Below are 144,179 nucleotides of genomic sequence, written 5' to 3'. Positions count from 1 at the left end.
TAAACACGTTGCAAACACAATGTAGGACATGCCAACATGATTTGTTCATATGCATACCTAGCAGATCGCCAGTAGAAGTAAAAGATACTGGTCCAGACTCAATCCCTATATTTATTGGGATAGAAAAGTCGACAATTGCTGATATGCTGAGGACATCAATACACTATCAGCCAGTGGCGGAGCTAGGATTTGAAACCAGGGTGGTCCATTAATTTTTTTTACAACAAACATGGCATGTGAATGTTTGTGAGTAATTACCAACACCACATAGGAATAGATCAATATGGTCTTATAATCATACAAAAATTCTGAATTACGCAAGTCTCAATCTAGCATAAAAGAAAAATACACACTACTCTTGACTATAGTACATAGCCTGAAAAATTAAAGATGACTATGTTTCAATAATTCTATAATAAGAATTTACATTCTACGGATCACAATGACATAAATGGACATGAATGATGTGCAAAATTATGTGTATGTTCGTCGCTCATGTACTCTAGTACACATAAGCAAATAGCAAACCCTAAATTGAAAATTGGGGAATGGTCCATTGGCGAGCTTCTGGAGATGGTACCTCAAATCAGACCGCGCGAGAAACAGCGAGCTACTGGGCGGCTGCCGCCAGCTTGCAGGGCGCCAGGCGGCCGGTGGCAGGAGAGGGTCGGGTCGCAGCCTCGTATGAGGTGCGGCTGGCACCGAGCGACGGGTAGGCGGCAGGCGCGACGAAGAGGAAGTAGTGGAGGAGCCTCCTAAGTCCTGAGCGATTGTGCGTCCATCGACCGGCGAGGGCGGCGAGGCTGACGGAGACAGGGCGGCCGGCGGCTGGGCGTAAGGGGGTAGAAGATTCAGTTTCGTCTCGCTGTTTCTCGCGTCTGGTGCAGGCTGCGTGGTGCGTGCGTTCTTTCCTGGGTCAGAGATGTTGTTGGGCCTTATTTTTTTCTCTGGCCCATCTATAATTCTACATGGTATATAGGCCGGTTCAAAATTCCAGGGTGGGCCGCGGCCCACCCTGTCCACCCTGTAGCTCCGCCCCTGCTATCAGCCTATGGCATCCAATTCAAATACAGATTGAGATAATTTTCATTCGTAGTTAGCGCAATAAACAAATAATAATGCTTATTAATTATCGTCTTTGTATGTACATTTTACAGAATTAAGAGAAGGTTTCCGTACACATGAACAAAAAGAAAAATGTCACAGAAGTTCCCACAATAATATTCACTCATTCTAGTTAATTATGTCCACCATTTTGTAGCAGGCATGACTGCCCGGAAGAATTCAAGGGCCACGGGAGGACGAAAGAATTTAATTGAAAATTAGTTATATATTTGATTAGAAGTAAGAACAAACTTTTCTATAGTCTAATTCATACCAAACGATATAGAAAATACTCAGCATTAGCTTGTGTAAGTAATTCTGGAAGAGAACTCTCAACCTAAACAACATGCTATCCCAGGAATTGAGGTACAACCATCTAGCTAATAGAAACTATCAGCATAAGCCTAATTACGTATTCTGGAGAAGAACTTACCTTTCTCTCAAGCGATACATATTCTTGCAACATTCCAAACATATATATTTATCTCCTCAAGCGTCATAGTCGACCATTGCTGTTTCTCTATTCCTGCACTCAACGATCATTTTACCAAACAGTTCTTGCTCACATCATGTCATACAGTATATATGATCCAATTAGGGAAGTGAGAATTAGAATAAGCAGCGCCGAGCCTCTGACACCTACTTGGGAACAGTACAGAAACAAAATATGTACTATTTTAAATTCATACACAATGAAGTAATGAATGGCTGGGATAACCATCGCTGATTGAAGCAACAATTTTTGTGTGACTTTCTCATATGAAAATAGGATAACTAAGGTGTATCAAGAAAATAAGGATACAATATATCAAAAATTGTCCACGTGTCTACTGCAAATGCCCCGCCCTCCCCTGAACCACCTACCACCGCCATGCTCCCCCCACCCCCGCCATCCGTTTAACCCCGGGCACGATCCATTTTTTCTGGCGAACTGCATTCCACACCCAATAATCATAAGATAGATCATGGGCACCCTGCCACCCTATTATAGATACTGGGGTAGCTTCTCTGTCATCTGCTTCCTTCGCTCCGTCGAACTTCTTTCACAAATTGACTGACCCAAATTATACTACTAGTACGAACATATTAAGTACAGTAGGAACACGAAGATACGAGCAGTAGTACCAACTGCAAGAAGAACAGTAGTAAGACATAGTACTAGTACTACTCTACGTACTAAAGAGTTCAAATAACGAGAAAGAACATAAAGTTCAAATAATGAGAAAGAACATAAACATAGTTCTGCTGGGGGCTCAGCACAACACACCCCTGAAATAAAACTAAGCAAGTAGTCCGCTGGACACTACAGTAGAACCAGCATGAGCGACGGCACTGCCACCTTACTCGGAGTCCGAGTCCGGGTCCACGTCCTCGACTTCGTCCTTGTCCCTCTTCCTCTTCCTCTTCGCCGATGCTTCTTTGCTTGAACCGAACACTGGGCTCTGCTTCTTCATCCAAGCCTTGTAGATATTTAAACAAAGGTAGGCATCCATTGCTGCGTACAAGATGTGATCTACATCTAATGTCTTGGACTCCCATGCATGATGAAACTCGTGGTGAGTTTTCTTCAGTTTAGCGTACAAAGGATCAATCATGGCTGCTGCCAGGGTCATCATTGTAGGCTGAGAGGAGGACGCTAGGCTTGCCTTCTGGAGATCGAAGGGCTGGCCTACAACGAGGCCTATCCGACCCAGGACATCCCTGTCGTTCCTAAAGTCTATAGTAACGAATTTCACTCTTTCGTCCTTGAGGAAGTTCTTAAAATCCTGGCACTCAACATCGGCATATGTGGTAGACCAAGCACATGTTATGTACACAAACCTGGATCACGACGGGCTTCTTGTTCTCTGCCTCCTTTAGAATCTTTTCTCTTTCCAGGACTGTGGTGTACTCAACATCTAGCCCAGCGACCCACTCATCCTTTGAACTGTTTAACATGCGTTGGAAGCGAGCAAGCCATGCTTTCACCGTCTCGGACCCACGTGTATAGATGACGATGAACTGATCGTCGGTGATGGCTCTAACCTGGTACTCAGCGGCGACCATAGAGATTTGGGAGGCCATGGATTTTGGAGGAGGGTTAGGAGAAGTTGAACTGGTGTAATGTGAAAGGACGGGATGACGGGAAGCGAACTTTTGTAAGGTAGTACTAGTAGAAGACGGGGACGAGTAGGGTGTGAGAACCGCGTGGGGTTGTTGGCTTGCCTGGTGGATAAACGGCTGCAACCTGCAAGCCCCCAAAGAGTTCTCGAGTACTATGCGGGACCCACTAGATGTCATGTCTACTAGACCCATATCGTAGGCCTGACGGTATAGCTTCTACCTGTTCGCACGCCATGCCGGCGCGTGGATGTAACTTCACTTAATTCCGTCAACCATCGCGCCTCCCATGACTTTCGCCTCCCTTGCGCGGTCGCGCTCCTTAAGACTTTGACCGGCTATAAATGAGCAATTTTTTTTTTGCCTAGTCCGCATGCATCATACTCCCTCTGGTCCTTTTTACTTCCGTCAACCGTTTGCAAAGTGTTTGACCAAATTTATACTAAAAATACCAATATCTACAATACTTATTATATGAGTATAAGAACTACATTTCATAATGAGTAACAAAATACTGATTTGACATTGTGAATGTTGATACATTTTTCTATAAGTTTGGTCAAAGTACTCAACTTATGTTGTCGTTCTTCACAAAAAATTGTGTTTACCAATGCATTATCGCATTGCATGCATGCATGAACACTAGTTATCGCATTGCATGCATGCATGAACACTACTCCTTCCTTTCCGGTTTAGGCTAGTCATAGTGGGGAGTAACTTAGACAAGTGCCATGCATATGACACTGGTCTTTGTTACTACCTTCATAGTGCAAAGTAATATACAAGTAGTATCATAGATGATAGCATTTATTACAATATAGACTCATTTGGCTTTGGGTTACGTTATGTTACTCAAAACACCTCTCTTCTCATTAACTATATGCCACATAAGCAAACTTTTCTTGGAATGCGCTATGTTACTTACTAAGTTATTCCCACTATGACCAGCCTTATAGGGCTCAATTCAAAAATCTCACCAACCAAGGTAGATGGTGAGTGGTGGAATACTTTTTGTAACTTGCAAAAGCACCCAATTAATGCTCTTATTTTTCTAAAAATTTATGTTTACCAATGTATTAATTGCAATGCATGCATGCATAAAGTACATGCATTGGTCAAATTTCTCTTAATACTTGCATGCAATTATTTAATGCACCTTGGAATCTGAACTTGTGATGGGGAACAACCAAATTGAGCCTTATAAAATGGAAAAACTAAGATTTTGAGATAAGCCCTATAAATCGAAAAGGAGGGAGTAGTTACTACTACCTCCCTTCTACTTTAAAGGGCTCGATTCAAAATTTTCACCTACTCTTACCAAGACAAAATAGAGGTGGTGGAATAGTTTTTGTAGTATGCAAAAGTACTCAACTAATGTTGTCGTTCTGCACAAAAAAATGTGTTTACCAATGCATTATCGCATTGCATGCATGCATGAACACTAGTTACTCTAACCCCCCTCTCTTCTTTAATTCTTTGCCACATCAGCATGTTTGCTATTCCCGTGTGCATGATACCAGCTAAGATACCACCATTATGGGGAGCCTTAATCATCGCATGCAATAATTTCATGCACCTTGAAATATGAACATGTGTGGGGCGTGTATGTTTTTAATGACTTGAGACTATAACTAGCCCGGCATGCAAGATGACTTATTATGCACCGTTCCCCATACCTGCAGGAAGCCCGTTCGTCTCCAAATCTTTTCCTCTCCATGTGTGAAAATAATATGCCTGCTTGACTCTCCTTCTCCCTCCGGCGGTCCCACCACTCCACCCCATGTGGAAAAAATCTGCATGCATGACTCTCCTTCCCCCACGCTCGTCCAATCCGTTGTGGCCAGCAATATTTCCACCCCTTCCCTCCCCCGTAATTTACTCCAACAAATATGCCCACGTAGTTGTTACGTTAATCACGCAACATATCTTATGGGAAGCTGCTTCAGTTACATAACTGCAGGTGCATTGGGTCACTGACATATGGGCCCAACAAGTGTCTGGCCCACATGTCAGTGATGCAACTGGACCTGCAGTTAAGTTAGTGCAACTCAGTCCATATCTTACGTAGGTGTGCCATTGCTCGCTATAAATACTGTTCCTCCCATGGCATTTGGAAGAACGCTCACGTTCATCGCTATCTCCTCCCCCTCCCTCTCACGTCGACCACCATGGCATCGCCCCTCCCAAGCCCTAGGCGCCCCGCGCTGCACCACGCGGAGAGTCATGTGTCGTCGTTCCATTCCTCGCCACCACTAGTCGAGGAGGACGCGTCGGTGTTCCGCTCCTCGCCGCGACATGTCGAGGTGCACACGTCGGCGTTCCCAATCTCGCCAGCACGCACGTCAAAGGACGTGTCAGCTCCCCGCTACGAGGAGAACGCTGCGCCACCCGCCAAGCCCCCCAGCCTTTAGGAGCTTTGGAAGGAAATGGATGTCGCCTTGTGGGAGGCTTTGCCTCCGACAAAGCGCACCAAAATTGAGGCAGAGAAGAAGGCCGAGGAAGAGAAGCGCGCCGCAGGACAAGCTGCCTGGCAGGCCTATGTTGCGTCCGAGAGAGTCAGGCAATTGGCTCTTTGGCAGAGGCACGTGTGATGGCCGTGAGGGTGGCGGAGGACGCCTGTGCCAAAGCCCTGAGTGCAGTCGGGCCCAAGCGCCTCATCTACGGTTGGCGGTACGTGGACCGGGTGCATGCTTCCAGCTAGGAGGAGTACCTGTTGGCACCGGATCACCACACCGGTGAGATTGCGCTCGCCCGCCGGCAAGCCGCCAATCAGCACCTCGCGAGTTGCGAGGCTAAGGAAGAGGCGTTGTGTCGGCGCGCTGGGAAACGGCCGCGCACCAGGGCACTCGTGGCGAGCCATGCTACCTCTTGAGCACTGCGTTGGTTTCCCTTGAAGAGGAAAGGGTGATGTAGTAAAGCAGCATAAGTATTTCCCTCGGTTTTTGAGAACCAAGGTATCAATCCAGTAGGAGGCCACACGCAAGTCCCTCGTACCTACACAAACAAATAAGAACCTTGCAACCAACACGATAAAGGGGTTGTCAATCCCTTCACGGCCACTTGCAAAAGTGAGATCTGATAGAGATGATAAGATAATATTTTTGGTATTTTTATGATAAAGAGTGAAAGTAAAGAACGCAAAGTAAAATAGATGTAAACTTGTATGATGGAGAATAGACCCGGGGGCCATAGGTTTCACTAGTGGCTTCTCTCAAGATAGCATAAGTATTACGGTGGATGAACAAATTACTGTCGAGCAATTGATAGAATTGAGCATATTTATGAGAATATCTAGGCATGATCATGTATATAGGCATCACGTCTGCGAAAAGTAGACCGACTCCTGCCTGCATCTACTACTATTACTCCACACATCGACCGCTGTCCAGCATGCATCTAGAGTATTAAGTTCAAAAGAACGGAGTAACGCATTTAGGCAAGATGACATGATGTAGAGGGATAAACTCAAGCAATTTGATATAAACCCCATCTTTTTATGCTCGATGGCAACAATACAATACGTGTCGTTTCCCCTTCTGTCACTAGGATCGAGCACCGCATGATTGAACCCAAAGCTAAGCACTTCTCCCATTGCAGGAAAGATCAATCTAGTAGGCCAAACCAAACTGATAATTCGAAGAGACTTGCGAAGATAGCAAATCATACATAAAAGAATTTAGAGGAGATTCAAATAGTGTTCATAGATAATCTTGATCATAAACCCACAATTCATCGGATCTCGACAAACACACCGCAAAAAGAGTTACATCAAATAGATCTCCAAGAGAATAGAGGAGAACTTTGTATTGTGATCCAAAGAGAGAGAAGAAGCCATCTACCTAATAACTATGGACCCAAAGGTCTGAGGTAAACTACTCACACATCATCGGAGAGGCTATGGTGTTGATGTCGAAGCCCTCCGTGATCGATGCCCCCTCCGGCGGAGCGCCGGAAAAGGCCCCAAGATGGGATCTCACGGGTACAGAAAGATGTGGCGGTGGAAATAGGGTTTCGTCGTGCTCTTTGATGTTTTTGGTGTATAAGAGTATATATAGGCGAAGGAAGTCGGTCAGGAGAGCCACGAGGGTGGGGGGCGCGCCCAGGGGGCAAGCGCACCTCCCTGCCTCGTGGCCTCCTCGGTTGTTTATTGACGTCCACTCCAAGTCCTCTGGATCACGTTTGTTCCAAAAATCACGTTCCCAAAGGTTTCATTCCGTTTGATATTCCTTTTCTACGAAACACTAAAATAGGCAAAAAAAACAGCAATTTGCACTGGGCCTTGGGTTAGTAGGTTAGTCCCAAAAAATAATATAAAAGTGCATAATAAAGCCCATTAAACATCCAAAAAAGAATATATAATAGCATGGAACAATCGAAAATTATAGATACGTAGGAGACGTATCAAGCATCCCCAAGCTTAATTCCCGCTCATCCTCGAGTAGGTAAATGATAAAAACAGAATTTTTGATGTGGAATGCTTCCTAGCATATTCTTCATTGTAATTTTCTTTATTGTGGCATGAATGTTCAGATCCAAAAGATTCAAGATAAAAGTTTAATATTGACATAAAAATAATAATACTTCAAGCATACTAACAAAGCAATCATGTCTTCTCAAAATAACATGGCCAAAGAAAGTTATCCCTACAAAATCATATAGTCTGGCTATGCTCTATCTTCACCACACAAAATATTTAAATCATGCACAACCCCGATGACAAGCCAAGCAATTGTTTCATACTTTTGTTGTTCTCAAACTTCTTCAATCTTCACGTAATACATGAGCGTGAGCCATTGACGTAGCACTATAGGAGGAATACAATGGTGGTTGTGGAGAAGACAAAAAGGAGAAGATAGTCTCACATCAACTAGGCGTATCAACGGGCTATGGAGATGTCCATTAATAGATATGAATGTGAGTGTGTAGGGATTGCCATGCAACGGATGCACTAGAGCTATAAGTGTATGAAATCTCAACAAAGGAAACTAAGTGGGTGTGCATCCAACTTGCTTGCTCACGAAGACCTAGGGAAGTTTGAGGAAGCCCATCAATTGAATATACAAGCCAAGTTCTATAATGTAAAGTTCCCACTAGTATATGAAAGTGACAACATAGGAGACTCTCTATCATGAAGATCATGGTGCTACTTTGAAGCACAAGTGTGGAAAAAGGATAGTAACATTGTCCCTTCTCCCTTTTTCTCCCATTTATTTTATTTGGGCCTTTTCTCTTTTTTATGGCCTCTTTTTTTATTGTTAGTCTGGAGTCTCATCCCGACTTGTGGGGGAATCATAGTCTCCATCATCCTTTCCTCACTTGGGACAATGCTCTAATAATGATGATCATCACACTTTTATTTACTTACAACTCAAGAATTACAACTCAATACTTAGAACAAAATATGACTCTATGTGAATGCCTCCAGCGGTGTACCGGGATATGCAATGAATCAAGAGTGACATGTCTGAAAATTATGAACGGTGGCTTTGCCACAAATACGATGTCAACTACATGATCATGCAAAGCAATATGACAATGATGGAGCGTGTCATAATAAATGGAACGGTGGTAAGTTGCATGGAAATATATCTCGGAATGGCTATGGAAATGACATGATAGGTAGGTATGGTGGCTGTTTTGAGGAAGGTATATGGTGGGTGTATGATACCGGCGAAAAGTGCGCGGTATTAGAGAGGCTAGCAATAGTGGAAGGGTGAGAGTGGGTATAATCCATGGACTTAACACTAGTCATAAAGAACTCATATACTTATTGCAAAAATCTATTAGTTATGAAAACAAAGTACTGCGCGCATGCTCCTAGGGGGATATTTGGTAGGAAAATACCATCGCTCATCCCCGACCGCCACTCATGTGGAAGACAATCAATAAATATATCATGCTCCGACTTCATCACATAATGGTTCACCATGCGTGCATGCTATGGAACTCACTAACTTTAACACAAGTATTTCTCAAATTAATAACCACTCAACTAGCATCACTCTAATATCACCATCTTCATATCTCAAAACAATTATCAAGTATCAAACTTCTCATAGTATTCAATGCACTTTTTATGATAGTTTTTATTATACCTATCTTGGATGTTCATCACTTCTAGCACCAAAATTTCAACCAAAGAAAATTACCATGCTGTTTTGTGGGAATCTCAAAATAATATAAGTGAATAATGAGAGATCAATAATTTCTATAAAATAAACCACCACCGTGCTCTAAAAGATATAAGTGAAGCACTAGAGCAAAATTATCAAGCTCAAAAGATATAAGTGAAGCACATAGAGTATTCTAATAAATTACGATTCATGTGTGTCTCTCTCTAAAGGTGTGTACAGCAAGGATGATTGTGTCAAACTAAAAAGCAAAGACTCAAATCATACAAGACACTCCAATCAAGACACATATCACGTGGTGAATAAAAATATAGCATCAAGTAAAGTTAACGATGGACGAAGACGAAAGAGGGGATGCCTTCCGGGGCATCCCCAAGCATAGGCTTTTGGTTGTCCTTAGATTTTACCTTGGGGTGCCTTGGGCATCCCAAAGCTTACGATATTTCCACTCCTTGTTCCCTAATCCATCAAATCTTTACCTAAAACTTGAAAACTTCACAACACAAAACTCAACAGAAAATCTCATGAGCTCCGTTAGCGAAATAAAACAAACTACCACTTTAAGGTACTGTAATGAACTCATTCTTTATTTTTATTTGTGTTAAAACTACTGTATTCTGACTTCTCTATGGTTCATAAACACCATTACTAGCCATAGATTCATCAAAATAAGCAAACAACACATGAAAAACAGAATATGTCAAAAACAGAACAGTCTGTAGTAATCTGTATCTAACGCAAACTTTTGTAACTCAGAAAAATCTACCAAATAGGACGACCTAGATAATTTGTTTATTGATCTACTGCAATTGGAATCAGCATTTTATCACGTTCTGGTGATTTTTAACAATTGTTTTCGTGAACAGAAAGTTTCCGGCTTTTTCAGCAAGATCAAATAACTATCATCCAAGAAGATCCTATAGGTTTTACTTGGCACACACACTAATTAAAACATAAAAACAAATCTTACCAGAGGCTAGATCAATTATTTATTACTAAATAGCAAGGATAAATATTGGGTTGTCTCCCAACAAGCGCTTTTCTTTAAAGCCTTTTTAGCTAGGCATTAAGATTTTAATGATGCTCACATAAAAGATAAGAATTAAAACGCAAAAAGAGCATCATAAAACATGTGACAAACAGATCTACGTCTAACATACTTGCTATGCATAGGCATTTTATAAGAAAACAAATTATCATATCAAGCAAAAATTAGCATATGCAAGGAAGAAGAAAGAGACGATAGCAATCTCAACATGACGAGAGGTAATTTAGTAAAATAAAAATTTCTACAACCATATTTTCCTCTCTAATAATAATTACATGTAGGATCATAAGCAAATTCAACAATATAGCTATCACAAAACATATGCTTAACACGATCCACATGTATGCAAAGTTGACACTCTTTCAAAATAGTGGGATTATCATTAACTAAAGTCATGACCTCTCCAAACCCACTTTCAATATTATTGCAAACACTATTATAAATCTCATATTCATCATGGGACTTAAATAAATTTTCAAGATCATAAGAAGAATCACCCCAATCATGATCATTGCAACAAGTAGTAGATATAGCAAAGCTAGCATCCCCAAGCTTAGGGTTTTGCATATTATTAGCACAATTGACATCAAGAGAATTTATAGTAAAATCATTGCAGTCATGCTTTTTATTCAAGGAGCTATCGTGAATCTCTTCATAAATATCTTCATCATAATTTTCAGATTCACGAATTTCAAGAAAACTTCATAAAGATAATCTAGTGCACAGAACTCACTAGCAATTGGTTCATCATAATTGGATCTCTTAAAAAGATTAGCAAGCGGATGAGGATCCATAGATCTTAGGTTCTCTATTTAGCAATAAATACTCAACTATTCCAACCAAACGAGCAAACGAGCCAAGTAAGACATCAAGGCAAACGAAAAGACGAACGAAAAAAGGGCGAATAAAACGGCAAGGGTGATGTGGGGGAGAGAAAAACGAGAGGCAGATGGCAAATAATGTAATGCGAGGGATAAGAGTTTCTGATGGGTACTTGGTATGTCTTGACTTGTGCGTAGACTCCCCGGCAACGGCGCCAGAAATCCTTCTTGCTACCTCTTGAGCACTGCGTTGGTTTTCCCTTGAAGAGGAAAGGGTGATGTAGTAAAGCAGCGTAAGTATTTCCCTCAGTTTTTGAGAACCAAGGTATCAATCCAGTAGGAGGCCACACGCAAGTCCCTCGTACCTACACAAACAAATAAGAACCTTGCAACCAACGGGATAAAGGGGTTGTCAATCCCTTCACGGCCACTTGCAAAAGTGAGATCTAATAGAGATGATAAGATAATATTTTTGGTATTTTTATGATAAAGAGTGAAAGTAAAGAACGCAAAGTAAAATAGATGTAAACTTGTATGATGGAGAATAGATCCGGGGGCCATAGGTTTCACTAGTGGCTTCTCTCAAGATAGAATAAGTATTACGGTGGGTGAAAAAATTCGAGCAATTGATAGAATTGAGCATAGTTATGAGAATATCTAGGCATGATCATGTATATAGGCATCATGTCCGCGACAAGTAGACCGACTCCTGCCTGCATCTACTACTATTACTCCACACATCGACCGCTATCCAGCATGCATCTAGAGTATTAAGTTCATAAGAACGGAGTAACGCATTAGGCAAGATGACATGATGTAGAGGGATAAACTCAAGCAATATGATATAAACCCCATCTTTTTATCCTCAATGGCAACAATACAATACGTGTCGCTTCCCCTTCTGTCACTGGGATCAAGCACCGCGTGATTGAACCCAAAGCTAAGCACTTCTCCCGTTGCAAGAAAGATCAATCTAGTAGGCCAAACCAAAATGATAATTCGAAGAGACTTGCAAAGATAACAAATCATACATAAAAGAATTCAGAGGAGATTCAAATATTGTTCATAGATAATCTTGATCATAAACCCACAATTCATCGGATCTCGACAAAAACACCACAAAAAGAGTTACATCGAATAGATCTCCAAGAGAATCGAGGAGAACTTTGTATTGAGATCCAAAGAGAGAGAAGAAGCCATCTAGATAATAACTATGGACCCGAAGGTCTAAGGTAAACTACTCACACATCATCAGAGAGGCTATGGTGTTGATGTCGAAGCCATCCGTGATCGGTGCCCCCTCTGGCGGAGCACCGAAAAAGGCCCCAAGATGGGATCTCACGGGTACAGAAAGTTGCGGCGGTGGAAATAGGGTTCGTCATGCTCTTTGATGTTTTTGGGGTATAAGAGTATATATAGGCGAAGGAAGTCAGTCAGGAGAGCCACGAGGGGCCCACGAGGGTGGGGGCACGCCCAGGGGGCAGACGCGCCTCCCTACCTCGTGGCCTCCTCGGTTGTTTCTTGACGTCCACTCCAAGTCCTCTGGATCACGTTTGTTCCAAAAATCACGTTCCCGAAGGTTTCATTCCGTTTGGATTCCGTTTGATATTCCTTTTCTACGAAACACAGAAATAGGCAAAAAAACAGCAATTTGCACTGGGCCTTTGGGTTAGTAGGTTAGTCCCAGAAAATAATATAAAAGTGCATAATAAAGCCCATTAAACATCCAAAACAGAATATATAATAGCATGGAACAATAAAAAATTATTGATACGTTGGAGACGTATCACGCCGCAAGCACTCTTGCAAGCGTCGTGGCTTTTAGTACGAGTATAATTTAGTTTCGTAAGGCGATCTCATTAGTTTTGGGACGCAAGTTATAAATCCCGAACGTTCAGGAATTATTAGCGTCGTTAATTAAGTATGTAACAGGGAAAGTTTGGAAACCTTGTGTATCCGTACGCATTTTGTAAGTACGTGCATATAGCACAAACTTTACTATATACTATCGCACTACACGTCTCTCTCTATATATGCTTGCAGACTGTGCTACTCCCTCCGTCCAGGTGAATAAGTCATCTTTGGTTGTGCACCATGACCAAGAAGGAGGGAAGACTTATACACCTAGATGGAGGGAGTAATACTATTACTTATGTACGTGCAAGTGCTCGTTTTAACATTACGATGCGGTTTTTGTAAAAGTAGAAAAACAACACTAGTCAAGCTTGTGAAATGGTTCAATGCAAAACAAATGCAAAAATGCTCGTTTGATTGTTTACTTTTAGCTTCCTTCTCTATGGTTATTTCTCTGTCGTACTTTGTACAGAGTATCTCACTGGTCAGAAAAGGCATGCAAATTCCCAAACCGCTTCCTACACCCTGTATTGAATTTTTTGCCTAACAAGTTGTGTCGTGCAATTGGAATCCCAACTTGAGTACTACTACTAGTAGGAATATGAGGGGCCAGTTCTTTTAGGCTTCTAGATTAGTAATCCCATAACTACTACCTCCGTCCTGGTTTATTGGTCCCCATTGTAATGTGTGTCAAATTTTGATCATAAATTTAACTAATGAAATGTTAGTGCATGTCACATGCACTAACATTTTATCAGTTAAATCTTTGGTCAAAATTTAGCACAAATTACAATGGTGACGAATAAACCAGGACGGAGGTACTAGTAGTAGTTTAGAAGCCCAAATAAATGAGTGAGGCACCTTAATGTTACTCTCCACTGTGACTAGTCTTATGGGAAAAGCTGGGGAAGTGACTAGTTTAGAGCAAGTATAATAAGTCCTACTCAGCAGGCTACAAGAATTGCCACATCATAAGAATCCTACATGGAAGAGAGAGAGAAGTGAGGATAGAGAGCAGAGCCGGCTCTTCACTACTCGCTCGCCTATACGCACATTACGAGGTGCAATAGCTGGCTTGCAGCCCGGGCTGCTGCCTATAAACCAGCGCTTTGCCATTCCTCCCAATCCCAGCATGCAAAGATTAATACTTAAATCCAACCCAACAACCAACCTATAGTTGTCCTATTATATGGTGTTGGCTGTATGAAGACTATAGATGACACAGACTTGACTATAGAGTCGGCTGCTGCCTCTCCTATTAACCATGGTACTAAAAGAACTGGCCCTACGAGTAGTAGCTAGGGATACTACACTACAAAAAAATACACTTCCGTGATGATACGTGTTTGTCACAGTAGGTCGCTTTTTTGTCATGCATGTACATCCATGACAAATTTATGACAGAATCAAGATAGTTATACCTGTGCTGTGGTAGAAGTGTTCCATGACATTACCAAAATTATCATCACGAAAGTGTCCACTTCCATGACAATAAATCGCGCGTCACAGAAGTGCTTTCGTCAAGGGTGACCGACATATGGCATCCACCGTAACGGAACGCCGTTAAGCTATCGGGTCGGGTTTTGGATCGGATAACCCGTTAACAGCCCCGACCAATGGGGATTTTCCACGTGTAAAATCATCATTGGCTGGAGGAGACACATGTCAACTCATCCAATGGGCGAGACGCGCCTATGATATGTTGACACGTGGACCGGCCCATCAAGTTTAAATGGGCCGGCCCAACTGAAGGCCCACAAGATTTTATGGACCATAATGGGCCAGCTCAGCTAAAGGCCCACGAGATTTTGCGGACCATAATGGGCTAGCCCAGCTAAATGCCCACAAGATTTTGAGGGCCATAATGGACCGGCCCAGGTAAAGGCCCACAAGATTTTTTTTGTGCCATAATGGGCCGGCCCAGGTAAAGCCCACAAGATTCTTGCGGGTCATAATGGGCCGGCCCAGCTAAAGGCCCACGACATTTCACTGACATTAATAGGCCGGCCCAGCTGTAGGCCCACAAGATTTGTGGACCCTAGTAGACCGGCCCATTAACTGCCTGCCATGTTCTGGGCCAAATGCCGACCCATATTTGATCCGGTCCATTAATGGCCTGCCACGCTCCGGGCCTAATAGTGGCCCATATGAGATTTGGCCTGTTAAAGGCCTACCACGTTCTGGGCCAAATTACGGCCCAGATCAGGTCCGGCCCTTGAAGAGGCTTTGGGCTCAATTATGGCCCATATCAGATTCAGCCCGTCAACTGCACACTATGCTTTTGGGCCCACTTGCTAAAGGCCCACTTAGTAATTCAACCTGATATTAGTTTTGGCCTATTAAGGGCCCGTTTAACATTTCGGCCCTATATTAATTTCAGCCTGTTAAAAGCCCGTCATATAGTTGGGCCTAACTACAGCCCGGTTTGCATCCGGCCTGCTCGCAGCCGATATCTGATTGGGCCAAACAAGGACCGAGACAATTTTGCGGCCTGTTAAAAGTCCGTGATTTGATTCGCACAATCATGGGCCGGGGTTCATTTCGGGCTGCTGCCGGCCCGTAAGATGATCGGCACGTTTCAGGCCCAACCTACATCGTGATTGCATGACGGCCCAATTATGTACCGTAATTTTACGGTTTGGCCGGTTTACTGCGAAGACAGGACATATATACAGTAAAATAACTGCAGCATCGTGAATAAGAAAAAACATATACTATACAATAAAGAAATTACGGCATATTACCTCCACTGGGCATCAAAGTTCGCCACTATGATAATAAAGCACAAGCAGACAGCAGATTACGTACACTGGGCATCAAAGATCGCCACCAGTGCAAATAAACACGCCGACAAAAAATATACAAAACCGACAGCACTTAAATAGATTTCAAGAAAGGTTAGCCCTGCTGGGGAGCTGCAGCCCAAGCAGCTGAGCAAGATGATGAGACTGCGCTTGTTCAACACTTATATCTTCCTCACTCTGAAAGATAAACAAGCAGACAGATGACAAGTTTTGCACATAAAAGTATCAGTGCTAAAAATTCATCACATTTCTTACTGACGAATAAAGTGACACAGTTTAAATTTGCATTAACACAATATGTTCAGGTCAAGACATGGCAGGAAATGACATTGTGAAGGAGTTGGCAGCTTCACGACACCACTGGATTACAGATCAAGAACTCATAATATCAATAGTTAGTGTGCTGTCAATTTATACCACTAGTCGTCAACCCGTGCTCCTTCACGGGCTAGCTTCTTATACATTCATTATTTAAAGTTTGATATAAACTACAACTCACATGATAGCAATTGTATATCTTTCATTCGTTTCCATTGATGTGATAGTTCCTAAATACTCCATGTTTGTCTCAAAATCATATGCAGTATCCTAAAGCTCAAAAGAATCACTTCTAGCATGAAACTATTATTTCCTAATGGCTAAGATAACATTCATTTATATTTATATTGGGTAACAAAACTTTCTTTTTTGATTTATTAGGTAAGAGAAATTGACAGTACTAAGCATAAGCCCATCAATTGGTGGTGTACTTATACCCACCACTAATTGCTTTCCTATGTTATTGAATAAGAGAGGAGATAGTAACGTATGCTGAAGCCCCGTGGTGACTGTGGAGCTACTTTTTTTGCTATAGTCGTGCTCCAAGCGATGTAAGGTTATTGTGTGGAGCTCACTGTTCTTAGGTTAGAGTATTTAGGCATCCATTTATGGTGAAAACAATCACACTATATGCCTTTTCGCCTACTTCTCTTGACACACTGAGCAAGGAAGTTTGTGCATTTTTTCTGAAAAAAATGAACTTAATAGAATTTCAGAAACATGTGGAAGGTTCTACATGGATATGGAGCACAATTCTTGCAAAACAAACATTTTCAGAACATACATGAACTCCAGGGAAAGGTACTGCTAAACACGTTGCAAACACAATGTAGGACATGCCAACATGATTTGTTCATATGCATACCTAGCAGATCGCCAGTAGAAGTAAAAGATACTGGTCCAGACTCAATCCCTATATTTATTGGGATAGAAAAGTCGACAATTGCTGATATGCTGAGGACATCAATACACTATCAGCCAGTGGCGGAGCTAGGATTTGAAACCAGGGTGGTCCATTAATTTTTTTTACAACAAACATGGCATGTGAATGTTTGTGAGTAATTACCAACACCACATAGGAATAGATCAATATGGTCTTATAATCATACAAAAATTCTGAATTACGCAAGTCTCAATCTAGCATAAAAGAAAAATACACACTACTCTTGACTATAGTACATAGCCTGAAAAATTAAAGATGACTATGTTTCAATAATTCTATAATAAGAATTTACATTCTACGGATCACAATGACATAAATGGACATGAATGATGTGCAAAATTATGTGTATGTTCGTCGCTCATGTACTCTAGTACACATAAGCAAATAGCAAACCCTAAATTGAAAATTGGGGAATGGTCCATTGGCGAGCTTCTGGAGATGGTACCTCAAATCAGACCGCGCGAGAAACAGCGAGCTACTGGGCGGCTGCCGCCAGCTTGCAGGGCGCCAGGCGGCCGGTGGCAGGAGAGGGTCGGGTCGCAGCCTCGTATGAGGTGCGGCTGGCACCGAGCGACGGGTAGGCGGCAGGCGCGACGAAGAGGAAGTAGTGGAGGAGCCTCCTAAGTCCTGAGCGATTGTGCGTCCATCGACCGGCGAGGGCGGCGAGGCTGACGGAGACAGGGCGGCCGGCGGCTGGGCGTAAGGGGGTAGAAGATTCAGTTTCGTCTCGCTGTTTCTCGCGTCTGGTGCAGGCTGCGTGGTGCGTGCGTTCTTTCCTGGGTCAGAGATGTTGTTGGGCCTTATTTTTTTCTCTGGCCCATCTATAATTCTACATGGTATATAGGCCGGTTCAAAATTCCAGGGTGGGCCGCGGCCCACCCTGTCCACCCTGTAGCTCCGCCCCTGCTATCAGCCTATGGCATCCAATTCAAATACAGATTGAGATAATTTTCATTCGTAGTTAGCGCAATAAACAAATAATAATGCTTATTAATTATCGTCTTTGTATGTACATTTTACAGAATTAAGAGAAGGTTTCCGTACACATGAACAAAAAGAAAAATGTCACAGAAGTTCCCACAATAATATTCACTCATTCTAGTTAATTATGTCCACCATTTTGTAGCAGGCATGACTGCCCGGAAGAATTCAAGGGCCACGGGAGGACGAAAGAATTTAATTGAAAATTAGTTATATATTTGATTAGAAGTAAGAACAAACTTTTCTATAGTCTAATTCATACCAAACGATATAGAAAATACTCAGCATTAGCTTGTGTAAGTAATTCTGGAAGAGAACTCTCAACCTAAACAACATGCTATCCCAGGAATTGAGGTACAACCATCTAGCTAATAGAAACTATCAGCATAAGCCTAATTACGTATTCTGGAGAAGAACTTACCTTTCTCTCAAGCGATACATATTCTTGCAACATTCCAAACATATATATTTATCTCCTCAAGCGTCATAGTCGACCATTGCTGTTTCTCTATTCCTGCACTCAACGATCATTTTACCAAACAGTTCTTGCTCACATCATGTCATACAGTATATATGATCCAATTAGGGAAGTGAGAATTAGAATAAGCAGCGCCGAGCCTCTGACACCTACTTGGGAACAGTACAGAAACAAAATATGTACTATTTTAAATTCATACACAATGAAGTAATGAATGGCTGGGATAACCATCGCTGATTGAAGCAACAATTTTTGTGTGACTTTCTCATATGAAAATAGGATAACTAAGGTGTATCAAGAAAATAAGGATACAATATATCAAAAATTGTCCACGTGTCTACTGCAAATGCCTACTTAGAAATTAAGGACATCTTGCTATCTATGCAACAGATGTACCTAGAAATAAAGGATGATGTTTTAAGCTACCAGTCTAGCACCTCCGAGGCAATAGGTTGCAAAATGCATGGATTATGTTGAAGTGACCTAGGCTAGCTAGTGGTAATGATTGTATGCTTGATCCATTCGAAATTTGGAAGTCTTACTGTAATCTCTGAGGTTGGCGCTGACACTATTGTTGAGAGTTTTAAAAGAAGAAAGTAAATCATAAAAACTGTGAGGTTGGAGTTCTTGCATCAAACCATATCAATCTAATGACGACATATAGGAAATCAAGGCCTTCAAAGTCAATTTGTCTGTAATCTGAAAAAGAATTCTTGAGAGGCAAGGAAAATATAGACGGGAAGAATTGTGCACTTGTGGAAGGCGATGGAAAATATTGGAGATGCGAGAGAGAGATATACGTGTATCCAAACAAAACCTTGAGGAGCTCTTCCCCTACTACTGGGCATCCATGCTTCCACTTCGTGACCTTGTCCGTCCGGGCCGTGGGAGAAGTCTGCAAGGAGATGTTTTTTCCTTCTAAAAGAGTTGCACGTGGGCCAGCAACCTAGGATTTGTTTTCCTAAAAGTGCTATATACGTGGGAGGTGGGACATCAGCCTAGGACTCAAACCTAGGTTTTCTGTTCCTATAAGTGCTATGTACGTGGGACATTAGCTTAGGACTCCTAAGTTGCCTCATCTGACGGCTCTGGATGATTAACTTTGAGATCCTATGGACAATTTGTTTAGTTATGAGGTTAAACGTGGAGCTTCGTATGGTGCCTCCAATTAGTAAATATAAGATTTCAGATTGGCAAATAAAGAGACGGTTTAAATAATAGTAGAATGATATGACATTGTTCATAGTTAAGACATTGCAGAATATGACATTGTGCTGTAGTGGGTAGGTTCACCACACCACTGGATTACAGATGAAGAACAGAAGCATACATGCAGTGCAAAAGAAGATCACTTGCTCTGTATAGTTTAATTTACATGGTATGAAGAAGGAACTTGGTTGTACAACTGAAAACTTAAATTGAGAAAGGACGAAATTTTGTTTATGAACTACATATAATAAACTTTAAACAAGCAATTTGATGCAAACACCAAAAATAAACAGTTGTTGCGGTCATGCCTAACCAAATACATACAACAAAGTTTGAAGGCTTGAGATGGACAAACTTACATTATTGGTGAATACAGGCTCTATAAAGGCCTTGTCCATGCTGATGGGGCGCAATTCAAGAAGTTTACCACAGAATCTTCTTCAAAAGCATTGCCTTTATTCTACATTTTGTTAAGATTAAATATAGATGTGATAATATACGAAAAAATGGAGAATATTTAAGATAAGATGAAGAGTGATGCTACATAACCAAGTAGCTATAAATGTAAGTGCAGCGATACAGGCAAAAGGTACAGCCAAGAGCAATGCACAGCTAAACTTCTTCAGTACCAACCTTATGGTAAGAGTAAATATAGATCTGATGTGTAGAAAATGGAGGGCAAAGGAAAATAAGCTGCAGAGTGATGGTACATGAACACCTACCTGTCATTATAAGTACACTGATAAAGGACAGCATGTACTTACAAGAACAATGCAGAGCTAAAAAAACATTGGAATTGGATATATTCTACACTAATGTAACCATTCATATAGATCAGATAATTTGGAGCGAACAATTGATAAAAACATTAGCATTGGATATATTCTACACTAATGTAAGCATTTGAGTGGAAAAACATGGTACGACGACATATGGAATATGTATTGATAATGGATGGGCATGGCATCTCGACATATATGATGAGTAAACTAAGCAGATGGCGGTGCAACAAAGTAGAAGAAATGCAAGACAACATATGCAAGATATGCGCAATCAATAAAACCTTGCCAAATTAGAACAGGCACCTTGATGGGTGAACAAGACAGGTCATCTGCCTTTCACTCCTCGAGGTTAGAATAGTCATTAGGATGATATTCTGAACAAGAATCAACAGGTGGGGAGCGTACGAGTTTCATTGCTTCCAGAATGGCACTCAATGCCTTGGTGCCAATTTTGTAAGTCATTGCAATGTTCCGCAATATTCTTCTGATGCGCGGATTCTGATATTCACTGTAATTGCGTATGATATCTGAGAACCATGAAAACATAAATAGTTGTGAGATTATCTTTGTAATGCAGATGATATTCTAATATAGGGGTGCCCCTGTAAACACTTGTGTGCTATCACTGGATTCTGATGAGAGAGGTCATGTGTGCTGTAATATGGTGCATGCATTTATATAATCTGGCACAAGTACACAAAAAAATAGGCTCCAGAAGTAAGGATAGCTGGCATATGATAGGTTCATAATATACTGTATAGAGAGTTTATTGCCAAACCATGATAACAAGAGCACACAGCAACTAGGCAGATCATAGTGTACATAACAGGGGTACACCATAACCAGGATATATAAATCGGGAAAGTGGAACTGGCTGGAAATTACAGTGTTGTATTGCCGCTAGTAATTGAAAGCCTATCGATCACGTACAGACCAGCTCTATCAGCTGTTGACTGCAGATGTCCCTGCTCCCCTTCCTGACAAGGAACATACTGTGCTTCCCATACAGAACACCGCACGGGCCGCCGGCCGAACCACCGGCCCCACCGCCTGTGTTCCTCCGCCACCCCCACCCCTACCCCCGCCCCCACCTGCGTTGACTTTTCTTCGTTCGACGAGGCCCCACCACCGCCCCCCAAAACCACCGTCCCCACCCGAGCCCCTTCGATCGCACCGGCGAACTCCGGCGAGCTCTGAAAAATCGACTGACCCAATTTTGAAATTTAGTCTACTATGATTTAACTAGTGTGGAATATAAAAGGGGAAAACCATGAGCATTAAGAGTATGGTGTTGAGCGTGCCATGGCGGATCTAAAGGTGCAAACCTGACAAAGGCAACTTCACAACCAAGACAAGAAATCAGAGTAAAGCAGTGGCGATCTATTTTCTTGCTGCGATAAATAAGTTGAGGAGATACGAAAGAGTACCGCCTCTGGTGCGGCGCCGTGTACGCATCTGCTGAGAATTTGACGGTGCTGCGGTAGCGATGGCTGTCGGCGGCGTGGAAGCAGATCTAGGAGGGTAGACGGTGGCGGCCGGGCACGGTGGACGAGACGGTCGTAGGAGCGGCGCCGGCAAGGTGGATGATGGCGGGGATGAAGCGAGAGGACGGGATGCAATGATCCCGGTCTGAAGCCGTGGATGAGAGAGGTAGATCTCTCGTAATGGACGGCGGCGTCGGGGTATCAGCTCCGGCATGGTGGAGGAGGACGGCGGTGGATGGGGTGGCGGACGGCGGCGGACGGAGGAGGGTGGGGTGGAGAGGGTGTTTTGGCGCCCACGGAGTACGAATGGGGAAAAGGGAGGTAGAGAGGAAGGGGGAACCATGTATTCAGGGCGCGCTTGTCTCAAATGCGAGGAAATTTACAAACTTCGCCCCCGTTTCAAATTTCTACTACATCACAGCAACACTAGTCGGTTGGGGATAGGACGGTAATCTCGCATACACTGAATATTTGTCGACGAGAGTTTGTTTTTGGCGCCCACCGTGTATGAATATGAATCGGGGAGGGAGTCGATTTCGGCCGAGGACACACTGTGTTTTGGCGCCCACCGTGTATGAATCCAGGTGAGAGGCGGTTACGTCACGTTTGGGTGAAATTACAAACCTACCCCTATTGAAACCTATAGAAATCCAGCATATATGCTTTGTATGGCAGGGATAGGAAGTAGTGATTTCCATCTCACAGATTTTGGTTTCGGGCGGTTACTGCGACTTTCCCCACTTCGTTCAAATTTTGCAGAGTGCACGTTTACCGTGCCAACTCAATTCGAATCCCGTTTGTATTCTATTTTTTTCGGGCGGGATCCATTTTCAATTGGAATTACATTCTATATACATCATTTTTTTAATATATACTTTCAAAAGCACAACAAAGAATTCTGCTCCTTTATATGTATAATATGATTTACAAATACAACGATCTTGAAATCTTAAGGTTGAATTCGAAAAAATTTAACCTAATTATGTTCTACTAAAATGTATGGATCAGTAATATCTACATATTAAATAACATAGATGTGCGTGAATTCATATGAGTATGCATGTTTGATAGATCAATTTTGGTTCGAGTATGGATTACATGTATCATCATCTCGAATTCAAATATTTGAATCCCTTTTTTGTTCACTCCTTTCACACCCATCTCTCTCGCATGCATGCTCCTTCAGGTAGCTATCACTCTCTTTTCTCCATCTCACCCGCACGCTCACTTCATGTTGCTCCTATCCTCGCAAACATGGTCTCTCGAGGTCTCCCTTGAGAAGTGTCACACTCTCCCTATCATTATACATTACACGGTTTTCATTATCTCTCACGTCTCTACTGTTCTCTGGTATCACTCGGTACCTAAGCTTTCTTTTTCACCGCCAAACACACAGTCTCCACTCGTCTTTCACTTTGTCTTCCTCTCTATGGGATTCTCTCACACACCCTATATGTCTCTACATATGACTCATACCACTAGAATTACTCTCTCTATCTCTCCTGTAGACACAACATTTGTTGCGGTCTCCTTTTCGTCTCCATCCCAGACTGACATTATTCATTTGTTTACCAATCAGACAACCCCGACTACCGTCTCCTCTCTCTCTCTCACAGACACACACACACACAACTCCTGCTTCCACTCCCCTTCCCGACTACCGTCTCTCTCTCCCCCACACACAAAACTCTCGCTTTCGCACCCCGACTCGTATTTCTCTCACAAACATTTATCGACTAGCTAGCCTCTAGATAGGTTTATACACCCGCATACTCGTGCTTCCACCATCGCATACATGTCTCTCTCCCGCTCCTTGTATCTATGTAGATTTTTCTTCCCTTCTTGAGACACGCCCTCTCGATCGTGCACACACACACTATCGCCTCATTTTAAGCTGATACCTATCGCACACACACTCCTTGTGTCTTTGTCACACATGCACTCCGTCCTCCTCCACTCGCCCTCTCTCTCACACACACATGGGCTTTTTGCAACAACTAGCAAGATGCCCATGCGTTGCACGGAACATCAAGATGCATTTGTATGAGTAGTTTATCTTGTGGGGGGAAAGGATGAATGAGGGAAGGCCTTATTTGCAAATGTGGAGAGGGGTGTGGGTATCTTTTTGCAAAATTTCCATAGTTTTCTTCCTATCCGTCAGATATAGATCGGACGGCCTATATTGTAGGATGGCAGGCACACGATAATCACCGACAATGCTTATTATAAGAGTAGGGATAAAAAATAGAGTTGGTGATGATGGTGGGCCTGCCATCCTGCAATGTAGGTCGTCTGATTTATATCTGACGGACAGGAAGGAAAATATGGCAATTTACCCGCACTCTTCACCACATTTGCAGATAAGGCCTTCCCTCGTTCATCCTTTTCTCCCACAAGATCCTGATGTTCTGTGCAACGCATGGGCATCTTGCTAGTAAGAGTAGAAATTAGACATATACCACTTCTCGAATCTTGAAACCAACAACATTCCTCCCTTATCTCATCAAAACCGCCTAAGGAATATATTTTGAGTGAAACATAACATATTTTTAGTGATATACGTATTTCAAAGCTGGATTTTGTTTCTATCAAATCGGTGAATATGTATTAATCCAGTGGCGGAGACAGGCCTGGGGCAGCTAGGGCTATTGCCCCAGGCCTAGAAACAACTTCCTTTGTAATTTCTTCATGCAAAGCATAGAAAATCATAGAAGTTTATCACTCAACATAGCACAGCCCAGGCGTAATCTGCATCTAGCTCCGCCACTGTATTAATCTACTTTGATCGTGTGGCAACGCATTGGCACATTGCTAGTAGTTATTATAATTTTTTGGACACCAGACAAATGGTGGAGTACATATACAAAGAGAAGAGGCGCACGCACGCAGTCGACCTCTCGCTGTCTCGCACACATGAGTGTTACGTAAAGGCGACGTTAACAAATAAACTCTAAAACCCTAGGGGCACGATTGCTGCATTCGCGGGTACCGGGTACGTGGTGGAGCACCTTTGTAGGAATAGTCAGCTCGCGTGATAATTTGAACCGTAGGAGTTGATGGTCGGGACCACAGGTGAACGACTTGGAGCGTGGTGGCTCGCCAATTGCCACAGATCGAGTAGCCACGTTTAAAATATCATTTTTTAGCGGGGTTAAGAGTTCCGATTTTCAATGGCGCGTTATAAGTAGTTAGTTTTTAGAACGATTGGTATGGAGCGAAAATGGAATTCATAGTACTACGTACCTCCTTGGCGTATGGTTGTATGGTTTGTTTTTTTCGATGGAGGTTGTATGGGTTTATGTTGCGAAATGTTGAACCTGGTAGTTCTAGGGCAAATACTATGGTTTAGATTTAGATGTTGGTTTTTTAATGAAAATTAGAAGGGGAAACCCTTCTTCGATTAAAAAACTACTACCTCCATTCTAGTTCACTAGTCCCCATCGTACTTTGGGTCAAAGTTTGTCCACGAACTTTACTTGTAAAATGTGAATGGAAAACGAGATTTTGTTATACCCAAACAAAAAAGGACTGGAGGGAGTGATTGCTCTGACACGGACGCGACCTCTCATAGCGCAGGCATTGAACCGGCGCGCCAGCCAAGAGGGCCGCACTCGCTGCAGGCCCGGCTGAGCACACCTCCTCGCCGCGTGCAACCAGCTTAAGACTGCCCCGCCTGCCTTCATTGAATCTGCGCGTGTGCGAGTCCTGTTTATCTGGCTTCTACTAAATGCATCTAGGTTGCTCGGATAAACAGATAAACAGAACACCATGGAGAAGTGTATTCAAAAGGAAAAAATAAATAAAAATAGACTACAAGGTGAGAACACCCACTTCCTACATCAAGCTAAAAACGAAAGCATTTGGACGATTAAGACTCTTCTTATTACACATCAAAGAACACCACGCTTAAGAGAAACAGAAACTACAACATATACACATCGAAGAACACGAGGCTACACGAAAGTAATTGAAAGGGTGTTACTTACCAAAGCTCGTTTTACAGGTTCGGTGCAGCTCCTCTTTAACTTGCCATGCTCCTTGAAGATGTCCCGAATATCCCGTGTTTGGTCTTCATTGCTCCTCTGCATGTTCGCACTCGTGGTTTTAAAATCTCAACATGGCAAGAAAAATATACTACTAGTAATACTCGCGCATCTTGTGGGTAACATTAAAGCACTCATCTGCCATGTTAGAGCATCTCCAACAAGATAAACTACTCATACAAATGCATCTTGATGCGTGCAACGCATGGGCATTTTGCTAGTTCTAAAAACCTTTCCATCATTTGCCACACTACTGGTTGCAGATGAAAAACCTACCCAAGCAAAGCGCGATACAGGAGCGATGCACAATTACAAGCTGATATTCTGTTGGACAATGGAGGCTATAACCAATTACTTTTACGGGAACAATAGCACCCAGGAAATTTGAAGGGTAGGTATGAACAAAATTGGAACTGCACATGTACTGCTAAGTGATTCAATACACACATTACCAATCGAGGAGGAGAACGATGGTCGCGGCGGCCTGTGTGAGTCATGGTCGGCAACGGGAGTCAGTTCATTGTCCACGACGGTGGTACTTCTGCGCTTGGCGTCGGCTTTCGGGAAGCAGATCCGAGACCGTGGAAGATGATGCCAGGGAAGAGGCTCCGTGTACGACGATGACGGTGGACTGGCTCGAGTGCGGCGTACGAGGCCGTCGATGAGGCAGATGCGCTGCAGTGGACGAGTGCGCCGATGTAAAGGGGAGGAGCACGAAGGTTGCGGTGCCGTGGAGAAGTCTATTTTGCGGTGGGGATAGAAATTGGAGAGTATTCAGGTGTACTACTCTGGGTGCCGGGGTGGGGTTGGCTGGGTAGGGTGAACCTGAAGTTAAGAAAACAGCCCCCTACCAAGCGTCATCCGTAGGCCTGTTCCGAAGGCTATGATGGTAACTTCCCACTGCTCGAATCAGGGTCGCGGGAGATTTTCCCGCCGACCTCAAAATTTTGTGACACTGGACTCCCCGTGTGGCGTGTTGAGTGATTCGGCTAAGCAACTAGCGAGTAGTAGTAGTAGTAGTAGTAGTAGTAAACTTTGCATATTAGGTTTGACCGAAGTCAAACTTCCGAAAGTTTGACCAAGTTTATAGAAAAATATAAACATTTACCATAACAAATATGTATGATGTGAAAGTACATTCAGTAATGAATCTAATGGTATTTATTTGTTATTGTATATGTTAATATTTTTTGTTATAAGCTTTCTGAGAGTTTACAAAACTTTACTTTGACCAATGCTAATACGCGGACTTAAATAAAAACGGAGGGAGTACACATTTGTTTTCTTAGTTTGTAGTGAACTAATCATTTGTTGAAATTGTGAAATAAATACATTAGGCTATTGACTTCGAATGTAATGGTCTATACAATTCAATAGTTACAATCATTGTCGAATCCCAAGATCTATACAAGGTCTATAGTACTTCACAACATGATCAAACTCACATAATCCCAGTCAAATGAGAATCTAAATGCATTTCATAGTTATTACTTTGTAGGATGCAACAAGAACAACCATAACTCTACATCAGCCATTATAGAAGCAACATTTTGACATATCCCAATGTGTGAATGAAACGTGCAGAGAGAGCTTTTGAAGATGGAGCGGATAGGGCGGGAAAGATTGTATGTATGTGGACGAGAGAGTAGGAACCAAACCTAACGAGACAGAGAGAGAGAGAGATAGAGAGAGAAAGAGAGAGGAAGAAGTTAGGTCTGTGAGAAAGATGCATACATGTAATATACATGAGATGCGTGTGCATCTGGATTCTGTATACGTGGAAGGAGAAGAGACAACATGTTTGATGAGAGAGCAGGAAAAACATGGACGAGAGGGGAAGGATCTCGTGGGTTGAGGGATTGACAATTTTGTGCGGAGGAGAGAGGGATTGGCAATTTTGTGCAAGAGAGAGAGAGAGAGGGCGGGGGGAGGAGTCAGTCAGCTGTCGTCACATCACCCTGCTTCCGAATGACCCCGCATTCTCTAGCGCGGTGTGGTCGCCGTCTTCGATCTGCTCGTTGCCCTCTTTGAAGACTAAGGTGTTGTGCATGTTGGGGTGCAAAGAAGCACAAGCGAGAGTGGTTGCCGTATAACCTTGGATGGGGATGAATTGTGTGCTCGGGGGAGTGTGTGTGTGTGTGTGTTGTGCTGCGTGTCTCTGTGTGTGTGTGTGTGTGTGTCAGATGTTGAGAGAAAACAAACCTAAGGAGAGAAATGTGTATTCATGAAGAGATTGTGCGGGCCTTGAGGTGGGCAGGGGCTGGGTGAGGGTGTCAAAATGTGCGCGTTGATGCATGTGTTGCATGCAACCGTGCGAGGGACGGACGAATCGAGAGAGATGGTTTTTGTGTTATGGATGCTCCTCTCTCTCTCACACACACACAAGTAAACTAGAAGACCGTTCTCTCATGTATACACAACGTATCGGCATATGTCTATGTCTCACTCATGCATGATCATTTGCACATTCACACCTCTCTATGTCTGTATCACACGCACATCGTCTCCACATTGCCCTTCCGCCACAACACACATATGGACACACACACACGTTCTCTCTCAGTCACACACACAAAATCAGTATTAAAAAAACTAGGGCGCACCTAAAATGTCCAAATCCAAATAAACACGAACTGCAGCTAAATTCAAATATATGGAAATATTGCAGCGTCAAGAACTTTCACAGGAAAAAAATGTTGAGTAATACTCGAGGATTGTTTTCACACACACAAAAAGGTTCGGTGGATGTCCTTCGAGTGCGACACGGTGACGCACCGTTCGATCGACCACGCGGCCGCGGTTCACGCACTTGCACAGGATTCCGTATTGTGGCTGTGGTACTAACTAATAAAAGTGCTGCCTAAGTCTAATGTTTACATGTACTAGTACGGTTTTGTTTTAAGTTTGACCAACCTTATATTTAAAACTAAAGTAAGCTCCCACACGTGCACTCATCAATATGCCGCCGCCGTTGCGCATGCTGGCGCCCGCCTGCTCCGGCCAACAATTTCTCGCCCATCACCGCCGTGTCGCCGCCATCCCTGTGCCATGAAGCCGAAGGCTCGCCCGCTCACGTCGTCTGCAGTCCCTCCTCGCGATGCCGCCGCGCTGCCAAGCACGCGAGCAGCTGGTGGAGCCGCGTCTATGCACGCAGCGTACGAAGAGGAGGACGAGCGCGTGCTCCAGCACGCCGGCGAGGAGGAACTAGCGTGTCATTGTCGTCTCCGCCCGCGTGGAGGAGGCGCGCATGGTGGCTGTCGCGGCGGAAGCCGGTCGTGCGCGCGTCGAGCCCGCAAACCTGGTGCGGACGCAGAATCTACCTTCGAGACCTTGAATGCCACGTGGATCCTACAATCTGAAGGAGCAATTTGGGTCAGTCGACTCATGTGAGCCGTTTGATGCAACATGGATGGCTAGAAGGGCTTCTTCCACCTCTTCTGCCGTCTTTTTCCTTCGCTCCGTCGAACTTCTTTCAGAAATCGACTGACCCAAATTATACTACTAGTACGAACATATTAAGTACAGTAGGAACACGAAGATATGAGCAGTAGTACCAACTGCAAGAAGAACAGTAGTAAGACATGGTACTAGTACTACTGTACATACTAAAGAGTTCAAATAACGAGAAAGAACATAACATAGTTCTACTGGGGCCTCAGCACAACACACCCTTGAAAATAAACTAATAAGCAACTAGTCCGCTTGACACTGCAGTAGAAGCAGCATGAGCGACGGCACTGCCACCTACTTGGAGTCCGAGTCCATGTCCTCGACTTCGTCCTCGTCCCTCTTCCTCTTCCTCTCCGCTGACGCTTCTTTGCTTGAACCGGACACTGAGCTCTTCTTCTTCATCCAACCCTTGTAGATATTTAAACAAAGGTAGGCATCCATTGCTGCGTACAGGATGTGATCTTCATCTAATGTCTTCGACTCCCATGCATGATGAAACTCGTGATGAGGTTTCTTCAGTTTAGCGTATGAAGGATCAATCATGGCTGCTGCCAGGGTCAGCATTGAAGGTCGAGAGGAGGACACCAGGCTTTCCTTCTGGAGATCGAAGGGCTGGCCTACAACGAGATCTATCCGACGCAGGACGTCACTATCGTTCTTAAAGCCTATAGTAACGAATTTCACTCTTTTGTCCTTGAGGAAGTTCTTAAAATCCTGACACTCAACGTCGGCATGGCATATGTGGTAGACCAAGCAAACATTATGTACGCAAACCTGGATCACCGCGGGCTTCTTCCTCTCTTCGTCCTTTAGATCCTTCTCTCGTCCCAGGACTGTGGTGTACCCAACATCTAGCCCAGCGACCACTCATCCGTTGAACTGTTGAACATGCATTGGAAGCGAGGAAGCCATGCTTTCACTGTCTTGGATCCACGTGTGTAGATGACGATGAACTGATCGTCGGTGATGGCTCTAGCCTGGTACTCAGCGGCGACCATAGAGATTTGGGAGGCCATGGATTTTGGAGGAGGGTTAGGAGAAGTTGAATTGTTGTACCCCGCAAAAAAACTGGGAGCGAACTAATGTGAAAGGACAGGACGACTGGGAGCGAACTGTTGTAAGGTAGAAGACAGGGACGAGTAGGGCGTGCGAACGGCGTGGGGTTGCTGGCTTGCCTGGTAGATAAACGGCTGCAAGCCCCCAAAGAGTTCTCGAGAACTATGCGGGACCCACTAGATGTCATGTCTACTAGACCCATATCGTAGGCCTGACGGTATAGCTTCTGCCTGTTCGCACGCCATGCCAGTGCGTGGATGTAACTTCACATAATTCCATCAAACGTCGGGCCTCCCACGACCTTCGCCTCCCTCGCGCGGTCGCGCCCTTGGAGACTTCGACCGGCTATAAATGAGCAATTTTTTTTGCCTTTTTTTAGACAAGCAATTTTTTTTGCCTACTCCGCATGCATGATACTCCCTCTGTTCCTTTTTACTCCCGTCAACCGTTTGCAAAGTGTTTGACCAAATTTATACTTTTTTTGAACACCACCTTATATTAATTAACCAGCCACACCAGTACACTCATTCGATACAATATTCCCAAAACACTTAGGCACGATGCATTAACTTCTACCTCGTTTCTTGTTTCTTGACATATCAACCAATAGGAGATGTGGGTGTGCATGCTTTTAATGACTTGAGACTACCAAACACGACATGCAGTGGTTAGTTCATTGCATGCAATGCTATTAATTAGCAAATAAACATTAAGATCTCTCGTTTTCCCCTCCTCCTTGGTCACAGTGCACAATCTAAGATGACTTGCTCACCTAGATGGAGGGAGTACTGATTATAATGAGTATAAGAACTACGTTTTATAATGAGTGTAAAAATATTGATTTGATATTATGAATGTTGACACATTGTGGAATTGTTTTTGAAGTCTGCAAAAGTACTCAACTAGTGTTGTCGGTCTCCATAAAAAAATGTGTTTACCAATGCATGCATGAACACTAGTTACTCTAACCCCCCTCTCTTCTTTAATTCTTTGCCACATCAGCATGTTTGCTATTCCCGTGTGCTAAGATACCACCATTATGGCCAGCCTTAATCATCGCATGCAATAATTTAGTGCACCTTGAAATATGAACATGTGTGGGGCGTGTTTGTTTTTAATGACTTGAGACTATACCTAGCTCGGCATGCAAGATGACTTATTATGCACCATTCCCCATACCTGCAGGAAGCCCGTTCGTCTCCAAATCTTTTCCTGCATGTGCATTCGGTCACTGACATATGGGCCAAACATGGGTCTGGCCCACATGTCAGTGACGCAACTGGACCTGCAGTTAAGTCAGTGCAGCTCAGTCCATATCTTACGTAGGTGTGCCATTGCTCGCTATAAATACTGCACCTCCCATGACATCGCTATCTCCTCCCCCTCACGTTCATGTTCATCGCTATCTCCTCCCCCACCCTCTCATGTCGACCACCATGGTATCGCCCCTCCCAAGCCCTAGGAGCCCCTCGCAGCACCGCGCGCATGGTCACGCGTCGTCGTTCTGTTCCTCGCCGCCACTAGTCGAGGAGGACGCGTCGGTGTTCCGCTCCTCGCCGCTACGCGACGCATCGCCATTCTGTTCCTCACCGCCACTAGTCGAGGAGGACGCGTCGGCATTCCACTCCTCGCCGCGACGCGTCGAGGTGGACGCGTCGGCATTCCCAATCTCGCCAGCACGCGCGCCGGAGGACGCGTCGGCTCCCCGCTATGAGGAGAATCCCACGCCGCCCGCCGAGCCCCCCAGCCTTGAGGAGCTTTGGAAAGAAATGGATGTCGCCTTGTGGGAGGCTTTGCCTCCAGCAGAGCGTGCCAAAATAGAGGTGGAGAAGAAGGCCGAGGAAGAGAAGCGCACCGCGGAACAAGCTGCCTGGGAGGCCTATGTCGTGTCCGAGAGAGTCAGGCAATTGGCTCTTTGGCAGAAGGCTCGTGCGAGGGCCGTGAAGGTGGCAGAGTATGCCCGTGCCGATGCCCTGAGTGCAGTCGGGCCCAAGCGCCTCATGTACGCTTGGCGGTACATGGACCGGGTGCACGCTTCCAGCGAGGAGGAGTACCTGTTAGCGTCGGATCACCACACCAGTGAGATCGCCCTCGCCCGCCGGCAAGCCGCCAATCAGCACCTCGTGAGTTGCGAGGCTGAGGAAGAGGCGTTGTGTCGGCGCGCTGGGAAACGGCCATGCACCAGGGCACTCGTGGCGCGCCGCAAGCGCTCCTGCGAGTGCCGTGGCTTTTAGGAGTATAATTTTTGTTTCGTAAGGCGATCTCATTAGTTTTGGGACGCAAATGATAAATCCCGAACATTCAGGAATTTTTAGCGTCCTTAATTAAGTATGTAAAAGGGAAAGTTTGGAAACCTTGTGTATTCGTATGCATTTTGCAAGTACGTGCATATAGCACAAACTTTACTATATACTATCACACTACACGTCTCTCTCGATATATGCTTGCAGACTGTGCTACTCCCTCCGTCCAGGTCAATAAGTCATCTTCGGTTGTGCACTGTGACCAAGAAGGAGGGAATACTTAGGCCTTCCACTATGTAGCCGGTGTCCGGCATGTTAAAATATAGTAGACTAGGCATCGATGCCCTGGTAAATTTCTTTGGCACCGGCCTCACAATGTGCGGGTGTAGCCCGTAGAAAGATGGGACCCACATGTACATAGAAAAATCAAAGCAAGCCAATCTCTGGTCAATCCTTCACGCCAGTTCCTCTCGTCCACCTTCAAAAAAATGGGGCATCGGAGCAGCAAGTACAGATGGTAGTATATTCTATTACAATGCTAGAATGGGGCATCGGAGCGGGAACTTGCTCCGGTTCCCAGAAAACTTTTTATGGCACCACATGAGCTATGGAGGGCACCGGTGCCAAATAATGTAAAAGTGGATTTGGCACCTCTTTTGGCCTACATAGTGGAAGGCCTTATACACCTAGACGGAGGGAGTACTACTATTACTTATGTACGTGCAAATGCACGTTTTAACATTACAATGTGGTTTTTGTAAAAGTGGAAAAACAGCACTAGTCAAGCTTGTGAAACGATTCAATGCAAAACAAATGCAAAAATGCTCGTTTGATTGTTTACTTTTAGCTTCCTTCTCTGTGGTTATTTCTTTGTTGTACTTTGTATGGATTATCTCACTGGTTGGAAAGGCATGCAAATTCCCAAACCGCTTCCTACACCCTGTATCAAATTTTTTGTCTAACAGGTTGTGCCATGCAATTGGAAATCCAACTTGAGTACTACTACTAGTAGGAGTACCAGGGGCCAGTTCTTTTAGGCTTCTAGATTAGTAATCCCATAACTACTACCTCCGTCCTGGTTTATTGGTCCCCATTGTAATCTGTGTCAAATTTTTGGTCAAAATTTAGCACAAATTACAATGGTGAGGAAAAACCAGTTAAATCTTCGGTCAAAATTTAGCACAAATTACAATGGTGAGGAATAAACCAGGACGGAATAGTAGTTTAGAAGCCCAAATAAATGAGTGAGGCGCCTTATTGTTACTCTCCACTGTGAGTAGTCTTGTGGGAAAAGCTGGGGAAGCCGCCAAAAGAACTGGCCCTAGGAGTAGTAGCTAGGGATCGAGTGTGCGAGATGAACTAGAGAAAGTAAATGCAGAGAGATGAAATGCAAAAAAGACAGAGGGATGTGATGGTTGCTTGTCCGTTTATTTTACCAGGCCACTTATTACTGGGCGTGGTTGGGTTTTGTGATATGATGGCTTTACTGCCGCACCACGAGCGGGGTGAGAGGTGAGACTCCCGTGCAGCGCCGCCCTCTACACGTACTACTACTCCCTCCATCCATTTTTACAAGGCCTAACTTGTCAATCTTTCATACCAAGGCATGTTCGCAAAAAGAGGAACTGATTTTGGGACTAGTATCTGGATCCCGTGTAATCTTGCATGCAGCCTCCTTTGAATGCCTAGCCGCTGGCCTCCCTTCCTTTAATCCCTCGCATGCAAATTACTCTCCTCCCTTTTCTACATGCATGCCCAACCATAATTCCTCAAATCATGCATGCCTTGGCTGAAATATAGAGCTCGCTCCTCCTTTAAAAATATGGTGGTGCTATCCATGCATGCAAATCAATGCGACGGCTAGAGCATTTTCACGATGAAGGGACCACGCACGACTTGCAAGAGAAAATTAAGATGGAGATGCCTCGGTTAGTTCATTTGGATAGGTTTTTTCGGATATTATTTCATCTCTAGAGCTCACAAACATCCGGGTGAAATAGATAAAAAGTATCTTTTGCAAACAAAAGCGTTCAACTATTCAACCTGCATCCAGAACTTGTGAAGAAATAACTCTTATTGTGCTTTGCAGGAAATGATCTTCAAGAATTAGTTTTTGAGTATCTATTGTTATACATGTTGGCTACAGATGACATGGCACTTTCTTGTAGCCAGCAGTTGGCTATACTATTTAAGTATTAACCATGCCCTTATACACCTAGACGGAGGGATTAAATCAGGATGACTTGGAAGGGGGCAGAGGAGATGTAAGAAATGGTTCATCATAAGTCTTTCACCAGTACTATAGTAAAAATTCATACATGGAAGATTCTAGACTAAACCATAAATGGATACACTTTTATTCATGCGCGATACTCCAATAGAACAAGATCATGCATGGAAGTATCCACATGCTTAGATAGCGGATTATATTGAGCGAAGACTAATGATCAACATTTAACTTGGTAATGCAGATGTCCAGGTGAACCTCCTTGGAGTCCCCGTGCACATTGCTGGAGTCCAAATAACACCATGGGTTTTCCATGTCCACATTGGCGGGAAAGTCCCAGCTCCGCAGAGTCCAAGTATGCTCGGTGTAGCCAGGGTCGCAGCCCACGCGACACCGAGGGGTAGTAATAGTGAGCACGCACCCGTACATCGGCCTCGTGTCAGCGTCAGCGTCAGCGGCGTCGCCCCTGACACACACTACAGAGATGTGGCGGTGGCCTGCGCGGGCCTCGCCAGTGGCCACGATCAAGAGGAAGACGCTGTCGTCCTCCTCCGAGACTAGCAGGCGGCGCTGATCCTCCAGCGACTACGGCATGGTGAACGGGTAGCACGTCTCGTACTTGATGTTCTCCGCCAAGGGCCAGTAGTGATTGCCGCGCGCATCCGTGAGGTGATGCACCATGTCCGCCGGCGAGCCACAAAACGGCACCGGGCACTCATAGCAGTAGACGAAGGGCTCCTTGGAGGCATCGACCAGGTCATCCATGAAACGGGATTGGCTATAGGGGACGTTCCGCCAGTTGAATATATGAGCAAGTTACTACGAGATTTACTACAAAATAAATCATGACGGCTATAACAGAGATTAAACTAATCGTGCGGACTAGCATAGTAGATGAATAGATCGAATATAGGACACAGACTAGAAACATTAATTCTACCACGATTTCAAACAGGAAGGACAGAAACACATATAGTGCAACGGGAGCAGCACCATTGGCGTTGAGGTTATCGCCCATGTCGTTGAGGAAGAGGTTGCCGAGGTCGGGGAAGAAGTCGTCGTCGGTGAAGTCGTCGCTGCTAGCAGTCGCGAGAGTGCGCTCCCCAAATTTCAACAGCTCCCGCCGAATGGAGCGCAGGAGGGAGTGTCTGTAGGGGACGTTGCGGCCGCCGAATGGAGCGCAAGAGTAGCCCACGAAGCAGTAGATGGTGCTCCTCCCTAGTCTCTATTATTATCTCTATCTCTACTACTCTTCTTTGTTTTTTATAATATACTGGTTGTAGTTGTCAAATCGAATAGTGTTGCGCCGTCCACTGCGCCGTCCACCAAAGAGTGAAATGAATTGATCGGGGAGTTGTTTATTTTGACAAAGGATGTGCGGGTCATCTCATGTGTAACGGGTATCGATAGGTTTCTTCGGATATTATTTCATCTCTAGAGCTCACAAACATCCGGGTGAAATAGATAAAAAGGTATCTTTTGCAAACAAAAGCGTTCAACTGTTCAACCTGCATCCAAAACTTGTGAAGAAATAACACTTCTTGTGCTTTCCAAGAAATGATCTTTAAGAATTAGTTTTTGAGTATCGATTGTTATACATGTTGGCTACAGATGTCATGGCACTTTCTTATAGTCAACAGTTGGCTATACTATTAAGTAATATTAACCATGCCCTTATACACCTAGACGGAGGGATTAAATCAGGATGACTTGCAAGCGGGCAGAGGAGATGTAAGAAATGGTTCATCGTAAGTCTTTCACCAGTACTGTAGTAAAAATTCATGCATGGAAGATTCTAGACTAAACCATAAACGGATACACTTTTATTCATGCACGATACTCCAATAGAGCAAGATCCTGCATGGAAGTCTCCACATGCTTAGACAGCGGATTACATTGAGCGAGGACTAATGATCAACATTTAACTTGATAATGCGTATGTCCAGGTGAACCTCCTTGGAGTCCCCGTCACCGTGGCGGGTAAAGTATGCCATGGGTTTTCCAAGTCCACATTGGCGGGATAGTCCCAACTCCCAGAGTCCAAGTCCGTTCGATGAGGCCGGTGTCGCCGCCCACGCGACCCGGAGGGGTAGTAACACTGACCACGCACCCGTACATCGGTCTCGTGTCAGTGTCAGCATTAGCGGCGTCGCCCCTGACGCACATTACAGAGACGGGGCGGCGGCCTGCGCGGGCCTCGCCGGTGCCCACGATCAAGAGGAAGACGCTATCGTCCTCCTCCGAGACTAGCAGGCGGCGGTGATCCTCCAGCGACTCCGGCATGGTGAACGGGTAGCACGTCTCATACTTGATGTTCTCCACCAAGGGCCAGCTTTGACCGCTGCACGCATCCGTGAGGTGATGCACCATGTTCGCTGGCGAGCCACAAAACGGCATCGGGCACTCATAGTAGTGGACGAAGGGCCTATTATCAGGTTTTTGGATTGTTGGAAATATGAGCAAGTTACTGTGATATTTAATCTGAATAAATAGGAAATAGATCATGACAGCATTGACAGAGATTAAACTAATCATGCGAACTAGCATAGCAGATGAACAGATCACATACTAGAAACATGAATTCTACCACGATCTCGAACAGGAAGGATAGAATCACATACGGTGCAGCGGGAGCAGCACCGCCGGCGTTGACGTTGTCGCCCATGTCGTCGAGGATGAGGTTGCCGAGGTCAGGGAAGAAGTCATCATTCGCGAAGTCGTCGCTGCCAGTAGTCGCGCCAGTGCGCTCCCCAAAAACCTGAACGCCCCTCTCCCGTACAGGATCACGAGAGGCGGGGTTCCAGAGCCCTGCTGTCCCTTCTCCCGGTGCACACCGAAAGGAGGGATGGAGAAGACTTGCTTGGCGGCGCAATGATCTGGAACGGTGGTGAGAAACTATATAGTGCGGGCCGGGTAGGTTGTGGGAGTGTAGCTCTGTCCTCGGCTCGGCTCAATCCCGCAACCCGCGGCGCGTCGTGATGAGGCGTGGCGTGGCGAGGCGAGCGAGGAGGAGGAGCGCGCGTGTAGGTCTCCTCTTCTCATGCTCATACAAGTGGTAGAAGAGCTCACCTTATAAAGGCCTACTAGTAAAATTCCAGCATCGACCAGGCCGTCCATGAAACGGGAGTGGCTGTAGGGGGCGTTGCGCCAGTTGAATATATGAGCAAGTTACCACGAGATTTAAGCCGAGTAAGCACAAAATAAATCATGACGGCTATAACAGAGATGAAACTAATAATGTGGGCTAGCATAGTAGTAGGATACAGAGTAGAAACATGAATTCTACCACGATTTCGAACAGAAAGGACAGAAACACATACGGTGCAACGGGAGCAGCACCGTTGGCGTTGAGGTTGTCGCCCATGTCCAAACACCACGTAGACACGGTCTTTGAGCACGGTTCGTAGTCGTTCCACGCTCGGGCATTAAAGTTTGTAACTATTTTAGATTAGAATATACTACTCCTCCGGTGCTAGTAGTAGAGCAGAGTCCTACTCTACTACTCTACTCAAGCAAGTTAGGGCATAGCACTGTAGGGAGTACCAGTATTGTGATCACTCAAGCAAGTTGTCTGGCATCGACATGACCCTACGCTGCTGGTATGTGTCTCGTAAGTCAAGCGGTGTGCTGTAGTCATCATCACCTGTCCACTTCCCGCAGCACATATTCGATTCTCCATCTTTGGCCGCACATAATCTCGTCCAATCTTCCATCCCCGCTAAGGTGCCTCCCCCCCCCTCGTCCGGAACCCAAGCACTAAAAATGGCAGAACCGTGCAGCGTCCGCCGAAAGAGTGGCTGGAATTCGCTCCCCACAGAGGTAATCAAGCTCATTGTTTCGTGTGTCGACAATCTCAGTACCATGCCACTCTCCGCGTGCTCGTCGGGGATGTACCATTTACTCAAAGCCCTCAGGCCGGAGCTTTTTAAGACAGCTCCTTGCTTGCTGATGCCGCCTGATCTTCAGAAATGGTGTGTCACACAGCATAAGATCGTAGGGTGGCGAGCATCAACCCCCTTGACTGCGATCCAATCCTCGTCAGCCTCAAATACATTAACGGTATGTACTGGGTCGGCATGAACAGGTCTTGGATGGTGCTCGTCGACGGTCGCGGCAGCTGGATGCTCGTGGAGGTCTACACCCGGCGACTGATCCCTCTTCCTTCGATTAACACTACACTGCTTTGGCACCGCGGCCCAGAATACTCGGAATCTTACAGTAGCCAACATGATACCAAGTTTGATTTGCTCAAGGTTGTAATCTGCCAAGTGCACACAAGATCTGCGAATTATAAAGACTTCAGGCTAATTGCGTTCTTCAACCGCGGTCTCGCCTATCTGACAGGTCACTGCAGTAAGTGGATAAATCTACATGTCCATCGCAGGATCATACATCCTCCATGGTTCTCTGATGCCATTGAACACAAGGGCTTCATTTACGCCGTCGACTCCTTCTATGGCTGGACGTATTGCTGGCCTACTCCAGTCATTGCTACAAATGGCTGTTACAGCAGTATGTTACTTTCCTATGATATCATGATGGCTTGCTTATATTACTATCAACATTTACTGAAAAAACATTCATGCTCATAACTTGCTGTTCTTAAGATTAACTAAACCAAGAGCCATTTTTTATTTGACTCCAACTTGATATGATGTTGTAGGCCGCCTGGTGTCCCTACCCTTCCTAATCCTAGAACCTTCCAAAGAAAAGCGGCATGGCAGTTGCAGGTGGTTCCTGGCTCGATCGGACGAAGGCGAAAGATTGATGATCGTTCGCATGTACAGGACGGGTTGTTTCGTGGAATACAATCACAGTCACTGCAAGGTCTTTGAGCAGGATCCAAGCTTCTCTGGGCCTTCAGCAATTTTTGACTAGAGGCTGGTAAGTAGCCTTGGTACACGCTCTCTGTTTGTTGGACTGAATTATCCGATTAACCAGGAGATAACCGACGACAAGGATCATGATGGCAGCGCGGTTTCGTTCATCAGGCAATACTGTGTGTACACAGCGTACCATGCGTCTCTGCATGCACCATACCCTGATATGTGCCGCCACGCTCTGTAGCCCAAAGTAGGAGAGAGGGTCGCAAGTATCAGACTTCGACCTGCTGGCTGGAGTTTCCCCCGTCAGGCACCCATCTGGTTCAAGCCGTCAGCCAATCTCCACAGCTTAATAAATAGTAACGTCTAACTGAGCCAGTTAGTTAGATGCGTACACTTGGTGCAGTAGGAACTTTATTTAGTTTGATGCATACACTTGTTCTTTTTTGGTAGCCCTTTTGTAATGATGGCTGATGTTTGGTTTGGAAGAGAGAGCTGCGTCTTCACTCTTCTGGCATGCTTACTGCTTCTGTTGCACCCCCAGCCCTGGTTGCTGTTGCTGTTGTTTTCAATGTACAATCAGTAGTATATTTCGTCTGTTGGTTGAATAAATGTGTTGTTAGAACGACAAACACAATGTTTTGGAAGTCGTTGCATGGTTTGATCCTTTAGTGCCCCGTACCGTACGTAGCGCATACTATTTATCGTACGGAACACATTTTTTTTAAAACTCGGAACACATTTTCCACTTGTTGATAACATGCAGCCCACTGATGAAGGCCCAATAGAGAATCCCATAATTAACTGGAACGGAGGCTCTCACATGAATCCGGCCCAGGTACATGCTCATGGTCCCGTAAACATAAATAAGTAAATAAATAAATAAAGCTAAATGCTCATGCACCAGTTCTTTGGGAAAATAGCTAGCCCAGTATTTCTTTTTGAAGAATACCCAAGCTAGGCCTAATTGTTTTCTCTGAATTACTGGGCTGCAAATCTTTCAAGACGAGGAGGGATGCATTCCGGCCTAGCTTAAGAGTATGGTCAATGTCTGTTAAAAGTAATATCAAAAGGGGTTGAAAATTCCAAAAGATTTATAGCAAATGGGATATAAGTTTCTTTTTTTGTTTTTGTTCTTCACTGATATCTTATACGTATTTCATTGGATTTAACATGACATAGTACTAATTTATTTTTAAATTTGTTTTACTTTGGCTATTAATTTTTGGATTAAGAATATTTCGTTCCCCAGCAAAAATTTGCGAATTTTCAAAATTTCCCACATATTTAGTTAATTTTTTGACCCTGGTACTGACCACAAAATGGCCAGCAATTCTAAAAATGGAAAATGGGCTGCAATAAATTCCATATGAATTAGAAATTGAGTAAAAAAATATAAAAATAATAGCAAATGGGCTGTACACACCACGGATTTCGAGGCTGACTTGTTTACGCAAGGCTTTGGCAGTGAACACACGATTCTAGCAGCAGTTAGTGTTAGATGTCCATCCAACGACCGACGTGCTTCTTTAATCTCTGATCTTCCTGCTCCATCTGCCTAAACTAGCGCCGGCGGGACTGCCTGCTCCCTCCTCTTCTGGCCTGCTGTGATGCCGCGTAGGCTTCCCCGGCCCACCCTACTCCCTCCGCTGGCCTGGCCGCATGCAATCAACTGCCTCCTTATTACGCGAAAAAAATGATTCCTCCCACTGACAACTGGGGCGCAGCGGTTGGGAGGCTGACCTGTGGGCCTACTAAGTTGACGCGTGCGCAGGGCTTGTCAACTTAGTCAACAAACGATTCTAGCAGCAGTAACCGTTGGATTTGAATCGAACGGTCTTGCTGCTTCTTCAATCGCTACTCTTCTTGCATCAGCCACCCAAACCAGCGCCGGGGAGACCGCCTGCTCCTGCCTCCAGTGGCCGGCTGTGCTGCCGATGAGGCCTCATCGCCCCCTACTACTCCCACCGCTAGCCAGGCCCTGCGGCGACGGCAGCCTCACACCGCAGCCGAACCAGTGAACCCTCGTACTCCTCTCCGCGTGGGCATCCACTGCCGCATCTTCCCCGGCTCCATGTCGTCCCCTTGCTAGGCCTCGCCGTTGTCCACCGCCTTGGTGCTCTCGGCGCGTCGTGGTCATCGTGGTCAACGACATTCCATCTGGAGAGTACTGTACGTGGAGAGGCTGACAGCTGGGTCCACGGCCACAACCCGGTTTTTTTGTAATTTGCCAAGTAAGTCGCTTTCTCAGGCCTGTTGGGCTGCAAATCTTTCAAGACGAGGAGGAGAGCTTTCATTCGGCTGGCCGAGAAAATGGCCCATCAGTAATGAGAAATGGGATGTACATTTTTAAAACACATCAAACCGGCAATTAGTTTCAAATATCTTTTTTTCATTTTGAGATTTGAAATTACATTAATTTTTATGCGTGTAGAATTTGTTGGATTTTATATTGATATACATTTATTTTTAAAATTAGTTTGAATGTGAGTCGAAATATCGGGATTAAAAACAGTTCGGACCGCTCCGAAATATGTAAAATTTCGTATAATTTTTTAACCATGGCCACAATATGGGCTGTAATGCTAACAAAAAGAATATGGGCTCCAAAAAAACCTTAATAATTAGCAAATGGGCTGTAAATTATTAGAAATAATGGCAGATGGGTTGTATGCTGTTTCCCACAGATTTGAGGCTTTCCTAAAAAAAGGTTGACGCACAAGCAGTGACTGTTGGATGGTCATCCAACGGCCGTCGTGCTTCTTCAATCTCTCCTCTTCCTGCTCCAGCCGCTCAAACAGGCGCCGGTGGGACTGCCTGCTCCCTCCTCAACGCGGCCGACTCTACTGCCGCGCAGGCCTCACCGCCCCACTGTACTCCCATCGCTGGCCTAGCCATCCCTCTACTCACCCACACTTGCTGTTATTCTCCAGCGACGGCGAGGCCTCGTACAGTCGTACTCCCCTCTGCGTGGTAAACAACTGCCGAGTCTTCCCTACCTCCGTGTCGTTCCCTTCCTAGGCCTCGCCGTCGTCCACCGCCCTGGTGCTCTCGGCGCGGCCTGGTCAACGTGATCAACGACCGACATGCATCTGAAGTGGACTTTACGTGGAGAGGCCGACAGCTGGGTCCACGGCCGCACGCAAGGAAATGCCTCCTTATTACGCGCAAAATAATGATTCCTCCACCTGACATTAGGGACCCACCGAAAGGGCCTCTGTATTTCGCGAAAAAAATGTTACCGCCGCTGACAGCTCGGACCCACCAGCTATATCTTCGCACGCAAGGAAGTGCCTCCTTATTACGCACAAAAAAATGAATACCCCCCTGCTAGCTGGGACCCACCTTGGTGGGAGGCAGACTTGTGGGCCTACTAAGTTGACGGGGACGGAGGGCTTTGTCAACTTAGTCAATATGCATGATTCTAGCTCCAGTGACCGTACGATGTCCATCCAACGGCTGTAGTGCTTCTTCAACCTCTAGTCTTCTTGCTCCAGCCGCCCAAACCAGCGCCGGTTGTGCCTCATGCTCCTGCCTCCCGTGGCCGGCTGCGATGCGGCGGAGGCCTCACCGCCCCCTACTACTCCCACCGCTGGCCAGGCCATCCCCCTACTCACCCACACCCCCTGTTATTCTGCGGCGACGACAGCCTCACACTGCAGCGAACCAGTGAACCCTCGTACTCCTCTACGCGTGGGCATCCACTGCCGCGTCTTCCCCGGCTCCGCATCGTCCCCTTCCTAGGCCTCGCCGTCGTCCACCGCCCTGGTGCTCTCGGCGCGGCGTGGTCAACATGGTCAAGGAACGGCTTCCATCGGACATGGACTGTACGTGGAGAGGCTGACAGCTGGGTCCACGGCCGCAGCAAGGAAGTGCCTCCTTATTACGTGCAAAATAATTATTCCTCCACCTAACAGCAGGGACCCACTGGACGGGCCACCATATTTCGCGAAAAAAACGTTTGCCCCTGACTGCTGGGACCCACCAGCTACATCTTCGCACGCAAGGAAGTGCCTGACAGTCGAGACCCACCTGGTCGAAGCGTACGTAGCTTTGTCATTCTGGTCGCGAACGTGTACGTACATACTGGTCGATGTAGAGGCGCGCACGTGTCGTAGTAGAGGCACGCACGTAGCATGTACACGTAAGTACAGCGGCCAGGGTGCAAGAAAGAAAATACGGCCACGTATGTGTACATACGGGCGGGGTCTCGAATGCCTACTCGCGCATACGTACGGCGAGGGCTCGTTGAGATGGCTGGGTCGGAACGGAGAAACAGCATCGTTGTCGTGTTCATGGGGAGGCAACGGAATGCGTCGTGTTCATCGGGAGGCAACGCGGCTGGGTCGGAACGGAATGCGTGGTTGTGTTCATCGGGAGGGCTTGGACGGAAGAGGCGATGGAAACGAGGCCTGGCGTACCGCACAACGGAGGAAACGGACCTCCTACGATCGAAACGGGGGTCCTGTTGATCGGGAGGGGTGTGGCGTACCGCAAAACGGAGGAAACGGACTTGTGTTGGAGAGCTATGGTCGAAACGGGGCTCCTGTTCATCGGGAGGGGTGTGGTGTACCGCAAAATGGGACTCCACGGGATACTATTCATCTCCACTGTCGACCCCCTCCAGCCTCCACGAGCTACTGTTCATCCACCATCGACCTCCTCCAGCCTCCACCTGTGACTGTTCATCCACGGGCTCCTGTTCATCCAACCTCCACCGCGCGCTACTCCACCGGCAACTGTTCAACCACCCCTCTCCACGGGCTCCTGTTCAACCACCCCTCCACGATCTACTATTCATCCTGCCCTCCACCATCTACTGTTCATCCAGCCCTCCACGGGGTGGTCCTGTTCATCTAGCCCTCCACGGGGTCCTGTTCATCCACCCCCAACCGGCTCGATCGATCGGGGTCCTGTTCATCCAGAGGCAACACCACGGGGTCCTGTTCGTCCACCCCCACCGGGAACTGTTCATCCAACCCCCCCCCCCCCCCCCCGCGCAACGCTCACTGTTCATCCAGTCATCCAGAGGAAGCATCGATCGGCTTCAGTTAGCAGCAGTAGCCAAGGAATCGCTCGATCGGGTTCAATTAACAGCCATCGATCGATCGCTCGGGTTCAGTAACGCGTAGCCTGCAGTGCAATCGCTCGGGTTCAGTTAGAGCCCAGTGCCTCGCTTGGGTTCAGTTAGAACCAATGCCTCGCACCACGCGCGTACGTGTACGAGAGAAACGCGCATCGCTCGGTCCCCGACCTCCCACCGTAACCGGGAACTCCCCGAAATTTTCCTCCCCCTCGCTTCTAACACGGTTTTTTCTGTCATGGATGGCCCAAAGAATGTCATGCAGCTGCGTCTCCGGCCCACCCAGGACAAAAAGCCCATTTTCGGTCATGATTTTTTGTCATAGAAGTAGGAGCCCACCACATCTATGATGATACCGGGTTTTATCACAATTATCGTCATAGAAGTGTCATATGTATGACAGAAAAAAAATTGTTCGGCCCAAAATGTCACGGATGTGTCTTTTTTTTGTAGTGCTAGGAGTAGTAGCTAGGGATCGAGTGTGCGAGATGAACCGGAGAAAGTAAATGCAGAGAAATGAAATGCAAAAAAAACGGAGGGATGTGATGGTTGCTTGTCCGTTTATTTTACAAGGGCACTTATTACTGAGAGTGGTTGGGTTTTGTGATATGACGGCTTTACTGCCGTGCCACAAGCGGGGTCAGACTCCCGTGCAGGGCCGCCCTCTACACTAGTACTACATCGGTCGTGGTTTATCCCCCATTGAATTTGACTGAAGATTTAACTGAAAAAATGTTAGTGCATGTTAACAAAAACAATATTGTTGGATTCGTATTTGAACATAGTTTTCAATGATATAATTTTAGGTGACATGCATCAGCATTTATCATACTATATATAATGTTAGTTCAATTTTTGGTCGTACTAATCTATAGTAAGGTGCACGTGCATTGCACGGAAGAGTGAAATGCGTTGATCGAGGAGTTGTTTATTTTGACAAATGATGTGGGGGTCATCTCATGTGTAATGGGTATCGACAGGTTTCTTCGGATATTATTTCATCTCTAGAGCTCACAAACATGCTGGTGAAATAGATAAAAAAGTATCTTTTGCAAACAAAAGTGTTCAACTGTTCAACCTGCATCCAAAACTTGTGAAGAAATAATACTTATTGTGCTTTGCAAGAAATCATCTTCAAGAATTAGTTTTTTAGTATCCATTGTTATACATGTTGGCTACAGATGACATGGCACTTTCTTATAGTCAACAGTTGGCTATACTATTTAAGTATTAACCATGCCCTTATACACCTAGACGGAGGGATTAAATCAGGATGACTTGGAAGGGGGCAGAGGAGATGTAAGAAATGGTTCATCATAAGTCTTTCACCAGTACTATAGTAAAAATTCATACATGGAAGATTCTAGACTAAACCATAAATGGATACACTTTTATTCATGCGCGATACTCCAATAGAGCAAGATCATGCATGGAAGTATCCACATGCTTAGACAGCGGATTATATTGAGCGAAGACTAATGATCAACATTTAACTTGGTAATGCAGATGTCCAGGTGAACCTCCTTGGAATCCCCGTGCACATTGTTGGGGGTCAAATAATACCATGCGTCTTTCATGTCCACATCGGCGGGAAGGTCCCAACTCGGCAGAGTCCAAGTCAGCTTGACATAGCCAGTGTCGCCGCCCACATACATCCAAGGGGTAATAATAGTGAGCACGCACCCGTACATAAGCCTCGTGTCAGTGTCAGCGTCAGCAGCGTCACCCCTGACGCACAGTACAGAGACGGGGCGGCGGCCTGCACGGGCCTCGCCGGTGCCCATGATCAAGAGGAAGACGCTGCCATCCTCCTCCGAGACTAGCAGGCGGCGGTGATCCTGCAGCGAATCCAGCACGGTGAATGGGTAGCACGTGTCGTACTTGATGTTCTCCACCAAGGGCCAGTAGTGATCGTCGCACTCCTGCGTGAGGTGATGCACGATGTCCGCCGGCGAGCCCCAAAACGGCATCGGGCACTCATAGCAGTAGACGAAGGGCTCCTTGGAAGCATCGACCAGGCCGTCCATGAAACGTGAGTGGCTGTAGGGGATATTCCGCCAGTTGAATATATGAGAAAGTTACTACGAGATTTAGTGCGAATAAGCACAAAATAAATCATGACTGCTATAACAGAGATTAAACTAATCATGTGGACTAGCATAGTAGATGAACAGATCGAATCTAGGACACATACTAGAAACATAAATTCTACCATGATTTCGAACAGGAAGGACAGAAACACATATGGTGCAATGGGAGTAGCACCGTTGGCGTTGAGGTTGTCGCCCATGTCATTGAGGAAGAGGTTGCCAAGGTCAGGGAATAAGTCGTCGTCGGTGAAGCCATCGCTGCCAGCAGTCATGAGAGTGTGCTCCCCAAATTTCAACAGCGCCCGCCGAATGGAGCGCGGGAGGGAGTGGCTGTAGGGGACGGTTGCGGCCGCCGGATGGAGCGCAGGAGTAGCCCACGAAGCAGTAGATGGTGCTCCTCCCTAGTCTCTATTCTTATCTCTATCTCTACTACTCTTCTTTGTTTTTTTATAATATACTTGTTGTATCTATCAAATCGAATAGTATTGCACTGTCCGCTGCACGCTCGGCTGAACACGCCTCCTCGCCTCCATCAAGCCCCTCCGTTAAACCCGCATGCAAACCGAGAAATCTACTCCGGCCCGCAGGAGGAAATTGGCCGGTTGCCGTTGGAGAATAATAGAGTCACGTCTGGTCCATTTGAGTTAATTGCGTGTATGATTCTCCCTCTACAAAAAGTTAATTGCATCCTTAATCTTGTATTCTAAGTACTCTGTGGGTTCCACTCTTAGTACAGTGTACATGACTTGGAGGCTGGCTACAGATTTGTACACAAAGTTAAAAAGAAGCAAATCCATCCTTAATCTTGTATTCTAAGTACTCTGTGGGTTCCACTACCAGTACAGTAGCGAAAGAAGTATATATTAAAAAAAGCTAAAGTTTAGGATAGAATTCGAACTCAGGTCATCGCGCTGCGAGCATCCGGCCCGGACCAGTACACTAGGTGTTGGTTGCGGAGAATGCAAGAGATAACCCTTTATAACAATGAGCCCGTCCGTTGCAACGGATCCAAAGCAGAATAATACATATTCACAAATTTGAAATAAAACAGTTTACTTTTGATATACATATCACTAAAAATATCTTATGTTGCACTCCAAATATATTCTTTGGGCTGTTTTGATGAAGTAAGGGAGGAATGTGGTTGGTTTGAAGATACTAAGGGGTTTTGTGTAAACTGGAGCAGAGAAGTGGGAATTGTTGCAAAAGGCCATAACTTACATCACAGTCGTTAGATGCAGATCTAATGGTCAGAAATGGCGGATGGCAGACACACCATCATCACCAACTGAGTCTTTTATAGGAGTAGGAGTAGAGAAAAAACCGAGTTGGTGATGATGGTGTGCCTGCCATCTTATAATATAGACTGTCCGATCTATATCTGATGGATAGAAAGCAAACTATGAGAATTTTACAAAAGATACCTGCACCTCTCTCCATATTTATAGATAAGCCCTTGCCTCGTTCATCCTTATCTCCCACAACCTCATTGTTGAGCAATTAAAAAAGGAAGTCTTTGGAAAAATCTGGCATGGTGGCCCGCTGCCGGCGCCGTCCATCCCCATGCCTCCGCTCAGTCCGACCACCAGTCACCACCACGCCCCACTCCTCCTCACCTCTATCATCTTTCTTGAGATATCATTTTTTCGATGAAGTGGTCGACATACCATTTTCCGATAAAATTCTCAAGATATCATTAGTTTTTACACATGGGATTACTCCTGCATGGGTCAATCATAACAGGTGTTTTGTAAAAAAAATGAATCTTGATGTTCCGTGCAATGCACGAGCATCTTGCTAATTTTTTTGCATATAATTCCGAACACCACGTAGACATGGTCTTTGACCATTTTACAACTATGTTAGTATCATTGTTAGTGGTCAGCCGGTGCAAGTTATAGCCCCGGGTGTTTTAACCTTTTTTTTAGTAATGACATCTGGCCATTGTTCGCCACGAGCTCAATCCTGGCGAATTCCACGTAACCGTCATATTTCCATCCGACGATGGCCTGTTTTTAAGCCATAGTATTTTACAAAACCGCCACCCTTACACATGTATTGTAACTGTGTCGCGAGCGTTTGCAACTGCCATGTCTCCCAGCGAATGTTTGCTGGGGATTGGAGTTAACACCGATGGCGGTTCGTAGTCGTTCCATGCTCGGGCATTGAACTTTGTAACTATTTTTAGATTAGAATATACTACTCCTCCAGTCCTACTCCACTACTACTCTACTCAAGCAAGTTAGGGCATAGTAGTAGGTATTGTAGGGAGTACCAGTACTGTGATCACTCAAGCAAGTTGTCTGGCATCGATATGACCCTATGCTGCTGGTATGTGTCTCGTAAGTCAAGCGGCATGCTATAGTCATCGTCACATGTCCACTTCCCGCAGCACATATTCGCTTCTCCATCTTTGTCCGCACATAATCTCGTCCAATCTTCCATCCCCGCTAAGGCGCCTCCCCCCTCGTCCGAAACCCAAGCACTAACAATGGCAGAACCGAGCAGCGTCCGCGAAAGAGTGGCTGGAATTCACTCCCCACAGAGGTAATCAAGCTCATTGTTTCGCGTGAGGACAATCTCAGTACCATGCCGCTCGCCGTGTGCTCGTCGGGGCTGTACCGTTTACTCAAAGCCCTTAGGACGGAGCTTTTTAAGCCAGATCCTTTCTTGCTGATGCCGCCTGATCTTCAGAAACGGCGTGTCACGCAGCATAATGATCGTAGGGTGGCGAGCATCAACCCCCTTAACTATGATCCGATCCCCATCACCCTCAACTACATTAACGGTATGTACTGGGTCGGCATGAACACGTCTTGGATGGTGCTCGTCGACGATCGCGGCAGCTGCAGGCTCGTGGAGGTCTACACCCGGTGATTGATCCCCCTTCCTTCAATTAACATTGCACTGCTTTGGCACCGCGGCCCAGAATACTCGGAATCTTACAGTAGCCAACATGATACCAAGTTTGATTTGCTCAAGGTTGTAATCTGCCATGTGCCCACAAGATCTGTGAATTATAAAGACTTCAGGCTAATTGCGTTCTTCAACCGCGGTCTCACCTATCTGACAGGTCAATACGGTAAGTGGATAAATATGCACGTCCATCGCAGGATCATACATCCTCCACGGTTCTCTGATGCCATTGAACACAAGGGCTTCATTTACGCTGTCGAGTCCTTCTATGGCTGGATGTATTGCTGGCCTACTCCAGTCATCGCTACAAACGGCTGTTACAGCAGTATGTTACTTTCCTATGATGTCATGATGGCTTTCTTATATTACTGTCAACATTTACTGAAAAAACATTCATGCTCATAACATGTTGTTCTTAAGATTGACTACATTAAGAGCCCTTTTTTTATTTGACTCCAACTTGATATGATGTTGTAGGCCGCCTGGTGTCCCTACCCTTCCTAATCCCAGAACCTTCCAAAGAAAAGCGGCATGGCAGTTGTAGGTGGTTCCTGGCTCGATCAGACGACGGTGAACGATTGATGATCATTCGCACGTACCGGACATGTTGTTTCGTGGAATACAATCACAGTCACTGCAAGGTCTTTGAGCAGGATCCCAGCTTCTCTGGGCCTTTAGGAATTTTTGACTAGAGGCTGGTAAGTAGCCTTGGTACACACTCTCTGTTTCTCGAACTGAATTATCCGATTAACCAGGAGATAACCGACGGCAAGGATCATGATGGCAACACGGTTTCGTTCATCAGGCAAAACTGTGTGTGCATAGCGTACCATGCGTCTCTGCATGCACCATACCCTGATATGTGCTGCCACGCGCTGCAGCCCAAAGTAGGAGAGAGGGTCGCAAGTATCAGACTTTGACCTACTGGCTGGAGTTTCCCCCGTCAGGCACCCATCTGGTTCAAGCCGTCAGCCAATCTCCACAGCTTAATAAATAGTAACATCTAACTGAGCCAGTTAGTTAGATGTGTACACTTGGTGTAGTAGGATCTTTATTTAGTTTGATGCATACACTTGTGCTTTTTTGGTAGCCCTTTTGTAATGATGGCTGATGTTTGGTTAGGAAGAGAGAGCTGCGTCTTTACTCTTCTGGCCTGCTTACTGCTTCTGTTGCACCCCCAGCCCCTGCTGCTGTTTTCAATGTACAATCAGTAGTATATTTCGTGTGTTGGTTGAATAAATGTGTTGTTAGAATGACAAACATAATGTTTTGGAAGTCGTTGCATGGTCCGATCCTTTAGTGCCCCGTACCGTACGTAGCGCATACTATTTTTGGTATGGAACACATTTTCCACTTGTTGATAACATGCAGCCCACTGATGAAGGCCCAATAGAGGAGTCCACAATTATCTGGAAGGGAGGCTCTCACATGAATCCAGCCCAGGTACATGCTCAAGTAAATAAATAAATAAAGCTAAATGCTCATGCACCAGGTCTTTAAATTCACGATTTAACAGGAGGGTATTATTTCCTATGATGTCATTACATTTAGTCGATATTATTCTTAGGCAAAGATAGCGACCAGTCTTCTTTCTACCACCATTTTCTTCCTGCAACCAGCGGACCCATGCAAATCGTAGTCAACATCATAAATAGTTTCGGTCCATTTTTATTTTTTAGTAAGATTGTCCAACCCAACCCAGCACATTGGCGACAGCACTTTATCCTCCGCCTTGGTGCACTCGTCGCGGCGCCGCCGTCCGGCCATGTCAACATAGTGAATCGGGAGAGGACTATAGTTGTGAGTATGACAGTGCAGACCCACCAGGTCCACTCCCGAACACAAGCAAGCGCCTCTTTTACTACTCAGATGCACCCCTCGTTTTTTTACTCTAATCCACCCTGCTAATATCTGTGACCCACATCATTTTCAACGTATAGTCAATTAACGACAGAATTGCACAACTTTTTTTTGAGTAGTAATTCGGACGAGCAGGCTATAAACTGGCTTGTGCGGTCTTTGCGGCCCGTCTAACAACATGACCAGCCCAGCAGTTTTTTCTTTGGGAAAATAGGTAGCCCAGTATTTCTTTTTGAAAAATACCCAAGCTAGGCCTATTTGTTTTCTTCGAGTTACTGGGCTGCAAATCTTTCAAGACGAGGAGGGATGCATTCTGGCCTGGCCAAAGAGTATGTTCAGTGTCTGTTAAAAGTAATATCAAAGGGGTTGAAAAATCCAAAAAAATAGCAAATGGGAAATTAGTTTCTTTTTTTGTTTTTGTTCTTCACTGAGATTTTATATTTCATTGGATTTAACATGACATAGTACTACTTTATTTTTAAATTTGTTTTAGTATGGCGACTAACTTTTGGATTAAGAATATTTTGTTCCCCAGCAAAAGTTTGCGAATTTTCAAAATTCCGCACATATTTAGTTCAATTTTTAAACCCTCGTACTGACCAGAAAATGGGCAGCAATTCTAAAAATGGAAAATGGGCTGCAATAAATTCCATATGAATTAGAAAATGAGTAAAAATTATAAAAATAATAGCAAATGGGTTGTACACGCCACAGATTTCGAGGCTGACTTGTTTACGCAAGGATTTGTCAGTCAACACATGATTCTAGCAGCAGTGACTATTGGATGTACATCCAACGGCCGACGTGCTTCTTCAATCTCTGATCTTCCTGCTCCAGCCGCCTAAACTAGCGCCGGTGGGACAGCCTGCTCCCACCTCTTGTGGCCCGCTATGATGCCGCGCAGGCTTCACCGGCCCACCCTACTCCCTCCGCCGGTCTGGCCGCACGCAATCAAGTGCCTCCTTATTACGCAAAAAAATGATTCCTCCCACTGACATCTGGGGCGCACCGGTTGGGAGGCTGACCTGTGGTCCTACTAAGTTGACGCGTACGCAGGGCTTGTCAACTTAGTCAACAAACGATTCTAGCAGCAGTGACCATTGGATTTAAATCGAATGGTCCTCCTGCTTCTTCAATCGCTGCTCTTCTTGCACTAGCCTCCCAAACCAGCACCGGCGAGACCGCCTGCTCCTACCTCCCGTGGCCGGTTGTGCTTCCGCGGAAGCCTCACCGCCCCCTACTACTCCCACCGCTGGCCAGGCCCTGCGGCGACGGCAGCCTCACATTACAGCCGAACTAGTGAACCCTCGTACTCCTCTCTATGTGGGCATCCACTGCCGCGTCTTCCCAGGCTCCGCGTCATCCCCTTCCTAGGCCTCGTCGTCGTCCACCGCCATGATGCTCTCGGCGCGGCGTGGTTAACATGGTCAAGGAACGACTTCCATCGAAAGAGTACTGTACGTGGAGAGGCTGACAGCTGGGTCCACGGCCGCAGCAAGGAAGTGCCTCCTTATTACGCGGAAAATAATGATTCCTCCACCTGACATTAGGGACCCACCGGACGGGCCACCATATTTCGCAAAAAAAACATTTCCCCCTGACTGCTAGGACCCACCAGCTACATCTTCGCACGCAAGGAAGTGCGTCCATATTACGGGCAAAAAAAATGATTCACCCCCTGACTGCTGGGACCCACCAGCTACATCTTTGCACGCAAGGAAGTGTCTGACAGTCGGGACCCACCCGGTCGAAGCATACGTAGCGTTGTCATTCGGGTCACGAACGTGTATGTACATACTGGTCGATCGGTCTGTCTGCAGGCTGCAGCGATGAACCGTGGCCGTGCAAGGAAGGGCACGTGTGGTAGTAGAGGCGCGCATGTGTGGTAGTATGTACACATACGTACAACGGCCAGGGTGCAGGAAAGTAAATATGGCCACGTACGTAGATACGGGCGGGGTCTCGAAAGCCTACTCGCGCATACGTACGGCCAGGGCTCATGTACATGGCTGTGGGTAGGTCGGAACGGAGAAACTGCGTCATCGTCGTGTTCATGGGGAGGCAACAGAATGCATCATGTTCATCGGGAGACAATGGAACACGTGTTGTTCATCGGGAGCCAACCGGCTTGGACGGAATAGGCGATGCAAACGAGGCATGGCGTACCGCAGAATGGAGGAAACGGCCTTGTGTTCGACTGGCCATGGTGGAAACGAGATCCTGTTCATCAGGAGGGGTCTGGCGTACCGCAAAATGGGGGAAACGGGCCTCCTACGACCGAAACGGGGTCCTGTTGATCAGGAGGGGTGTGGCGTACAACAAAATGGAGGAAACGGACTTGTGTTGGAGCGCTAAGATCGAAACGAGGGTCCTGTTCATCGGGAGGGGTGTGGCGTACCGCAAAACGGGACTCCACGAGATACTATTCATCTCCACCGTGGACCTCCTCCAGCCTCCACGGGCTACTGTTCATCCACCGTTGACCTCCTCCAGCCTCCACCTATGACTGTTCATCCACGGGCTCCTGTTCATCCAGCCTCCACCGCGCGCTCCTCCGCCGGCTACTATTCAACCAGCCCTCTCCACGGGGGTCCTGTTAAACCACCCCTCCACGGGCTACTGTTCATCCAGCCCTCCACCGGCTACTGGTCAAGCAGTCCTCCATGGGGTCCTGTTCATCCGGCCCTCCACGGGGTCCTGTTCATCCACCGGCTCGATCGATCGGGGTACTATTCATCCAGCGGCAACGGCCTCTACTACCACGGGTTCATGTTCATCCAACCCCCACTGAGAACTGTTCATCCAAACCCCCCAACAACGCTCACTATTCATCCAGAGGCAGCATCGATCGGCTTCAGTTAGCAGCAGTAGTGAAGGAATCGCTCGATCGGGTTTAGTTAACAGCAAGGGATCGATCGATGGCTCGGGTTTAGTAACGCGTAGCCTGCAGTGCAATCGCTCGGATTTAGTTAGAGCCCAACGCCTCGCTCGGGTTCAGTTAGAGCCCAACGCCTCGCACACACGCGCGTACGTATGAGAGAAACGCGCATCGCTTGGCACCCGACCACCCATCGTAACCAGGAACTCCCCCGATATTTTCCTTGCCCTTGCTTCTACCACGGTTTTCTCCGTCATGGATGGCCCAAAGAATGTCATGCAGGTGCGTCTCTGGCCCGCCCAGGACGAAAAGCCCCATTTTCTGTCATGATTTTTTGTCATAGAAGTAGGAGCCCACCACATCTATGATGATATCGGGTTTTGTCACAATTATCGTCATAGAAGTGTCATAAGTATGACAGAAAAAATTTTGTTTGGCCCAAAATGTCACGGATGTGTCTTTTTTTGTAGTGTTGCTTTGATGTGATGTTCTTGTATGCATCATCTCTTGCCATGAGTAGCATCATGTAGCCTTGTCATGCATCATACTTGGTTGAGCATCTTGTCATGTTTATGTGCTTGTGTGTTTACCATGTTGTTTGCTTCTATCCGGTTGTGCTTCTTCTCGTTAGTTCCTGTTTCGTTGCAATCGTGAGGATTCGTCCAGCTACGCTTGGTTTGTCTTCGTGGCTTCGTCTTCTTCATGGACTCGTTCTTCTTCCTAGCGGGATTTCAGACTAGATGACCGTCACCTTGGATCTCACTACTATCTTTGCTATGCTAGTTGTCTCGATGCTATCGTTATGTCACGCTGCCTACCACTTGTTTATCAAGCCTCCCAAATTGCCATGATAGCCTCTAACCTTTTTACCTTTCCTAGCAAACTGTTGTTTGGCTATGTTACCGCTTTGCTCAACCCCTCTTATAGCGTTGCTAGTTGCAGGTGCAGTTGCAGGTTGTTCCATGTTGGGACATGGATATCATGGGATATCACAATATCTATTATTTAATTAATGCACATATATACTTGGTAAAGGGTGGAAGGCTCGGCCTTATGCTTGGTGTTTTGTTCCACTCTTGCCGCCCTAGTTTCCGTCATACCCTAACACGGTGAGGGTTTATGGACCCCTCTTGACAGTTCGCTTTGAATAAAACTCTTCCAGCAAGGCCCAACATTGGTTTTCCATTTGTTCAACATAATAACTAAACTTGATATTAAATTTGACGCATAGGGAGTTAGCGCTACCCGAGGAGTAATTCCACATAAACAGGGGGGCCAGTGCTTATGGCGTTGGTCCCAAACTAGAGCACTGTGCGGGGCCGCCCCGGGGCAACCTGGGTTATTTTCTTGGCACCTGTAGGCGTAGCTCATCCGGACGTGGCCTGAGACGAGATATGCGTGGCTACTATTAGGGTGTCGGCACACCAGGAGGTCTTGCTAGATTAGTTTTACCATTGTCGAAATGTCTTGTGCGCCGGGATTCCGAGTCTGAACGGAGGGTCCCATGATGGAGGATTGTCTCCGCTGATCATGAGCTTCTCATGGGCTAAGTTGGGACACCCCTGCAGGGTTTAAACTTTCGAGAGTCATGCCCACGGTTATGTGGTAGATGGGAATTTGTTAATATCGGTTGTAGTAGACTTGAAGTAAACCTGATTGAAATACACCAACCACATGCGTAACCGTGACTGTCTCTTTTCGGGGAAGTTCGAGAGGAGAACATGGTTGGGTTATGTTTGAACATAAGAAGTTCAGGATCACTTATTGATCATTACTAGTTTGCGACCGTTTGCGTAGTTTCTCATCTTACTCTTGTACTCGTAAGTTAGCCACCATACATTGCTTAGTCGCTTGTTGCAACCTCACCACTTATCCTTTCCATACCCATTATGCTTTGCTAGTCTTGATACCCATGGTAATGGGATTGTTGAGTCCTCGTGGCTCACAGATTACTACAACAACAGTTGCAGGTACAGGTTATGCGATGTTCATGACGTGAGAGCAATGTTTACTTGTTTGGAGTTCTTCTTCTTCGTCGACCTTGGGTTACGTTCCTGGTCAGCAGCCTGGGCTAGCAGGGTGGATGTCGCTTGAGTTTCTGTTTATGGTTCATCCGTAGTCGGATGTTGGTCTCATGTATGATGTTTGATGTATTCATATGGCATTTGTATGCCTTTGTATGTATCCCCAACTATTATGTAATGGTACGATGTAATGGTATCCACCTTGCAAAAGCGTGTCATTATGCAGTTCTATCCTTGGTGGGACCTTCGAGTTCCTTTAGGATAGAGTCGCATATTGGGCGTGACATAAGTGTTATTGTGAATATGGTTAGTTCATAATCTTTAATGAGAACCTGAACATTGGCTAGACATATTTGCAACAACAAGATCAAACAGAGTTTGTAAAAAAGTTTCTTTGTCACTTTCAGCTTGTCAACTGAATTGCTTGAGGACAAGCAATGGGTTAAGCTTGGGGAAGTTGATACGTCTCCATCGTATCTACTTTTCCAAACTCTTTTGCCCTTGTTTTGGACTCTAATTTGCATGATTTGAATGGAACTAACCCATACTGACGCTGTTTTCAGTAGAATTGCCATGGTGTTATTTTTGTGCAGAAATAAAAGTTCTCAGATTGACCTGAAAATTTACGGAGAATATTTCTGGAATATATAAAAAATACTGGCAGAAAAAGATACCAGAGGGGGGCCACCCAGGAGCAACAAGCCCTGGGGGAGTGCCTACCCCCCCCCCCTAGGGCCCGAATGCCATGATTTCAGATCTGAACCTATTATGTTTTCATGAATATATGTGTGTTCTTGATCCTATCTTGCAAGTTGTAGACATCTATTACGAGTTATGATCTGCATACGCTAAGGTGACAATAATTGGGATTCTTTCCGGTGATTACCGTAGTTTGAGGAGTTCATGTATTCACTAAGTGCTAATGCTTTGTTCTGGTTCTCTATTAGAAGGAGGCCTTAATATCCCTTAGTTTCCTTATGGATCCCACTACCACGGGAGGGTAGGACAAAATATGTCATGCAAGTTCTTTTCCATAAGCACGTATGACTATATACGGAATATATGCCTACATTACATTGCTAAATTGGAGCTAGTTCTATGCCACCCTAGGTTATGACTGCTACATGATGAATATTATCCAACACAATTATCCATCGTTGATCCAATGCCTACGAGCTTTTCACATATTGATCTTTGCTAAGTTACTTTTGTTACTTTTGCCACTGTTACCGTTACTTCCATACTAGTTTGCTACTAAAAACTTTGCTGAAGATATTAAGTCTTTCGGGTGTGGTTGAATTGACAACTCAACTGCTAACACTCGTGAATATTCTTTGCTCCCCTTGTGTCGAATCAATAAATTTGGGTTGAATACTCTACCCTCGAAAATGGTTATGATCCCCTATACTTGTGGGTTATCAGTCGGCGCCGCCAACAGATCGCGGCCGCTCCTCCCCTCCCCTACTCCCCTCCGTCGCCTCCCGCGCAGGCGACCGAGGGGCCCTAGCCCTAGCCGCCGGTCGTCCCCGCCCTCCCCTCCCCTTCCTCCACACTCGGTTTCCAATGCCGGCAAAGCCTGTGCGTCCGACGGTGGTGGCGGAGGTACTGCCTCCCCTCTCGGGTCTATGGGTGGCGCAGGACACCTCATCTCGAGGGTGTGATCCTGATCTGGATCGTGGCGGCGATGATCTGGACGATGGTGCCCGGATGGACAACGACGGCATGGCGGCCGGCCGGCGTCTCGGCGGTGGCCTTGGCAACAGGGCTGGCGCAGTCGTTCCCGATCTGGGGTGGACGGCTTGGGTTAGGGGCGGCGGCCCCTGGGATGGCCTCCCTGTCCAGCGGCACAACGGAGCTGGAGGGCTGCCAGGGATCGGACCGGATGGTCGGAGATTCACCGGCGGGTTGGTGCTACGGCTTGCTGCACCGGTGGCCAATGGCGCTGAGCTGCTTCTTCCTCCAACCCATATTGCATGCACTGCGTCTTACCGAACATGGTCGCGCTGCTAGCCGGTTATCGGGTTGGCATGAAGCGGGAGGTGGGGATACGGATTGGGATAGTTCACATGTCCGTTCATGCCGGCCGCGATAGCGACGACACCTGATGGTGCCGCTTTTCTTCTTAGAGATGTCGTTCGGATTTGCCCTACCTTTTCCCACCTCAAGGTCTCTCGGGTGAAAACCCTAAGGCGGTGACGGCGCTCTTGGTGACATGTCCTTCTTAAAGGCATCGTCTTGAGAGCTATGTGCTTGGGTGAGTCGGTAGTTGCAGATGGCGTGCCCCTCTTCCTCCAGGTGGTAGCTATTAGGAGGGAAACCCTAGGTCTGAGTCTCGCGGATCAAATGATGACGGAGACTTTGGTGTCGTTCTCTCTCCTGGGGGCATCATCTTGGAGCAGTGATTCACTAGAGAGGCCAACAGGTGGAGCAGTGTTACATCGACCGCATTGAAGACGGTGGGTCTCAGTGGAGTGGAGCAGTGGAGTCTCCGAGTTGGACGCGGCTTGATCGACACGTGTAGGTTGGTGGAGCTATCTGATGTCATGCTGATGTCGATGGCAGATAGGACTATCAAGATCTATGCAGTGATTCCTCCTGTAGACGGGGTGGCGAAATATGGCGGTGGCGGATCCTTCAGCATGCGCAGGCGGTGGCCTGTTTATCATTCAACTTCTTAGAGTACCTTTGACCTTCAACAGCTTGCATGCCTACAACCAATTTGTAGGAAACACTGGACAAACGCTATTTAATTAAAACAGGAGGAATCATATAGTACCTCCATAGGCCAATATACAAGCCGAGAATCAATTCCAGATTGTAGTTGTATATGTCCTCGAAGTACTGAACGACTGTCATTCTTGTTCCTCTCTCATCAACAGGAAATCTAACAACAACAAAATAACATGAGTAAAATAACATTAGAGAGAGAAAGTAACCACCATGCATTAATGCTAAAAGGACACTATAGGGTAAACATGCATATGGGAAATTCCGCAGGTATCATTTTACACACTAAAGAAATATCTAAGATGTTGTAAGATCAATTAATACAAATAGACCATTGCTATGTTACAAAAATCAAATGCATGGGCCTCACGTAGAATGTTGTATCCAAAGCTATTCACCTACCTACTTCCTCACACACCAACATCAACAAACAAGCAACGAAGGCCCCAAGTCTACAAGCGACATCTTTCCATCAAGACAATGGGCTGATTTGTTGTTCGAGAACATAGAGAGTAATGACAAAATCGAAAATATAATATCATGCGAAAAACATTATTACTTCGGCTGGCTCTTTAGATGAGTAATCCCTGTTATCTTCTATTTTCTGATTTGGTCTTTCTGGTGGTTTGTTTCAACATGAACACCACGCGGGCTTTGTTTATCTGCATACGTTGTAGTCTACATAACATGGCTCCTTTTAAGTTGTTGAGTTTAAAGAAATAGTACCTTCGCATGGTCCATGTCCGTTAGCGGCCATGAGGCTTCACGTAAGTCGAGTTGCTCTTGCACAAATGGGATCATAGTCACATGCTTGAAACATGATGTAGCAAATATATCTAAATAACAAAGTGTGGATTAGACAAATAAGGCAAGAGTCCTCACGGTAGATAAAACCATGGTTTGTAAGGCGGTATGGCGACCTAAGGCGAGCACCACCCGCTCTAGTACCTAGTCGACGCCTAAACGCCTAAGGCGGGAATATTTGTAAGGCGTTGCGCCTTATTGCCTAAGTGTCTAAGGCGGAACGAGCAATGTATAAAACCCTACAACTCTCCAAGTACTAACAGATGTGGCATTATAGTAGATAAAACCCTAGAAATCGCCATGTCTCAATGGCTAGCACACAGAAAAAATCACCATGGCTCGACACGTTGAGGCACACCCAGGAGTTGGTTTTGGGAGGGGCGGAGGGATCCGTACCTCCTGCCTGCTCAATCGCCATGGCCAAAGCAGGGCTAGGGTTGGGGTTGCTTCATGATCAGAGAGAGAGATGCTCTCCTGCAGCAGAGAAGAGAGGGAGCTTCACAAAAAGAGAACCAACTCTAAATCAAACACACAAACACAAAGTGAATGGGAACCAATGGATGGAAGAATGGGCACGGAGTATATTAGTACCAATTTTCAAGAACAAGGGGGGTTTTCAGAGTTGTACTAATTGTCGTGGAAGTAAGCTAATGAGCCATATAATGAAGCTATGGGACAGAGTCATTGAGCACCGTTTAAGAAGAATGACAAGCGTGACCAAAAATCAGTTTGGTTTCATGCCTGGGAGGTCGACCATGGAAGCCATTTTCTTGGCACGACAACTTATGGAAAGATACGGGGAGCAAAAGAAGGACTTACATATGGTGTTCATTGACTTGGAGAAGGCCTATGATAAGATACCGCGGAATGTCATGTGGTGGGCATTCGAGAAACACAAAGTCCCAGCAAAGTACATTACTCTCATTAAGGACATGTACGATAATATTGTGACAAGTGTTCAAACAAGTGATGTCGACACTGATGACTTCCCGATTAAGATAGAACTACATCAGGGGTCAGCTTTGAGCCCTTATCTTTTTGCCTTGGTGATGGATGAGGTCACAAGGGATATACAAGCAGATATCCCATGGTGTATGCTCTTTGCGGATGATGTGGTGCTAGTTGACGAAAGTCGGACGGGGGTAACTATGAAGTTAGAGTTATGGAGACAAACCTTGGAATCGAAAGGGTTTAGTCTTAGTAGAACTAAAACCGAGTACATGATGTGTGGTTTCAGTACTACTAGGTGTGAGGAGGAGCACTACCGGAATCGCCCCCTATGCCGACGGCCAGGGCCGTCGGCATAGCCCTGCTTCCCGTCGGGACAGACCTATGCCGATAGCCCCCGTCAGCATAGAGCCGTCGGCAACATATATGTCGGCACAGCCAGGGAGGCCGTCGGCATAGAAAAGTCGTCGGCATATATGCTACGCCGACGGGGGCCGTACATCTATGCCGACGGCCCCGGCCGTCGGCAACGATCGCGCCTAACGGCGGCCGCCGTCAAGTTTGCCCAACGACAGGTCGCCACGTGGCACCCCTATGCCGACGGCCTAGCTGTCGGCTTAGTCAAGAACTACGCCGACGGCGAGGCCGTCGGCATAGGTTTGCCACGTGGCGACCAGACGCTGCTCGTGGATCAGGGCTATGCCGACGGCTAGGCCATCGGCTTAGTTTGAAACTAAGCCGACGGCCTAGCTGTCGGCATACTCCTTCGTACAGAGCTCCCAGTAGCTGACACATGGGACCTATGCCGACGGCCTAGCCGTCGGCTTAGTTAAAAAATTGTGCCGACGGCTAGGCCGTCGGCATAGGTGCCACGTGTCAGCTACTCGGAGCTCACGCCAGCCCTATGCCGACGGCATAGCCGTCGGCATAGTTTGCTTTTGAATTTTTTTCTTTTTTCTGTTTGTTTTCAAATCAATTCAATTCAAATAATAGCACATATCAGCAGATATATGATGGAATAGACATATAGAACACAACAAACATAAGCATAAGCATCATCACAACAATAATTGCATAAGCGTCATCACACACAAGTCTCTAAATGATCATCATCACAACCAACATAAGCATAAGCATATAGAAAAGCACACAAGTGATCTAAATGATCATCACCACACACAAGTCATCTCAAGCATCATCACCACACACAAGGCTTAAGCGCCAGGACGTCAAGCACCGCGGAGGTCGTCACCGCCAAGATCGTCGAAGCCCAGGTCATCACTACTAGCGGCAGCGCTACTGCCAAGACCGCCTCCACCTCCGCCTCCGCCTTCGTGGATCGGAGTGGTCGGGCTCCGTGTCTCCGGAGTGCTGCGAAGACCACCGCCAACGGTAGATCCACCTGTTCCCTGGATGTTGAAAAGACATATTAACAGCATATATGACTATGTTGAAAGGCATGATATGCTTTGGGTGAATAGATTGGGGATGAACTAACCCGCGAGGGGCCAGCGTTCTGTGCCACAAACTCCTCAAAGGTCAGCAGCACTGGTTGTGCTGGAGGGCATTGTGCTGGAGGGAACTGAGGACACCTGCCGGCCGCCATTTCCTGAAAAGCCTGCTGCATCTGGCTATCCCTCTGCACTTGGTGTTCATAAAGCCTCTGATGCCACGCCATGGTCTCCTGGTGTGTGTACTCCAGGTAGGCCTACTATATGCCATGATGGAACTCATAAAACTACTAAATGCGGAAAATAAAGTGAGCAATGAAGATAAGAGGGAAAATACTTACAGATTGTTGCTCCTGAAAGAGGGACTGTGCACTGGTCACTGGCTAGCTCGTGCGCTGGCTCAGGCTCGGGTCGATCCGACAAAGCTGTGTGTAGGAGATAGTAGGAGTGATCACAGCATCGAGAACCGCCTCCCGACCGTGCTCCTTGGGCCCCATGCTCACCACCGCCCTCTCGTCCAGAGCCGCCGCAATGGGGTCAGGTGTGCCAGGATGTAACTTCAGATATGCTGCGGAGTAGGCCTTCATGTTCCCCGCGGTCTTCTTGCCGTAGTACTTGGGCTCGCCAGGCTTGGAGTCCTTTCGCGTATGGGCGATCTCCCACGCCTGCATGTCTGAGAGCGGCCGTTTCAGTTTCTCCTCCTGCACCACCAAACAGAGGTTAGTCATACACAAGAAAGTGATGGTAAATAGAAGAAGAAGAATGTTTAATGGGGTTAGTCATACATTAACTGCCTTGTGGAGATAGTGGTTTCAGTTTCCCTGAGCATGTACTCCCTCCGTCCCTCGGTTAGCCTTATTTTTGGTTCGCATAGCCGCCCAGGCTCCAGCCTCATCACACCAAAGATCCACCAATGCCGCCCAGGACTCGTCTTTTCCATAACACCAATTTGGACACACCTACATAATAAAAGCATAATGGCATGTAGGTGTGTCCAAATTGGTGTTATGGAAGCATAAAGCATAAAGCATAATGTACCACAAGGTAATGAAAGCATAATGAAAGCATAATATATGAAAGCATAATGAAAAATATTTTATACTTACCTCCAAGAACTCGGGCCTCTCCAAGGTAATGCCCATCCTCCGCGCTTCTTCCTTGGTCATCTTCACACCAAGAATCTCGTGGTAGTATGTGGAGATGGCCACATAGCGCACCTCGTACTGCATCTGGCGGGCCTTCTTCTTGCATTGGCGCAGCACGATTTGGTCCGCTCTAGCCCTGTGCTCCGGAAGAACTCGATAGAATTTCTACAATCATGCATGAAACAAGAATGGAAGAAGCCATGAGTTAAATCATTCATGAAACTAGAATGGACTTGTGCTTCTGAAGAGAACTCGCCCAGAAAGTAGTGATCACGGCCTTGGCATGGGTCTCATGGTCCGCGTGGTGGGCCGCTTCCCAGTGGTCCCAGCTCGTGGCCAAAACCCGACGATCCGGCTGCCTGACTGGATCCGGACAGTACAACCCCGACCAGTATAACTTCAGCAAGACGGTGATGAGGCCGTTGGGAATACGGACCCCTTTAGAATATATCCAGTTGCTGCAAAAGAATGAACTATTAGCATGTGACAAGCAAAATAAATAACAACCGGAATAAGCATGTGACAAGCAAAATAATGAAATTATTACAAAGTGGCACTTACTCTTTTCCCGTGGGCTCAATGAGCCACTTCTGCTCCTCAGTAGCAGGAACCTGCTTTGGTAGCTTTGCGTTACCGCGCAGCCACCCCTTGTTGTCAACCCCCTTCCCGTCACCACCATCATCCCCGCCACCACCCTCCTCCTCGCCTGCCTCCCCCTCCCCAACCTCCTCCTCCTCGCCTGCCTCCTCCTCCACCTCCTCCTCCTCCTCGTCCTCCTCCTCCCTAGAGTGTACCTCACTAGAGGAGGGTACCTCACTAGAGGAGGGCCTCGAAGACAACACCCCTAAGTTGGTGTGGGTGCGCTCTTTCTGGCCGCGACCCCCTGTAGTGGCTCTCCCCCCACCACCTCGCCCTCTAGAGGTTCTCCCCCCGCCCCCTCCTCCTCTAGGGGCACCTCTCCCTCGACCTCCCTGTGAGGAGTTATTGTCAAGTAGCCAAGGGGAAGGATTACGTGCTCGACCACTCCGACTAGGCAGGCCGACGACCTTGTATAGGAAACCCACGTCGTCGGCCTTCCCCTTTCCCATGTTCCACGAACCTGCATTGAAAAGAGAATAAGCAATTAGTAAATTAATGAAATGAAGGAAAAGGCATGATAATAAACACATTAATAAAAATGCATAAAAAGGCATATTCCTAAACTATAGAAAAAAAGACTTGAAACATACATCTGCTAGAACCCATATGAATCATCACTGTTGTAACCTCTTTCTCGGTCCGTCTCATCATCACTATCAATCATATCATCTTCGTTGTCCGAAGGAGGTGGAGGCTCTTCCTCGTCGTCAGCGTCTTCGTTTAACTTTTCTAGCATAAGTATGTCATTTTCATTGACAATGGTCTCACCATCATTCCGTGCATCATCGACGTTTGGATCCACATCATCATCACCCAATGGTCTAGCGTCATCGTTTCTAACCACATCATCATCATCATCAGGTTGCTCTTGATAGAACACTCCCTCGTATGTCATGGGGTTAATGTTGTAGTAATCGTCTTCATTCGGGTCTGGTAGCTTACCATGTGGCGACACCTTGAACACAACTTCCCAACCCTTTAGATACACTTTCTGGCATGGGTAAGGCAGATAATATACTTGTGTGGGTAGCCGCAATGAAGAGATCGGCTCCGGCATAGACGGTTGATGGTTTAACTTCGACCAAACCAATGGAAGGCGTATGTTTTACCCCCTCCCGCGGATCGAACCATCAGCATTTGAACACAGGTAGACATGGGGTCTCACGCCCCTGGCAGAATTTAACCTCGTATATATTTTGTACCCTTCCATAGTAGTCTACTGAATTTTGACCGGGGGTGTACACTCTGGTATTTATAGTTTTGGGGTCGGGCCGGGTGTTTTGGTGCTCCTCTGTATGGAAGCGATACCCATTCTGTCAGGACCCCGATCCTAAGTCACACCGATCTAGCATGTAACACATCATATCACTTTGCGGCCTCACGCACGGTATTCCCACGGGTGCCACCTTACCTGGCTTAGGACCGTTTGCGCCTTTTGGCTCACGTATATGATAGTGTCGCTAGCATCCATATGACAAAGAACCCGGGCCGACATGCCTAGTCGTGAACCCAAAGCGGCACTAATCCATGGGGACAGGCATACATGAATCAACTTCGAGCATGCCGGTCAACAGCGTGTGAATCCGGGCTGTAGCACTGGGCTAACAGGACTCCGGATGTCACCGCGTGACATTTCCCCGAAGGGACAGACACAGGAATGAAGTGAAACACACGCCGGCCAGTCAAGTGTCCTGAGCAGTAGTGCTGGGCTAGCAGGACTCTGGTGAACCAGGCTGTAGCGGACTACTATGGCTCATGGAAGCACTAGACTACATTTCCCATAAGAGAGGCTGCCAAGGATAAACAACAAGATTGTCGGATCCCACGCATACCAAGCATTTCAATCATACACACAATATGCTCGATATGTGTAAATACAACATGGCATCACAACATAACTCTACGACTCAAAGTATTTATTCATTAGGCTCCGAGGAGCTAGATATTACAAACATGGGTCTCATGACCCAACAAACAGAGCATACAAGTCAAAGCACAGGTGGAAGCTTAACATGTCTGAGTACAGACATCTACAAATGAAAAGGCTGAGAAGCCTGACTATCTACCAGATCCTGCCGAGGGCACAAGATCGTAGCTGAGGTATCAAGCTAAATGTCGAAGTCCACATGGAACTACTAGCGAGACTGACGTCTCTCTGCAAAACATAAAATAGGCAAACATGAGTACAAATGTACCCAGCAAGACTTACATCAGAACTAGCTACATATGCATCAGTATCAACAAAGGGGCGGTGGAGTTTGACTGCAGCAAGCCAGCTTTGACTCAGTGGCTATCCTAAACTATGACTGCAAGTAACTCTTTTGAGGTGGCGCACACGAGTCCACATATTCGCCATATCAATACACCACTATGGATCCGCTCCCGTCTTCCTACGAGAACGCCATCCATAGCACTCACGCTTATCTTGCGCATTTTAGAGTATCCACTTTCACTTGTCTATGAACTGTTATAGGCAACCCAGAAGTCCATTACCACGGACATGGCTATTCGAATAGATCATTTATAACCCTGCAGGGGTGTACTTCTTCACACATGTTTCCACCACTTAGCGCCTGCACACGACATGTGCTCGGCAGACTTCAAGCGAAAGCCGACGTGGGTGTAGACCACGACCTAACTAACCACACAAGTCTCTAGTCCAGGTTTATCACCTATTCGGGTTCCATCCGCGAGGAGATCCGGCCGGAGTTTCGCTCACAGCCCCAAACGATGTGTGCAGGGTTCCCGGGACACCAAACGGGCGCCCGGTACACCGTGCCACGTGCCTACCACAACACATCCCACCCGTATGGTCAGCGCTGCGTGCGGCCCCAAGCATACTGCAAACACCAGAAACTACTTGCAACTCCTGGACAGAGGACGAGAGGGGTCAGTAAGTCGAGCGGGGTCATATTTCAGGGCCCAAGTGTGGTAGTAGTTGTTCCATGGATCACAAACACAGAACTCAGTTCCTGAGGATGGTTTCAATGAGACAACCCACCATGTACTCCTACATGGCCTCTCACCGCTACCTTTACCAAATCGTGTTCACACACTTAGCTCACACACAGTAGGACATGTTCAACACCATTCCAATTCATTCCCGATGAATCAGACCCGACTCAACTCTAAGCAGTAGCAGGCATGACAAACAAGCATGAATGAGTAGGCACATCAAGGCTCAAACAACTCCTACTCATGCTAGTGGATTTCATCTATTTACTGTGGCAATGACAGGTCATGCAAAGGATAAAGGGGTTCAGCTACCGCAGCAAGTAACAGATGAATCGCTGTTGTCCTAATGTAGTAAAAGAGAGCAGGAGCGAGAGAGTGGGACTATATCGGAATGAATAAGGGGGTTTTGCTTGCCTGGCACTCCTGAAGATAATATAGTTCTTCATCAGTGTCATCGAATAATCGTCGGAACATCGTCTACTGAGAGGGGACAGTTACCGGCAACAGAGAAAGAACACAATCAATGCAATGCAACAATATGATGCATGGTCATGACATGTCAAAATGCTATGATTTGAGCTAATGTAGCTAGCAATGATTTAAATAGAGTTGGTTTGAACGCAAGATTGAAATTCAAACTCCACATAAGGCATTTCAAATGCCATTAATTCAAATTGTCATATACAGTAGCTTTAGGTTGCTCAAAAATGCATGCAAATGCCATAAATAGATTCTTTGGATTTTTCTAATAATTTTTCATATATAAATCTTTTCAATCTGAGTTATAGATTAATTTCTATGATGTTTAGAAGTTTTAGCTATTTTCTGGAATTTCTTGAATTATTTAAATTCCAGAAAATCATTAACTGCGTCAGCATGACGTCGGCGTGACGTCAGCAAGTCAACATGGGCGGCCCAGGTCAAACTGACCAGTGGGTCCCGCGTGTCAGTAGCTAAACTAAACTAGCTAGGTTTAGTTAACCCTAATCTAGGTTAGTTAGCAGGGTGGCCCCACCTGTCATTGAGCCAGGGGAGGTCAAACCCCTGGTCAGCGGGGTCAAAGCCGCCGGACTTGGTCCACGGCTCGACGCCGGCGACGACAGACACGGCGGAGGGCGTCGGGTTTTGCCGTCCGGTGACCAAACAAGCGGCGGAGAGGCTCTACGTGTAGCTGGCGCTCTTCCGCATCCAACGGGACCGGAGTCAGCGGCTGGGGTGGCTGGAAACGGCGGCGGCGACCTCAACAGCGGCGGCCGGAGCTCGGGCACCGACCGACTCGACGCTACGGTGCACTAGGGGAGGAACTGGTGGGTGCTACGTGCTCCTGGGGAAGTACTGAACACGGGGACATGCTCAGGCACGAGCTATGGCGTCAGTAGCCGCGGTGGCGCCATGGCCGGCGATAGTGAGGTCTCGGGCTTGACGGAAGCGACAGCCAGAGGGGGCAAATGAGCACGGGGAGAGAGGGGTTCGGCGTAGTGGCTCACTGCGGTTGTAGGGGGCGTCGAAGTGGGCTCCGGGAAGCACGGACGGCGTCATGGTGTTGCCGGCGATCTCGGCGACCGGAGGGAGAAGAAGGCGATGCAGGCGGTGATGCAGAGCGGCCGAGCTCACGTGACTCATCGAGGAGGAAGAGGCCATCGTGGCGGAGCTTCTTGGCGCGTCGGCGGGGCATGGGGTGGCCGCGGCAGCAGCAAGCGGCGGCGACGGGCTCGCTCGGCTTCGGGAGAGGGAGCGAGAGAGGCGAGGCAGGGAGAGAGAGGAGCGGTTGAGGGGGGTCCAGGGGTCTGCGTGGCGATGCCAGAGTCGTCCAGAGCGTCGGGGGGTGCACGCAGGCAGGCAGGAGGTGGCCAGCGCGCGCGGCGACCACGTGCCCTGCCTACTGGCGTGAGGAGGAAGACGACAGAGGGCTGCGGTGCTGGTTGGGCTGCACAGTTGGGCCGCCAGGTGGGCTAGGTGAGCTCTTCTCTCTCTCTCTCTTCTAATTATTGATGTTTTCTATTATTCTGTAAACTTTAGGGCATTATTAAAAATGCCAGGGCATTACCAAAAATCATGAAACTAATCATGGCTACTGTTTAGAATATATCCAACAGTAAACATTTTAGTTTATGATTATTTGAGCATTTAAAATATTTTATAGCATTTAAATGCCCAAATGCAAATACAATATGAATTAATTCAAAAATCCAGAATGGCCTAGAAATATGTGCATCATTTTTGGCAGAGGTTCTAGACGAATTCAAAAATGATGGACATTTATGAAGGGCATTTTGGGTTCATTGAAATATTTTTATTTTGATCCTAGTTGAAATTATTATCTACTAGGGCTTGAACAATCCCCAATTCAAATTTCAAACAAATATAGACATGATACATGGATGCTTATGCAACTAGTTGCAATCAGGTTCTAGGGCTGTGACACATTCACATCATACTTTTTACATGTCATGAGGGCAGGGTCAAAACCCATGGAAACCCATCTCAATTCATCATCCATAGATATGTTCGGATCTTTTCCCTACAAGTATAATGGAAATTGTTGCGTGCATTAGTCCGGTTAACTAATAAATGTTGAACTAGGTATTTAATAGGGGAGTGTGGAAAATTACTTTCTCCATGAACAAAGCAACAAAAAATTTACGTCCAGGGTTTCCATGATGGAGAAGAGTAAGTGTCTCTGCCTCAGTAGGAGGATTCACTCCCGTCCATTCCTCTTGAACGAAATCACTAAAAAAATAAAAGCGGTATTAGACCGGGACTAAGTGAACATGGAACATGATGATGTGGAAGACATAAAGGAATGGTGTAGTGGTATTACCTCATCCACACTTCCTCAACTTCCTTGATGTTGTGCAAGATATAGAACATGAGGTCCTCCCACTCTTGTCATGGCATGTTATAAGATTTCGAGGCCCCGGCCCTCCCACCTTCCGCGTTGAATAGATCGAGCCTGGGTTGATACTTGGGCTCTTCTATATTGTATCGAGGCACCTTGTTATGTAGATGGGGAACGTGGTCTGGATAGTATGATGTCCTGAGGTCTGACACCTCCTCTAGGATAACTGCCTCAGCTATGGAAGCTTCAATCTTAGCTTTGTTTCCACATTTCCGTCGGAGATGCTTGTTCTGCCTCTCAGGGCCGTACTGCCAGTGATTCTGCACAGGCGCCCCCAACAATACCTCGTTCGCGAGGTGCAGAATGAGATGTGTCATCGGAGTAAAGAAGCCTGGCGGAAAGATCTTCTCTAGCTTGACTATCAACTCCGGTGCCTTCTTATGCAATTTTTCAATCACCTCTTTACTTACTTCTTTAGCACAGAGCATGCGGAAGAAATGGCTAAGCTCGGCAAGCACTTGCCAGACATGCTCGGGGACATAGCCTCGCACCATCACCGGCATTATCCGCTCAATCCATACATGGTAGTCATGACTCTTCAGGCCGGTCACTTTTCCCGTTGAAAGATTGACTCCCTTACTTATATTTGATGCATAACCATCGGGGAACTTCAAAATTTGTTTCAGCCAGATAAGTACTTCTTTTTTTCCTGGCGGTTTAAGGACAAAGTCAGCATCTGGCTTGAACCAGTTTTTTCGACCGCCTGTGGGAGGCTTCATGTTCAGCTGTGGTCTATCACAAATTCTCTGTTGATCGGCTCTAGCTTTAACGTTATCCTTCGTCTTATCAGGAATGTTGAGGATCGTTTTGAAAAGGGACCCTGCCACATTCTTTTTGGTGTGCATCACATCAATATTGTAAGGAAGTTTGAGGTCCTTGAAATAGGGAAGCTGCGAGAAGGGGGTAATGTGAGTCCAGTTGTGCGTCTCGCCATATCCCTCGAAGCCTTTGGCTTTGCCTTTGCCTTTGCCTTTGACTTTAGGCTTGAGAGCTTTTAGCTGAGTAAGAACATCTGCCCCCGAAAATTTTGGAATCTCGGTTACTTCATGAACAACCCGGCCTTTCGTGAAGTTCTTCTTGTCTTCCCTGTCTGGATGGTCTGGAGGGAGGAACTGTCGATGCAGGTCAAAGGCTACATACTTGCCACCCTTACTCAGCCAAATCATTCGCAGAGCCTGCATGCACACTAGGCATGGCATCTTCCCACTTGTACACCATCCGCAGAATAGAGCATAGCCGGGAAAATCATGCATGCAATAGTGCAAGCAAACTTTCATCAAGAAATTTCTCTGCAGATCCCGGTCATATGTCAACCTCGGAAAGTACCAAGAATGGTGCAAAGCATCCACAAGCGGCTGCATAAACACACCCAATTGCTTCCCCGGGTATTCAGGCCCCGGAATGATGAGCGACAAGAACATGGTCTTCCGTTGCATTAGGGCACCGGGAGGAAGATTGAGCGGAATTAGAAACACAGGCCAGCAGCTGTATGGATTGGACGACATACCATATGGATTCAACCCATCACCTGATATGGCTATTCTGACATTCCCAGCCTCGGCTTCTTCCTCGGGGTATTCTTCATCGAACGACTTCCATGCTTCCCCTCCCGATGGATGTACAATTTTTTTTGGATTGTACCTTATACCTTCCTTGTGCCACTTCATCATTTTGGCAGACTCCTTCGTGATGAAAAGCCGTTGCAGTCTTTTTATAAAATCAAGATACCGAAGAACCTTAATGGGGATGGTTAGCTGCTTTTTCTCACCATCCTCACCGACCACCTCAATGTACCGAGACGAACCGCACTTCCTACAGTACTTGTCATCCGCATACTCGTGCCTAAACAAAAGGCAATTCTTCGGGCAAACATCTATTTTCTCATAATCCATAGAGTGCCTTCATGATTTTCTTTGTATCGTACATGCTTTTCGGCAGTTCATGACCCTCAGGGAGGCTGTTAGCCCATACTCCCAGGAATGCTTCGAAGCATTTCTGGCTACAGCCGTACTCAGCCTTGACTGCAATCAGTTGCGAGATGGCATCCAGCTGAGATATTTTCGCACCCACATAAAGAGGTTTCTTCGACGAGGCCAAGACCTCCAAGAAGGCCTTTGCGGTTGCCTCTGGCTCCTCCGGTTCATTCTCTGAAGGTGTCGCATTTGCCGTTTCTGCAACAATGACATCATCTAGCATGTCCCTGACCCCGTCGTCCTCATATCCATTGATGTGTTTTCGCATCACCTCCTCTCTACCACGGTCCTGCACGGCTATGTTTATCAGCGGCATGTCAAAGTTTGGCATATATCGGTGCATGCGAAGGTGCTCACTCATGTCCGTCTGATTTCTACGGTGATGTCTGGCACATCTCGCACAGGGGCATGGTGGGATAATTCTCATTGGACGACGGAATATCTCCTTCAACTATACATCGGTTTTCGTGATCCACTCTGATGTTACTCGATTCCGACGGATAAAACCACTGTACATCCACTGATTATCTGCCATCCTCTGCTTTTTTGCAAGCCACACAACATAATTAAGGATTCACTTAAATTAATCACATCAAATTTTCAGTTTCTATCGCGTTGAATCCACCTACATCTCTAATAGGTAAAGATGGGTCCTAATCCCACCCGAGGATGTGTAGATTGAGTACGTTCTCCATTCTACCCTGTTCCGAGACAAAATTTCGGCAGCACCTCCCCGCTGTTCTCCAGATACACGTCTCGGCAAATAGCCGAGAGAATGTGCTCCGGAGAACAATGGGGAGGCGCCGCCGAAATCCTGTCTCAGAACGGGGTAGAACATGGAGAACATACCCAATCTACACATCCTCGGGCTGTCCATGGAAAATGCTGGACAATCTGAAAGAGCTGCGGTGATAAATATGCAATTGAATGCATATTTATCGATGCAACCCTTTCGGACGGGAGACGCCTAGGTTACGCCACTTGACTTGAGAATGAAATCTAGTAATATGAAAAAATGGAGGAGATGGACTTGTAGCTCACCCTCGGTTGTAGAGGAAGTAGTCGAACAGCAGAGGGATGCTCAGGGGGACCAACGCGTCAGACACCAGTCACTCCAATGAATGCAACACCACAAAGCCTGCAAATTCCATCGCGACAAATAATTAGAACATCACAACTCATAGAGCATATTTAAAACATTTAAACATGCATTCAATTATTTTTGCATCATGTAGGCAAAAAAACTAGAGGGACTCATCATCTATTCATCACATATTCATCATCATCATCTATCCATCTATATATCATGATGTAGTATCCACTCATCTATCCATCTATATATCAACAACAATTTTTTTTCTCAACTAACCTATCAACAAAATTTTTATATCTTATAATCCATCTATCTAACTATTTATATATCTAACTAATCTATCCATCTAAACCCTGAACTAACAAACCTAACGTAGCAGCAGCAAGTAGCAAGCAGCGGCAGCAGCAGGAAGCAGCAACCAGCGGCAGCAGCAGGAAGCAGCAAGCGATAGCGGTAGCAGCAAAGCAGCAGCAGGGGGCTCACTGGCGAAGCAGAGGCGGGGCAGCGACGAGGTCGGGGTGGAGAAGGGCGGCGACGGGCGAGGCAGTGGCGTCGGCCGCTGGCACAGTCGGGGAAGGGGCGGCCGCAGCCGGGGATGGGCCGCCGGGGACGGGCGGCCGAGGACGGGGACGGGCCGGCCCGGCGGCGTCGACGGCGGTCTTGGGGCGGCGCGGGCACTGGGGGTGGTGCGGTGGCGGTGGGGGAGGGGATGGGGGCGGCGCGGGCAGTGCGGGCGGTGGGGGAGGGGATGGGGGCGGCGCGGGCAGTGGGGGCGGTGGGGGAGGGGATGGGGGCGGCGCGGAAGTGGGGGGCGGTGTGGCGGCGGTATGGAATGGGATGGGGGTGGGGGCGGGGCAGCGCCGGAGTTGGGGGAGGGGATGGGGGTGGCGGCGCGGCGAGGGTCGGGATAGGGCGGCGGCGGCAGCGAGGGTGGGGCAGCGGCGAGGGTCGGGACAGGGCGGCGGCGGCGCGGGTGGGGATCGGGGTCGGATCTAACTCTTTGACTTCCGCCGGAATGTGTCTGACCGGTGGACCTTTTAACCTAGTTCTCACAGCCTAGCCCATAGCTGCACCCCCCAACACCATCCCGACCCAACCCACCCAAAGATACCCTCCGTGTCAGCCCGACGTGGCCGTGCACCTGGAGGGGGGAAACGGACGCGTCGGGTCTACACGGAGGGGATCTTGTTGTGGGTCTGCCCCGGATGTTGCTCCAAAGTGTTCCTATGGGCTGACCTAACACAATCGTGTGGAGAGGTCCAGTGCTCAAAGCCCGTCCGTGCAAAGTCAAAGGGCTAGATCCCGTGGTCAAACGCCAGAGGGTTAGGCGGGACGGGGGCCTTGGGTGTAGCAATGCCACCGGAGCGTCGCACCGGGACCTCATACATGCGGGGTGGTGTGGTGGCATGTCCGAAGAGGCGGCATGCGTCTCCGGGGTGTGCCCCCCCTCACGGACGGCGATGACACGGTAGTAGACGTTCTGCGGTAACGATGCGACGTGAATATTATTAAATACTCGGAGCGCGATAAAATCATGAGTTTTTAACACGACATGGGCACATGTGCTATAGGACTGATGGTAATTTTTCATAATTTTTCATGATGGAGAAGTATCTGAACACTTCCCTCTACGCGGATTGCTCTTCGCGTGTCTACGACTGTGGCCAGTGGCCTCCGGGGGCTAGCATGCCGCCAAATGTTACGTAGGCGGCCTATCACAAGTCTGGAAGTGTTGTGGCGGGTGCAAATGCCCAGCACGCATCTCCGGGGTGTGCCCCCCCCCTCACGGACGGCGCCGCCGCCGGCACCTGGTGGGGGGAAACGGACGCGTCGGGTCTACACGGAGTGGATCTTGCTGTGGGTCTGGCCCGGATGTTGCTCCAAAGTGTTCCTATGGGCTGACCTAACACAACCGGGTGGAGAGGTCCACTGCTCAAAGCCCGTCCGTGCAAAGTCAAAGGGCTAGATCCCGTGGTCAAACGCTACAGGGTTAGGCGGGACGGGGGCCCTGGGGGGTAGCAATGCCACCGGAGCGTCGCACCGGGACCTCATACATGCGGGGTGGTGTGGTGGCATGTCCGAAGAGGCGGCACGCATCTCCGGGGTGTGCCTCCCCTCATAGACGGCGATGACACGGTAGTAGACGTTCTGCGGTAACGATGCGGCGTGAATATTATTAAATACTCAGAGCGCGATAAAATCATGAGTTTTTTACATGACGTGGGCACATGTGCTATAGGACTGATGGTAATTTTTCATAATTTTCCATGATGGAGAAGTATCTGAACACTTCCCTCTACGCGGATTGCTCTTCGCGTGTCTACGACTGTGGCCGGCAGCCTCCGGGGGCTAGCATGGCGCCAAATCTTGCGTAGGCGGCCTCTCACAAGTCTAGAAGTGTTGTGGCGGGTGCAAACGCCCGTCACACGTCTCCGGGGTGTGCCCCCCCCCTCACGGACGGCGCCGCCGCCGGCACCTGGAGGGGGGAAACGGACGCGTCGGGTCTACACGGAGGGGATCTTGCTGTGGGTCTGGCCCGGATGTTGCTCCAAAGTGTTCCTATGGGCTGACCTAACACAACCGGGTGGAGAGGTCCACTGCTCAAAGCCCGTCCGTGCAAAGTCAAAGGGTTAGATCCCGTGGTCAAACGCTACAGGTTTAGGCGGGACGGGGGCCCTGGGGGTAGCGATGGCACTGCAGCGTCGCACTGGGACCTCAACCGTGAGGGGGGAACTCCCCGGAGCCGCGTGCCGGGTGTCTGCGCCTGCCACCATGCTTCCACAACCGTAGGAGGGCCCACCGCAATGCCTGGCGGCATTGCTACCCCCCGGGTACCCCGTCCCGTCTAACCCTGACACAGACGACCGCTGGGTCTAGCCCTTTGACTTTCGCCGGACGGGGTTTGACTGGTGGACCTTTTCACCTGGTTGTCATAGCCCAGCCCATAGCTAGACCCCCCAACACCGTCCCGGCCCAACCCACCCCAAGATTCCCTCCGTGTCGGCCCGACGTGGCCGTTTCCCCCCTCCGTGACACGGTGGCAGCGTCGCCCGTGAGGGGGGCACACCCCGGAGCCGCGTGTTGGGTGCCTAAGTCTTCCACTACGCTTCCACAACCGTAGGAGGGCCCACTGCGACACCTCGCAGCATTGCTACCCCCCAGGTACACCATCCCGTCTAACCTGACACAGACGACCGCCGGGTCTAGCCCTTTGACTTTCACCGCACGGGGTTTGACCGGTGGACCTTTTCACCTGGTTGTCATAGCCCAGCCCATAGCTACACCCCCAACACAGTCCCGGCCCAACCCACTCCAAGATTCCCTCTGTGTTGGCCCGATGTTGCCGTTTCCCCCCTCTGAGACACGGCGGCAGCGACGCCCATGAGGGGAGGGGCACACCCCGGAGCCGCGTGCCGGGTGCCTGCGCGTGCCACCACGCTTCCACAACCATAGGAGGGCCGACCGCAACACCTGGCGGCATTGCTACCCCCCCCCCCAGGTACCCCGTTCCGTCTCCCCTCTCCGTAACATGACGGAAGCGACGCCCAAGAGGGGGCAATCGATATATTAACATTATTCTGATCCTGGGACCAGAATAGTTATTCTGATCACAACGTCGCTATATAGAGATCTCGAACGGAGGAAAATAGAGGTACATGTCGGCCCGTTGTGCACAACCCGAACGGCCCACTACCACAATCACGACCTTCTCCTCTCCCTCGACGACGCCTCACCGTCCCCCGATCCCTACCAACCAGACCACCACGCCGCCCCTCCCCTGCCTACCGCGCCGCGTCGCCCGTGCCTGCCGGACCACGCGGCCCCTCCCCGCCGGCATCTCGTAGCCACTCCTCGCCGGCCTCGCGCCACCGTCCACCGGCGAACCCCCGCTGCCGCCCATTGTCCTTGCGCGCCGTGCCGCCGCCCCAAATCTCCACCGCCCACAGGCCTCGCGCGCCGCCGCGGGCCGTGGATCCGGGGCGCCGACGCCTAGATTTGGATCGCGCCCACCGCCGCCATGGTCCCCGACTGAAGACGAGCAAGCCCGTGGCCCCCTCACTCACGTAGCCTCCTCCTGATGGGGATCCACCGTCGCGGTGCTCATGCCGTTCGGCACCACTTCCGGACGTTCAACGACGGAGCTCCTGGATGTTCACCACTTCAGCGGCCAAAACCCAGCCATCTAGGGATCTCTGACACAACTACTCCACCCCTCTCCGCCCCTGCATCACCTCCTCCGCCAGCGTTGAAGCCGTCGTCGGCCCTGTGGAACAAACGCCAGCGCCGCCCCCCAAGAACCCGAGCCGCCGCCCGCCACCAAGATCCTGCACCGCCGCTAGTGGCTCCTCCTGAACCCAACGCCCTGCACCCCCATCTCCTCCATGTCATGGTCGTCGCGCACACGCGAGGATGGTGCTGGCCTCCATGCTTCGGACCTGGAGAGGAGCTGGCTGGCTCACACCAAGGACGGCTTGGCATCAGTTCAACTACACTGTTAGTCCCCGTTTAGGTTCTGCCTTTTCTGTACATCCCCTCCTATGATTGCTGCATGTGTGAGCGGCTACTCCCCTAGTCCCCTGTTTCTTTGGAGATTTTTTTGCACAAGTTTCGTGAAAGTTGTGCTGATTTGATGCCCTCAACATGTTTGTGGTTATGTCTCTGATAACTAACACCAACTTTTGTCCTTTGCCCAAATTATTGTGAGCAACGAATATTCATACATGTGTATTATATCAGTTCGTGTGGTAATACCTCTACAGAGCAAGTTTAGCTGGAATAAGATTCGCTAGAATTCGAGAACCTTTATCCAGATTTCGTCCTTCGTTTGCCACAAACTTCCAAGCATGATAGCCCCGAAAGCTATTTCCATAGATATGGGTTGTGTGGTGTTTCCAGCGCCTTTTGTTCGTGCAAACAACTCTGAATCTGAGCTCATAGCGAGCTCTACGACAGCTCTTTCGATTTTTGCTGTAACCGAGTGGTGACGGTTTGTTTCTACCATTTGATGTTTCATCCAAACAGAGCCTTACAACAAGAAAAGGATTACTTTTGGATCCCTTTTGAATCTGGAACTAAACGAACTATGAAAATTTAGCGGAGTGTCCAACTATGAAAAAGGCATCCATTTCTGTTCTTTCCCTATTGTAAACATATGTATCTCTCTTCTCTCATCAGTCCTCCATTCAGATTGTAGCTTTTGCTTTTGAGTGCAAAATTCTAGCTAGTATCAGCTAGTTAATTAGTGGGGAATTTGATCTGATATATAATATCAAGTAGTGTAATCTAAGGTATCACCTGGTGTTTTGTTTTTTCACATGACTGTTTTTTTTTCAGACTGTATGTATTGGAAGGGATGCATCATGCATCACGTCGTTTCGCTATGTAGATTCATCACTTCACCATTGTAAGCAACTAAAAATACTGACATATATAGTAGGATGCATGCATACATATCTTGCTTAATTATAGTAGTAGTGATCAGCATGTTTCCTGAAACTGATCCTACTTCCTCCTTGACAGCATTAACAGTAGTTTTTCTGTTCAGGTAAAATTAAGATAGCTTTATTTGTTTTTCTCTCATATATGGCGTTGGATTGTTAGATACTGGTTACATGAGATTGCCACAAACAATCCAGAGCCAGGTTTTTACATATGTGAATTCAAAGAATAAAAATTATGGAGTTTCATGAAAAAAATTAGTAGCACGCGAAGTTCATGTTTCAGAAAATTTCGAAGTTCACGTGTACGATGTACAGAAGAAAAATGACCAAATGAAAAAAGGGACCGCCTAACCCGTTTCACCGAAAAGCAAAAAATGCATAAAATGTCACGACAAAATTCTATAAGAAGTTCAAATTTAAAAACCAAAGCAAGTCAACGTTAAAAAAAATGAAGTTTTAATATCATAAAGACAAATTTGGAAGTTAAAAATAAATTGAGCGAGAAGTTAAAAAAAAGTAGTTCAAAAATCTTTATAACGGATTTTCCCCGTTTGTAAAAATATCAGAGAAGTTCAAATTAAAAAGAGGAGCATTTCAAAAGATTGTATAAAAACTGATTTTCCCCATTCTATAAAAACTAGAAATTCAAAATTCAAGTAACCGCGCGGTATCATTGTTTTATATAAAAAAGCATTTTCCCCGTTACTAACCAATAAAACTAAGAAGTTCAAATTTAAAAATGCTGAAGTTCAATGTCTATAAAACATTCGGATTTTTCACATTATTAAAAAAACAAGAAGTTCAAAATTTTAAAACAAAGAGGTTAAAAACTCGAGTTCCCTCGTTACTAACGAATAAAACTAAGAAGTTCAAATTAAAATAACAGAGAAGATTTAATTTGATAAAAATCTCAGATTCTCGTTCTAAAGGATAACTAATAATTTCAAATTAAAATAATAAAACAACAAAAAAAGTTTTAAAAAGATTTTCCCTGTTTTTTAAAAAAATTGGATTTTCCGCAATACTAAAGATTAAACCAAGAAGTTTAAAAATTAAATAACAAGAAGTTCAACTTTTAAAAATAGAGTGCTTCAAAATTTCATAAAAAAAATTAAGAAATAAAACCAGGAAGTCCATATTAAAAAGATGGAGAAGTATAGAAAACTCATATTTTCCTCGTTATTAAAGAATGAAAACAAGAAGTTCAAAAATTAAATAACAAGAAGTTCAACTTTTAAAAATAGAGCGCTTCAAAATTTCTTAAAAAAGATTAAGAAATAAACCAGGAAGTCCATATTAAAAAGATAGAGGAGTTCGATGATTATAGAAAACTTAGATTTCCCTGGTTATTAAAGAATGGAAACAAGAAGTTCAACTTTTAAAAATAGAGCGCTTCAAAATTTCATAGAAAAAAATTAAGAAATAAAACAAGGAAGTCCAAATTAAAAAGATGCAGAAGTTTGATGATTATAGAAAACTCAGATTTATCTCGTTATTAAAGAATGGAAACAAGAAGTTCAAAAATAAAATAACTTCTAAAAAAGGTGTTGCTAGAAGTTCAAGTGCTCTGTCCGGGGAAGTTCAAAAATTCTTGTGAGAGAGGTTGAACAAAAATACATGACAGAAGTTCAAGATGAAAACAGCGGGAAGTTCAACTACTACACGAAATGTGTTTCAGATAGGAAAATAAGAATAGAAAACAAAAAGCTTAAAAGATTTTGTTGCTAGAAGTTCGCGTGCTACTCCCGGTGAAGTTCGAGATCTCTAGTGTGAGACGTCCGATCTTCAGTTACATGTAAAAAACAGGCAAAAACAACGTTGTTTTACGCATTCAAAAATATATTTTGAACCGTTGCGAGTATGAAGAACTCATCAACACAAAAAAGTTGCGTGGTTTTAATAGCTTTCCATCGGTATATCATTTGCTCAATTACGGTAAGTGGTTTGAGAACTACGGGCCAAAAACATCACGTCAAAAAACAGAGTGAAGTTCAAACAGAAGTTCAAGTACTTCACGCGATGCATTTTCGACGAATCTGTTTCGCGATAAAGGCAGAACGAATGATCTCGCTATTTTTGTAATTACTTGAAAACGGCTAGGAATTAGAGAAAGTCGTCAACATGAAAAAGATTCGCATTTTCCGTAGCTTTTCAACGGTATATTATTTGCACTATTCCGATAAAGTTCGTAGAAATTAGTGCAAAAATACGTTTTTAGCTATTTTCAAAATCGACTTAAAACCGTAAAGAATTAGGAGAAACAATACATATAAAAAGTTTCACATTTGTTCAAGCTTTCCAACTCCATATCATTTGCTGCATTCGGACGCAAGGTTAAAAAATGAGCTCGAAAATACGAACTCGGTAGGACTTGTACTGTTTTCTAAATTACTCTTAAAATGTTCAAAATTAGCTAAAACTTTCAACATGAAAAAGTAGCGCATTTTCATAAGCTTTCCAACGCCATATCATATGCCTTAATTGGATCAGCCATTTAGAAATGACATCGAAAATACGAACTCGGTTGTTCGGTTTGCGAAATTTTACGTTTTTCCATATTACTCTTTCACCATAGGGAATTAGGGAAAACTCTCAACATGTGGAAGGAGCGGTTTTGCAGCAGCTTTTCAATGCCATATTATATGCCTCATTCCGATAAACGGTTTAGAAATGCGATCGAAAATACGATTCACATTTTTTGTATGAAGAAAAAACGGTTTTCAAAACTGCTCTTAAACCGCTTACATTTTGCCAAAAATTTAACTTAGGTCATGATACTGGTGTCCATAGCTTTCCAACGGTATATAGCAAGCCCCACTTGGGCAATATTGGCAGAAGTTCAACCTAGCACAAGGGGAAGTTCAGGTCGAACAACTCAGGCAGTAAAATTGCAAAAAACATGAGTTCATCATGACCCGAGTGCAAAATTCGCCTATGAGCGAGATTCCTATTTAGAAGGTGTATTTAGTTGTTAAAAATTGTTTGTAGATTATACTAACATCATATAGAACACGACTAACAAGAATAATTCGCGGGGGAAGCCACGGTTGCGAAGATAGCCCGAAGGTCGGGTTCGTACAGAGGGAAATTCAGACCCGTTACTCAGACAGTTCAGGTTTCTGATCCCGTGATCAGAATAGTGTTTATGTGTGTGTGTGTCTATATATATATATATAGTGTTACTATTCATCACCCAGTGTGCAGAATAAGTTATTCTTCATCCGAGGTAATCTTACGATCATTTCATAATTAAATTACATTTGGAATTCAAATAGTTACATTTCTATTGATTCACTACGTAAAAATTGACATAAGAAAATAAAAATATAGGTCATAAGACAAGAAAATTTGCAGTTTATGTGTATTTTAGACTATGTTTTTATGTTTGTAATTTTACATAACATAAAATATTTATTACGGCAATTATATATTTTCTTACTGTCTCTTTTTGTGTCGGAAATAAGACAAAACTTACGGAACGTAAAATTACGGTGCATTGATGGTAAAAAAGGGGGGTGAAGAATAACTATTTCTCACCTAGGGTGACGAATAGCGCGACCCTATATATATATATATAATCGAGATATGTTTTCTGTACATAAGGCACATTTAAGTTAATCTAATTATTTTGGAAAAAAAATAAAAAGGAAAAAGAGAAAACAAATAAAATATGAAAAAAAATATTAGAAATATATGCCTACGACTATGCCGTCGGCATATCTACAGCCACAGAAGGGTAGAGCCATGGATCGATGACGTGGCGTATGGCGCGGATCGATGATGTGGCATCGTCCATGGGCCAAGCCTATGCCGACGGCAAGGCTGTCGGCATAGATATGCCACCCCACGGACTGGTGAGCATTTCGGATCGTTGACGTGGCAGATCATGCGGATCGATGACGTGGCAGATATGCCGACAGCCACCGTTAGGCCCCGTCGGCATAGGCTTCACGCCGTCAAAGGATGTCGCCGCCTGGGTAGTCGGGCCCACAGATATGCCGAAGGCAGCCTCTATGCCGCCGGCCGCCGTAGGCATATTTATTGGGATGCCGACGGCCCATCTGTGCCGACGGCCCCCGTCGACATAGGTGGATGTATGCCGACGGCTTTTCTACGCCGACGGCCTGACCTGGGCCGTCGGGATAGATCCGTCGATGCCGACGGGGGCCGTCGGCATAGATTTGGCCGTCGGCAATTGGGTAAATTCTGGTAGTGGAGGAGGTTAACCTTGATGGGCAGGTGGTGCCTCGAAAGGACACCTTTCGATATTTGGGGTCAATGCTGCAGGAGGACGGGGGTATTCATGAAGATGTGAACCATCGAATCAAAGTCGGATGAATGAAGTGGCGCCAAGCTTCTGGCATTCTCTGTGATAAGAGAGTGCCACAAAAGCTAAAAAGGCAAGTTCTACAGGATGGTTGTTCGACCCGCAATGTTGTATGGTGCTGAGTGTTGGTCGACTAAAAGGCGACATGTTCAACAGTTGGTGTGGCGGAGATGCGTATATTGAGATGGATGTGTGGCCATACGAGGAAGGATCAAGTCCGGAATGATGATATACGAGGTAGAGTTCGAGTGGCACTAATTGAAGAGAAGCTTGTCCAACATCGTCTGAGATGGTTTGGGCATATTCAACGCATGCCTCCAGAAGCTCCAGTGCATAGCAGAAGGCTAAAGCATGCGGAGAATGTCAAGAGAGGTCGGGTAAATCAAATTTGACATGAGAGAAGTCAGTTAAGAGAGACCTGAAGGATTGGAGTATCACCAAAGAACTAGCTATTGACAGGGGTGTAGTTTCAGAATTCAGATCCATTGTGCACTCTTGATTGCAGTGATTTTGGTAGGTGTACTCCACAAACTAACAAAAAATGAGATGCAGTAGCAACGACATGTAGATACACAAACATTTCAGATCCTACTACTCCAGATGTACTCTAGAATCACAAGCACAAGCAACTTCAGTCAAAATCTTCAGTCAAGCAACCTTTTCAGAGTACAGTACAAATATTACTACAAGCACAAGCAGTACAAATATTACTAGAATTTGCTCTGAATTTTGACAGTAAGAATATGAATGAAAATGCAAGGAGTAAATAAAAATTATGTTTTTCTTAACTAAATATTCCCCCAGAAACTAGATTCTCTTTCAAAATCTATCCTGAAGGCCATTTGACTTGGATGTACACTGAACCTGAATTCGAGAACATTTCAAGTGCAACAAGATTAAAACAAGAACCTTCCACCAATTGGTTGTACACTGAACAAGCTCTACTTCTGTCCCAAGTTGACATCATACTGAACTTGCATGCTCAAGTTGATCAGCTCTACTTCTGAACTTGCATGTGTTGCTGCACACTTGTCTTTCAGTTCAATGTGCTCAAGCTCGGTTCTTCCTGAGACTGAGAACAGCACAGCAGTCCCTACTAGAATGCCACATTAATTCAGTCTTTCCTTTTTTTTATTCCCTACTAGAATGGTTATGGTTGGTGTTAAAAAATTCAAAGGTCTGTGTAGAGTTGCATTCCTATCTTAGTGAAGCTGCTGGGAGATGTTTTAAAGATGTTTATGTCACTGCAATGAAAGAGAACCGGGCAAGCTGGGATGGAAAGACTACTGTAAGTGGGCATCCATTGATTTCAATTCACTTGTTAGGTTGTTAGTTCTACTCCTGGGTAAATGTTCAATGTAAACTCTTACAAAAATTAGTTTTTGCAATCAGCACCCATTACATATCCTGTTGTTCACTAAGTCCTCTAGTGGATTTTGTTATTACTCCCATCTTATGCAGTACTCCTTGGGATACAATATGTTGTGAAGAAATCTTTGGATGGACAAAGTGGGGAAGAAGTGGCAACCTAGTGGTTGCAGTTCCCGCAGGCCAAGAGGAGCACTTTCTGGTCCATATTGTCATGACGGATACAATATGTTGTTGCGTCCCCAAAAAAGAGAGAATGAAACCAAGTTCCGGTGATCTGCACGACTGCACTAAGATCCATCACCCAAACAAAGCTGCTGATTCAATGGAGTAGAACTAACAAGGAAAACAGGGAAACATTTCCATTCACGACCACACTAAGTGGTTGTTTGGATAGCTAGTATTTGAGAGTAGTTTTAGGAAAACCAGTTTTAAGAGGATTTTTAGGAAAAACCAGTTTTAAGTTGTTGTTTTCGTAAAACTAGCTTATAAAATACTTTGTTTTGACGTGATTGATCATGCTGCAATATCACACAACCGAGGCTTTCATGCCAACGCTACTTCGCGTCATCCTCAACATTAAAGAAATAGGCAAATAGCCCAAGTGGTTCACGCGAGAGGTGAGGACTGAGGAGATCGAGGAAGGGAGGCACGATCACGCCTAAGACGCCTACAATGGCAGAGTTCGTGCTGCTCCTGATGGGCCTGTCACGGACACGGACCTGGGCGTGCTCGGCCTCGTCATGTCCGGCAACTTCCAGGGCGTGCGTGCATCCAGCAGGGAGATCGGGCACCACAGCGATGCGCGTCAACCTCATGTACCCAAGTGGCATCGCCATGCCGCTGAGCTGCCTCGTGGTGGGCATCAACGCCGAAGAGATGGTGGCCATGACAGAAGGTGTTGCGCGCGGCCAACCTGAGCAGCATGACGGTACATAGAACGGCTGAGACACAGACACGACGGCCACGGCGGCGCTTAGCACGCCAATGGTTAGGAGCAACGTGGGCGTCGTCCTGGCCGAGGAGCACAGCAGGGTACCTGGAACAACTGACATACAGACACAGCGGCCGTGGCGGCGCCTAGCATTCCAGCGGTCCGGAGGAACACGGCCGTCGTCCTCGTTGAGGAGCAACAGCCACGGCGGCCATGGCGGCGCCTAGCATGCCAGTGGTGCGCCTAGCATGCCAGTGGTCCGGAGGAACACGGCCGTCGTCCTCGTCGAGGAGCAGCAGCCACGGCGGCCGTGACGGCGCCTAGCATGCCAGCGGTCCGAAGGAACACGATCGTCGTCCTCGTCGAGGAGCAGCAGCCACGGTACCTGAGCGGCTGATGAAGGACTTGCGATCCAGCTACTGGTTTGTGGAAAAACGACTAATAGGCATTTTTCCATATGCTCGTTTTTTGGTTTTTGGAAGACCAAGTTTTTCTTATCCTGAGATTTGTTGGGCTAAACAAACATGGTTTTAGGTGGTTAGACTCCTAAACGTGATTAGTGAAACAGGTTTGGTATAAACTCCTTATCCAAACAACCCCTAAGATCCATCACCCAAACAAGGAAACAAGGAAAGCTACTCTATCAGGCTAAGAATACGACAGAAAGTAAAGAAATATTTTTGTCCCTATTCAGTTATACAGTGTGAAAGATAACTACAGCAAACGTTCTGAAGATTTCTGTTGCATTGAGATACAGTATGAAAGATAACTACAGCAAACGTTCTGAAGATTTCTGTTGCATTGAAATACTGTACAATGATCATCCAAGAAATTCAGAAACAGGATATATGCATTGTAACAGGGATAGTGTACAACGATCGTGCCAGGCTAGGAATATGACATAAAGTAAAGAAATACTTTTGTCCCTGTTCGGTTATACAGTATGAAAGATAACTACAACAAACTTTCTGAAGATTTCTATTGCATTGAGATATTGTAGAACGATCATCCCAGAAATTCAAAAACAGGATATATACATTGTGACAGGGATAGTCTACAACGATCATGTGCGTCTGCTGGAAGTACTTGAATTGATCAAAATTCTGCATTGTGACAGGGATAGTGATGATATGGTCAGATGAACTTCTTGAGAGCAACATAGATGAGGACTGTAACCCTGTGTCCTTGCCTGAGCAGCTAGCTGGACTGTCTACGACGGACTACTGCGTGCAAGAAATGCAAGTTCAAGCTGACCAGACCCGTGTGTGTTCAAGCTCAGTCACTAGTTGATTCCTTAGTTCCCGCGGCTGCAAGAAAGATATCAGCCGGTATACAATATCAGCAGGGTCCCAGAGGATCTTAGCTTGAAAGATCAAGTAATTGTGAATGGTTCATAAATGACAATAGCAACTCCCACCCAAACAACAGAAGAAGAAAAATTCAAACTCCCCACGTCCAGCAGTGAGGATTGGTCACCCACCCATCACATAAAACGCACATACCATTCACATAAAACTCCCAGGTAGGCAATCTATCCTCAACGACTTGTCATAGATTTTTTTTAGTTTTCATAAGAATCCTTAACTTCCAGATTTTCTGCAGCTTAAGGATTAGAAACTCCCTTATAAGCTAACCAACAACATTGATACAGTAGAGTACTCATTTTTATCAAATTCCCATATCACACAGATGACCATCAATGTGTAACTAACTAATTAAGAGATTCATATAAAGTGTTTTGACAATACCTCTCTCTTTCACTGAATTGAAACGATTTCTCGTCATTGGACCAACAAACGGCAGATCTTCAAGAATAGGAATGTCAACGTGTTGATTACGTATTGAATCATCTGCAGTTTGCCGTGCCTGCACGGTCACTCTGCGACCTAACTGAACTTCCTGAGTTTGAGGTCCAACTCTCCCAGCTTCTGCATAATTACTGCAACAGAAAAAAAAAAGGCCACTGTTATGGTATATAAGTAGTTCTTCGCAAAGTAATTATTTCTCTACATGTATTTTTGTCATAGTATTCTGAATTAATCATGTACAATCTCATGTCAAAGAGCTATTACTATTTGCTTAAATAAAAGAATTACCTCTTCTTTTCTTCAGCTCAAGAGTACCCCAAAAAAGCAATCCTATTAGCACCACAGCCAGTAAGAGCACTAAAAGCCAACGAAGAGATTTGACATTCTTTGGTTTGCTAGCAATAATAGCCACTTCAGGTATCTTCTGGGTCGGAGCAACTTCAGTCACTGTCGCTGTTGGTGCCGATGAGCAATTCTGTGCATCTTCAAGTAATTCCGGATGCTGCCCTCCACACGACGTATATTTCATGAGAAAGTTATCCAATTCTGTACCGTCATTCATCAATTTGCAAATACAGCCTTTAGAATCCAAAGCTGGAACTAAAAGTTCACAGCAAATAGGTTCTGGCTGTGTTGGAATGCACGCTACAGCAATTCTCCTAGATAACAAGTAATGATTACTGCAAAACTCGGACTCTGAAAGTTGTACAATCTGTCTTGCCTCGGACAAAGGGAGAAACATGGATACAATGATCAACAATAAGTAGCCAGTGAACCAAAAGCCCTGTTTCATCACGGAAATAAAACTATTAAAAATTATAGGGACATTTACATTTTTTCCCTAATTTCTGCCCGGCCTCATCTTTACCCCAAAATAAAAATAGTGCTCAACTATACCACTCTTCCGTCTAGTGTTCGTATGGAAATACCCTCCGTGTCGTTTCAATCCGGTCAAAGGCCTTTGACCGTCTACTAGACGTTTTCTAGAGTCTAGACATAGTTGCCCTTGTGTGCATATGCCACTGACATGTGGGACCCACCCTGGAAACTCTCTCTCTCACACACCTCTCCCTGACATGTGGGCTACCCTGGAAACTCTCTGTGTCACCTCTATGTCTCTCTGACATGTGGGCCATAGGACCCACGGTCAGAGTCAATTGAGATTGAAGTTAGCTGGCCAATTAAACATGGGTCCCACATGACAAACTAATGGTTTAACTAAATGGGTAATTAACCTAAACTAGTGGGAGGTCATCGCCGAACTACGCCTATGTTGTCTCAACATAGCCGGTCCCAAGCCCAGGTAAAGGTGAAGGGTTGTGATAGGCTTGGCGAGCCAACATAAAAACTCAGCCACTCTTATGGAGATGAAACCCAAAAGATTTTCATCGGGGCGTAACCCTCTCAGCGACGCGCCACATCGGAACCCCCTGGTGGCGCGCCGTATCTTGATCTGGATACGGTGGCAAGTGAGCGAGGATCGGGTCGTCACATCCTTAGTGGCGCGCTACATCGGCGCACGGGTGTAGTGGAAAATGAGCAAGGGTGTTCGCATTTGACTCGACGAGTGCGAAGGGTAAGGAAGCTAGCCAAGCCTAGGAGGATTCGCTTAGGTAGCTGGAACGTAGGGTCTCTGACAAGGAAGCTTCGGGAGCTAGTTGATGCAATGGTGAGGAGAGGTGTTGACATCCTTTGCATCCAAGAAACCAAATGGAGGGGTCAGAAGGCGAAGGAGGTGGAGGATACCGGCTTCAAGCTGCGGTAGATGGGGACGGCTGTAAACAGAAATGGCGTAGGCATCTTGATCAACAAGAGCCTGAGTGGTAGACGTCAAGAGACGTGGGGACCGGATTATCCTAGTCAAGCTGGTAGTTGGGGACTTAGTTCTCAATGTTATCAGCGCGTATGCCCCGCAAGTAGGCCATGATGATAACACCAAGAGAGAGTTCTAGGAAGGTCTGGAAGACATGGTTAGGAGTGTACCGATTGGGGAAAAACTCTTCATAGGAGGAGACCTCAATGGCCACGTGGGTACACCTAACACAGGTTTTGAAGGGGTGCATGGGAGCTTTGGCTATGGAATAAGGAATCAAGAAGGAGAAGATGTCTTAAGCTTTACTCTAGCCTATGACATGATTGTAGCTAACACCCTCTTTAGAAAGAGAGAATCACATTTTCGTAGTGATTTTTAACAATTGTTTTCGTGAACAGAAAGTTTCTGGCTTTTTCAGCAAGATCAAATAACTATCATCCAAGAAGATCCTATAGGTTTTACTTGGCACAAACACTAATTAAAACATAAAAACAAATCTTACCAGAGGCTAGATCAATTATTTATTACTAAATAGCAAGGATAAATATTGGGTTGTCTCCCAACAAGCGTTTTTCTTTAAAGCCTTTTTAGCTAGGCATTAAGATTTTAATGATGCTCACATAAAAGATAAGAATTAAAACGCAAAAAGAGCATCATAAAACACGTGACAAACAGATCTAAGTCTAACATACTTCCTATGCATAGGCATTTTATAAGAAAACAAATTATCATATCAAGCAAAAATTAGCATATGCAAGGAAGAAGAAAGAGACGATAGCAATCTCAACATGACGAGAGGTAATTTAGTAAAATAAAAATTTCTACAACCATATTTTCCTCTCTAATAATAATTACATGTAGGATCATAAGCAAATTCAACAATATAGCTATCACAAAACATATGCTTAACACGATCCACATGTATGCAAAGTTGACACTCTTCCAAAATAGTGGGATTATCATTAACTAAAGTCATGACCTCTCCAAACCCACTTTCAATATTATTGCAAACACTATTATAAATCTCATATTCATCATGGGACTTAAATAAATTTTCAAGATCATAAGAAGAATCACCCCAATCATGATCATTGCAACAAGTAGTAGATATAGCAAAGCTAGCATCCCCAAGCTTAGGGTTTTGCATATTATTAGCACAATTGACATCAAGAGAATTTATAGTAAAATCATTGCAGTCATGCATTTTATTCAAGGAGCTATCGTGAATCTCTTCATAAATATCTTCATCATAATTTTCAGATTCACGAATTTCAAGCAAAACTTCATAAAGATAATCTAGTGCACAAAACTCACTAGTAATTGGTTCATCATAATTGGATCTCTTAAAAAGATTAGCAAGCGGATGAGGATCCATAGATCTTAGGTTCTATATTTAGCAATAAATACTCAACTATTCCAACCAAACGAGCAAACGAGCCAAGTAAGACATCAAGGCAAACGAAAAGACAAACGAAAAAAGGGCGAATAAAACGGCAAGGGTGATGTGGGGGAGAGGAAAACGAGAGGCAGATGGCAAATAATGTAATGCGAGGGATAAGAGTTTCTGATGGGTACTTGGTATGTCTTGATTTGTGCGTAGACTCCCCGGCAACGGCGCCAGAAATCCTTCTTGCTACCTCTTGAGCACTGCGTTGGTTTTTCCTTGAAGAGGAAAGGGTGATGTAGTAAAGCAGCGTAAGTATTTCCCTCAGTTTTTGAGAACCAAGGTATCAATCCAGTAGGAGGCCACACGCAAGTCCCTCGTACCTACACAAACAAATAAGAACCTTGCAACCAACGCGATAAAGGGGTTGTCAATCCCTTCACGGCCACTTGCAAAAGTGAGATCTAATAGAGATGATAAGATAATATTTTTGGTATTTTTATGATAAAGAGTGAAAGTAAAGAACGCAAAGTAAAATAGATGTAAACTTGTATGATGGAGAATAGATCCGGGGGCCATAGGTTTCACTAGTGGCTTCTCTCAAGATAGAATAAGTATTACGGTGGGTGAAAAAATTCGAGCAATTGATAGAATTGAGCATAGTTATGAGAATATCTAGGCATGATCATGTATATAGGCATCATGTCCGCGACAAGTAGACCAACTCCTGCCTGCATCTACTACTATTACTCCACACATCGACCGCTATCCAGCATGCATCTAGAGTGTTAAGTTCATAAGAACGGAGTAACGCATTAGGCAAGATGACATGATGTAGAGGGATAAACTCAAGCAATATGATATAAACCCCATCTTTTTATCCTCAATGGCAACAATACAATACGTGTCGTTTCCCCTTCTGTCACCGGGATCAAGCACCGCGTGATTGAACCCAAAGCTAAGCACTTCTCCCATTGCAAGAAAGATCAATCTAGTAGGCCAAACCAAAATGATAATTCAAAGAGACTTGCAAAGATAACAAATCATACATAAAAGAATTCAGAGGAGATTCAAATATTGTTCATAGATAATCTTGATTATAAACCCACAATTCATCGGATCTCGACAAAAACACCGCAAAAAGAGTTACATCGAATAGATCTCCAAGAGAATCGAGGAGAACTTTGTATTGAGATCCAAAGAGAGAGAAGAAGCCATCTAGATAATAACTATGGACCCGAAGGTCTGAGGTAAACTACTCACACATCATCGGAGAGGCTATGGTGTTGATGTCGAAGCCATCCATGATCGGTGCCCCCTCCGGCGGAGCACCGAAAAAGGCCCCAAGATGGGATCTCACGGGTACAGAAAGTTGCGGCGGTGGAAATAGGGTTCGTCGTGCTCTTTGATGTTTTTGGGGTATAAGAGTATATATAGGCGAAGGAAGTCGGTCAGGAGAGCCACGAGGGTGGGGGCACGCCCAGGGGGCAGATGCGCCTCCCTGCCTCGTGGCCTCCTCGGTTGTTTCTTGACGTCCACTCCAAGTCCTCTGGATCACGTTTGTTCCAAAAATCACGTTCCCGAAGGTTTCATTCCGTTTGGATTCCGTTTGATATTCCTTTTCTGCGAAACACAGAAATAGGCAAAAAAAAAGCAATTTGCACTGGGCCTTTGGGTTAGTAGGTTAGTCCCAGAAAATAATATAAAAGTGCATAATAAAGCCCATTAAACATCCAAAACAGAATATATAATAGCATGGAATAATCAAAAATTATTGATACGTTGGAGACGTATCACGCCGCAAGCACTCTTGCAAGCGTCGTGGCTTTTAGTACGAGTATAATTTAGTTTCGTAAGGTGATCTCATTAGTTTTGGGATGCAAGTTATAAATCCCGAACGTTCAGGAATTATTAGCGTCCTTAATTAAGTATGTAAAAGGGAAAGTTTGGAAACCTTGTGTATCCGTACGCATTTTGTAAGTACGTGCATATAGCACAAACTTTACTATATACTATCGCACTACACGTCTCTCTCTATATATGCTTGCAGACTGTGCTACTCCCTCCGTCCAGGTGAATAAGTCATCTTTGGTTGTGCACCGTGACCAAGAAGGAGGGAAGACTTATACACCTAGATGGAGGGAGTACTACTATTACTTATGTACGTGCAAGTGCTCGTTTTAACATTACGATGCGGTTTTTGTAAAAGTAGAAAAACAACACTAGTCAAGCTTGTGAAACGGTTCAATGCAAAACAAATGCAAAAATGCCCGTTTGATTGTTTACTTTTAGCTTCCTTCTCTATGGTTATTTCTCTGTCGTACTTTGTACAGAGTATCTCACTGGTCAGAAAAGGCATGCAAATTCCCAAACCGCTTCCTACACCCTGTATTGAATTTTTTGCCTAACAAGTTGTGTCATGCAATTGGAATCCCAACTTGAGTACTACTACTAGTAGGAGTATGAGGGGCCAGTTCTTTTAGGCTTCTAGATTAGTAATCCCATAACTACTACCTCCGTCCTGGTTTATTGGTCCCCATTGTAATCTGTGTCAAATTTTGATCATAAATTTAACTAATGAATTGTTAGTGCATGTCACATGCACTAACATTTTATCAGTTAAATCTTTGGTCAAAATTTAGCACAAATTACAATGGTGACGAATAAACCAGGACGGAGGTACTAGTAGTAGTTTAGAAGCCCAAATAAATGAGTGAGGCACCTTAATGTTACTCTCCACTGTGACTAGTCTTATGGGAAAAGCTGGGGAAGTGACTAGTCTTAGAGCAAGTATAATAAGTCCTACTCAGCAGGCTACAAGAATTGCCACATCATAAGAATCCTACATGGAAGAGAGAGAAGTGAGGATAGAGAGCAGAGCCGGCTCTTCACTAGTCGCTCGCCTATACGCACATTACGAGGTGCAATAGCTGGCTTGCAGCCCGGGCTGCTGCCTATAAACCAGCGCTTTGCCATTCCTCCCAATCCCAGCATGCAAAGATTAATACTTAAATCCAACCCAACAGCCAACCTATAGTTGTCCTATTATATGGTGTTGGCTGTATGAAGACTATAGATGACACAGACTTGACTATAGAGTTGGCTGCTGCCTCTCCTATTAACCATGGTACTAAAAGAACTGGCCCTACGAGTAGTAGCTAGGGATACTACACTACAAAAAAATACACTTCCGTGATGATACGTGTTTGTCACAGTAGGTCGCTTTTTTGTCATGCATGTACATCCATGACAAATTTATGACAGAATCAAGATAGTCATACCTGTGCTGTGGTAGAAGTGTTCCATGACATTACCAAAATTATCATCACGAAAGTGTCCACTTCCAAGACAATAAATCGCGCGTCATAGAAGTGCTTTCGTCAAGGGTGACCGACACATGGCATCCACCGTAATGGAACGCCGTTAAGCTATCGGGTCGGGTTTTGGATCGGATAACCCGTTAACAGCCCCGACCAATGGGGATTTTCCATGTGTAAAATCATCATTGGCTGGAGGAGACACGTGTCAACTCATCCAATGGGCGAGACGCGCCTATGATATGTTGACACGTGGACCGACCCATCAAGTTTAAATGGGCCGGCCCAACTGAAGGCCCACAAGATTTTATGGACCATAATGGGCCGGCCCAGCTAAAGGCCCACGAGATTTTGCGGACCATAATGGGCTAGCCCAGCTAAATGCCCACAAGATTTTGAGGGCCATAATGGACCGGCCCAGGTAAAGGCCCACAAGATTTTTTTTGTGCCATAATGGGCCGACCCAGGTAAAGCCCACAAGATTCTTGCGGGTCATAATGGGCCGGCCCAGCTAAAGGCCCACGACATTTCGCCGACATTAATGGGCCGGCCCAACTATAGGCCCACAAGATTTGTGGACCCTAGTAGGCCGGCCCATTAACTGTCTGCCATGTTCTAGGCCAAATGCCGGCCCATATTTGATCCGGTCCATTAATGGCCTGCCACGCTCCGGGCCTAATAGTGGCCCATATGAGATCTGGCCCGTTAAAGGCCTACCACGTTCTGGGCCAAATTACGGCCCAGATCAGGTCCGGCCCTTGAAGAGGCTTTGGGCTCAATTATGGCCCATATCAGATTCAGCCCGTCAACTGGACACTATGCTTTTGGGCCCACTTGCTAAAGGCCCACTTAGTAATTCAACCTGATATTAGTTTTGGCCTATTAAGGGCCCGTTTAACATTTCGGCCCTATATTAATTTCAGCCTGTTAAAAGCCCGTCATATAGTTGGGCCTAACTACGGCCCGGTTTGCATCCGGCCTGCTCGCAGCCGATATCTGATTGGGCCAAACAAGGACCGAGACAATTTTTCGGCCTGTTAAAAGCCCGTGATTTGATTCGCACAATCATGGGCCGGGGTTCATTTCGGGCTGCTGCCGGCCCGTAAGATGATCGGCACATTTCAGGCCCAACCTACATCGTGATTGCATGACGGCCCAATTATGTACCGTAATTTTACGGTTTGGCCGGTTTACTGCGAAGACAGGACATATATACAGTAAAATAACTGCAGCATCGTGAATAAGAAAAAATATATACTATACAATAAAGAAATTACGGCATATTACATCCACTGGACATGAAAGTTCGCCACTATGATAATAAAGCACAAGCAGACAGCAGATTACGTACACTGGGCATCAAAGATCGCCACCAGTGCAAATAAACACGCCGACAAAAAATATACAAAACCGACAGCACTTAAATAGAGTTCAAGAAAGGTTAGCCCTGCTGGGGAGCTGCAGCGCAAGCAGCTGAGCAAGATGATGAGACTGTGCTTATTCAACACTTATATCTTCCTCACGCTGAAAGATAAACAAGCAGACAGATGACAAGTTTTGCACATAAAAGTATCAGTGCTGAAAATTCATCACATTTCTTACTGACGAATAAAGTGACACAGTTTAAATTTGCATTAACACAATATGGTATTGTTCAGGTCAAGACATGGCAGGAAATGACATTGTGAAGGAGTTGGCAGCTTCACGACACCATTGGATTACAGATCAAGAACTCATAAGTATCAATGGTTAGTGTGCTGTCAATTTATACCACTAGTCGTCAACCCGTGCTCCTTCACAGGCTAGCTTCTTATACATTCATTATTTAAAGTTTGATATAAACTACAACTCACATGATAGCAATTGTATATCTTTCATTCGTTTCCATTGATGTGATAGTTCCTAAATACTCCATGTTTGTCTCAAAATCATATGCAGTATCCTAAAGCTCAAAAGAATCACTTCTAGCATGAAACTATTATTTTACCTAATGGCTAAGATAACATTAATTTATATTTATATTGGGTAACAAAACTTTCTTTTTTGATTTATTAGGTAAGAGAAATTGACAGTACTAAGCATAAGCCCATCAATTGGTGGTGTACTTATACCCACCACTAATTGCTTTCCTATGTTATTGAATAAGAGAGGAGATAGTAACGTATGCTGAAGCCCCATGGTGACTGTGGAGCTACTTTTTTTGCTATAGTCGTGCTCCAAGCGATGTAAGGTTATTGTGTGGAGCTCACTGTTCTTAGGTTAGAGTATTTAGGCATCCATTTATGGTGAAAACAATCACACTATATGCCTTTTCGCCTACTTCTCTTGACACAATGAGCAAGGAAGTTTGTGCATTTTTTTCTGAAAAAAATAAACTTAATAGAATTTCAGAAACATGTGGAAGGTTCTATATGGATATGGAGCACAATTCTTGCAAAACAAACATTTTCAGAACATACATGAACTCCAGGGAAAGATACTGCTAAACACGTTGCAAACACAATGTAGGACATGCCAACATGATTTGTTCATATGCATACCTAGCAGATCGCCAATAGAAGTAAAAGATACTGGTCCAGACTCAATCCCTATATTTATTGGGATAGAAAAGTCGACAATTGCTGATATGCTGAGGACATCACCACACTATCAGCCAGTGGCGGAGCTAGGATTTGAAACCAGGGTGGTCCATTAATTTTTTTTACAACAAACATGGCATGTGAATGTTTGTGAGTAATTACCAACACCACATAGGAATAGATCAATATGGTCTTATAATCATACAAAAATTCTGAATTACGCAAGTCTCAATCTAGCATAAAAGAAAAATACACACTACTCTTGACTATAGTACATAGCCTGAAAAATTAAAGATGACTATGTTTCAATAATTCTATAATAAGAATTTACATTCTACGGATCACAATGACATAAATGGACATGAATGATGTGCAAAATTATGTGTATGTTCGTCGCTCATGTACTCTAGTACACATAAGCAAATAGCAAACCCTAAATTGAAAATTGGGGAATGGTCCATTGGCGAGCTTCTGGAGATGGTACCTCAAATCAGGCCGCGCGAGAAACAGCGAGCTACTGGGCGGCTGCCGCCGGCTTGCAGGGCGCCAGGCGGCCGGTGGCAGGAGAGGGTCGGGTCGCAGCCTCGTATGAGGTGCGGCTGGCACCGAGCGACGGGCAGGCGGCAGGCGCGACGAAGAGGAAGTAGTGGAGGAGCCTCCTAAGTCCTGAGCGATTGTGCGTCCGTCGACCGGCGAGGGCGGCGAGGCTGACGGAGACAGGGCGGCCGGCGGCTGGGCGTAAGGGGGTAGAAGATTCAGTTTCGTCTCGCTGTTTCTCGCGTCTGGTGCAGGCTGCGTGGTGCGTGCGTTCTTTCCTGGGTCAGAGATGTTGTTGGGCCTTATTTTTTTTCTCTGGCCCATCTATAATTCTACATGGTATATAGGCCGGTTCAAAATTCCAGGGTGGGCCGCGGCCCACCATGTCCACCCTGTAGCTCCGCCCCTGCTATCAGCCTATGGCATCCAATTCAAATACAGATTGAGATAATTTTCATTCGTAGTTAGCGCAATAAACAAATAATAATGCTTATTAATTATCGTCTTTGTATGTACATTTTACAGAATTACGAGAAGGTTTCCGTACACATGAACAAAAAGAAAAATGTCACAGAAGTTCCCACAATAATATTCACTCATTCTAGTTAATTATGTGCACCATTTTGTAGCAGGCATGACTGCCCGGAAGAATTCAAGGGCCATGGGAGGACGAAAGAATTTAATTGAAAATTAGTTATATATTTGATTAGAAGTAAGAACAAACTTTTCTGTAGTCTAATTCATACCAAACGATATAGAAAACTTTTCTATAGTCTAATTCATACCAAACGATATAGTGTTTATGTATATATATATATATATATATAGTGTTACTATTCATCACCCAGTGTGCAGAATAAGTTATTCTTCATCCGAGGTAATCTTACGATCATTTCATAATTAAATTACATTTGGAATTCAAATAGTTACATTTCTATTGATTCACTACGTAAAAATTGACATAAGAAAATAAAAATATAGGTCATAAAACAAGAAAATTTGCAGTTTATGTGTATTTTAGACTATGTTTTTATGTTTGTAATTTTACATAACATAAAATATTTTATACGGCAATTATATATTTTCTTACTATCTCTTTTTGCGTCGGAAATAAGACAAAACTTACGGAACGTAAAATTACGGTGCATTGATGGTAAAAAAAGGGGGGGTGAAGAATAACTATTTCTCACCTAGGGTGACGAATAGCGCGACCCTATATATATATAATCGAGATATGTTTTCTGTACATAAGGCACATTTAAGTTAATCTAATTATTTTGGAAAAAAATAAAAAGGAAAAAGAGAAAACAAATAAAATATGAAAAAAAATATTAGAAATATATGCCTACGGCTATGCCGTCGGCATATCTACAGCCACAGAAGGGTAGAGCCATGGATCGATGACGTGGCGTATGGCGCGGATCGATGACGTGGCATTGTCCATGGGCCAAGCCTATGCCTACGGCAAGGCTGTCGGCATAGATATGCCACCCCACGGACTGGTGAGCATTTCGGATCGTTGACGTGGCAGATCACGCGGATCGATGACATGGCAGATATGCCGACGGCCACCGTTAGGCCCCGTCGGCGTAGGCTTCACGCCGTCAAAGGATGTCGCCGCCTGGGCAGTCGGGCCCACAGATATGCCGAAGGCAGCCTCTATGCCGCCGGCCGCCGTAGGCATATTTATTGGGATGACGACGGCCCATCTGTGCCGACGGCCCCCGTCGACATAGGTGGATGTATGCCGACGGCTTTTCTACGCCGACGGCCTGACCTGGGCCGTCGGGATAGATCCGTCGATGCCGACGGGGGCCGTCGGCATAGATTTGGCCGTCGGCAATTGGGTAAATTCTGGTAGTGGAGGAGGTTAACCTTGATGGGCAGGTGGTGCCTCGGAAGGACACCTTTCGATATTTGGGGTCAATGCTGCAGGAGGACGGGGGTATTGATGAAGATGTGAACCATCGAATCAAAGTCGGATGAATGAAGTGGCGCCAAGCTTCTGGCATTCTCTGTGATAAGAGAGTGCCACAAAAGCTAAAAAGGCAAGTTCTACAGGATGGTTGTTCGACCCGCAATGTTGTATGGTGCTGAGTGTTGGTCGACTAAAAGGCGACATGTTCAACAGTTGGTGTGGCGGAGATGCGTATATTGAGATGGATGTGTGGCCATACGAGGAAGGATCAAGTCCGGAATGATGATATACGAGGTAGAGTTCGGGTGGCACTAATTGAAGAGAAGCTTGTCCAACATCGTCTGAGATGGTTTGGGCATATTCAACGCATGCCTCCAGAAGCTCCAGTGCATAGCAGAAGGCTAAAGCGTGCGGAGAATGTCAAGAGAGGTCGGGTAAATCAAATTTGACAGGAGAGAAGTCAGTTAAGAGAGACCTGAAGGATTGGAGTATCACCAAAGAACTAGCTATTGACAGGGGTGTAGTTTCAGAATTCAGATCCATTGTGCACTCTTGATTGCAGTGATTTTGGTAGGTGTACTCCACAAACTAACAAAAAATGAGATGCAGTAGCAACGACATGTAGATACACAAACATTTCAGATCCTACTACTCCAGATGTACTCTAGAATCACAAGCACAAGCAACTTCAGTCAAAATCTTCAGTCAAGCAACCTTTTCAGAGTACAGTACAAATATTACTACAAGCACAAGCAGTACAAATATTACTAGAATTTGCTCTGAATTTTGACAGTAAGAATATGAATGAAAATGCAAGGAGTAAATAAAAATTATGTTTTTCTTAACTAAATATTCCCCCAGAAACTAGATTCTCTTTCAAAATCTATCCTGAAGGCCATTTGACTTGGATGTACACTGAACCTGAATTCGAGAACACTTCAAGTGCAACAAGATTAAAACAAGAACCTTCCACCAATTGGTTGTACACTGAACAAGCTCTACTTCTGTCCCAAGTTGACAGCATACTGAACTTGCATGCTCAAGTTGATCAGCTCTACTTCTGAACTTGCATGTGTTGCTGCACACTTGTCTTTCAGTTCAATGTGCTCAAGCTCGGTTCTTCCTGAGACTGAGAACAGCACAGCAGTCCCTACTAGAATGCCACATTAATTCAGTCTTTCCTTTTTTTTATTCCCTACTAGAATGGTTATGGTTGGTGTTAAAAAATTCAAAGGTCTGTGTAGAGTTGCATTCCTATCTTAGTGAAGCTGCTGGGAGATGTTTTAAAGATGTTTATGTCACTGCAATGAAAGAGAACCGGGCAAGCTGGGATGGAAAGACTACTGTAAGTGGGCATCCATTGATTTCAATTCACTTGTTAGGTTGTTAGTTCTACTCCTGGGTAAATGTTCAATGTAAACTCTTACAAAAATTAGTTTTTGCAATCAGCACCCATTACATATCCTGTTGTTCACTAAGTCCTCTAGTGGATTTTGTTATTACTCCCATCTTATGCAGTACTCCTTGGGATACAATATGTTGTGAAGAAATCTTTGGATGGACAAAGTGGGGAAGAAGTGGTAACCTAGTGGTTGCAGTTCCCGCAGGCCAAGAGGAGCACTTTCTGGTCCATATTGTCATGACGGATACAATATGTTGTTGCGTCCCCAAAAAAGAGAGAATGAAACCAAGTTCCGGTGATCTGCACGACTGCACTAAGATCCATCACCCAAACAAAGCTGCTGATTCAATGGAGTAGAACTAACAAGGAAAACAGGGAAACATTTCCATTCACGACCACACTAACCCAAACAAGGAAACAAGGAAAGCTACTCTATCAGGCTAAGAATACGACAGAAAGTAAAGAAATATTTTTGTCCCTATTCAGTTATACAGTGTGAAAGATAACTACAGCAAACGTTCTGAAGATTTCTGTTGCATTGAGATACAGTATGAAAGATAACTACAGCAAACGTTCTGAAGATTTCTGTTGCATTGAAATACTGTACAATGATCATCCAAGAAATTCAGAAACAGGATATATGCATTGTAACAGGGATAGTGTACAACGATCGTGCCAGGCTAGGAATATGACATAAAGTAAAGAAATACTTTTGTCCCTGTTCGGTTATACAGTATGAAAGATAACTACAACAAACTTTCTGAAGATTTCTATTGCATTGAGATATTGTAGAACGATCATCCCAGAAATTCAAAAACAGGATATATACATTGTGACAGGGATAGTCTACAACGATCATGTGCGTCTGCTGGAAGTACTTGAATTGATCAAAATTCTGCATTGTGACAGGGATAGTGATGATATGGTCAGATGAACTTCTTGAGAGCAACATAGATGAGGACTGTAACCCTGTGTCCTTGCCTGAGCAGCTAGCTGGACTGTCTACGACGGACTACTGCGTGCAAGAAATGCAAGTTCAAGCTGACCAGACCCGTGTGTGTTCAAGCTCAGTCACTAGTTGATTCCTTAGTTCCCGCGGCTGCAAGAAAGATATCAGCCGGTATACAATATCAGCAGGGTCCCAGAGGATCTTAGCTTGAAAGATCATACATATGCTGTGGTAGAAGTGTTCCATGACATTACCAAAATTATCATCACGAAAGTGTCCACTTCCATGACAATAAATCGCGCGTCACAGAAGTGCTTTCATCAAGGGTGACCGACACATGGCATCCACAAGATTAAATGGGCCGGCCCAACTGAAGGCCCACAAGATGTTATGGACCATAATGGGCCGGCCCAGCTAAAGGCCCACGAGATTTTGCGGACCATAATGGGCTAGCCCAGCTAAATGCCCACAAGATTTTGAGGGCCATAATGGACCGGCCCAGGTAAAGGCCCATAAGATTTTTTTTGTGCCATAATGGGCCGGCCCAGGTAAAGCCCACAAGATTCTTGCGGGTCATAATGGGCCAGCCCAGCTAAAGGCCCACGACATTTCGCCAACATTAATGGGCCGGCCCAGCTGTAGGCCCACAAGATTTGTGGACCCTAGTAGGACGGCCCATTAACTGTCTGCCATGTTCTGGGCCAAATGCCGGCCCATATTTGATCCGGTCCATTAATGGCCTGCCACGCTCTGGGCCTAATAGTGGCCCATATGAGATCTGGCCCGTTAAAGGCCTACCACGTTCTGGGCCAAATTACGGCCCAGATCAGGTCCAGCCCTTGAAGAGGCTTTGGGCTCAATTATGGCCCATATCAGATTCAGCCCGTCAACTGGACACTATGCTTTTGGGCCCACTTGCTAAAGGCCCACTTAGTAATTCAACCTGATATTAGTTTTGGCCTATTAAGGGCCCGTTTAACATTTCGGCCCTATATTAATTTCAGCCTGTTAAAAGCTCGTCATATAGTTGGGCCTAATTACGGCCCGGTTTGCATCCGGCCTGCTCGCAGCCGATATCTGATTGGGCCAAACAAGGACCGAGACAATTTTTTGGCCTGTTAAAAGCCCGTGATTTGATTCGCACAATCATGGGCCGGGGTTCATTTCGGGCTGCTGCCGGCCCGTAAGATGATCGGCACGTTTCAGGCCCAACCTACATCGTGATTGCATGACGGCCCAATTATATACCGTAATTTTACGGTTTGGCCGGTTTACTGCGAAGACAGGACATATATACAGTAAAATAACTGCAGCATCGTGAATAAGAAAAAACATATACTATACAATAAAGAAATTACGGCATATTACATCCACTAGACATCAAAGTTCGCCACTATGATAATAAAGCACAAGCAGACAGCAGATTACGTACACTGGGCATCAAAGATCGCCACCAGTGCAAATAAACATGCCGACAAAAAATATACAAAACCGACAGCACTTAAATAGAGTTCAAGAAAGGTTAGCCCTGCTGGGGAGCTGCAGCGCAAGCAGCTGAGCAAGATGATGAGACTGGGCTTATTCAACACTTATATCTTCCTCACTCTGAAAGATAAACAAGCAGACAGATGACAAGTTTTGCACATAAAAGTATCAGTGCTGAAAATTCATCACATTTCTTACTGACGAATAAAGTGACACAGTTTAAATTTGCATTAACACAATATGGTATTGTTCAGGTCAAGACATGGCAGGAAATGACATTGTGAAGGAGTTGGCAGCTTCACGACACCACTGGATTACAGATCAAGAACTCATAAGTATCAATGGTTAGTGTGCTGTCAATTTATACCACTAGTCGTCAACCCGTGCTCCTTCACGGGCTAGCTTCTTATACATTCATTATTTAAAGTTTGATATAAACTATAACTCACATGATAGCAATTGTATATCTTTCATTCGTTTCCATTGATGTGATAGTTCCTAAATACTCCATGTTTGTCTCAAAATCATATGCAGTATCCTAAAGCTCAAAAGAATCACTTCTAGCATGAAACTATTATTTCCTAATGGCTAAGATAACATTCATTTATATTTATATTGGGTAACAAAACTTTCTTTTTTGATTTATTAGGTAAGAGAAATTGACAGTACTAAGCATAAGCCCATCAATTGGTGGTGTACTTATACCCACCACTAATTGCTTTCCTATGTTATTGAATAAGAGAGGAGATAGTAACGTATGCTGAAGCCCCATGGTGACTGTGGAGCTACTTTTTTTGCTATAGTCGTGCTCCAAGCGATGTAAGGTTATTGTGTGGAGCTCACTGTTCTTAGGTTAGAGTATTTAGGCATCCATTTATGGTGAAAACAATCACACTATATGCCTTTTCGCCTACTTCTCTTGACACACTGAGCAAGGAAGTTTGTGCATTTTTTTCTAAAAAAAATAAACTTCATAGAATTTCAGAAACATGTGGAAGGTTCTATATGGATATGGAGCACAATTCTTGCAAAACAAACATTTTCAGAACATACATGAACTCCAGGGAAAGGTACTGCTAAACACGTTGCAAACACAATGTAGGACATGCCAACATGATTTGTTCATATGCATACCTAGCAGATCGCCAATAGAAGTAAAAGATACTGGTCCAGACTCAATCCCTATATTTATTGGGATAGAAAAGTCGACAATTGCTGATATGCTGAGGACATCACCACACTATCAGCCAGTGCCGGAGCTAGGATTTGAAACCAGGGTGGTCCATTAATTTTTTTACAACAAACATGGCATGTGAATGTTTGTGAGTAATTACCAACACCACATAGGAATAGATCAATATGGTCTTATAATCATACAAACATTCTGAATTACGCAAGTCTCAATCTAGCATAAAAGAAAAATACACACTACTCTTGACTATAGTACATAGCCTGAAAAATTAAAGATGACTATGTTTCAATAATTCTATAATAAGAATTTACATTCTACGGATCACAATGACATAAATGGACATGAATGATGTGCAAAATTATGTGTATGTTCGTCGCTCATGTACTCTAGTACACATAAGCAAATAGCAAACCCTAAATTGAAAATTGGGGAATTGTCCATTGGCGAGCTTCTGGAGATGGTACCTCAAATCAGGCCGCGCGAGAAACAGCGAGCTACTGGGCGGCTGCCGCCGGCTTGCAGGGCGCCAGGCGGCCGGTGGCAGGAGAGGGTCGGGTCGCAGCCTCGTATGAGGTGCGGCTGGCACCGAGCGACGGGCAGGCGGCAGGCGCGACGAAGAGGAAGTAGTGGAGGAGCCTCCTAAGTCCTGAGCGATTGTGCGTCCGTCGAACGGCGAGGGCGGCGAGGCTGACGGAGACAGGGCGGCCGGCGGCTGGGCGTAAGGGGGTAGAAGATTCAGTTTCGTCTCGCTGTTTCTCGCGTCTGGTGCAGGCTGCGTGGTGCGTGCGTTCTTTCCTGGGTCAGAGATGTTGTTGGGCCTTATTTTTTTCTCTGGCCCATCTATAATTCTACATGGTATATAGGCCGGTTCAAAATTCCAGGGTGGGCCGCAGCCCACCCTGTCCACCCTGTAGCTCCGCCCCTGCTATCAGCCTATGGCATCCAATTCAAATACAGATTGAGATAATTTTCATTCGTAGTTAGCGCAATAAACAAATAATAATGCTTATTAATTATCGTCTTTGTATGTACATTTTACAGAATTAAGAGAAGGTTTCCGTACACATGAACAAAAAGAAAAATGTCACAGAAGTTCCCACAATAATATTCACTCATTCTAGTTAATTATGTCCACCATTTTGTAGCAGGCATGACTGCCCGGAAGAATTCAAGGGCCACGGGAGGACGAAAGAATTTAATTGAAAATTAGTTATATATTTGATTAGAAGTAAGAACAAACTTTTCTATAGTCTAATTCATACCAAACGATATAGAAAATACTCAGCATTAGCTTGTGTAAGTAATTCTGGAAGAGAACTCTCAACCTAAACAACATGCTATCCCAGGAATTGAGGTACAACCATCTAGCTAATAGAAACTATCAGCATAAGCCTAATTACGTATTCTGGAGAAGAACTTACCTTTCTCTCAAGCGATACATATTCTTGCAACATTCCAAACATATATATTTATCTCCTCAAGCGTCATAGTCGACCATTGCTGTTTCTCTATTCCTGCACTCAACGATCATTTTACCTTCTTGCTCACATCATGTCATACAGTATATATGATCCAATTAGGGAAGTGAGAGTTAGAATAAGCAGCGCCGAGCCTCTGACACCTACTTGGGAACAGTACAGAAACAAAATATGTACTATTTTAAATTCATACACAATGAAGTAATGAATGGCTGGGATAACCATCGCTGATTGAAGCAACAATTTTTGTGTGACTTTCTCATATGAAAATAGGATAACTAAGGTGTATCAAGAAAATAAGGATACAATATATCAAAAATTGTCCACGTGTCTACTGCAAATGCCTACTTAGAAATTAAGGACATCTTGCTATCTATGCAACAGATGTACCCAGAAATAAAGGATGATGTTTTAAGCTACCAGTCTAGCACCTCCGAGGCAATAGGTTGCAACATGCATGGATTATGTTGAAGTGACCTAGGCTAGCTAGTGGTAATGATTGTATGCTTGATCCATTCGAAATTTGGAAGTCTTACTGTAATCTCTGAGGTTGGCGCTGACACTATTGTTGAGAGTTTTAAAAGAAGAAAGTAAATCATAAAAACTGTGAGGTTGGAGTTCTTGCATCAAACCATATCAATCTAATGACGACATATAGGAAATCAAGGCCTTTAAAGTCAATTTGTCTGGCAAGGAAAATATAGACGGGAAGAATTGTGCACTTGTGGAAGGCGATGGAAAATATTGGAGATGCGAGAGAGATATACGTGTATCCAAGCAAAACCTTGAGGAGCTCTTCCCCTACTACTGGGCATCCATGCTTCCACTTCGTGACCTTGTCCGTCCGGGCCGTGGGAGAAGTCTGCAAGGAGATGTTTTTTCCTTCTAAAAGAGTTGCACGTGGGCCAGCAACCTAGGATTTGTTTTCCTAAAAGTGCTATATACGTGGGAGGTGGGACATCAGCCTAGGACTCAAACCTAGGTTTTCTGTTCCTATAAGTGCTATGTACGTGGGACATTAGCTTAGGACTCCTAAGTTGCCTCATCTGACGGCTCTGGATGATTAACTTAGAGATCCTATGGACAATTTGTTTAGTTATGAGGTTAAACGTGGAGCTTCGTATGGTGCCTCCAATTAGTAAATATAAGATTTCAGATTGGCAAATAAAGAGACGGTTTAAATAATAGTAGAATGATATGACATTGTTCATAGTTAAGACATTGCAGAATATGACATTGTGCTGTAGTGGGTAGGTTCACCACACCACTGGATTACAGATGAAGAACAGAAGCATACATGCAGTGCAAAAGAAGATCACTTGCTCTGTATAGTTTAATTTACATGGTATGAAGAAGGAACTTGGTTGTACAACTGAAAACATAAATTGAGAAAGGACGAAATTTTGTTTATGAACTACATATAATAAACTTTAAACAAGCAATTTGATGCAAACACCAAAAATAAACAGTTGTTGTAGTCATGCCTAACCAAATACATACAACAAAGTTTGAAGGCTTGAGATGGACAAACTTACATTGTTGGTGAATACAGACTCTATAAAGGCCTTGTCCATGCTGATGGGGGCGCAATTCAAGAAGTTTACCACAGAATCTTCTTCAAAAGCATTGCCTTTATTCTACATTTTGTTAAGAGTAAATATAGATGTGATAATATACGAAAATGGAGAATATTTAAGATAAGATGAAGAGTGATGCTACATAACCAAGTAGCTATAAATGTAAGTGCAGCGATACAGGCAAAAGGTACAGCCAAGAGCAATGCACAGCTAAACTTCTTCAGTACCAACCTTATGGTAAGAGTAAATATAGATCTGATGTGTAGAAAATGGAGGGCAAAGGAAAATAAGCTGCAGAGTGATGGTACATGAACACCTACCTGTCATTATAAGTACACTGATAAAGGACAGCATGTACTTACAAGAACAATGCAGAGCTAAAAAAACATTGGCATTGGATATATTCTACACTAATGTAACCATTCATACAGATCAGATAATTTGGAGCGAACAATTGATAAAAACATTAGCATTGGATATATTCTACACTAATGTAAGCATTTGAGTGGAAAAACATGGTACGATGACAGATGGAATATGTATTGATAATGGATGGGCATGGCATCTCGACATATGTGATGAGTAAACTAAGCAGATGGCGGTGCAACAAAGTAGAAGAAATGCAAGACAACATATGCAAGATATGCGCAATCAATAAAACCTTGCCAAATTAGAACAGGCACCTTGATGGGTGAACAAGACAGGTCATCTGCCTTTGACTCCTCGAGGTTAGAATAGTCATTAGGATGATATTCTGAACAAGAATCAACAGGTGGGGAGCGTACGAGTTTCATTGCTTCCAGAATGGCACTCAATGGCTTGGTGCCAATTTTGTAAGTCATTGCAGTGTTTCGCAATATTCTTCTGATGCGCGGATTCTGATATTCACTGTAATTGCGTATGATATCTGAGAACCATGAAAACATAAATAGTTGTGAGATTATCTTTGTAATGCAAATGATATTCTAATATAGGGGTGCCCCTGTAAACACTTGTGTGCTATCACTGGATTCTGATGAGAGAGGTCATGTGTGCTGTAATATGGTGCGTGCATTTATATAATCTGGCACAAGTACACAAAAAAATAGGCTCCAGAAGTAAGGATAGCTGGCATATGATAGGTTCATAATATACTGTACAGAGAGTTTATTGCCAAACCATGATAACAAGAGCACACAGCAACTAGGCAGATCATAGTGTACATAACAGGGGTACACCATAACCAGGATATATAAATCGGGAAAGTGGAACTGGCTGGAAAGTACAGTGTTGTATTGCCGCTAGTAATTGAAAACCTATCGATCACGTACAGGCCAGCTCTATCAGCTGTTGACTGCAGATGTCCCTGCTCCCCTTCCTGACAAGGAACATACTGTGATTCCCATACAGAACACCGCACGGGCCGCCGGCCGAACCACCGGCCCCACAGCATGTGTTCCTCCGCCACCCCCACCCCTACCCCCGCCCCCACCCGCGTTGAGTTTCTTCGTTCGACGAGGCCCCACCACCGCCCCCAAAACCACCGTCCCCACCCGAGCCCCTTCGATCGCACCGGCGAACTCCGGCGAGCTCTGAAAAATCGACTGACCCAATTTTGAAATTTAGTCTACTATGATTTAACTAGTGTGGAACATAAAAGGGGAAAACCATGAGCATTAAGAGTATGGTGTTGAGCGTGCCATGGCGGATCTAAAGGTGCAAACCGGACAAAGGCAACTTCGCAACCAAGACAAGAAATCAGAGTAAAGAAGTGGCGATCTATTTTCTTGCAGCGATAAATAAGTTGAGGAGATACGAAAGAGTACCGCCTCTGGTGCGGCGCCGTGTACGCATCTGCTGAGAATTTGACGGTGCTGCGGTAGCGATGGCTGTCGGCGGCGTGGAAGCAGATCTAGGAGGGTAGACGGTGGCGGCGGGGCGCGGTGGACGAGACGGTTGTAGGAGCGGCGCCGGCAAGGTGGATGATGGCGGGGATGAAGCGAGAGGACGGGATGCAAGGATCCCGGTCTGAAGCCGTGGATGAGAGAGGTAGATCTCTCGTAATGGACGGCGGCGTCGGGGTATCAGCTCCGGCATGGTGGAGGAGGACGGCGGTGGATGGGGTGGCGGACGGAGGAGGGTGGGGTGGAGAGGGTGTTTTGGCGCCCACGGAGTACGAATGGGGAAAAGGGAGGTAGAGAGGAAGGGGGAACCATGTATTCAGGGCGCGCTTGTCTCAAATGCGAGGAAATTTACAAACTTCGCTCCCGTTTCAAATTTCTACTACATCACAGCAACACTAGTCGGTTGGGGATAGGACGGTAATCTCGCATACACTGAATATTTGTCGACGAGAGTTTGTTTTTGGCGCCCACCGTGTATGAATATGAATCGGGGAGGGAGTCGATTTCGGTCGAGGACACACTGTGTTTTGGCGCCCACCGTGTATGAATCCAGGTGAGAGGCGGTTACGTCACGTTTGGGTGAAATTACAAACCTACCCCTATTGAAACCTATAGAAATCCAGCATATATGCTTTGTGTGGCAGGGATAGGAAGTAGTGATTTCCATCTCGCAGATTTTGGTTTCGGGCGGTTACCGCGACTTTCCCCACTTCGTTCAAATTTTGCAGAGTGCACGTTTACCGTGCCAACTCAATTCGAATCCCGTTTGTATTCTATTTTTTCGGGCGGGATCCATTTTCAATTGGAATTACATTCTATATACATCATTTTTTAATATATACTTTCAAAAGCACAACAAAGAATTCTGCTCCTTTATATGTATAATATGATTTACAAATACAACAATCTCGAAATCTTAAGGTTGAATTCGAAAAAATTTAACCTAATTATGTTCTACTAAAATGTATGGATCAGTAATATCTACATATTAAATAACATAGATGTGCGTGAATTCATATGAGTATGCATGTTTGATAGATCAATTTTGGTTCGAGTATGGATTACATGTATCATCATCTCGAATTCAAATATTTGAATCCCTTTTTTGTTCACTCCTTTCACGCCCATCTCTCTCGCATGCATGCTCCTTCAGGTAGCTATCACTCTCTTTTCTCCAGCTCACCCGCACGCTCACTTCATGTTGCTCCTATCCTCGCAAACATGGTCTCTTGAGGTCTCCCTTGAGAAGTGTCACACTCTCCCTATCATTATACATTACACGGTTTTCATTATCTCTCACGTCTCTACTGTTCTTGGTATCACTCGGTACCTAAGCTTTCTTTTTCACCGCCAAACACACAGTCTCCACTCGTCTTTCACTTTGTCTTCCTCTCTATGGGATTCTCTCACACACCCTATATGTCTCTACATATGACTCATACCACTAGAATTACTCTCTCTATCTCTCCTGTAGACACAACATTTGTTGCGGTCTCCTTTTCGTCTCCATCCCAGACTGACATTATTCATTTGTTTACCAATCAGACAACCCCGACTACCGTCTCCTCTCTCTCTCTCACAGACACACACACACACAACTCCTGCTTCCACTCCCCTTCCCGACTACCGTCTCTCTCTCCCACACACACAAAACTCTCGCTTTCGCACCCCGACTCGTATTTCTCTCACAAACATTTATCGACTAGCTAGCCTCTAGATAGGTTTATACACCCGCACACTCGTGCTTCCACCATCGCATACATGTCTCTCTCCCGCTCCTTGCATCTATGTAGATTTTTCTTCCCTTCTTGAGACACGCCCTCTCGATCGTGCACACACACACTATCGCCTCATTTTAAGCTGATACCTATCGCACACACACTCCTTGTGTCTTTGTCACACATGCACTCCGTCCTCCTCCACTCGCCCTCTCTCTCACACACACATGGGCTTTTTGCAACAACTAGCAAGATGCCCATGCGTTGCACGGAACATCAAGATGCATTTGTATGAGTAGTTTATCTTGTGGGGGGAAAGGATGAATGAGGGAAGGCCTTATTTGCAAATGTGGAGAGGGGTGTGGGTATCTTTTTGCAAAATTTCCATAGTTTCCTTCCTATCCGTCAGATATAGATCGGACGGCCTATATTGTAGGATGGCAGGCACACGATAATCACCGACAATGCTTATTATAAGAGTAGGGATAAAAAATAGAGTTGGTGATGATGGTGGGCCTGCCATCCTGCAATGTAGGTCGTCTGATTTATATCTGACGGATAGGAAGGAAAATATGGCAATTTACCCGCACTCTTCACCACATTTGCAGATAAGGCCTTCCCTCGTTCATCCTTTTCTCCCACAAGATCCTGATGTTCTGTGCAACGCATGGGCATCTTGCTAGTAAGAGTAGAAATTAGACATATACCACTTCTCGAATCTTGAAACCAACAACATTCCTCCCTTATCTCATCAAAACCGCCTAAGGAATATATTTTGAGTGAAACATAACATACTTTTAGTGATATACGTATTTCAAAGCTGGACTTTTTTTTTCTATCAAATCGGTGAATATGTATTAATCCAGTGGCGGAGACAGGCCTGGGGCAGCTAGGGCTATAGCCCCAGGCCTAGAAACAACTTCCTTTGTAATTTCTTCATGCAAAGCATAGAAAATCATAGAAGTTTATCACTCAACATAGCACAGCCCAGGCGTAATCTGCATCTAGCTCCGCCACTGTATTAATCTACTTTGATCGTGTGGCAACGCATTGGCACATTGCTAGTAGTTATTATAATTTTTTGGACACCAGACAAATGGTGGAGTACATATACAAAGAGAAGAGGCGCACGCACGCAGTCGACCTCTCGCTGTCTCGCACACATGAGTGTTACGTAAAGGCGACGTTAACAAATAAACTCTAAAACCCTAGGGGCACGATTGCTGCATTCGCGGGTACCGGGTACGTGGTGGAGCACCTTTGTAGGAATAGTCAGCTCGCGTGATAATTTGAACCGTAGGAGTTGATGGTCGGGACCACAGGTGAACGACTTGGAGCGTGGTGGCTCGCCAATTGCCACAGATCGAGTAGCCACGTTTAAAATATCATTTTTTAGCGGGGTTAAGAGTTCCAATTTTCAATGGCGCGTTATAAGTAGTTAGTTTTTAGAACGATTGGTATGGAGCGAAAATGGAATTCATAGTACTACGTACCTCCTTGGCGTATGGTTGTATGGTTTGTTTTTTTTGATGGAGGTTGTATGGGTTTATGTTGCGAAATGTTGAACCTGGTAGTTCTAGAGCAAATACTATGGTTTAGATTTAGATGCTGATTTTTTTAATGAAAATTAGAAGGGGAAACCCTTCTTTGATTAAAAAAAACTACTACCTCCATTCTGGTTCACTAGTCCCCATCGTACTTTGGGTCAAAGTTTGTCCACGAACTTTACTTGTAAAATGTGAATGGAAAACGAGATTTTGTTATACCCAAACAAAAAAGGACTGGAGGGAGTGATTGCTCTGACACGGACGCGACCTCTCATAGCGCAGGCATTGAACCGGCGCGCCGGCCAAGAGGGCCGCACTCGCTGCAGGCCCGGCTGAGCACGCCTCCTCGCCGCGTGCAACCAGCTTAAGACTGCCCCGCCTGCCTTCATTGAATCTGCGCGTGTGCGAGTCCTGTTTATCTGGCTTCTACTAAATGGATCTAGGTTGCTCGGATAAACAGATAAACAGAACACCATGGAGAAGTGAATTCAAAAGGAAAAAATAAATAAAAATAGACTACAAGGTGAGAACACCCACTTCCTACATCAAGCTAAAAACGAAAGCATTAGGACGATTAAGACTCTTCTTATTACACATCAAAGAACACCACGCTTAAGAGAAACAGAAACTACAACATATACACATCGAAGAACACGAGGCTACACGAAAGTAATTGAAAGGGTGTTACTTACCAAAGCTCGTTTTACAGGTTCGGTGCAGCTCCTCTTTAACTTGCCACGCTCCTTGAAGATGTCCCGAATATCCCGTGTTTGGTCTTCATTGCTCCTCTGCATGTTCGCACTCGTGGTTTTAAAATCTCAACATGGCAAGAAAAATATACTACTAGTAATACTCGCGCATCTTGTGGGCAACATTAAAGCACTCGTCTGCCATGTTAGAGCATCTCCAACAAGATAAACTACTCATACAAATGCATCTTGATGCATGCAACGCATGGGCATTTTGCTAGTTCTAAAAACCTTTCCATCATTTGCCACACTACTGGTTGCAGATGAAAAACCTACCCAAGCAAAGCGCGATATAGGAGCGATGCACAATTACAAGCTGATATTCTGTTGGACAATGGAGGCTATAACCAATTACTTTTACGGGAACAATAGCACCCAGGAAATTTGAAGGGTAGGTATGAACAAAATTGGAACTGCACATGTACTGCTAAGTGATTCAATACACACATTACCAATCGAGGAGGAGAACGATGGTCGCGGCGGCCTGTGTGAGTCATGGTCGGCAACGGGAGTCAGTTCATTGTCCACGACGGTGGTACTTCTGCGCTTGGCGTCGGCTTCCGGGAAGCAGATCCGAGACCGTGGCAGATGATGCCAGGGAAGAGGCTCCGTGTACGACGATGACGATGGACTGGCTCGAGTGCGGCGTACGAGGCCGTCGATGAGGCAGATGCGCTGCGGTGGACGAGTGCGCCGATGTAAAGGGGAGGAGCACGAAGGCTGCGGTGCCGTGGAGAAGTCTATTTTGCGGTGGGGATAGAAATTGGAGAGTATTCAGGTGTACTACTCTGGGTGCCGGGGTGGGGTTGGCTGGGTAGGGTGAACCTGAAGTTAAGAAAAGAGCCCCCTACCAAGCATCATCCGTAGGCCTGTTCCGAAGGCTATGATGGTAACTTCCCACTGCTCGAATCAGGGTCGCGGGAGATTTACCCGCCGACCTCAAAATTTTGTGACACTGGACTCCCCGTGTGGCGTGTTGAGTGATTCGGCTAAGAAACTAGCGAGTAGTAGTAGTAGTAGTAGTAAACTCTGCATATTAGGTTTGACCGAAGTCAAACTTCCTAAAGTTTGACCAAGTTTATAGAAAAATATAAACATTTACCATAACAAATATGTATGATGTGAAAGTACATTCAGTAATGAATCTAATGGTATTTATTTGTTATTGTATATGTTAATATTTTTTGTTATAAGCTTTCTGAGAGTTTACAAAACTTGACTTTGACCAATGCTAATACGCGGACTTAAATAAAAACGGAGGGAGTACACATTTGTTTTCTTAGTTTGTAGTGAACTAATCTTTTGTTGAAATTGTGAAATAAATACATTAGGCTATTGACTTCGAATGTAATGGTCTATACAATTCAATAGTTACAATCATTGTCGAATCCCAAGATCTATACAAGGTCTATAGTACTTCACAACATGCTCAAACTCACATAATCCCAGTCAAATGAGAATCTAAATGCATTTCATAGTTATTACTTTGTAGGATGCAACAAGAACAACCATAACTCTACATCAGCCATTATAGAAGCAACATTTTGACATATCCCAATGTGTGAATGAAACGTGCAGAGAGAGCTTTTGAAGATGGAGCGGATAGGGCGGGAAAGATTGTATGTATGTGGACGAGAGAGTAGGAACCAAACCTAACGAGACAGAGAGAGAGAGAGAGAGATAGAGAGAGAAAGAGAGAGGAAGAAGTTAGGTTTGTGAGAAAGATGCATACATGTAATATACATGAGATGCGTGTGCATCTGGATTCTGTATACGTGGAAGGAGAAGAGACAACATGTTTGATGAGAGAGCAGGAAAAACATGGACGAGAGGGGAAGGATCTCGTGGGTTGAGGGATTGACAATTTTGTGTGGAGGAGAGAGGGATTGGTAATTTTGTGCAAGAGAGAGAGAGGGCGGGGGGAGGAGTCAGTCAGCTGTCGTCACATCACCCTGCTTCCGAATGACCCCGCATTCTCTAGCGCGGTGTGGTCGCCGTCTTCGATCTGCTCGTTGCCCTCTTTGAAGACTAAGGTGTTGTGCATGTTGGGGTGCAAAGAAGCACAAGCGAGAGTGGTCGCCGTATAACCTTGGATGGGGATGAATTGTGTGCTCGGGGGAGTGTGTGTGTGTGTGTGTGTTGTGCTGCGTGTCTCTCTGTGTGTGTGTGTGTGTGTGTCAGATGTTGAGAGAAAACAAACCTAAGGAGAGAAATGTGTATTCACGAAGAGATTGTGCGGGCCTTGAGGTGGGCAGGGGCTGGGTGAGGGTGTCAAAATGTGCGCGTTGATGCATGTGTTGCATGCAACCGTGCGAGGGACGGACGAATCGAGAGAGATGGTTTTTGTGTTATGGATGCTCCTCTCTCTCTCTCTCTCTCACACACACACACACAAGTAAACTAGAAGACCGTTCTCTCATGTATACACAACGTATCGGCATATGTCTATGTCTCACTCATGCATGATCATTTGCACATTCACACCTCTCTATGTCTGTATCACACGCACACCGTCTCCACATTGCCCTTCCGCCACAACACACATATGGACACACACACACGTTCTCTCTCAGTCACACACACAAAATCAGTATTAAAAAAACTAGGGCGCACCTAAAATGTCCAAATCCAAATAAACATGAACTGGAGCTAAATTCAAATATATGGAAATATTGCAACATCAAGAACTTTCACAGGAAAAAAATGTTGAGTAATACTCGAGGATTGTTTTCACACACACAAAAAGGTTCGGTGGATGTCCTTCGAGTGCGACACGGTGACGCACCGTTCGATCGACCACGCAGCCGCGGTTCACGCGCTTGCATAGGATTCCGTATTGTGGCCGTGGTACTAACTAATAAAAGTGCTGCCTAAGTCTAATGTTTACATGTACTAGTACGGTTTTGTTTTAAGTTTGACCAACCTTATATTTAAAACTAAAGTAAGCTCCCACACGCGCACTCATCAATATGCCGCCGCCGCCGTTGCGCATGCTAGCGCCCGCCTGCTCCGGCCAACAATTTCTCGCCCATCACCGCCGTGTCGCCGCCATCCCTGTGCCATGAAGCCGAAGGCTCGCCCGCTCACATCGTCTGCAGTCCCTCCTCGCGATGCCGCCGCGCTGCCAAGCACGCGAGCAGCTGGTGGAGCCGCGCCTATGCACGCAGCGTACGAAGAGGAGGACGAGCGCGTGATCTAGCACGCCGGCGAGGAGGAAGTAGCGTGTCATTGTCGTCTCCGCCCGCGTGGAGGAGGCGCGCATGGTGGCTGTAGCGGCGGAAGCCGGTCGTGCGCGCGTCGAGCCCGCAAACCTGGTGCGGACGCGGAATCTACCTTTGAGACCTTGAATGCCACGTGGATCCTGCAATCTGAAGGAGCAATTTGGGTCAGTCGTCTCATGTGAGCCGTTTGATGCAACATGGATGGCTAGAAGGGCTTCTTCCACCTCTTCTGCCGTCTTCTTCCTTCGCTCCGTCGAACTTCTTTCACAAAATCGACTGACCCAAATTATACTACTAGTACGAACATATTAAGTACAGTAGGAACACGAAGATATGAGCAGTAGTACCAACTGCAAGAAGAACAGTAGTAAGACATAGTACTAGTACTACTGTACATACTAAAGAGTTCAAATAACAAGAAAGAACATAAACATAGTTCTACTGGGGCCTCAGCACAACACACCCTTGAAAATAAACTAATAAGCAACTAGTCCGCTTGACACTGCAGTAGAACCAGCATGAGCGACGGCACTGCCACCTACTTGGAGTCCGAGTCCATGTCCTCGACTTCGTCCTCGTCCCTCTTCCTCTTCCTCTCCGCTGACGCTTCTTTGCTTGAACCGGACACTGAGCTCTTCTTCTTCATCCAACCCTTGTAGATATTTAAACAAAGGTAGGCATCCATTGTTGCGTACAGGATGTGATCTTCATCTAATGTCTTTGACTCCCATGCATGATGAAACTCGTGATGAGGTTTCTTCAGTTTAGCGTACGAAGGATCAATCATGGCTGCTGCCAGGGTCAGCATTGAAGGTCGAGAGGAGGACACCAGGCTTTCCTTCTGGAGATCGAAGGGCTGGCCTACAACGAGACCTATCCGACGCAGGACGTCACTATCGTTCTTAAAGCCTACAGTAACGAATTTCACTCTTTTGTCCTTGAGGAAGTTCTTAAAATCCTGGCACTCAACGTCGGCATGGCATATGTGGTAGACCAAGCAAACATTATGTACGCAAACCTGGATCACCGCGGGCTTCTTCCTCTCTTCGTCCTTTAGATCCTTCTCTCGTCCCAGGACTGTGGTGTACTCAACATCTAGCCCAGCGACCCACTCATCCGTTGAACTGTTGAACATGCGTTGGAAGCGAGCAAGCCATGCTTTCACCGTCTCGGATCCACGTGTATAGATGACGATGAACTGATCGTCGGTGATGGCTCTAACCTGGTACTCAGCGGCGACCATAGAGATTTGGGAGGCCATGGATTTTGGAGGAGGGTTATGAGAAGTTGAACTGTTGTACCCCGCAAAAAAAACTGGGAGCGAACTAATGTGAAAGGACAGGACGACTGGGAGCGAACTGTTGTAAGGTAGAAGACAGGGACGAGTAGGGCGTGCGAATGGCGTGGGGTTGCTGGCTTGCCTGGTAGATAAACGGCTGCAAGCCCCCAAAGAGTTCTCGAGAACTATGCGGGACCCACTAGATGTCATGTCTACTAGACCCATATCGTAGGCCTGACGGTATAGCTTCTGCCTGTTCGCACGCCATGCCGGTGCGTGGATGTAAATTCACATAATTCCATCAAACGTCGGGCCTCCCACGACCTTTGCCTCCCTCGCGCGGTCGCGCCCTTGGAGACTTCGACCGGCTATAAATGAGCAATTTTTTTGCCTTTTTTTAGACAAGCAATTTTTTTGCCTACTCCGCATGCATGATACTCCCTCTGTTCCTTTTTACTCCCGTCAACCGTTTGCAAAGTGTTTGACCAAATTTATACTTTTTTTGAACACCACCTTATATTAATTAACCAGCCACACCAGTACACTCATTCGATACAATATTCCCAAAACACTTAGGCACGATGCATTAACTTCTACCTCGTTTCTTGTTTCTTGACATATCAACCAATAGGAGATGTGGGTGTGCATGCTTTTAATGACTTGAGACTACCAAACACGACATGCAGTGGTTAGTTCATTGCATGCAATGCCATTAATTAGCAAATAAACATTAAGATCTCTCGATTTCCCCTCCTCCTTGGTCACAGTGCACAATCTAAGATGACTTGCTCACCTAGATGGAGGGAGTACTGATTATAATGAGTATAAGAACTACGTTTTATAATGAGTGTAAAAATATTGATTTGACATTATGAATGTTGACACATTGTGGAATTGTTTTTGAAGTCTGCAAAAGTACTCAACTAGTGTTGTCGTTCTCCACAAAAAAATGTGTTTACCAATGCATGCATGAACACTAGTTACTCTAACCCCCCTCTCTTCTTTAATTCTTTGCCACATCAGCATGTTTGCTATTCCCGTGTGCTAAGATACCACCATTATGGCCAGCCTTAATCATCGCATGCAATAATTTAGTGCACCTTGAAATATGAACATGTGTGGGGCGTGTTTGTTTTTAATGACTTGAGACTATACCTAGCTCGGCATGCAAGATGACTTATTATGCACCGTTCCCCATACCTGCAGGAAGCCCGTTCGTCTCCAAATCTTTTCCTCTCCATGTGTGGAAATAATATGCCTGCCAAACTCTCCTTCTCCCTCCGGCGGTCCCACCACTCCACCCTGTGTGAAAAAAATCTGCATGCATGACTCTCCTCCCCCCACGCTCGTCCAATCCATTGTGACCAGCAATATTTCCACCCCTTCGCTCCCCCGTAATTTACTCCAACAAATATGCGCACATAGTTGTTACTTAACTGCATGTGCATTCGGTCATTGACATATGGGCCAAACATGGGTCTGGCCCACATGTCAGTGATGCAACTGGACCTGCAGTTAAGTCAGTGCAGCTCAGTCCATATCTTACGTAGGTGTGCCATTGCTCGCCATAAATACTGCACCTCCCATGACATCGCTATCTCCTCCCCCTCACGTTCATGTTCATCGCTATCTCCTCCCCCACCCTCTCACGTCGACCACCATGGCATCGCCCCTCCCAAGCCCTAGGAGCCCCTCGCAGCACCGCGCGGATGGTCACACGTCGTCGTTCCGTTCCTCGCCGCCACTAGTCGAGGAGGACGCGTCGGTGTTCCGCTCCTCGCCGCTACGCGACGCGTCGCCATTCTGTTCCTCACCGCAACTAGTCGAGGAGGATGCGTCGGCATTCCACTCCTCGCCGCGACGCGTCGAGGTGGACGCGTCGGCGTTCCCAATCTCGCCAGCACGTGCGCCGGAGGACGCGTCGGCTCCCCGCTACGAGGAGAATGCCGCGCCGCCCGCCGAGCCCCCCAGCCTTGAGGAGCTTTGGAAAGAAATGGATGTCGCCTTGTGGGAGGCTTTGCCTCCAGCAGAGCGTGCCAAAATAGAGGTGGAGAAGAAGGCCGAGGAAGAGAAGCGCACCGCGGAACAAGCTGCCTGGGAGGCCTATGTCGCGTCCGAGAGAGTCAGGCAATTGGCTCTTTGGCAGAAGGCTCGTGCGAGGGCCGTGAGGGTGACGGAGTATGCCCGTGCCGACGCCCTGAGTGCAGTCGGGCCCAAGCGCCTCATGTACGCTTGGCGGTACATGGACCGGGTGCACGCTTCCAGCGAGGAGGAGTACCTGTTAGCGTCGGATCACCACACCGGTGAGATCGCCCTCGCCCGCCGGCAAGCCGCCAGTCAGCACCTCGTGAGTTGCGAGGCTGAGGAAGAGGCGTTGTGTCGGCGCGCTGGGAAACGGCCGTGCACCAGGGCACTCGTGGCGCGCCGCAAGCGCTCCTGCGAGTGTCGTGGCTTTTAGGAGGAGTATAATTTTTGTTTCGTAAGGCGATCTCATTAGTTTTGGGACGCAAATGATAAATCCCGAACATTCAGGAATTTTTAGCGTCCTTAATTAAGTATGTAAAAGGGAAAGTTTGGAAACCTTGTGTATTCGTACGCATTTTGCAAGTACGTGCATATAGCACAAACTTTACTATATACTATCACACTACACGTCTCTCTCGATATATGCTTGCAGACTGTGCTACTCCCTCCGTCCAGGTCAATAAGTCATCTTCGGTTGTGCACTGTGACCAAGAAGGAGGGAATACTTAGGCCTTCCACTATGTAGCCGGTGTCCGGCATGTTAAAAATATAGTAGACTAGGCATCGATGCCCTGGTAAATTTCTTTGGCACCGGCCTCACAACGTGCGGGTGTAGCCCGTAGAAAGATGGGACCCACATGTACATAGAAAAATCAAAGCAAGCCAACCTCTGGTCAATCCTTCACGCCAGTTCCTCTCGTCCACCTTCAAAAAAATGGGGCATCGGAGCAGCAAGTACAGATGGTAGTATATTCTATTACAATGCTAGAATGGGGCATCGGAGCGGGAACTTGCTCCGGTTCCCAAAAAACTTTTTATGGCACCACATGAGCTATGGAGGGCACCGGTGCCAAATAATGTAAAAGTGGATTTGGCACCTCTTTTGGCCTACATAGTGGAAGGCCTTATACACCTAGACGGAGGGAGTACTACTATTACTTATGTACGTGCAAATGCACGTTTTAACATTACGATGCGGTTTTTGTAAAAGTGGAAAAACAGCACTAGTCAAGCTTGTGAAACGATTCAATGCAAAACAAATGCAAAAATGCTCGTTTGATTGTTTACTTTTAGCTTCCTTCTCTGTGGTTATTTCTCTGTCGTACTTTGTACGGATTATCTCACTGGTTGGAAAGGCATGCAAATTCCCAAACCGCTTCCTACACCCTGTATCGAATTTTTTGTGTAACAGGTTGTGCCGTGCAATTGGAAATCCAACTTGAGTACTACTACTAGTAGGAGTACCAGGGGCCAGTTCTTTTAGGCTTCTAGATTAGTAATCCCATAACTACTACCTCCGTCCTGGTTTATTGGTCCCCATTGTAATCTGTGTCAAATTTTTGGTCAAAATTTAGCACAAATTACAATGGTGAGGAAAAACCAGTTAAATCTTTGGTCAAAATTTAGCACAAATTACAATGGTGAGGAATAAACCAGGACGGAATAGTAGTTTAGAAGCCCAAATAAATGAGTGAGGCGCCTTATTGTTACTCTCCACTGTGAGTAGTCTTGTGGGAAAAGCTGGGGAAGCCACCAAAAGAACTGGCCCTAGGAGTAGTAGCTAGGGATCGAGTGTGCGAGATGAACTAGAGAAAGTAAATGCAGAGAGATGAAATGCAAAAAAGACGGAGGGATGTGATGGTTGCTTGTCCGTTTATTTTACCAGGCCACTTATTACTGGGCGTGGTTGGGTTTTGTGATATGATGGCTTTACTGCCGCACCACGAGCGGGGTGAGAGGTGAGACTCCCGTGCAGCGCCGCCCTCTACACGTACTACTACTCCCTCCATCCATTTTTACAGGGCCTAACTTGTCAATCTTTCGTACCAAGGCATGTCCGCAAAAAGAGGAACTGATTTTGGGACTAGTATCTGGATCCCGTGTAATCTTGCATGCAGCCTCCTTTGAATGCCTAGCCGCTGGCCTCCCTTCCTTTAACCCCTCGCATGCAAATTACTCTCCTCCCTTTTCTACATGCGTGCCCAACCATAATTCCTCAAATCATGCATGCCTTGGCTGAAATATAGAGCTCGCTCCTCCTTTAAAAATATGGTGGTGCTATCCATGCATGCAAATCAATGCGACGGCCAGAGCATTTTCACGATGAAGGGACCACGCACAACTTGCAAGAGAAAATTAAGATGGAGATGCCTCAGTTAGTTCATTTGGATAGGTTTTTTCGGATATTATTTCATCTCTAGAGCTCACAAACATCCGGGTGAAATAGATAAAAAGTATCTTTTGCAAACAAAAGCGTTCAACTATTCAACCTGCATCCAAAACTTGTGAAGAAATAACTCTTATTGTGCTTTGCAGGAAATGATCTTCAAGAATTAGTTTTTGAGTATCTATTGTTATACATGTTGGCTACAGATGACATGGCACTTTCTTGTAGCCAACAGTTGGCTATACTATTTAAGTATTAACCATGCTCTTATACACCTAGACGGAGGGATTAAATCAGGATGACTTGGGAGGGGGCAGAGGATATGTAAGAAATGGTTCATCATAAGTCTTTCACTAGTACTGTAGTAAAAATTCATACATGGAAGATTCTAGACTAAACCATAAATGGATACACTTTTATTCATGCGCGATACTCCAATAGAGCAAGATCATGCATGGAAGTCTCCACATGCTTAGACAGCGGATTACATTGAGCGAAGACTAATGATCAACATTTAACTTGAAAATGCAGATGTCCAGGTGAACCTCCTTGGAGTCCCCGTGCACATTGCTGGAGTCCAAATAACACCATGGGTTTTCCATGTCCACATTGGCGGGAAAGTCCTAGCTCCGCAGAGTCCAAGTATGCTCGGTGTAGCCAGGGTCGCAGCCCACGCGACACCGAGGGGTAGTAATAGTGAGCACGCACCCGTACATCGGCCTCGTGTCAGCGTCAGCGTCAGCGGCGTCGCCCCTGACACACACTACAGAGATGTGGCGGTGGCCTGCGCGGGCCTCGCCAGTGGCCACGATCAAGAGGAAGACGCTGTCGTCCTCCTCCGAGACTAGCAGGCGGTGCTGATCCTCCAGCGACTACGGCATGGTGAACGGGTAGCACGTCTCGTACTTGATGTTCTCCGCCAAGGGCCAGTAGTGATTGCCGCGCGCATCCGTGAGGTGATGCACCATGTCCGCCGGCGAGCCACAAAACGGCACCGGGCACTCATAGCAGTAGACGAAGGGCTCCTTGGAGGCATCGACCAGGCCGTCCATGAAACGGGATTGGCTGTAGGGGACGTTCCGCCAGTTGAATATATGAGCAAGTTACTACGAGATTTACTACAAAATAAATCATGACGGCTATAACAGAGATTAAACTAATCGTGCGGACTAGCATAGTAGATGAATAGATCGAATCTGGGACACAGACTAGAAACATTAATTCTACCACGATTTCAAACAGGAAGGACAGAAACACATATAGTGCAACGGGAGCAGCACCATTGGCGTTGAGGTTGTCGCCCATGTCGTTGAGGAAGAGGTTGCCGTGGTCGGGGAAGAAGTCGTCGTCGGTGAAGTCGTCGCTGCTAGCAGTCACGAGAGTGCGCTCCCCAAATTTCAACAACTCCCGCCGAATGGAGCGCAGGAGGGAGTGTCTGTAGGGGATGTTGCGGCCGCCGAATGGAGCGCAAGAGTAGCCCACGGAGCAGTAGATGGTGCTCCTCCCTAGTCTCTATTATTATCTCTATCTCTACTACTCTTCTTTGTTTTTTATAATATACTGGTTGTAGTTGTCAAATCGAATAGTGTTGCGCCGTCCACTACGCCGTCCACCAAAGAGTGAAATGCATTGATCGGGGAGTTGTTTATTTTGACAAAGGATGTGGGGGTCATCTCATGTGTAACGGGTATCGATAGGTTTCTTCGGATATTATTTCATCTCTAGAGCTCACAAACATCCGGGTGAAATATATAAAAAGGTATCTTTTGCAAACAAAAGCGTTCAACTGTTCAACCTGCATCCAAAACTTGTGAAGAAATAACACTTATTGTGCTTTCCAAGAAATGATCTTTAAGAATTAGTTTTTGAGTATCGATTGTTATACATGTTGGCTACAGATGACATGGCACTTTCTTATAGTCAACAGTTGGCTATACTATTAAGTAATATTAACCATGCCCTTATACACCTAGACGGAGGGATTAAATCAGGATGACTTGCAAGCGGGCAGAGGAGATGTAAGAAATGGTTCATCGTAAGTCTTTCACCAGTACTGTAGTAAAAATTCATGCATGGAAGATTCTAGACTAAACCATAAACGGATACACTTTTATTCATGCGCGATACTCCAATAGAGCAAGATCCTGCATGGAAGTCTCCACATGCTTAGACAACGGATTACATTGAGCAAAGACTAATGATCAACATTTAACTTGATAATGCGTATGTCCAGGTGAACCTCCTTGGAGTCCCCGTGCACCGCGGCGGGTAAAGGATGCCATGGGTTTTCCAAGTCCACATTGGCGGGATAGTCCCAACTCCCAGAGTCCAAGTCCGTTCGATGAGGCCAGTGTCGCCGCCCACGCGACCCGGAGGGGCAGTAACACTGACCACGCACCCGTACATCAGCCTCGTGTCAGTGTCAGCATCAGCGGTGTCGCCCCTGACGCACATTACAGAGACGTGGCGGCGGCCTGCGCGGGCCTCGCCGGTGCCCACGATCAAGAGGAAGACGCTATCGTCCTCCTCCGAGACTAGCAGGCGGCGGTGATCCTCCAGCGACTTCGGCATGGTGAACGGGTAGCACGTCTCGTACTTGATGTTCTCCGCCAAGGGCCAGCTGTGACCGCTGCACGCATCCGTGTGGTGATGCACCATGTTCGCTGGCGAGCCACAAAATGGCATCGGGCACTCATAGCAGTGGACGAAGGGCCTATTATCAGGTTTTTGGATTGTTGGAAATATGAGCAAGTTACTATGATATTTAATCCGAATAAATAGGAAATAGATCATGACAGCATTGACAGAGACTAAACTAATCATGCGAACTAGCATAGCAGATGAACAGATCACATACTAGAAACATGAATTCTACCACGATCTCGAACAGGAAGGATAGAATCACATACGCTGCAGCGGGAGCAGCACCGCCGGCGTTGACGTTGTCGCCCATGTCGTTGAGGATCAGGTTGCCGAGGTCAGGGAAGAAGTCATCATTCGCGATGTCGTCACTGCCAGCAGTCGCGCGAGTGCGCTCCCCAAAAACCTGAACGCCCCTCTCCCGTACAGGATCACGAGAGGCGGGGTTCCGGAGGCCTGCTGTCCCTTCTCCCGGTGCACACCGAAAGGAGGGATGGAGAAGACTTGCTTGGCGGCGCAATGATCTGGAACGGTGGTGAGAAACTATATAGTGCGGGCCGGGTAGGTCGTGGGAGTGTAGCTCTGTCCTCGGCTCGGCTCAATCCCGCAACCCGCGGCGCGTCATGATGAGGCGTGGCGTGGCGAGGCGAGCGAGGAGGAGGAGCGCGCGTGTAGGTCTCCTCTTCTCATGCTCATACAAGTGGTAGAAGAGCTCACCTTATAAAGGCCTACTAGCAAAATTCCAACATCGACCAGGCCGTCCATGAAACGGGAGTGGCTGTAGGGGGCGTTGCGCCAGTTGAATATATGAGCAAGTTACTACGAGATTTAAGCCGAGTAAGCACAAAATAAATCATGACGGCTATAACAGAGATGAAACTAATAATGTGGACTAGCATAGTAGTAGGATACAGAGTAGAAACATGAATTCTACCACGATTTCGAACAGGAAGGACAGAAACACATACGGTGCAACGGGAGCAGCACCGTTGGCGTTGAGGTTGTCGCCCATGTCCAAACACCACGTAGACACGGTCTTTGAGCACGGTTCGTAGTCGTTCCACGCTCGGGCATTGAAGTTTGTAACTATTTTAGATTAGAATATACTACTCCTCCGGTGCTAGTAGTAGAGCAGAGTCCTACTCTACTACTCTACTCAAGCAAGTTAGGGCATAGCACTGTAGGGAGTACCAGTACTGTGATCACTCAAGCAAGTTGTCTGGCATCGACATGACCCTACGCTGCTGGTATGTGTCTCGTAAGTCAAGCGGTGTGCTGTAGTCATCATCACCTGTCCACTTCCCGCAGCACATATTCGCTTCTCCATCTTTGTCCGCACATAATCTCGTCCAATCTTCCATCCCCGCTAAGGCGCCTCACCCCCCTCGTCCGGAACCCAAGCACTAAAAATGGCAGAACCGTGCAGCGTCCGTCGAAAGAGTGGCTGGAATTCGCTCCCCACAGAGGTAATCAAGCTCATTGTTTCATGTGTCGACAATCTCAGTACCATGCCGCTCTCCGCGTGCTCGTCGGGGATGTACCATTTACTCAAAGCCCTCAGGCCGGAGCTTTTTAAGACAGCTCCTTTCTTGCTGATGCCGCCTGATCTTCAGAAACGGCGTGTCACACAGCATAAGATCGTAGGGTGGCGAGCATCAACCCCCTTGACTGCGATCCAATCCTCGTCAGCCTCAAATACATTAACGGTATGTACTGGGTCAGCATGAACAGGTCTTGGATGGTGCTCGTCGACGGTCGCGGCAGCTGGATGCTCGTGGAGGTCTACACCCGGCGATTGATCCCTCTTCCTTCGATTAACACTACACTGCTTTGGCACCGCGGCCCAGAATACTCGGAATCTTACAGTAGCCAACATGATACCAAGTTTGATTTGCTCAAGGTTGTAATCTGCCAAGTGCCCACAAGATCTGCGAATTATAAAGACTTCAGGCTAATTGCGTTCTTCAACCGTGGTCTCGCCTATCTGACAGGTCACTGCAGTAAGTGGATAAATCTACATGTCCATCGCAGGATCATACATCCTCCATGGTTCTCTGATGCCATTGAACACAAGGGCTTCATTTACGCCGTCGACTCCTTCTATGGCTGGACGTATTGCTGGCCTACTCCAGTCATTGCTACAAATGGCTGTTACAGCAGTATGTTACTTTCCTATGATATCATGATGGCTTGCTTATATTACTATCAACATTTACTGAAAAAACATTCATGCTCATAACATGCTGTTCTTAAGATTAACTAAACCAAGAGCCCTTTTTTATTTGACTCCAACTTGATATGATGTTGTAGGCCGCCTGGTGTCCCTACCCTTCCTAATCCTAGAACCTTCCAAAGAAAAGCGGCATGGCAGTTGCAGGTGGTTCCTGGCTCGATCATACGAAGGCGAAAGATTGATGATCATTCGCACGTACAGGACGGGTTGTTTCGTGGAATACAATCACAGTCACTGTAAGGTCTTTGAGCAGGATCCAAGCTTCTCTGGGCCTTCAGGAATTTTTGACTAGAGGCTGGTAAGTAGCCTTGGTACACGCTCTCTGTTTGTTGGACTGAGTTATCCGATTAACCAGGAGATAACCGACGGCAAGGATCATGATGGCAGCGCGGTTTCGTTCATCAGGCAATACTGTGTGTACACAGCGTACCATGCGTCTCTGCATGCACCATACCCTGATATGTGCCGCCACGCTCTGCAGCCCAAAGTAGGAGAGAGGGTCGCAAGTATCAGACTTCGACCTGCTGGCTGGAGTTTCCCCCGTCAGGCACCCATCTGGTTCAAGCCGTCAGCCAATCTCCACAGCTTAATAAATAGTAACGTCTAACTGAGCCAGTTAGTTAGATGCGTACACTTGGTGCAGTAGGAACTTTATTTAGTTTGATGCATACACTTGTTCTTTTTTGGTAGCCCTTTTGTAATGATGGCTGATGTTTGGTTTGGAAGAGAGAGCTGCGTCTTCACTCTTCTGGCATGCTTACTGCTTCTGTTGCACCCCCAGCCCTGGTTGCTGTTGCTGTTGTTTTCAATGTACAATCAGTAGTATATTTCGTCTGTTGGTTGAATAAATGTGTTGTTAGAACGACAAACACAATGTTTTGGAAGTCGTTGCATGGTTTGATCCTTTAGTGCCCCGTACCGTATGTAGCGCATACTATTTATCGTACGGAACACATTTTTTTTGAAACTCGGAACACATTTTCCACTTGTTGATAACATGCAGCCCACTGATGAAAGCCCAATAGAGAAGCCCATAATTAACTGGAACGGAGGCTCTCACATGAATCCGGCCCAGGTACATGCTCATGGTCCCGTAAACATAAATAAGTAAATAAATAAATAAAGCTAAATGCTCATGCACCAGTTCTTTGGGAAAATAGCTAGCCCAGTATTTCTTTTTGAAGAATACCCAAGCTAGGCCTATTTGTTTTCTCTGAATTACTGGGCTGCAAATCTTTCAAGACGAGGAGGGATGCATTCCGGCCTGGCTTAAGAGTATGGTCAATGTCTGTTAAAAGTAATATCAAAAGGGGTTGAAAATTTCAAAAAATTTATAGCAAATGGGATATAAATTTCTTTTTTTGTTTTTGTTCTTCACTGATATCTTATACGTATTTCATTGGATTTAACATGACATAGTACTAATTTATTTTTAAATTTGTTTTACTTTGGCTATTAATTTTTGGATTAAGAATATTTCGTTCCCCAGCAAAAATTTGCGAATTTTCAAAATTTCCCACATATTTAGTTAATTTTTTGACCCTGGTACTGACCAGAAAATGGCCAGCAATTCTAAAAATGGAAAATGGGCTGCAATAAATTCCATATGAATTAGAAATTGAGTAAAAAATATATAAATAATAGCAAATGGGCTGTACACACCACGGATTTCGAGGCTGACTTGTTTACGCAAGGCTTTGGCAGTGAACACACGATTCTAGCAGCAGTTAGTGTTAGATGTCCATCCAACGACCGACGTGCTTCTTTAATCTCTGATCTTCCTGCTCCATCCGCCTAAACTAGCGCCGGCGGGACTGCCTGCTCCCTCCTCTTCTGGCATGCTGTGATGCCGCGCAGGCTTCCCCGGCCCACCCTACTCCCTCCGCTGGCCTGGCCGCATGCAATCAACTGCCTCCTTATTACGCGAAAAAAATGATTCCTCCCACTGACAACTGGGGCGCACCGGTTGGGAGGCTGGCCTATGGGCCTACTAAGTTGACGCGTACGCAGGGCTTGTCAACTTAGTCAACAAACGATTCTAGCAGCAGTAACCGTTGGATTTGAATCGAACGGTCTTGCTGCTTCTTTAATCGCTGCTCTTCTTGCACCAGCCACCCAAACCAGCGTCGGGGAGACCGCCTGCTCCTGCCTCCAGTGGCCAGCTGTGCTGCCGATGAGGCCTCATCGCCCCCTACTACTCCCACCGCTAGCCAGGCCCTGTGGCGACGGCAGCCTCACACCACAGCCGAACCAGTGAACCCTCGTACTCCTCTCCGCGTGGGCATCCACTGCCGCATCTTCCCCGGCTCCACGTCGTCTCCTTGCTAGGCCTCGCCGTTGTCCACCGCCTTGGTGCTCTCGGCGCGGCGTGGTCAACGTGGTCAACGACATTCCATCTGGAGAGTACTGTACGTGGAGAGGCTGACAGCTGGGTCCACGGCCACAGCCCGGTTTTTTTGTGATTTGCCAAGTAAATCGCTTTCTCAGGCCTGTTGGGCTGCAAATCTTTCAAGACGAGGAGGAGAGCTTTCATTCGGCTGGCCGAGAAAATGGCCCATCAGTAATGAGAAATGGGATGTACATTTTTAAAACACATCAAACCGGCAATTAGTTTCAAATATCTTTTTTTCATTTCGAGATTTGAAATTACATTAATTTTTATGCGTGGAGAATTTGTTGGATTTTATATTGATATACATTTATTTTTAAAATCAGTTTGAATGTGAGTCGAAATATCGGGATTAAAAACAGTTCGGACCGCACCGAAATATGCAAAATTTCGTATAATTTTTTAACCATGGCCACAATATGGGCTGTAATGCTAACAAAAAGAATATGGGCTCCAAAAAAACCTTAATAATTAGCAAATGGGCTGTAAATTATTAGAAATAATGGCAGATGGGTTGTATGCTGTTTCCCACAGATTTGAGGCTTTCCTAAAAAAAGGTTGACGCACAAGCAGTGACTGTTGGATGGTCATCCAACGGCCGTCGTGCTTCTTCAATCTCTCCTCTTCCTGCTCCAGCCGCTCAAACAGGCGCCGGTGGGACTGCCTGCTCCCTCCTCAACGCGGCCGACTCTACTGCCGCACAGGCCTCACCGCCCCACTGTACTCCCATCGCTGGCCTAGCCATCCCTCTACTCACCCACACTTGCTGTTATTCTCCAGCGACGGCGAGGCCTTGTACAGTCGTACTCCCCTCTGCGTGGTAAACAACTGCCGAGTCTTCCCTACCTCCGTGTCGTTCCCTTCCTAGGCCTCGCCGTCGTCCACCACCCTGGTGCTCTCGGCGCGGCCTGGTCAACGTGATCAACGACCGACATGCATCTGAAGTGGACTTTACGTGGAGAGGCCGACAGCTGGGTCCACGGCCGCACGCAAGGAAATGCCTCCTTATTACGCGCAAAATAATGATTCCTCCACCTGACATTAGGGACCCACCGAAAGGGCCTCTGTATTTCGCGAAAAAAACGTTACCGCCGCTGACAGCTCGGACCCACCAACTATATCTTCGCAAGCAAGGAAGTGCCTCCTTATTACGCACAAAAAAATGAATACCCCCCTGCTAGCTGGGACCCACCTTGGTGGGAGGCTGACTTGTGGGCCTACTAAGTTGACGGGGACGGAGGGCTTTGTCAACTTAGTCAATATGCATGATTCTAGCTCCAGTGACCGTACGATGTCCATCCAACGACTGTAGTGCTTCTTCAACCTCTGGTCTTCTTGCTCCAGCCGCCCAAACCAGCGCCGGTTGTGCCTCATGCTCCTGCCTCCCGTGGCCGGCTGCGATGCGGCGGAGGCCTCACCGCCCCCTACTACTCCCACCGCTGGCCAGGCCATCCCTCTACTCACCCACACCCCCTGTTATTCTGCGGCGACGACAGCCTCACACTGCAGCGAACCAGTGAACCCTCGTACTCCTCTACGCGTGGGCATCCACTGCCGCGTCTTCCCCGGCTCCGCGTCGTCCCCTTCCTAGGCCTCGCCGTCGTCCACCGCCCTGGTGCTCTCGGCGCGGCGTGGTCAACATGGTCAAGGAACGGCTTCCATCGGACATGGACTGTACGTGGAGAGGCTGACAGCTAGGTCCACGGCCGCAGTAAGGAAGTGCCTCCTTATTACGTGCAAAATAATTATTCCTCCACCTAACAGCAGGGACCCACTGGACGGGCCACCATATTTCACGAAAAAAACGTTTGCCCCTGACTGCTGGGACCCACCAGCTACATCTTCGCACGCAAGGAAGTGCCTGACAGTCGAGACCCACCTGGTCGAAGCGTACGTAGCGTTGTCATTCTGGTCGCGAACGTGTACGTACATACTGGTCGATGTAGAGGCGCGCACGTGTCGTAGTAGAGGCACGCACGTAGCATGTACACGTAAGTACAGCGGCCAGGGTGCAAGAAAGAAAATACGGCCACGTATGTGTACATACGGGCGGGGTCTCGAATGCCTACTCGTGCATACGTACGGCGAGGGCTCGTTGAGATGGCTGGGTCGGAACGGAGAAACAGCGTCGTCGTCGTGTTCATGGGGAGGCAACGGAATGCGTCGTGTTCATCGGGAGGCAACGCGGCTGGGTCGGAACGGAATGCGTGGTTGTGTTCAGCGGGAGGGCTTGGACGGAAGAGGCGATGGAAACGAGGCCTGGCGTACCGCACAACGGAGGAAACGGACCTCCTACGGTCAAAACGGGGGTCCTGTTGATCGGGAGGGGTGTGGCGTACTGCAAAACGGAGGAAACGGACTTGTGTTGGAGCGCTACGGTCGAAACGGGGGTCCTGTTCATCGGGAGGGGTGTGGTGTACCGCAAAATGGGACTCCACGGGATACTGTTCATCTCCATTGTCGACCCCCTCCAGCCTCCACGAGCTACTGTTCATCCACCATCAACCTCCTCCAGCCTCCACCTGTGACTGTTCATCCACGGGCTCCTGTTCATCCAACCTCCACCGCGCGCTACTCCACCGGCAACTGTTCAACCACCCCTCTCCACGGGCTCCTGTTCAACCACCCCTTCACGATCTACTATTCATCCTGCCCTCCACCATCTACTGTTCATCCAGCCCTCCACGGGGTGGTCCTGTTCATCTAGCCCTCCACGGGGTCCTGTTCATCCACCCCCAACCGGCTCGATCGATCGGGGTCCTGTTCATCCACCCCCAACCGGCTCGATCGATCGGGGTCCTGTTCATCCAGAGGCAACACCACGGGGTCCTGTTCGTCCACCCCCACCGGGAACTGTTCATCCAACCCCCCCCCCCCCCCGTGCAACGCTCACTGTTCATCCAGTCATCCAGAGGAAGCATCGATCGGCTTCAGTTAGCAGCAGTAGCCAAGGAATCGCTCGATCGGGTTCAATTAACAGCCATCGATCGATCGCTCGGGTTCAGTAACACGTAGCCTGCAGTGCAATCGCTCGGGTTCAGTTAGAGCCCAATGCCTCGCTTGGGTTCAGTTAGAACCAACGCCTCGCACCACGCGCGTACGTGTACGAGAGAAACGCGCATCGCTCGGTCCCCGACCTCCCACCGTAACCGGGAACTCCCCGAAATTTTCCTCCCCCTCGCTTCTAACACGGTTTTTTCTGTCATGGATGGCCCAAAGAATGTCATGCAGCTGCGTCTCCGGCCCGCCCAGGACAAAAAGCCCATTTTCTGTCATGATTTTTTGTCATAGAAGTAGGAGCCCACCACATCTATGATGATACCGGGTTTTATCACAATTATCGTCATACAAGTGTCATATGTATGACAGAAAAAAAACGGTTTGGCCCAAAATGTCACGGATGTGTCTTTTTTTTTGTAGTGCTAGGAGTAGTAGCTAGGGATCGAGTGTGCGAGATGAACCGGAGAAAGTAAATGCAGAGAAATGAAATGCAAAAAAGACGGAGGGATGTGATGGTTGCTTGTCCGTTTATTTTACCAGGCCACTTATTACTGAGAGTGGTTGGGTTTTGTGATATGACGGCTTTACTGCCGTGCCACAAGCGGGGTCAGACTCCCGTGCAGGGCCGCCCTCTACACTAGTACTACATCGTTCATGGTTTATCCCCCATTGAATTTGACTGAAGATTTAACTGACAAAATGTTAGTGCATGTCAACAAAAACAATATTGTTGGATTCGTATTTGAACATAGTTTTCAATGATATAATTTTAGGTGACATGCATCAGCATTTATCATACTATATATATTGTTAGTTCAATTTGTGGTCGTACTAATCTATAGTAAGGTGCACGTGCATTGCACGGAAGAGTGAAATGCGTTGATCGAGGAGTTGTTTATTTTGACAAATGATGTGGGGGTCATCTCATGTGTAATGGGTATCGACAGGTTTCTTCGGATATTATTTCATCTCTAGAGCTCACAAACATCCGGGTGAAATAGATAAAAAAGTATCTTTTGCAAACAAAAGTGTTCAACTGTTCAACCTGCATCCAAAACTTGTGAAGAAATAATACTTATTGTGCTTTGCAAGAAATCATCTTCAAGAATTAGTTTTTTAGTATCCATTGTTATACATGTTGGCTACAAATGACATGGCACTTTCTTATAGTCAACAGTTGGCTATACTATTTAAGTATTAACCATGCCCTTATACACCTAGACGGAGGGATTAAATCAGGATGACTTGGAAGGGGGCAGAGGAGATGTAAGAAATGGTTCATCATAAGTCTTTCACCAGTACTATAGTAAAAATTCATACATGGAAGATTCTAGACTAAACCATAAATGGATACACTTTTATTCATGCGCGATACTCCAATAGAGCAAGATCATGCATGGAAGTATCCACATGCTTAGACAGCGGATTATATTGAGCGAAGACTAATGATCAACATTTAACTTGGTAATGCAGATGTCCAGGTGAACCTCCTTGGAGTCCCCGTGCACATTGTTGGGGGTCAAATAATACCATGCGTCTTTCATGTCCACATCGGCGGGAAGGTCCCAACTCGGCAGAGTCCAAGTCAGCTTGACATAGCCAGTGTCGCCGCCCACATACATCCGAGGGGTAATAATAGTGAGCACGCACCCGTACATAAGCCTCGTGTCAGTGTCAGCGTCAGCAGCGTCACCCCTGACGCACAGTACAGAGACGGGGCGGCGGCCTGCACGGGCCTCGCCGGTGCCCATGATCAAGAGGAAGACACTGCCATCCTCCTCCGAGACTAGCAGGCGGCGGTGATCCTGCAGCGACTCCGGCACGGTGAACGGGTAGCACGTCTCGTACTTGATGTTCTCCACCAAGGGCCAGTAGTGATCACCGCACGCCTGCGTGAGGTGATGCACGATGTCCGCCGGCGAGCCCCAAAACGGCATCGGGCACTCATAGCAGTAGACGAAGGGCTCCTTGGAAGCATCGACCAGGCCGTCCATGAAACGTGAGTGGCTGTAGGGGATGTTCCGCCAGTTGAATATATGAGAAAGTTACTACGAGATTTAGTCCGAATAAGCACAAAATAAATCATGACTGCTATAACAGAGATTAAACTAATCATGTGGACTAGCATAGTAGATGAACAGATCGAATCTAGGACACAGACTAGAAACATAAATTCTACCATGATTTCGAACAGGAAGGACAGAAACACATACGGTGCAATGGGAGTAGCACCGTTGGCGTTGAGGTTGTCGCCCATGTCATTGAGGAAGAGGTTGCCAAGGTCGGGGAATAAGTCGTCGTCGGTGAAGCCATCGCTACCAGCAGTCGTGAGAGTGTGCTCCCCAAATTTCAACAGCGCCCGCCGAATGGAGCGCAGGAGGGAGTGGCTGTAGGGGACGTTGCGGCCGCCGGATGGAGCGCAGGAGTAGCCCACGAAGTAGTAGATGGTGCTCCTCCCTAGTCTCTATTCTTATCTCTATCTCTACTACTCTTCTTTGTTTTTTATAATATACTTGTTGTATCTATCAAATCGAATAGTATTGCACTGTCCGCTGCACGCTCGGCTGAACACGCCTCCTCGCCTCCATCAAGCCCCTCCGTTAAACCCGCATGCAAACCGAGAAATCTACTCCGGCCCGCGGGAGGAAATTTGCCGCTTGCCGTTGGAGAATAATAGAGTCACTTCTGGTCCATTTGAGTTAATTGCGTGTATGATTCTCCCTCTATAAAAAGTTAATTGCATCCTTAATCTTGTATTCTAAGTACTCTGTGGGTTCCACTGTCAGTACAGTGTACATGACTTGGAGGCTGGCTACAGATTCATACACAAAGTTAAAAATAAGGAAATCCATCCTTAATCTTGTATTCTAAGTACTCTGTGGGTTCCACTACCAGTACAGTAGCGAAAGAAGTATATATTAAAAAAAGCTAAAGTTTAGACAGAATTCGAACTCAGGTCATCGCGCTGCGAGCATCCGGCCTGGACCAGTACACTAGGTGTTGGTTGCGGAGAATGCAAGAGATAACCCTTTATAACAATGAGCCCGTCCGTTGCAACGGATCCAAAGCAGAATAATACATATTCACAAATTTGAAATAAAACAGTTTACTTTTGATATACATATCACTAAAAATATCTTATGTTTCACTCCAAATATATTCTTTGGGCTGTTTTGATTCGAAGTAAGGGAGGAATGTGGTTGGTTTGAAGATACTAAGGGGTTTTGTGTAAACTGGAGAAGAGAAGTGGGAATTGTTGCAAAAGGCCATAACTTACATCACAGTCGTTAGATGCAGATCTAATGGTCAGAAATGGCGGATGGCAGACACACCATCATCACCAACTGAGTCTTTTATAGGAGTAGGAGTAGAGAAAAAACCGAGTTGGTGATGATGGTGTGCCTGCCATCTTATAATATAGACTGTCCGATCTATATCTGATGGATAGAAAGCAAACTATGAGAATTTTACAAAAGATACCTGCACCTCTCTCCATATTTATAGATAAGCCCTTACCTCGTTCATCCTTATCTCCCACAACCTCATTGTTGAGCAATTAAAAAAGGAAGTCTTTGGAAAAATCTGGCATGGTGGCCGCTGCCGGCGCCGTCCATCCCCATGCCTCCGCTCAGTCCGACCACCAGTCACCACCACGCCCCACTCCTCCTCACCTCTATCATCTTTCTCGAGATATCATTTTTCGATGAAATGGTCGACATACCATTTTCTGATAAAATTCTCAAGATATCATTAGTTTTTACACATGGGATTACTCCTGCATGGGTCAATCATAACAGGTGTTTTGTAAAAAAATGAATCTTGATGTTCCGTGCAATGCACGAGCATCTTGCTAATTTTTTTGCATATAATTCCGAACACCACGTAGACATGGTCTTTGACCATTTTACAACTATGTTAGTATCATTGTTAGTGGTCAGCCGGTGCAAGTTATAGCCCCGGGTGTTTTAACCTTTTTTTAGTAATGACATCTGGCGATTGTTCGCCACGAGCTCAATCCTGGCGAATTCCACGTAATCGTCATATTTCCATCCGACGGTGGCCTGTTTTTAAGCCATAGTATTTTACAAAACCGCCACCCTTACACATGTATTGTAACTGTGTCGCGAGCATTTGCAACTGCCATGTCTCCCAGCGAATGTTTGCTGGGGATTGGAGTTAACACCGATGGCGGTTCGTAGTCGTTCCATGCTCGGGCATTGAACTTTGTAACTATTTTTAGATTAGAATATACTACTCCTCCAGTCCTACTCCACTACTACTCTACTCAAGCAAGTTAGGGCATAGTAGTAGGTATTGTAGGGAGTACCAGTACTGTGATCACTCAAGCAAGTTGTCTGGCATCGATATGACCCTATGCTGCTGGTATGTGTCTCGTAAGTCAAGCGGCATGCTATAGTCATCATCACATGTCCACTTCCCGCAGCACATATTCGCTTCTCCATCTTTGTCCGCACATAATCTCGTCCAATCTTCCATCCCCGCTAAGGCGCCTCCCCCCTCGTCCAAAACCCAAGCACTAACAATGGCAGTACCGAGCAGCGTCCGCGAAAGAGTGGCTAGAATTCGCTCCCCACAGAGGTAATCAAGCTCATTGTTTCGCGTGTGGACAATCTCAGTACCATGCCGCTCGTCGTGTGCTCGTCGGGGCTGTACCGTTTACTCAAAGCCCTCAGGATGGAGCTTTTTAAGCCGGCTCCTTTCTTGCTGATGCCGCCTGATCTTCAGAAACGGCGTGTCACGCAGCATAACAATCGTAGGGTGGCGAGCATCAACCCCCTTAACTACGATCTGATCCCCGTCACCCTCAACTACATTAACAGTATGTACTGGGTCAGCATGAACACGTCTTGGATGGTGCTCGTCGACGGTCGCGGCAGCTGGATGCTCGTGGAGGTCTACACCCGGCGATTGATCCCTCTTCCTTCGATTAACACTACACTGCTTTGGCACCGCGGCCCAGAATACTCGGAATCTTACAGTAGCCAACATGATACCAAGTTTGATTTGCTCAAGGTTGTAATCTGCCAAGTGCCCACAAGATCTGCGAATTATAAAGACTTCAGGCTAATTGCGTTCTTCAACCGCGGTCTCGCCTATCTGACAGGTCACTGCAGTAAGTGGATAAATCTACATGTCCATCGCAGGATCATACATCCTCCATGGTTCTCTGATGCCATTGAACACAAGGGCTTCATTTACGCCGTCGACTCCTTCTATGGCTGGACGTATTGCTGGCCTACTCCAGTCATTGCTACAAATGGCTGTTACAGCAGTATGTTACTTTCCTATGATATCATGATGGCTTGCTTATATTACTATCAACATTTACTGAAAAAACATTCATGCTCATAACATGCTGTTCTTAAGATTAACTAAACCAAGAGCCCTTTTTTATTTGACTCCAACTTGATATGATGTTGTAGGCCGCCTGGTGTCCCTACCCTTCCTAATCCTAGAACCTTCCAAAGAAAAGCGGCATGGCAGTTGCAGGTGGTTCCTGGCTCGATCAGACGACGGTGAACGATTGATGATCATTCGCACGTACCGGACATGTTGTTTCGTGGAATACAATCACAGTCACTGCAAGGTCTTTGAGCAGGATCCCAGCTTCTCTGGGCCTTTAGGAATTTTTGACTAGAGGCTGGTAAGTAGCCTTGGTACACACTCTCTGTTTCTCGGACTGAATTATCCAATTAACCAGGAGATAACCGACGGCAAGGATCATGATGGCAGCACGGTTTCGTTCATCAGGCAAAACTGTGTGTACATAGCGTACCATGCATCTCTGCATGCACCATACCCTGATATGTGCTGCCACGCGCTGCAGCCCAAAGTAGGAGAGAGGGTCGCAAGTATCAGACTTTGACCTGCTGGCTGGAGTTTCCCCCGTCAGGCACCCATCTGGTTCAAGCCGTCAGCCAATCTCCACAGCTTAATAAATAGTAACATCTAACTGAGCCAGTTAGTTAGATGTGTACACTTGGTGTAGTAGGATCTTTATTTAGTTTGATGCATACACTTGTGCTTTTTTGGTAGCCCTTTTGTAATGATGGCTGATGTTTGGTTAGGAAGAGAGAGCTGCGTCTTTACTCTTCTGGCCTGCTTACTGCTTCTGTTGCACCCCCAGCCCCTGCTGCTGTTTTCAATGTACAATTAGTAGTATATTTCGTGTGTTGGTTGAATAAATGTGTTGTTAGAATGACAAACATAATGTTTTGGAAGTCGTTGCATGGTCCGATCCTTTAATGCCCCGTACCGTACATAGCGCATACTATTTTTGGTATGGAACACATTTTCCACTTGTTGATAACATGCAGCCCACTGATGAAGGCCCAATAGAGGAGTCCACAATTATCTGGAAGGGAGGCTCTCACATGAATCCAGCCCAGGTACATGCTCAAGTAAATAAATAAATAAAGCTAAATGCTCATGCACCAGGTCTTTAAATTCACGATTTAACAGGAGGGTATTATTTCCTATGATAGTGTCATTACATTTAGTCGATATTATTCTTAGGCAAAGATCGCGACAGTCTTCTTTCTACCACCATTTTCTTCCTGCAACCAGCGGACCCATGCAAATCGTAGTCAACATCGTAAATAGTTTCGGTCCATTTTTATTTTTCAATAAGATTGTCCAACCCAGCCCAGCACATTGGCGACAGCACTTTATCCTCCGCCTTGGTGCACTCGTCGCGGCGCCGCCGTCCGGCCATGTCAACGTAGTGAATCGGGAGAGGACTATAGTTGTGAGTATGACAGTGCAGACCCACCAGGTCCACTCCCGAACACAAGCAAGCGCCTCTTTTACTACTCAGATGCACCCCTCGTTTTTTTACTCTAATCCACCCTGCTAATATCTGTGACCCACATCATTTTCAACGTATAGTCAATTAACGACAGAATTGCACAACTTTTTTTTGAGTAGTAATTCGGACGAGCAGGCTATAAACTGGCTTGTGCGGTCTCTGCGGCCCGTCTAACAACATGACCAGCCCAGCAGTTTTTTCTTTGGGAAAATAGGTAGCCCAGTATTTCTTTTTGAAAAATACCCAAGCTAGGCCTATTTGTTTTCTCTGAGTTACTGGGCTGCAAATCTTTCAAGACGAGGAGGGATGCATTCTGGCCTGGCCAAAGAGTATGTTCAGTGTCTGTTAAAAGTAATATCAAAGGGGTTGAAAAATCCAAAAAAATAGCAAATGGGAAATTAGTTTCTTTTTTTGTTTTTGTTCTTCACTGATATTTTATATTTCATTGGATTTAACATGACATAGTACTACTTTATTTTTAAATTTGTTTTAGTATGGCTACTAATTTTTGGATTAAGAATATTTTGTTCCCCAGCAAAAGTTTGTGAATTTTCAAAATTCCGCACATATTTAGTTCAATTTTTAAACCCTCGTACTGACCAGAAAATGGGCAGCAATTCTAAAAATGGAAAATGGGCTGCAATAAATTCCATATGAATTAATAAATGAGTAAAAATTATAAAAATAATAGCAAATGGGTTGTACACGCCACAGATTTCGAAGCTGACTTGTTTACGCAAGGATTTCTCAGTCAACACACGATTCTAGCAGCAGTGACTATTGGATGTACATCCAACGGCCGACGTGCTTCTTCAATCTCTGATCTTCCTGCTCCAGCCGCCTAAACTAGCGCCGGTGGGACAGCCTGCTCCCACCTCTTGTGGCCCGCTATGATGCCGCGCAGGCTTCACCAGCCCACCCTACTCCCTCTGCTGGTCTGGCCGCACGCAATCAAGTGCCTCCTTATTACGCAAAAAATGATTCCTCCCACTGACATCTGGGGCGCACCGGTTGGGAGGCTGACCTGTGGTCCTACTAAGTTGACGCGTACGCAGGGCTTGTCAACTTAGTCAACAAACGATTCTAGCAGTAGTGACCATTGGATTTAAATCGAATGGTCCTCCTGCTTCTTCAATCGTTGCTCTTCTTGCACCAGCCGCCCAAACCAGCACCGGCGAGACCGCCTGCTCCTACCTCCCGTGGCCGGTTGTGCTTCCGTGGAAGCCTCACCACCCCCTACTACTCCCACCGCTGGCCAGGCCCTGCGGCGACGGCAGCCTCACATCGCAGCCGAACTAGTGAACCCTCGTACTCCTCTCTATGTGGGCATCCACTGCCGCGTCTTCCCAGGCTCCGCGTCATCCCCTTCCTAGGCATCGTCGTCGTCCACCGCCCTGATGCTCTCGGCGCGGCGTGGTTAACATGGTCAAGGAACGACTTCCATCGAAAGAGTACTGTATGTGGAGAGGCTGACAGCTGGGCCCACGGCCGCAGCAAGGAAGTGCCTCCTTATTACGCGGAAAATAATGATTCCTCCACCTGACATTAAGGACCCACCGGACGGGCCACCATATTTTGCAAAAAAAACATTTCCCCCTGACTGCTAGGACCCACCAGCTACATCTTCGCATGCAAGGAAGTGCGTCCATATTACGGGCAAAAAAATGATTCACCCCCTGACTGCTGGGACCCACCAGCTACATCTTTGCACGCAAGGAAGTGTCTGACAGTCGGGACCCACCCGGTCGAAGCATACGTAGCGTTGTCATTCGGGTCACGAACGTGTACGTACATACTGGTCGATCGGTCTGTCTGCAGGCTGCAGCGATGAACCGTGGCCGTGCAAGGAAGGGCACGTGTGGTAGTAGAGGCGCGCATGTGTGGTAGTATGTACACATACGTACAACAGCCAGGGTGCAGGAAAGTAAATACGGCCACGTACGTAGATACGGGCGGGGTCTCGAAAGCCTACTCGCGCATACATACGGCCAGGGCTCATGTACATGGTTGTGGCTGGGTCGGAACGGAGAAACTGCGTCATCGTCGTGTTCATGGGGAGGCAACAGAATGCATCATGTTCATCGGGAGGCAATGGAACACGTGCTGTTCATCGGGAGCCAACCGGCTTGGACGGAACAGGTGATGCAAACGAGGCATGGCGTACCGCAGAATGGAGGAAACGGCCTTGTGTTCGACTGGCCATGGTGGAAACGAGATCCTGTTCATCGGGAGGGGTCTGGCGTACCGCAAAATGGGGGAAACGGGCCTCCTACGATCGAAACGGGGTCCTGTTGATCAGGAGGGGTGTGGCGTACCACAAAATGGAGGAAACGGACTTGTGTTGGAGCGCTAAGATCGAAACGAGGGTCCTGTTCATCGGGAGGGGTGTGGCGTACCGCAAAACGGGACTCCACGAGATACTATTCATCTCCACCGTGGACCTCCTCCAGCCTCCACGGGCTACTGTTCATCCACCGTTGACCTCCTCCAGCCTCCACGGGCTACTGTTCATCTACCGTTGACCTCCTCCAGCCTCCACCTATGACTGTTCATCCACGGGCTCCTGTTCATCTAGCCTCCACCACGCGCTCCTCCACCGGCTACTATTCAACCAGCCCTCTCCACGGGGGTCCTGTTAAACCACCCCTCCACGGGCTACTGTTCATCCATCCCTCCACTGGCTACTGGTCAAGCAGTCCTCCATGGGGTCCTGTTCATCCAGCCCTCCACGGGGTCCTGTTCATCCACCGGCTCGATCGATCGGGGTACTATTCATCCAGCGGCAACGGCCTCTACTACCACGGGTTCATGTTCATCCAACCCCCACTGAGAACTGTTCATCCAAACCCCCCAACAACGCTCACTGTTCATCCAGAGGCAGCATCGATCGGCTTCAGTTAGCAGCAGTAGTGAAGGAATCGCTCGATCGGGTTTAGTTAACAGCAAAGGATCGATCGATGGCTCGGGTTTAGTAACGCGTAGCCTGCAGTGCAATCGCTCGGATTTAGTTAGAGCCCAACGCCTCGCTCGGGTTCAGTTAGAGCCCAACGCCTCGCACACACGCGCGTACGTATGAGAGAAACGCGCATCGCTCGGCACCCGACCACCCATCGTAACCAAGAACTCCCCCGATATTTTCCTTGCCCTCGCTTCTACCACGGTTTTCTCCGTCATGGATGGCCCAAAGAATGTCATGCAGGTGCGTCTCTGGCCCGCCCAGGACGAAAAGCCCCATTTTCTGTCATGATTTTTTGTCATAGAAGTAGGAGCCCACCACATCTATGATGATATCGGGTTTTGCCATGAGTAGCATCATGTAGCCTTGTCATGCATCATACTTGGTTGAGCATCTTGTCATGTTTATGTGCTTGTGTGTTTACCATGTTGTTTGCTTCTATCCGGTTGTGCTTCTTCTCGTTAGTTCCTGTTTTGTTGCAATCGTGAGGATTCGTCCAGCTACGCTTGGTTCGTCTTCTTCATGGACTCGTTCTTCTTCCTAGTGGGATTTCAGGCTAGATGACCGTCACCTTGGATCTCACTACTATCTTTGCTATGCTAGTTGTCTCGATGCTATCGTTATGTCATGCCGCCTACCACTTGTTTATCAAGCCTCCCAAATTGCCATGATAGCCTCTAACCTTTTTACCTTTCCTAGCAAACTGTTGTTTGGCTATGTTACCGCTTTGCTCAGCCCCTCTTATAGCGTTGCTAGTTGCAGGTGCAGTTGCAGGTTGTTCCATGTTGGGACATGGATATCATGGGATATCACAATATCTATTATTTAATTAATGCACATATATACTTGGTAAAGGGTGGAAGGCTCGGCCTTATGCTTGGTGTTTTGTTCCACTCTTGCCGCCCTAGTTTCCGTCATACCGATGTTATGTTCCTTGATTTTGCGTCCCTAACACGGTGAGGGTTTATGGGCCCCTCTTGACAGTTCGCTTTGAATAAAACTCTTCCAGCAAGGCCCAACATTGGTTTTCCATTTGCTCAACATAATAACTAAACTTGATATTAAATTTGACGCATAGGGAGTTAGCGCTACCCGAGGAGTAATTCCACATAAATAGGGGGGCCAGTGCTTATGGTGTTGGTCCCAAACTAGAGCACTGTGCGGGGCCGCCCCGGGGCAACCTGGGTTATTTTCTTGGCACCTGTAGGCGTAGCTCATCCGGATGTGGCCTGAGACGAGATATGCGTGGCTACTATTAGGGTGTCGGCACACCAGGAGGTCTTGCTAGATTAGTTTTACCATTGTCGAAATGTCTTGTGCGCCGGGATTCCGAGTCTGAACGGAGGGTCCCATGATGGAGGATTGTCTCCGCTGATCATGAGCTTCTCATGGGCTAAGTTGGGACACCCCTGCAGGGTTTAAACTTTCGAGAGTCATGCCCACGGTTATGTGGTAGATGGGAATTTGTTAATATCGGTTGTAGTAGACTTGAAGTAAACCTGATTGAAATACACCAACCGCATGCGTAACCGTGACTGTCTCTTTTCAGGGAAGTTCGAGAGGAGAACACGGTTGGGTTATGTTTGAACGTAAGAAGTTCAGGATCACTTATTGATCATTACTAGTTTGCGACCGTTTGCGTAGTTTCTCATCTTACTCTTGTACTCGTAAGTTAGCCACCATACATTGCTTAGTCGCTTGTTGCAACCTCACCACTTATCCTTTCCATACCCATTATGCTTTGCTAGTCTTGATACCCATGGTAATGGGATTGTTGAGTCCTCGTGGCTCACAGATTACTACAACAACAGTTGCAGGTACAGGTTATGCGATGTTCATGACGTGAGAGCAATGTTTACTTGTTTGGAGTTCTTCTTCTTCGTCAACCTTGGGTTACGTTCCTGGTCAGCAGCCTGGGCTAGCAGGGTGGATGTCGCTTGAGTTTCTGTTTATGGTTCATCCGTAGTCGTATGTTGGTCTCATGTATGATGTTTGATGTATTCATATGGCATTTGTATGCCTTTGTATGTATCCCCAACTATTATGTAATGGTACGATGTAATGGTATCCACCTTGCAAAAGCGTGTCATTATGCAGTTCTATCCTTGGTGGGACCTTCAAGTTCCTTTAGGATAGAGTCGCATATTGGGCGTGACATAAGTGTTATTGTGAATATGGTTAGTTCATAATCTTTGCTAAGAACCTGAACATTGGCTAGACATATTTGCAACAACAAGATCAAACAGAGTTTGTAAAAAAGTTTCTTTGTCACTTTCAGCTTGTCAACTGAATTGCTTGAGGACAAGCAATGGGTTAAGCTTGGGGAAGTTGATACGTCTCCATCGTATCTACTTTTCCAAACTCTTTTGCCCTTGTTTTGGACTCTAATTTGCATGATTTGAATGGAACTAACCCATACTGACGTTGTTTT

The 144,179-nt window shown here is 46.1% G+C and overlaps 1 protein-coding gene across 1 annotated transcript; it reads right to left on the bottom strand.

Annotated features, from left to right (window-relative positions):
* Positions 1-86,180: 86,180 nt before the first annotated feature.
* On the bottom strand, positions 86,181-133,900 carry LOC147957547 (uncharacterized). The gene is made up of 4 exons (XM_087531758.1): positions 133,451-133,900; positions 87,551-88,046; positions 87,203-87,382; positions 86,181-86,761 (listed from the first exon to the last, which is right to left on the bottom strand). Exons 1-4 carry the CDS (start codon positions 133,898-133,900, stop codon positions 86,730-86,732), a joined length of 1,158 nt encoding a protein of 385 aa, XP_087387884.1. The 3' UTR covers positions 86,181-86,729.
* Between the last annotated feature and the right edge of the window lie 10,279 nt (positions 133,901-144,179).

The sequence above is a fragment of the Triticum urartu genome, chromosome 7A (assembly GCF_056163025.1).
Source record: "Triticum urartu cultivar PI428250 chromosome 7A, HENAU_Tu73, whole genome shotgun sequence".
NCBI classification, from domain to species: Eukaryota; Viridiplantae; Streptophyta; class Magnoliopsida; order Poales; family Poaceae; genus Triticum; species Triticum urartu.
The sequence above is the reverse complement of the archived record's forward strand: the minus strand, read 5'-3'. Positions and strand labels throughout refer to the sequence as shown.

What these genes read in the sequence shown, in the direction of transcription:
- LOC147957547 (XM_087531758.1), bottom strand. Translation starts at nt 133,900, where the DNA reads ATGCCGTTTTGGGGCTCGCCGGCGGACATCGTGCATCACCTCACGCAG. An exon ending in TGAGCTGAAGAAAAGAAGAG is followed by an intron (nt 87,383 to 87,550) that starts GTAATTCTTTTA and finishes GTAATTATGCAG; the next exon opens with AAGCTGGGAGAGTTGGACCT. An exon ending in CAATTCAGTGAAAGAGAGAG is followed by an intron (nt 86,762 to 87,202) that starts GTATTGTCAAAA and finishes TCTTTCTTGCAG; the next exon opens with CCGCGGGAACTAAGGAATCA.